Below are 122,344 nucleotides of genomic sequence, written 5' to 3'. Positions count from 1 at the left end.
ATCTCAACAAGAAGCTCCATCATTTCTATTCCAGGACAAGGGATCCACAGGCTGCAGCAGTGGATGCTCTGATGGCTCCGTGGTCTTACCAGTTCGTGTACCTGTTTCCTCCAATGCCCCTCATTCCCAGAGTTCTAAAAAAACTAAAAAGGGAAAGAGTTCAGGCAATTCTGATTGCCCCAAATTAGCCTCGACAGGCCTGGTATACAGAACTCCTGACTAAGGGGGTCATTCCGAGTTGTTCGTTAGCTGTTTTCGGTCGCAGTGCAGCGTTCAGGCAAAAAAGCGGCACTTCTGCCATGCGTATGCGGCGCAATGCACATGCGCGATGTTCTTTCACAATGGCCGATGCAGTTTCACACAGGCTCTAGCAAAGCTTTTCAGTCGCACTGCTGGCCGCAGAGTGATTGACAGGAAGGAGGCGTTTCTGGGTGTCAACTGACCGTTTTCAGGGAGTGTTCGAAAAAAATGCAGGCGTGCCAGGAAAAATGCAGGCGTGGCTGGCCGAACGCAGGGCATGTTAGTGACGTCAAAACAGGAACTGAATGGTCTGCAGTGATCGCAAGCGCTGAGTAGGTCTGGAGCTACTCTGAAACTGCTCAAAATTATTTTGCAGCCGATCTGCGAACCTTTCGTTCGCACTTCTGTTAAGCTAAGATACACTCCCAGAGGGCGGCGGCTTAGCGTTTTCACGGCTGCTAAAAACAGCTAGCGAGCGAACAACTTGGAATGACCACCCATGTCCCTGGAGGAACCCTGGCCTCTGCCGCTTCTCAAGGACCTTCTTCAACAAGGGCCATTCGTTTATCCAGACTTACTGTGGCTACGTTTGACGGCTTGGAAGTTGAGAGGGAGATTCTAGCTGGGAAAGGTCTTCCTGTGCAAGGTTATCTCCACTATGGTCCAGGCCCATAAGGTGGTCACGTCTAAACATTACCACCATATCTGGAAAAAATATGTTTCCTGGTGTGAGGGTAGAAAATATTCTTCTGTGGAGTTTCGGCTTGGCCATTTTCTGCTCTTCCTGCAAGCAAGCGTGGGTATGGGCCTAAGGTTATGCTCCATCAAGGTTCAGATTTCAGCTCTCTCCATCTTCTTCCAGAAACAGCTGGTGGCGCTTCCAGAAGTACAGACATTTCTGAAGGGGGTTCTCCACATTCAACCACCCTTTGTCCCTCCCACAGCTCCGTGGGATCTCAATGTGGTCTTAAACTTTCCCCAGTAACTGGTTTGAACCCTTGCACAGGGTGGACCTGAAATGTATTAATTAGATTTATTAACAGTTTCTTATTAACAGTTTTTCTTATTAACAGTTTTCTTATTAATGGAATTTGCTGCGCTATATAAGAAACTGTTAAAAAAATAAATGTGATAGCTAGGGGCTAACTCTCCCCTTCCCCCGTCCCCGCATAGTGTCTAACCCTAACCACCCCCCGGGCCCTAACTCTAGTAGTGACCCCGAAACTTACCTGCAGGATGTCGGTGGCTGGTGTGTCGGCGTGGGGTTTTCCGAGTGGTGTCTGGATTCCTGCGTCGGTCACATGACCACCGGCATCCCAACTGCCAGAATGCTAACTGCATCCCATTTGTAGACTATTCTATAAACCCTGCTGACTGGGAAAGAGCTGTTGGTATTCTAGGCAGCATAGACTTCCACTAAACATCCACAATTACTTGACTGTCACACATACCTCCCAACTTTTCAGGATGTGGACGTAGGATCCCATGCGCGTCGAAGCCGCACCCCGCCGCCAAAAAAGGGGACGTGGCTACAGAAAATGGGCGTGGTTTCATATTAAGGGGAGTGGCCTCACGGCAATGCCGCATTCGCGAGCCACGTCCCCCGTTCTCATCACTATGGGGGCATGGCCAGCGCTCAGTGAGCTGTTGGCATGTCCCCAGTACCTCTGTCTTCGTGAATAGACGCTGTGTGCGCATGCGCACACAGTGTCTATTCACCCTGCTCTGCAGCGAGTGCAGGAGCCTCCCAACTGTCCCCCCCACTGCGGGACACTGCTGCCCGTGGGAGGGAAAGGACAGCCCAAAAAAAACGGGACTGTCCCGCGAAAATCAGGACATTTGGGAGGTATATGTTACATAAAGGGAACGCAGAACACAGCTCCAATTACTAGGACCCAATGGATTTTCACAGAGGCAGGGGTAGTTAGGGCGGGAAGGCACCAAAGGAAATAGCCTACTACTATTGTCATTTCTCACAGCAGTCACATGTTACAGATCTGTGGCTCAGTATAATGTCTAGTCTGTTTACCACAAAATACATAAACTCCAGTTTGTTGGATCTAGGTTCCTGTTATATTGAGGGGCCTGTTAATCACTGCCAATTGCCAGTGTTTATTTAGTATCCAACTATCTGCAAGTAGCAGTGGATACTAAAATAAACACCAGAGCAATAACATCTGTTCCCATGATCCTCATCGCCACTACTTCTGTAGCAGTGAAGATTAGCACGTTAGTGTGCATTTTATGTGCTGCGGTTCACTCGTACACATAAAGCTCCTGATGTCCAGCACAAGAAGCCGAACAATGGGGGTCATTCCGAGTTGATCGCTCGCTAGCAGTTTTTAGCAGCCGTGCAAACGCTAAGCCGCCGCCCTCTGGGAGTGCATTTTAGTTTAGCAGAAGTGCGAATGAAAGGATCGCAGAGCAGCTTAAAAAAAATGTGCAGTTTCAGAGTAGCTCCAGACCTACTCCTAGCTTGCGATCACTTCAGACTGTTCAGTTCCGGATTTGACGTCACAAACGCCCTGCGTTCGGCCAGCCACGACTGCGTTTTTCCTGGCACGCCTGCGTTTTTTCAAACACTCCCTGAAAATGGTTATGAAAGTACGTCGCGCGTGCGCACTGCGCCGCATACGCATGCGCAGAAGTGCCGCTTTTTCACTTAATCGCTGCGCTGCGAACATTTTTCACTAGCGATCAACTCGGAATGACCCCCAATGGCTTCGGATCTGAGGATGCCGTCCATTCTCACAATCGAGATCTGAGAATTTAGTATCTCCAGAGTTTGATGAATTCGGAAATAAGAATGCCCCCATACTAGTGTATGGGGACCACATTCTGCTTCAGAATGGTTTCAATTAAATATCCTGCATTGCCCGTTTAATGAATAGAACCAGTACTTAAAAGGTTTACTGTTAAGAATATGCCCATGAGAGGAAATAAAATATAGTAATATCAATAAACATAACATTGTGATAAGGCACTGTGGTATGATTTTCCAGCAACTAATGCTCCCTGGAAATATTTATTAAAAAAAAAAAGTTTACATGAATCTCCTATATAATTGCCCAGATCTGTCACTCTGTGACTGTGTGGCTAACGCTGGGCGTGGCTAGGAGCTCTCATTGGGTTAGCAGCAGGTCTGTCACACCCAGTCCACAGCTGATTGGGCGAGAAACGCCCTCCCACACAGGTTACATCCAGGGCCGGTGCAAGGTTTCTCAGCACCCTAGGCAAATGGTCAGCAAACCCCGCCCCTGGCAAAATACCAAGCCCTCAGGTAACCGCCTGATAAATTGGTTTGGGTTAAGGTATTAGGGTTAGTTTGGGGTTAGGGTATTAGGAATAGGATATTAGGTTGATTTACCAGTGTGGGTTAAGGTTAGGGGTTATTATTAGGGAAAGGTATACGGTATATAGTAGAGGAAATAAGGCGTCACTCCACAGACTTGAAAAACGGATTAAATTAAGTCCTTTATTCCTACGTCGTTTCGTGGTGAAACCCCATCGCCAGACTTGTTTTTTTCAAGTCTGACTTCTTTAAATTTTAAGGGGGGCGCCCCAGCAAGTTACCTGTGTTGCATGAATTGATGAATGCCGGACTACCTGTTCTATACATATATACACATACATATATATATATATATATATATATATAATACATATGATATCCTGGCGCTTGGGATGCCGGCTGTCAAAATACCGACAGCGGCATCCCAGAGATTAAAATCCCAACACTTGATAATTAAGTAAACTAACCCTGATCCCTAACCCCATTAACCCTCCCCTCTTCGCAGCCTAATCCTAACCCTCTCCAGGGGTGCCTAACCCTAACACCCCTATCCTCAGCCTAACCCTCCCACCCCTGCAGACTAAAACTGCAGCCTAACATCCCTGCAGCCTAAACCTACCTCTCCCCCCAAAATAGTAATTTGGACCCATCCTACAATACTACACTGGTTCCCTTAATCCCTGCTGTTCTTAACGGAGACGCACAGACTATACAGCATTTATATATATATATATATATATATATATCAGTGCCGTAACTAGGCATTTTAGCGCTGTGTGCAAGAAATGGCATTGGCGCCCCCCCCCCCATGCAAGACAGGGGCAGTGACTTCATGGGGAAGGGCGTGGCCACAAAATAATACCAATTCATACTACGGTGCACAGTAGCGCCACTACACCAGGTAGAGCCCCTTTTACACATTACGGCGGACAGATTCCCCTTTTTACACATTATGGCAGACAGCGTCCCCCTTTTTACACATTACGTCAGACAGCGTCCCCCTTTTTTCACATTACGGCAGACAGCGTCCCCTTTTTACACGTTACGGCAGACAGCTCCCCCTTTTTACACATTACGGCAGACAGCGTCCCCTTTTTACACATTACAGCAGACAGCGTCCCCTTTTTACACATTACAGCAGACAGCTCCCCCTTTTTACACATTACGGCAGACAGCATCCCCTTTTACACATTACGTCAGACAGCATCCTCCTTTTGACACATAACGGCAGACTGCCTGTGTGTGTGTGTGTGGGGGGGGAAGGGTGCTGCCCATGGTGCGCCTTCAGTGCATGTGCGCTGTGGGCAAGGCACCATCGGCACACACCTAGTTATAGCACTGATAGATATATATATACATACACACACACACACACACACAAAGAGCTGGGTCCAGCACTCTCCTAATGTCGGCTTTTCAGTGAAAGTGCTCCGGTGCCTTCCTGACAGCTGGTACAGTCTGGCTGTATAATAGAGGTATGGAGAATGGAGATATATATTTATATATATATATATACACACACACAAACACACCTTTGGAGTGGTCTCTCTCTCTCTATATATATATATATATATATGTATATATATATATACATACATACATATAGATACACACATATATAGGCATGTATATATATATATATATATATATATATAAAACACTGGGTAGGGTGATGCACAATCCAACCTCATCCCCCAACCATGTAGAAGCCCCCCTGCATGAACACAGCACCGGTGGCAGGGGCAGACTGTCCTTATAGCAGTCCCACACAGCGGTCCATGTGTGGGAGTATGCGGCTCACTCCTGACCGCACAGGGGTAGGTAGAGCAGACGCCGGGCGCTGTCAGTGTGTAACCTGCCGCCTGCATGTCCCTGCGCTACGACTCACCTCTTCTCTCCGGGCTGAGATCCGCGGCGCTCATCGGCAGGATGAGGGTGAGTTGTGAGGCTGGACACGTATGGAACGAGGGGGGGGAGCATTTTGATCCGCTAGTGGTTGGGGAAACCTCTATGTTGAAGGTTCCGCCCCCGGCCTCCTCTTCGGGCTCCAGCAGCTCCGCTCCGTGGCCTCCTTGCATGGTTTGGGGATCCGACAGTAGGGCGGGGGGACGTGAGGAACACAGTCACTTACTTCATTTTTTATTTTCTTTATGTTGTTGCACTAAACGCCGCCCTTCCATTCCTGCCGCCCATAGGCAGCTGCCTAAAGCTGCCTAATGGTGGCGCCGGCCCTGGTTACTTCCAATGGGAGGCTCTGTCCTTTGGCTGCTGTGTGTTCTCAGAGCAGGATTAACAGTGGGGCTGATGGAGCTGCAGCTCCAGCTCCACACCCCAAAATAGGTCCACTTAATCTGCAGCAACATACCCTCCAACAATTTACACATAAAAATCGATACAAATTCGAAAAGGGGGCGTGACCACGGGTACAGAGGCGTGGCCACGCCCCTTTTCCTGTACTTTTGATGGAAGTTTGGAGAGCCAAACATCGGTACAGACCATAAAAAAAAGGTACTGTACCTGCCAAAAAGGTACAGCTGGAGTGTATGCCACTGCATCTGCAGCAAGTCTCTGCGCTGTAGATAAGGGGGAAAAATCCTTTTACTGCAGCGTCCTATGGGGGTCATTCTGACCTGATCGCTCGCTGCAGTTCATCGCAGTGCAGCGATCAGGTCAGAACTGCACATGCGCTGGCTCCGCAGTGCGCCGGCACATGGCTGACAGCCGACAGCTGTCGTTGCCTAGCGATCACCTCTGCCTGATTGACAGGCAGCGGCGGTCGCTGGGTGGGAGGAGGCAGCACGGCGGCGTTTGCTCGCCGTTTTGTGGCCGCAGTCCGGCCAACACAGGTGTGGCCAGACCGTGAGGTGGGTGGGCCGCAGCAGCTGTGTGACGTCACACGCAGCCGCTGCAACCCGGGCAGTGACGAGCAACTCCCGCCCAACTGCAGGATGTCACAACTGAGGGCCTGAGCTGACGGGAGGCAGCCTCAGTTGTAGGGGCTGAGATGTACCGGAACCTGGGAGGTTGTATCAGACCCCTGGACATGTAAGTAACATGGATAATAACTGCCCGAAGGCGTGACCACGACAACTTGGATAAAAGTCAATGATGTTTATTATGACAACTCCGCAATACAGCAGCAGTAAAAGAAAACGTAAAAGTCAGCAAAGAATAAATACAGTTCCTGGGTACTACAGGATGGCAGGAGCCACAGGGCACTGGTAGTGTGAGATAGTTCTTATGATCTTCTAGATGGAAAGTCCTTACCAGGCCCGACTGTAGCAATGGAGATAACCCAGGATTGTGCCAGCTGGTGTTCCAGGAAAAGCTGGGTTGCTGAAGATAAAACAGCTGCTGTGGATACTGGCTGGAACCAGACTGTTGTTAGCACGGAGTGGATACTGGCTGGAACCAGTTAAATAATAAATGAACTTGGGAGCGATGAAATATGAACTGAAATGTAGCACTTGAGAGCGGAGAAATAATAATACCGGTGGAGAGTGGTAAAGTGTAGAAAGGACACCGGCCCTTTAAGGGAAGCTGTACTCTGCTGGAAGCTGAGCTGGAAGCAGGTAATGTTGTAGCTGGAAACAGATGAATCCACAATGGATTGGAGAGTCAGGCTACACCGCAGGTGGAATGCTGGTGCGGGTCTCTATGGTGGAAGTCTTGAGACAGGAGCTGGAACCTGGAAGACAATCACAGGAGAGAGACAAACAGGAACTAGGTTTGACAACCAAAGCACTGACGCCTTCCTTGCTCAGGCACAGTGTATTTATACCTGCAGCAAGGAAGGGATTGGCTAGGCAATTATGCAGATTATCAATACTGAGAACAGATTGGTGGAAATGATCAGCTGACAGAATCCAAGATGGCTGCGCCCATGCAGACACTTGGAGGGAAGTTTGGTTTGTAATCCATGTGGTAATGAAAACAGTAATGGCGGCGCCGGCCACCGGAGACAGGAGGCGCCAGGCTGACAGATGCACATCCAACCACGCGGACACAGCGGAGGCCGCGGCTGACGTAATCGCCACTCAGACACTCTGCATGCAGAAGTTCAGGGACGGCGGCGGAGGCCGCGGGAGACGCCATGCCAGGTGTAGTATGGCGTTTACTGTGACAGCGTCCCAGAGTGACAGGAGAGGATACAGGAATGTACACATCAGGATAACAGATGGGATCCGGTCCTGGAGCGCTGAGCCAGCCTTAGGAGGCATCTGATGGGTAAGAAATGGCGTCCAGATACCCGGATCGTGACAGCACCCCCCCCTTTAGGAGTGGCCCCAGGACACTTCTTTGGCTTTTGAGGAAACTTGGAATGGAATCTCCGGACCAAGGCAGGAGCATGGACATCAGAAGCATTGGTCCATGAACGTTCCTCAGGACCATAACCCTTCCAGTCAATAAGATATTGTAGTTGACCGTAACGGTGACGTGAGTCCAGGATCTTGGCCACTTCATACTCAACGCCTCGTTGAGTTTGGACTTTCGGAGTTGGAGGAAGTGAGGAATGAAACCGATTCAAGATCAGCGGTTTCAACAGGGAAACATGGAATGTCCTGGGTATTTTTAAGAAGGGAGGCAACTGGAGTTTGTAAGCAACAGGATTGATGACTTGTTCAATCTTGAAAGGACCGATATAGCGAGGTGCAAACTTCATACTGGGAACTCTTAACTTCAAATTCTTCGTGGATAACCATACCCGATCACCCACCTTGAGAGCAGGAACTGCTCGACGCTTCTTATCCGCAAACTTCTTGTACCTGAACGATGCCTTGAGCAGAGCTGATCGTACGCTCTTCCAGATATTGGCAAACTGATGCAAGGTGATATCCACTGCGGGAACAGAAGTTGCTGGAAGCGGTTGGAACTCAGGGACTTTAGGGTGGAATCCAAAGTTAGTGAAGAATGGTGTTGAAGCAGATGAAGAATGATACTGGTTGTTATGACAGAACTCGGCCCAGGGAAGTAATTGAACCCAGTCATCTTGAGAGGAGGACACATAGATGCGGAGGAAGGCCTCCAAGTCCTGATTCACCCTCTCGGTTTGACCATTGGTCTGAGGATGGTAAGCCGTGGAAAACTTTAGCTTGACTTGGAGGACTTGACATAAACTTCGCCAGAATTTGGCTGTGAATTGAACTCCTCGATCTGAGATAATTTCTTCAGGAAGACCGTGGAGTCGGAAGATCTCTTGTATGAATACTTGAGCCAACTTGGAAGCTGACGGAAGACCGGTGAGAGGAATGAAGTGTGCCATCTTGGTGAACCGGTCAACTACCACCCAGATGGTATTGAACTTGTTGCACATGGGTAAGTCTGTAATGAAATCCATCGACAAGTGGGTCCATGGTCGACGGGGAACGGATAGTGGAACCAGTTGCCCCGCAGGCGACTGGCGGGATACTTTATGTTGGGCACACTTTGGGCAAGATGCAATAAACTCCAAGACGTCCTTTTTCAGAGTTGGCCACCAATAGGACCTAGAGATAAATTCCAGGGTTTTTTGGATACCTGTATGTCCGGCAAAACGGGAAGCATGGGCCCAATGCATGAGCTTCTTCCTTAGCATCGGCTTCACAAAGCTTTTCCCTGATGGGGGCGTAGAGTCCATCCCTACCGTGGAGAATGCCAACGGATTTATAATAGGATGCTTGTCTGAAGACTCTGACTCATTTTCTTGCTCCCATTAGCGGGAAAGGGCATCGGCCTTGCGATTCTGAGAGCCCGGACAGAACTGGAGTTTAAAGTCGAACCTGGAAAAGAAAAGTGCCCATCTGGCCTGACGAGGGTTGAGACATTGTGCGCCCTTCAGGTATAAAAGGTTCTTGTGGTCTGTAAGTATGGTGATTGAATGAGAAGCTCCCTCCAACAGATACCTCCACTCTTCTAGAGCGAGCTTGATGGCTAGCAACTCCTGGTCGCCAATGGCATAGTTGCGCTCAGCTGGGGAGAACTTCCGGGAGAAGAAACTGCAAGGGTGTAAATGGCCATCTTTAGCCCTCTGAGATAACACCGCTCCTACTCCAACGGAGGAGGCATCCACCTCTAAAATGAAAGGAGAGTCGATGTCAGGCTGTTTCAGAACAGGCGCAGAGATGAACCTTTGTTTTAAAAGATGAAATGCTTGCATGGCTTCTTCAGACCACTTGGACGGGTTAGCACCCTTCTTAGTGAAAGCAGTAATAGGCGCCACAATGGTGGAAAAGTCTCGTATAAACTTTCGGTAATAGTTGGCGAACCCTAAGAACCTCTGGACCCCTTTGAGGGTTAAGGGTACCGGCCAATTTTGGATTGCTTGTAGTTTCTCAGGATCCATCTCTAGTCCGGAACCGGACACAATGTACCCTAGAAACGGAATGGACTTGACTTCAAAGACGCATTTTTCTAATTTGCAATAGAGATGATTGACACGGAGACGGGACAGAACCTCTTTAACCCAAAAACGATGTTCCTCTAAATCGTTGGCAAAAATGAGGATATCGTCTAGATAGACCACGACATGACGGTATAGAATGTCTCTGAAGATCTCATTGACAAAATGCTGGAAGACAGCTGGAGCATTGCTCAATCCGAAGGGCATGACGAGGTACTCATAATGTCCGTCACGGGTGTTAAAGGCGGTCTTCCACTCGTCACCCTCACGGATCCGGATGAGATTGTATGCACCTCGCAAGTCCAGCTTTGTAAAGATGGTAGCTCCGCTAACTCTGTCAAAGAGCTCAGTAATCAGGGGTAAAGGATAACGGTTCTTGATGGTAATGTCGTTCAAACCTCTGTAGTCGATGCACGGCCGCAGACCACCATCTTTCTTTTTTACAAAAAAGAAGCCTGCGCCGGCTGGAGAAGAAGAAGGTCGAATGAACCCCTTTGCTAGGTTCTCTTTAATATATTCCTCCATAGAATGCATCTCAGGCAGAGACAACGGATAAGTTCGGCCTCGAGGTGGAACCTTCCCTGGAACGAGATCAATCGGGCAGTCCCATTCTCTATGAGGAGGAAGGATATCAGCAGAAGCTTTACTGAACACATCCGTGAAATCTTGATAAGGAGGAGGTGGAACATCAGACGACCTGGGGGAGGAAGAACAGACAGGCAATACTTTAAACAAACATGTCTCAGCACAGGAGGAACCCCATGCCAGGATTTGCGTAGTCGTCCAATCAATTGTAGGATTGTGAAGACGGAGCCATGGAAGGCCCAGGACCACAGGATGTGTGGCTCTTGGAATCACTAAAAAAGAAATAAGTTCGGAATGAAGAACTCCCACTCTCAGACGAACTGGTAGAGTCCTTTAAGAAATAACTGCATCAAAAATTTTGCTGCCATCCACGGCAGTTAAAGAAATGGACGAAGGAAGTCTCTCGGTGGGTAGGGACCACCGTTTAACATAGGCTTCGGTAATAAAGTTCCCAGCTGCTCCGGAATCAAGGAGGGCAATGACGTTCCGATAACGTTGAGCAACTTGAAGCGAGACTGGGAGATTACAATCTTGAGGAGATGGAGAGGAGATCATTACTCCTAGCCGGCCCTCTCCTTGGCGAGCTAGGATTTGGAGTTTCCCGGACGTTTGGGACAGGCATTAATGGTGTGAGACGGAGCTGCACAATAGAGACAGAGAAACTCGGAGAGACGTCTTCGGCGCTCAGCAGGAGTTAAACGGGAACGGCCAAGTTGCATGGGCTCATCTTTAGATGGTGACAGTTGACGAGGAGGAGGAGCAGAAGATTTTGGAGCAGATGATCTTCCACGCTCAGTTGCTCTCTCTCTGAAACGTAAATCAACTTTCGTGCAGAGTGAGATTAGCTCATCTAACTTAGAAGGTAAGTCTCTGGTAGCTAACTCATCTTTAATACGCTCAGATAAGCCATGCCAGAATGCAGCATACAGGGCCTCGTCGTTCCATGCCAGTTCGGATGCCAGGATCTGAAACTGTATCAGATATTGTCCTACAGTACGTGACCCCTGGCGTAAACGGAGAATCTCGGATGAAGCTGAGGTTACCCGGCCTGGCTCGTCGAAGATGTGCCTGAATGTTGACACGAAGGCAGTGTAGGAAGATAGCAGGGTGTCGGACCTCTCCCATAACGGTGATGCCCAATCAAGGGCTGAGCCACTGAGAAGAGAAATAATGTAGGCAATTTTTGTACGGTCACTGGGAAAATTGCCAGGTTGTAGCTCAAACTGAATCTCACACTGGTTGAGAAATCCCCTGCAGAATCTTGGAGATCCGTCAAATTTTGCTGGCGTTGGAAGATGAAGACGTGGAGCAGAAATGGGTAAGGTGGGTGGGGTTATAGCTGGAGTCACTGTGGTTGACGCACCAGACGCGCCTGATCCACGGAGAGTTGTCTGAATCCCATCCAGCCGAGTAGAGAGATCCTGGAGACAGCGGATGATGTGGCCCTGTGCAGCCTCCTGATGTTCTAGTCGGGCTGCCAGTTCTTGCATCGGCCTGGCCGCTTGATCCTGGTCTCCGGCTGGATTCATTAGGTCAGTGCTTACTGTCACAACTGAGGGCCTGAGCTGACGGGAGGCAGCCTCAGTTGTAGGGGCTGAGATGTACCGGAACCTGGGAGGTTGTATCAGACCCCTGGACATGTAAGTAACATGGATAATAACTGCCCGAAGGCGTGACCACGACAACTTGGATAAAAGTCAATGATGTTTATTATGACAACTCCGCAATACAGCAGCAGTAAAAGAAAACGTAAAAGTCAGCAAAGAATAAATACAGTTCCTGGGTACTACAGGATGGCAGGAGCCACAGGGCACTGGTAGTGTGAGATAGTTCTTATGATCTTCTAGATGGAAAGTCCTTACCAGGCCCGACTGTAGCAATGGAGATAACCCAGGATTGTGCCAGCTGGTGTTCCAGGAAAAGCTGGGTTGCTGAAGATAAAACAGCTGCTGTGGATACTGGCTGGAACCAGACTGTTGTTAGCACGGAGTGGATACTGGCTGGAACCAGTTAAATAATAAATGAACTTGGGAGCAATGAAATATGAACTGAAATGTAGCACTTGAGAGCGGAGAAATAATAATACCGGTGGAGAGTGGTAAAGTGTAGAAAGGACACCGGCCCTTTAAGGGAAGCTGTACTCTGCTGGAAGCTGAGCTGGAAGCTGAGCTGGAAGCAGGTAATGTTGTAGCTGGAAACAGATGAATCCACAATGGATTGGAGAGTCAGGCTACACCGCAGGTGGAATGCTGGTGCGGGTCTCTATGGTGGAAGTCTTGAGACAGGAGCTGGAACCTGGAAGACAATCACAGGAGAGAGACAAACAGGAACTAGGTTTGACAACCAAAGCACTGACGCCTTCCTTGCTCAGGCACAGTGTATTTATACCTGCAGCAAGGAAGGGATTGGCTAGGCAATTATGCAGATTATCAATACTGAGAACAGATTGGTGGAAATGATCAGCTGACAGAATCCAAGATGGCTGCGCCCATGCAGACACTTGGAGGGAAGTTTGGTTTGTAATCCATGTGGTAATGAAAACAGTAATGGCGGCGCCGGCCACCGGAGACAGGAGGCGCCAGGCTGACAGATGCACATCCAACCACGCGGACACAGCGGAGGCCGCGGCTGACGTAATCGCCACTCAGACACTCTGCATGCAGAAGTTCAGGGACGGCGGCGGAGGCCGCGGGAGACGCCATGCCAGGTGTAGTATGGCGTTTACTGTGACAGCGTCCCAGAGTGACAGGAGAGGATACAGGAATGTACACATCAGGATAACAGATGGGATCCGGTCCTGGAGCGCTGAGCCAGCCTTAGGAGGCATCTGATGGGTAAGAAATGGCGTCCAGATACCCGGATCGTGACACAGGAGCTGCGCTGGCTGGGAGTTACTCTTCAAGTACAAAAGCATCGCCACTTGGGGGGGATGGCCTGACATGCGGGGCGGACTTGCCCTGTGCTGGGCGTCCCCTACGTGTGAGCGTTCCCCTACATGTGTCCCCCTACAGTGTAAGTGATCGTAGCTGTGCTAAATTTAGCACAGCTATGATCAGATCGGAATGACCGCCTATGTCCTGCTGCCAGCCCGCCTGCCCCCTCCGGCATCATCAACCCCCCCCCCTCCCTAGCCGTGGCGCATGTGGAACAAAAGCTGCTGCGTCCACTGGCATAGATGTGTATGAAAGCGGCGCAGGGGAAGGCTTTCATAGCCCTCCCAGCGCTGCATACTCTCTGAGCCCCGGAGCCTCCTCTGCGCGTGATGTCACAGAAGTGCCTCCCCGCCACAGCCGCGCACAGATCCCCAGAGGCCCTGGCTCCGCAACACAGCACCTGGCCGGCCTGGAAGCCCCGAGATGGCTAATGTAACAGAGTGGGTGATATTGCGGAGGGTAATGTCTGGATGCTGAATCAATGTAAAAGGTGACAGTGCTGTGCAGTGCAGTGAGTTGCACACTGTCACTGACACTGCACAGCACACTCACCTTTTATATTGATTCAGCAAGTCAGTCAGTTCTGCCAGCCAGTCACTATTGTTAGCACCGGTGTCCCAACACACTGCATTACAGGGAAGTATACGCACTAAATAAACTACAGCTTCCTGTAACCCTTAGCGCCGAAGCATTCAGGCGCTAAGGGCTGCTGAGAGCTGTAGTTTATTGAGTGCATCTTCTTCCCTGTAATGCAGTGCGTTGGGACACCGGCGCTAACAATAGTGATTGGCTGCTGTGCGAGTCTCAAGGAGAGCCACTGCCAAAGGGAGGACAGCAGCCTAGCTACTTCCAGGAGGAGAAGCAGAAGAAGCATTACCCGCACCTCCCCCACTCACAGTACCTCCGGGCCCCATCCACGGCACCTGCACCCCCCCCCCCCCCTCCACCACCCATGGTGGCTCCTGGACCCTCTTCCTCACCTGCAGCACCCCTGCACCCGCCTAACCCGCGGAGGCTCCGGACCCCTACCCGCGGCACCTGCCCCACCACCGCACTAGCCCCTCCCCCACACGCACCTCCTCCACAACCAACCCTCCCCTACCTGCAGCCCCCCCAGCCCCCCTTCCCCATCCGCGTCTCCCACGCACCCGCCACTCCCCCAACCACAGCACCTACTAGGTGATTCATCAGGCCCTGCGTGCGCTGTTCACGCCATTGCAAGGGGCTACGACCCGTTAACCATCGCACGCCCTTTGTCCATGCAATATTTAACCACTCACACAATTATGATTGGAGGTAATACTTCATATAATACAACTATTGCACGCCACAAGAGCGTGCAAGGGTTAAGGGGGCATAGCTCCTCACGACGGTGTAAAGAGCATCTGTAGGGCGCGATGAATCACCTAGTGAAATATATTTGCTAATGGTTTAAAAACCAATACACATTTTAATCCATTACTTTTTTTTAGCACACTTTATTACCATGTCATGTAATAGACTCCATCTTTTGTACACGTCAGTATACAGAAGTCACATTATAATCTCTAACTGTCTCTTTAAACACAATGGCTGCCCATGCAGCTACACAGCAGGTATCACAGAATCTGTTCATTTCAACATTCGTGGGCCAATATTCTAGAATTCTGCGTTCTGCCTTCCAGCAGTTACTGCTTGTCATTGCCATTGATTGGTCTTTTCTTGTGAGCATCACTGGAGAGATAGGCTGCAAGTTTAGGACGGCTGCTGACACGGGTGACATAGGCAGAGAGCAGAGGAAAGCCCGAAAGACAGTCTGGAGCCAATACAAGATGGTTGCGCAGAAGATCCACCAAGTTATAGTCTGCAAATGAAAGCTGAAAAATGTATGTTATTACCGCAGGAAGTGTGGATCATAGCTACTGATGGCCTAATCTAGATGTGCAGTAATTAATAAAATTTGAGTGTATAGTAATAGAATGGCTTTATATCCTTTTAAGAAAAGTTCCACAGGAAGTTACCTTATAATTTTATTGTAACTTAGCCATTTACTGAACCTGTATTTTCATAAGAATTGTGTTTGTTTGTTTTTTCAGGTAAGGGCATTTTGCATGCTTCTGTAGTAGCTCAGGTCAGCAATCAAACAAAGGGTACAACTGAAGCACTAAATTAGTAACTTTTGTCCCATTATAAAAAAACTGGTTTAATGTATTGGCGCAAAGACATCCACCAATCAGCTCATAACTGTCATTTTTCAAACAAGGACTATAACATGGCAGTTAGGAGCTGATTGGCTGCTACTTTATCTCTCTGAGACATAGTACATCTCCCCCACATCCAGTAAAATTGGCAGTTATTGGAGAGAGATCGAGTACTATCCAATGTTTAATACATCTCCCCCTACATATTATACAAATTATAAATAAAGCGTGAAGACAAGGGAAAGATAGTCATGAACCAAACATAGGGGGTAATTCTGAGTTGATCGCAGCAGGAATTTTGGTAGCAGTTGGGCAAAACCATGTGCAGTGCAGGTGGGGCAGATATAACATGTGCAGAGAGAGTTAGATGTGGGTGGGGTGTGTTCAATCTGCAATCTAATTTGCAGTGTAAAAATAAAGCAGCCAGTATTTACCCGGCACAGAAACAAAATAACCCACCCAAATCTAACTGTCTCTGCAAATGTTATATCTGCCTCCCCTGCAGTGCACATGGTTTTGCCCAATTGCTAAAAAAATTCCTGCTGCGATCAACTTGGAATTACCCCCATATTGTTATGCATTGTAACTAGAGATGAGCGTGTTCGGTTCGTTGAGATTCGAACCCCCCCGAACTTCACTCATTTTACACTGGTCCGAGGCAGCCTCGGATCTTCCCGCCTTGCTCGGTTAACCAGAACGCGCCCGAACGTCATCATCCCGCTGTCGGATTCTCGCGAGATTCGTATTCTATATAAGGAGCCGCGCGTCGCCGCCATTTTCACTCGTGCATTGGAGATTGAATGGAGAGGACGTGGCAGCGTTCTATCCCTGAAAAGCTCCGTAATCTGTGCTCAGTGTGCTGAAAATATCTGTGCTTCGTGTGCTGCAAATAATCTGTGCTCAGTGTGCTGAAAATATCTACGTTCTCTGCCTGAAAACGCTCCATATCTGTGCTCAGTGTGCTGCAAATCTCTCTGCTCAGTGTGCTGCATTGTGGGGACTGGGTATCACCAGTATAATAATATATACTATTCTATAGCTTTTATACTGCTTGTCAGGACACATGTGTCACAGTTACACTGCTCTGTACTGATATATATATATACAGTAAATGTAATATATATACTATTCTAAAGCTTCTATACTGCTTGTCAGGACACATGTTTCACAGTTACACCGCTCTGTACTGATATATATATATATATATATATATATATACAGTAATATATATACTATTCTATAGCTTCTATACTGCTTGTCAGGACACATGTGTCACAGTTACACCGCTCTGTACTGATATATATATATATATATACATTAATATATATACTATTCTATAGCTTCTATACTGCTTGTCAGGACACATGTTTCACAGTTACACCGCTCTGTACTGATATATATATATATATATATATATATATACAGTAATATATATACTATTCTATAGCTTCTATACTGCTTGTCAGGACACATGTGTCACAGTTACACCGCTCTGTACTGATATATATATATATACAGTAATATATATACTATTCTATAGCTTCTATACTGCTTGTCAGGACACATGTTTCACAGTTACACCGCTCTGTACTGATATATATATATATATATATATATATATATATACAGTAATATATATACTATTCTATAGCTTCTATACTGCTTGTCAGGACACATGTGTCACAGTTACACCGCTCTGTACTGATATATATATATATATATATATATATATACAGTAATATATATATTATTCTATAGCTTCTATACTGCTTGTCAGGACACATGTTTCACAGTTACACCGCTCTGTACTGATATATATATACAGTAATATATATACTATTCTATAGCTTCTATACTGCTTGGAGGAAGAGAGATGCAGATGCACACTCTTAGCACTAAGAACACTGATAATAAAAATAATTTAAATAAACCCTCACAAATAACATGGAGTATAATTGAAGTTCTTAGCACACATTTGCGCAAATATGCGGGCCCATGTACCGCGGCCAGGTGACTTCAGCATGATAGCACCTCTTGATATCTTATGTAATAGGATGTGCAATCCAGGTTCCCCCCTTTTTCCCCACTATATTTGTGTATATATTGTACACTGGAAGGCAAGGCTTCCTTCCTCTGGCATTGGTACTCCTCCCATTCACCCTCAGGTGTTTTAATTAGCTGGGTTCCTGCATTTCAGATCACACATTGATAAGGCCCTATTTAGAGGTAAGTCCTGTATAAATTTATAGAATGTGATAATATTAGGGATGTTAGGGACCCATGTGATGAAGTCACCTGGCCGCGGTACATGGGCCCGCATATTTGCGCAAATGTGTGCTAAGAACTTCAATTATACTCCATGTTAATTGTGAGGGTTTATTTAAATTATTTTTATTATCAGTGTTCTTAGTGCTAAGAGTGTGCATCTGCATTTTTCTTCCTCCAGCATAGTATTAGAAGCCTCAGCATGATAGCACCTCTTGATATCTTTAGTAATAGGATGTGCAATCCAGGTTCCTACCTTTTTTCTTCTATACTGCTTGTCAGGACACATGTGTCACAGTTACACCGCTCTGTACTGATATATATATATATATATATATATATATATACAGTAATATATATACTATTCTATAGCTTCTATACTGCTTGTCAGGACACATTTGTCACAGTTACTCCGCTCTGTACTGATATATATATATATATATATACAGTAATATATATACTATTCTATAGCTTCTATACTGCTTGTCAGGACACATGTGTCACAGTTACACCGCTCTGTACTGATATATATACAGTAATATATATACTATTCTATAGCTTCTATACTGCTTGTCAGGACACATGTGTCACAGTTACACCGCTCTGTACTGATATATATACTATTCTATAGCTTCTATACTGCTTGTAAGGACACATTGGTCACTGTTACACCGCTCTGTACTGATATATATATATATACAGTAATATATATACTATTCTATAGTTTCTGTACTGCTTGTCAGAACACGTGTCACAGTTACACCGCTCTATACTGATATATACAATAATATATATACTTTTCTATAGCTTCTAGTATTACAGTGCAGCATTTTGGTGACCAACAGTATACATATATAGTACAGTACAGTAGGTCATTGCTATTGATATATTACTGGCATATAATTCCACACATTAAAAAATGGAGAACAAAAATGTGGAGGGTAAAATAGGGAAAGATCAAGATCCACTTCCACCTCGTGCTGAAGCTGCTGCCACTAGTCATGGCCGAGACGATGAAATGCCATCAACGTCGTCTGCCAAGGCCGATGCCCAATGTCATAGTAGAGAGCATGTAAAATCCAAAAAACAAAGGTTCAGTAAAATGACCCAAAAATTAAAAGTGTCTGATGAGAAGCGTAAACTTGCCAATAGGCCATTTACGACCTGGAGTGGCAAGGAACGGCTGAGGCCCTGTCCTATGTTCATGGCTAGTGGTTCAGATTCACATGAGGATGGAAGCACTCATCCTCCCGCTAGAAAAATTAAAAGACTTAAGCTGGCAAAAGCACAGCAAAGAACTGTACGTTCTTCTAAATCACAAATCCCCAAGGAGAGTCCAATTGTGTCGGTTGCGATGCCTGACCTTCTCAACACTGGACGGGAAGAGGTGGCGCCTTCCACCATTTGCACGCCCCCTGCAAGTGCTGGAAGGAGCACCCGCAGTCCAGTTCCTGATAGTCAAATTGAAGATGTCACTGTTGAAGTACACCAGGATGAGGATATGGGTGTTGTTGGCGCTGAGGAGGAAATTGACAAGGAGGATTCTGATGTTGAGGTGGTTTGTTTAAATCAGGCACCCGGGGAGACACGTGTTGTCCATGGGACGAATATGGCCATTGACATGCCTGGTCAAATTTAAAAAAAATCACCTCTTCGTGTGGAATTATTTTAACAGAAATGAGGACAACAGGTGTCAAGCCGTGTGTTGCCTTTGTCAAGCTGTAATAAGTAGGGGTAAGGACGTTAACCACCTAGGAACATCCTCCCTTATACGTCACCTGGAGCGCATTCATCAGAAGTAATTGACAAGTTCAAAAACTTTGGGTGACAGCGGAAGCAGTCCACTGACAACTAAATCCCTTCCTCTTGTAACCAAGCTCCTGCAAACCACACCACCAACTCTCTCAGTGTCAATTTCCTCATTAGACATGAAAAACAATAGTCCTGCAGGCCATGTCACTGGCAAGTCTGACGAGTCCTCTCCTGACTGGGATTCCTCCGATGCATCCTTGAGTGTAACGCCTACTGCTGCTGGCGCTGCTGTTGTTGCTGCTGGGAGTCGATCGTCATCCCAGAGGGGAAGTCGGAAGACCACTTGTACTACTTCCAGTAAGCAATTGACTGTCCAACAGTCCTTTGCGAGGAAGATAAAATATCACAGCAGTCATCCTGCTGCAAAGCGGATAACTCGGGTCTTGGCAGCTGCGGTGGTGTTAAACGTGTGTCCGGTATCCACCATTAATTCACAGGGAATTAGAGAATTGTTTGAGGTACTGTTTCCCCGGTACCAAATACCATCTAGGTTTAATTTCTCTAGGCAGGCGATACCGAGAATGTACACAGAGTCATCAGTGTCCTAAAAAATGCAGTTGTACCTAATGTCCACTTACCCACGGACATGTGGACAAGTGGAGCAGGGCAGACTCAGGACTATATGACTGTGACAGCCCACTGGGTAGACAGGGCCGTCTTTTCGTATGGGCTCAATGGGCTCTTGCTGAGGGTCCCCTCTTTCCAGGGGTACCAGATTTTTGAAAATCGGCCCGGGGGAACCGGAGATATCTGACTTGAAAGCAGTGGTCGCAAACCAAGCCTGTTAATTGCTCTTCCCACTCAGATATCTTGGGTTTTGTCTGACTTAGAGTATTTCTTAGGGTATAAGCCAAAAGCTGAGACTCTCCCCTTTTGGTGGACACTGGCAGCTTGTCTCTACTATGCCCTGAACCAGAGATATCAGCCTTCAAGCAGCTGGTCCCTGCTCCAGCTCCACATGCCTAATATACAGTTTTAGATTTTCGTTGGTGAATTGCTTTGGCTCCTGACCTCTGATCCCCAGGTCCCCAGAATCTTCAGAAAGGTGGGACTCTCTACTGTTTTATCCCATTCAAAGCTAAGAAATATTTTTTCAGTAACTTGAGATATCTGCTTTCAAGCAAGCTGCCCTCCCACCGGAAAATTATAAATATTAAGCCCACTCCACTATCCACCCCTTCTACAGTTTAGCCCCATCTGTGCAGTAAAGGAGTAATTAGCAGAAATTACTGTTACAGGTCCTACATGCTGAGCAAAAGATAGTACACCCCCTACCGCCCGCAGGATATCAAAGCTGCACTGATAGCACCCCCATCCCTACCGCTGGAGGATGGGTAGGGGGCCCAGTGCATTGCTGTGCCCAGGGGCCTACACTGCTGTTAAGACAGCCCTGTGGGTAGATGTATATCCTCCCGCAGCAAGAATAGCAGCGGCGGCACCAGTAGCAGCATCTCGCAAACGCCAACTCGTTCCTAGGCAGGCTACGCTTTGTATCACCACTTTTCATAAGAGGCACACAGCTGACCTCTTACGGAAACGGAGGAACATCATTGCAGAATGGCTTACCCCAATTGGACTCTCCTGGGGATTTGTGACATCGGACAACGCCACCAATATTGTGCATGCATTACATGTTGGCAAATTCCAGCACGTCCCATGTTTTGCACATACATTGAATTTGGTGGTGCAGAATTTTTTCAAAAACGACAGGGGCGTACAAGAGATGCTGTCGGTGGCCCGAAGAATTGCAGGCCACTTTCGGCATTCAGCCACCGCGTGCCGAAGACTGGAGCACCAGCAAACACTCCTGAATCTGCCCCGCCATCATCTGAAGCAAGAGGTGGTAACGAGGTGGAATTCAACCCTCTATATGCTTCAGAGGATGGAGGAGCAGCAAGAGGCCATTCAAGCCTATACAGCTACCTACGATATAGGCAAAGGAGGGGGAATGCACCTGACTCAAGCGCAGTGGAGAATGATTTCAACGTTGTGCAAGGTTCTGCAACCATTTGAATTTGCCACACGTGAAGTCAGTTCAGACACTGCCAGCCTGAGTCAGGTCATTCCCCTCATCAGGCTTTTGCAGAAGAAGCTGGAGAGAGTGAAAGAGGAGCTAAAACGGAGCGATTCCGCTAGGCATGTGGGACTTTTGGATGGAGCCCTTAATTCGCTTAACCAGGATTCACGGGTGGTCAATCTGTTGAAATCAGAGCACTACATTTTTGGCCACCGTGCTCGATCCTAGATTTAAAACCTACGTTGTATCTCTCTTTCCGGCAGACACAAGTCTGCAGAGGTGCAAAGACCTGCTGGTGAGACACTTGTCAAGTCAAGCGGAATGTGACCCGTCAACAGCTCCTCCTTCACATTCTCCCGCAACTGGGGCTGCGAGGAAAAGGCTAAGAATTCCGAGCCCACCCGCTGGTGGTGATGCAGGACAGTCTGGAGCGAGTGCTGACATCTGGTCCGGACTAAAGGACCTGCCAGTGATTACTGACATGTTGTCTACTGTCACTGCATATGATTTTGTCACCATTGAAAGAATGGTGGAGTATTATATGAGTGACCGCATCCAAGTAGGCACGTCAGACAGTCCGTATGTATACTGGCAGGAAAAAGAGGCAATTTGGAGGCCCTTGCACAAACTGGCTTTATTTTACCTAAATTACCCCCCTCCAGTGTGTACTCCGAAAGAGTGTTTAGTGCAGCCGGTCACCTTGTCAGCAATCGGCGTACGAGGTTACTTCCAGAAAATGTGGAGAAGATGATGTTCATCAAAATGAATTATAGTAAATTCCTCCGTGGAGACATTCACCAGCAATTGCCTCCAGAAAGTACACAGGGACCTGAGATGGTGGATTCCAGTGGGGACAAATTAATAATCTGTGAGGAGGGGGATGTACACAGTGAAAGGGGTGAGGAATCGGACGATGAGGAGGAGGTGGACATCTTGCCTTTGTAGAGCCAGTTTGTGCAATGAGAGATTGATTGCTTCTTTTTTGGTGGGGGCCCAAACCAACCAGTCATTTCAGTCACAGTCGTGTGGCAGACCCTGTCGCTGAAATGATGGGTTTGTTAAAGTGTGCATGTCCTGTTTATACAACATAAGGGTGGTTGGGAGGGCCCAAGGACAATTCCATCTTGCACCTCTTTTTTCTTTAATTTATCTTTGCATCATGTGATGTTTGGGGCCAATTTTTTTAAGTGCCATCCTGTCTGCCACTGCAGTGCCACTCCTAGATGGGCCAGGTGTTTGTGCCGGCCACTTGGGTCGCTTAGCTTAGTCATCCAGCGACCTCGGTGCAAATTTTAGGACTAAAAATAATATTGTGAGGTGTAAGGTGTTCAGAATAGACTGGAAATGAGTGGAAATTATGGTTATTGAGGTTAATAATACTATTGGATCAAAATGACCCCCAAATTCTATGATTTAAGCTGTTTTTGAGGGGCTTTTGAAAAAAAACCACCCGAATCCAAAACACACCCGAATCCGACAAAAAAATTTCAGGGAGGTTTTGCCAAAACGCGTCCGAATCCAAAACACGGCCGCGAAATCGAATCCAAAACCAAAACACAAAACCCGAAAAATGTCCGGTGCACATCTCTAATTGTAACCTATTGTAAGCATGAACATATGGGTCGGTATTTAAATGATATATCATGCCCAACCCACTTTCTAAAGTGATCCCCGATATTGCATTTATCGCGCCCACAGTAATCAGGTTTAGCTGAGTAAAGGGTTGGGAGCTTTCATTACCCAGGGGATAGCAAGCTGAAATGATTACACCACGTCCGTCAGCAGAAACAGAACAGGTGTGGAAAGAACTGAATACCGTCCATAGTAACAATAAGAAATCTTTTAACCACTTAACTGACAATTTTTTTCCACAAAAAACGCTCAGAAATTGTCGGGGTTTTATGAGTGAATTAGGTGAAGAACATGAATATCCTTATCCAAAATTATTGAAGTTAAAAAATAAAAAAAATATTTTGCGATGGTCACGCATATTTGGTTGCGTGACCATCGCAACGTTAAGTTTTGCACCCAAGACAGCTGCCAGGTACACAGGTGGGGGCTGGGGGTGGCTTGGGCGAGTTGTTTTACACTTTCCCAGTGCCATTGTGTGCAGCCACTGGGTGGGGGGGGGTCCTGCCATGCAGACCGATCAGCAATGATCGTCAGCACCGCAACACTGAGGGGTGCAGGGAGGCAGAGGGACCTTCCGGTCCCTCAGAGAGCAGCAGCGGAGGGAAGTTAACCTTCCCTGCCGCTGCTAAAATTATCTGACTGGTCGCATCCTGTGCGACTAGGTCAGATGAAACACTTGCTGGTATGGTCGCATCTGATGCAGCCATGCCAGGCAAGTGGTTAAGGTCGAGATGTATCATCTCTGCCCTTTCTCCCATTGTTTGTCAGGCCATGCTTCGCCCATTTAGCGTTGATTTACAGTTCTCTGCATCGACGCCCTGTATTATGATTTTGGCAGAGGGAGAGTGTTAAATCACCTGTTCACCGAAATGCACACTCCCTCCTGCTGCTTAGCTTTATCGCGGATCAGACTCACACTGTGCATGCGCCATTGGTTTTCCTCCCAGCGACACCCACGCTAGTATGTTTGCTCATGCGTGCTTCCGCTGGCTGTCCTGTCAGTGCCACGGTTAAAACACATACAAGGGGTAAATTTACTACGATGGGAGTTCTATTTAAGATGGGATGTTGCCCATAGCAACCAATCAGCTTTTACTTCTCATTTATCTAGCACCTTCTAGGAGATAATACCTGGAATCTGATTGGTTGCTATGGGCAACATCCCATCTTAAATAGAACTCCCATCTTAGTAAATTTACTCCAAGTGAGGAGACTGATGCCGCGCCAATTTAGCCTAGTGAATTGAAAAGGTCTTTACAAAAGGCCGTTCATATATTGCCTAGCATATCCCCACACTATCTAGAAGATGGCAGCACTGATAAAGACAGGAGTACACAGCTTCCCCAGCATTTTTTAGCTGCGACACAGATTCCGCTAAAGCACATAACACACATTCATACAGCCACCATTGTGAGCTGCAGAATGGCCAACAGAGGGCGCTGCAGAGGGTATGTGGGTAGAAGTAAATATGCTCCTAGAACATGAGGTATTTTGCCAAAGGCTATGACAACTGCATGCCAATTCCGTAGGCGCTTTGTCGCCCTCCTACTTGCCAGTAGCTTTTTGCATGCAATGACCTATTCCCTTGAGAAGAGCTCAGGCAAACACTATAGTTACTCTGTTCTGCCTAACACTGAGCTATCTACATTTCTTTAAGCACATCAGATAAAAGTACATAAAAGACAGTTTTGATCACCAGTTGTTAAATAAAAATGAGCATCATGTACACCAAGTCCTGCACTGTGATAAACCTACTGTAGTTCATGTTTATTATGTCATCCACTATACAACCACACAGTGCCCCAACCAGTTCTCACCTCAGCTCCTACAGTAAATCCTTTACCACCATTGTTGTTACTAAGGATTCTTTCAAAGTGACAGAGTTCATTAGGCAGAGCCTTAATGTAATCCTCTTTCCCAGCATCCTAAAGAGGGAAACAAGAGTAATCAGGAGTAAGCAGTGTCTGGTACATACATTACCCAGGTATTACCAACATGATCATACTCACATAGTTATCATAAATCAGATTCACGTATTTCAGCCTGAGATCTTCCACCCCATCATTTACCATGTCTATGAGCGTTGCCTCGACTGAGTTTTTGCCATAGACACCTGAAACACATCAAAATTGGTGGCACAGGTGCAGCAATGTATAGGTCCAGGGGGAGATGTATCAACCCTTTGAGAGATAAAAAGTAGAGAATTTGCCCATAGCAGCCAATCAGGTTCTATATAATTGTATAGACTGGACTAGACAAGTGATAGATGGAAGCTCATTGGTTGTTGTGGGCAACTACTCCACTTTATCTCTCAAAGGTGTAATACATTCTTCCCCCCCAACTTTGGGTATCAAGTAGTCTGTTGGAAAAAAGGTCATACCATGATTCCTGCCCAGATAGCGTAAGATTGCATTTGACTGATACAGCCTGAAATCGCCGTTTTTGAATCCTGGAAGTTGGCCAAACACCTGTGGTGAAAGACAGTCAATAAGATAATTAGCCAGGTTAACAGATGAACAAAGAAAATAAAATAAAAAATAAATTAAAAAGTCAACATTTATTTTCCCTGCAGTACATCTTTGAAAACCTGAAACATGAGACCACATTACAGAGAATGAGCCAAGAGTACAGTTCTAGAGCGAGTCAATCTGACAAGGGAATCCATCTAGTAGAACTAGTAAGTCATACCCAGAAGTCCAAATACATGCTAGTAAAAAATATATAAACAAATAATAATTTTATATATATATATATATATATATATATAATATATATATATATATCTCCTCTGTTGCATAGATGCACTCTCCTTTTCAACATGTAGGGTGCGTCCTTAATTATCCCTCACAGGGACTAAGCATATCTCCCAAAACAAGTGCACTCACTACTTTTTTTCAGTTCCAAAACAGTTATTTTATTTTATTCAATTCAATCTGCAGGCACAGTTGTATCAATTCACCATCTTCATAGACATGTCCGTATAGGAGTCAATAAACCATCCAGGTCTGATTATTGCATCAATTTTCCTCTATTGTTCCACCAGGAATATAAATACTTTGCATTATCTCTTAAAAAAAATGCTCTCAATATCTCCACATGATAATATCATTCATTTGACTCCATTTGTTTATGGTTTTACATGTTACGATCTTTAGGGTACATCATGTCATTTTCTATGTCTGTCGACTTCGGCCGCTTTCGTGCCGTATGAGACCCACATATAAAACATATAAAACATACAAATACATACTGTTACAAACTTACATGAATGTGTGTTCAAACCAGCGTGCTCTTATACCCAGTACCTACTTGTTCAGCCAAACTCCCCGGCATGCGTTCCACCTTACTGCGCATGTCCATGCTCAACAGCGGGAGGACGGGCTTTAAGTCCCGTCAATCCGGTCACATGGTACGCTTAAGCCACTCCTATTACTTGGCCGCGTCTGCCGCGTATTGCGTCATATCATGACGTCCGTGCGGTTCACATGCGTTCCACTTAAACTCCCTTCATTTCACCTATGGGGTAATTCCAAGTTGATCGCAGCAGGAAATTTTTTAGCAGTTGGGCAAAACCATGTGCACTGCAGGGAAGGCAGATATAACATGTGCAGAGAGAGATAGATTTGGGTGTGGTGAGTTAAATCTGCAATCTAAATTGCAATGTAAAAGTAAAGCAGCAAGTATTTACCCTGCACAGAAACAAAATAACCCACCAAAATCTAACTCTCTCTGCAAATGTTATATCTGCCACACCTGCAGCGCACATGGTTTTGCCCAACTGCTAAAAAATTTCCTGCTGCGATCAACTTGGAATTACCCCCCTAGAGCATATAGCGCTGTGTAGTCAAACCCTTACTCTTTTTATTTATTTATTTTACAGCACTGGTAGTTACATATCCATGCAATTACAAACCACAATAAACACTAATATTTAAACTAAAAACACTTCAAGTACAAAAACCCATATTCCCCACTATACATAAATGATTAAAAACCGACAATTCCAACATTACTAAATGGTAGAAATCTTTATATTCTCTTTAGCAACATTAATCCATTTATCTATATATAGTAATCCTCTTCCTTCAATCATCCCAAGAAACATTTGAAATTAATGTTTTCATTCATCCCCCTTGGGGCAATCGTGTCTAGATCATATATCCATCTTGCTTCTCTCCTTAATAATTTTTGATCCCTATTGCCACCTCGTTCTAATGGCGGCACATGGTCTATTAGGATACACCATAAGGATGCTACAGGATGTGATTTCTGCAAAAAATGTCTGACGACTGGTTTATCACTTATATATAAAATACGGTCCCAGCATTCTGCATTATTTCCGCTTCATAGATGATATTTTGATTTTGTGGAGTGGGACAGAGGCTTTGTTCCATGAAATGGTGATGGAGCTAAATTTGTTAGATAGTCCCATTTGCTTCACTAGTAACTTGCAGGCTGACAGTATTGAATTCCTTGATGTCTCCATTTTTAAAATAAATGGAGGTCTGGGAACTACATTATACAGGAAGAGTACAGATAGGAATTCTCTATTATTTGGGACAAGTCATCATCCAAAACCACTGATAGAAGGTCTCCCGGTATCCCAGTTCATAAGGGTATTGAGAAATAACACCCAGATAGAAAAGGCACAGGTACAAATAGTGGAGATGAAGAAACGTTTTCTGGAAAGAGGATATACACCCCAAGTTTTGGAGAAATGTCTGAGAAGGGCATGGAATATTTGGGAGGAGAAGGAACAAAAATCAACCCTGAAAGAGAAGAATAAGTTTGTAGTGTTGAAACAATTTGATATAAAAGCTACCTCCTTTGTTAAATCTGTAAAAAAAACACTGGCCTATAGTAGAATCGGATAAAAAAAATGTAAGAAATCACTAGGAAAGCCTCTAGTAGCTTTTAAGAGAGGTCCCAATCTAAAACAGTTATTGATGAAACCGACAAAGAATTTTGATAAAAAAAACCCACAAGAACTTGGTTGAATAAGAACTATTTTGGCTGCTACCGTTGTACGGGATGCACAACTTGTAGTGGCATGATGTCGGGTAAGACATTCTCACACCCACATACAGGGGCACAAATTGAGATTAAATATCGACTCACATGTACTTCTAAATACGTGATTTATATACTAATTTGCCCATGTAGTTTGGTTTATGTTGGGAAGACCTCAAGAAATTTTAGGGAAAGAATGGCTAATCATAGGAGATCAATTAGGGAAGCTTTCAGCGAGGGCAAGAGTGATAAACCAGTCGTCAGACATTTTTTGCAGAGATCACATCCTGTAGCATCCTTATGGTGTATGCTATTAGACCATGTGCCGCCGTTAGAACGAGGTGGCAATAGGGATCAGAAATTATTAAGGAGAGAAGCAAGATGGATATATGATCTAGACACAATTGCCCCAAGGGGGATAAATGAAAACATTACTTTCAATAGAGGAAAATTGATGCAATAATCAGACCTGGATGGTTTATTGACTCCTATATGGACATGTCTACGAAGATGGTGAATTGATACAACTGTGCCTGCAGATTGAATTGAATAAAATAACTGTTTTTTTTGGAACTGAAAAAAGTAGTGAGTGCACTTGTTTTGGGAGCTTATATATATGTATATATATATATATATATATATATATATATATATATATATATATAGGATGCATTCAGCATCCCGGCGGTTGGGATGGCAGCGGTCATGTGACCAACACCGAAATCCTGACACCACTCAGGAGGCTGGTGCCGGAACACAGTCAGCCAAAATCCCAAAGGTATCAGGGTTCGACAAGGTTTAGGGAGGAGATGGGTTAGTCACTGGGGAAGGGGTAAGCCCTAGCCACTCCCTTCCCGAGGGTTAGCACTAGCCACCACCCGCGGAGGGATAGGCTTTCGGTAGGGTAAAAATACATACCCCCTCCTATGTCGGGATCTTCAGTGTCAGGATGCCGCTGATGGTCATGTGACCGCTGGCATCCCGACCACCAGGATGTCATACCGTAGATATATATCTAAGAAATAAAGGCAGCACTCACCAGACTTGCTTAAATAATAAAACGTTGTCCTTTAATCAGTCCTACATTTCGCGGACCTCTCCCCGTCATCAGAGACAAGCGTGTACCTGATGACGGGGAGAGATCCCCGAAACATAGGACCGATTAAAGGACAAAGTTTTATTATTTAAGCAAATCTGGTGAGTGCCGCCTTTATTTCTTCAATTTTCTGGAAAACTAGGTTCAGGAACTACGGGCCTGGGGGTGGAGTTATAAAAAAAAAGTTATAGATGGATAAATAGATAGATAGATAGATAGATAGATAGATAGATAGATAGATAGATAGATAGATAGATAGATAGATTTTAGAAAAGAAGGCACTCAAAATGTATTTCTCTAACGTCCTTGTGGATACTGGGGTGACATTTGTACCATGGGTATAGATTGGGTCTATTGGAGCCTGGCACTTTAAGAAATCATTAGTGTGTGCTGGCTCCTCCCCTCTATGCCCTTCCTAGCACACTCTGTTTAGACATATGTGCCCAAGGAGCCGGGTGCATTCTCTGGAGCTCGTCTGATCGTGGAACTTAGGGGGGACCGAACCAACTTTCTATAGAGTTAATGGTTCATATCCCTGCGGACAGGACACTGAGCTTCTGAGGCGCTGTTTCTCATGCCCCAAGGTGTGAGCCCACACCAGCAGCATGCCGCCACCCCTAACAGATGCCGAAGTAGACGCGGTGCAGTGAGTACTACACCAGGGTCCAGGTTAGTGGGTCCCCGGTGATAATGGCAGCATTAGGGTGCGTCGGTCACCCGGCCACGAGCTGCGGTGCCTGCTGGGGACCCACACTGGCGCTAAGTAATAGGGGGATCCTAATCTCCTTTTTTTACACAATATGACATTAAAGACAGTATAATCTATATAAGGACCGTGCGCTATTGAAGATGCGGGGCTTCCCGGAGAGCGGGATCAGAAGCTAAAAGGCACCATTTCCTGCTGCTGCTGACTACAGGCTGCACGCTGAGACTGCTTCTCCACTGAGACCACTGAATCACCAATTCTGCTGGTACCAGGCGGTCTTATAGAAAAGGGGAGCATATATACAGCGGTTACACTACTGTGCTCATAACAAACATATAAATATACCCAGTGGAGCACTACTCTGGTCTGAGGTATTGTGTGCTGGTCCCAATCCTCTCTGTGTCACTCCATTCAGGGCTGTCTTGGCTTATTGTGCTGTTTCACTAACGTGTTGTCACTGCACTGTGTTATAACTCTGTGTTTTCTGCTCTAAGCATGTCTGGGAAAAAGTGTGTGTGTCCCTCTTGCAACACCAAGTTTACACCCTCTTCACAGGGGTCTCTACTAGGTACCCAGTGTTCTCTGCCTTCACAAGGTAGTGGCTTGCAGGAACCTGAATGGTTAGAATCATTTAAAACAATGATTACTAATATAAATGTAGAGTTAGTTGCTGCAAAACAAGAAAGGCAGACCCTGAAACAGTCTGTAGATGCTTTCTTGGTTAAGACTGCTGACTACAGACAGGCTACTCAGACCCCTCTAGTGGTCTCTCATAAACACACACTCCCACAGGTGTTCCAGTCTGACTGATACTGAAATACCAGAGTTAGATGAGAGAGAACAGGAGGTGAAAGATGACAATGCTCTGTCCCTGGGGGTTGAGGCCCTGATTTATGCTATTAGAGAAGTTCTCAACATACAGGATAAGGAGACAGAACCAGAAGAAGAATTGTTTTTTAATGTGATACCAAAATCATCTGTCCCCATCCCTATCTCAAAAGAATGAAACTCCATTCCAAAGAGGCGTGAGTGAATCCTGACAAGAAATGTATTACTCCTAAGCGGTTACTAAATTCCTTTCTCTTTCCTGCTGAGGATAGGAAAATTTGTGAAAACCCACCCTCTATGGATACTTCAGTGATGTAAAATCGTACTGCCTGTACCTGGGGCAATCTCCCTCAAGGATCCAGCTGACCTCAAAATTGAGACTACACTCAAATCAATCTATACTGCAGTGGGCAGTATACTGAACATGTGGATATCTCAGGTGATGACAGGTAAGTCTACCTATCTGCTGTCTGCTGCACCTCCTGCTAGACGTCCCTACCCTGGGCCCTCTCTGCAGTCCTTTCGTGTGGCAAAATTCAAAAGCAGAGCCAGAGGTGCATCCAATGCTGCTAAAGGAAATTGTGGTAAGTCCCGTAAACCAACAGCTGCTGGAGCTCTGGACTAGGCCTCCGGATCGTCATCCACAATGACCTCCGCATGACGGTTGGCCCCAGCATCAAGGCAACTTCCAGGTAGGTACTCGCCTTCAGCACTTCGCGCATATGTGGGCAAAGTCCTGCCGGGATCCTTGGGCGAGAGAGCTCATATTCCAAGGATACCGGCTGGAATTTCAGGAACTACCTCCTCTCAGATTCTTCAAGTCGGCCTTACCAGCTTCACCTGTATTAGTTCTAAGAGAAATATCCGCACAGATCATAAGATTAATGAAAATATTGTACCAATCAGTTAACTCCCATATCCCATATAAGAAAATTCATAAAGAATTGTCCTATCATTAATTCTTTTATTATTAAATGGGGGTGCTCCCTGGAATAAATTGATCATATAGACAAAAAGAAGAAAAAGTATTCCAAAATGGGGCACTCATTTAAACTGATTGGACTAATAATCCTAAATAGGATATACAGTGGAGCTTCCCAATACATTTTTTATAAAACATAACCTTTATTATTACTTGTATAAAATACTATATAGAGCTTGCAAAGTGTTACAAGAAAAATGTGAGATAGTGAAATTGTGAAAATATAAACAAAAAGTAAAAGTAAAAAGAATGAACACACACTAGTCTCTAATTAATTGTGTTACTGTATGCTGGATAATGTTACTCATAACAGGTCAGACCATGTAAATATGCCTGATGTTATCGTTTGGTATCCATAGGACAAATCCTAAGATTAGTCAGTAGCCACATGTACGGGGTATAATATCAATGTAAATATAATTATTTGTTCCCCTACCACGTTGTTCCCTCAATAAAAATCAATTCACTTATAATTAGTGTTCATGTGCATATCATAACAGGATATGATATCCCTGTTATGAATTTTATGCTCAGTAGTAGATAGAAATAGACTTTAAACTAGTCCAAATATCGGAATTATTATGAATTATTAAAGCATCATAAAGTTCCTAACTAGCAGGGAGTTGATAATAAAACCAAATCTCCCATCTGCAGCATGTTCTGAGCCACCGTTTGTATCATTAGTGTTGTAACATACTCTCAGTTGACAGATTTTGATACAAGTGTTCTAGCTATGTAACCTTTCTCTGTTACAGAGAATCAATGGAGTCCTCTATAGACCATTATCACCACATATAATTGCTATAGTAGATAGCTTGAGCAATAATATTGCACATGAACTATACTGATATCCTAGTAATCCAGGATCTCATATTAGCGGCATTTTGTGATGGAGCATAATTGGTAACCCCTTTAAAAATGCAGTATCGTCTATCAAGAGTACTTGGGAAACCGCAATAAGCATGCCCACATGAATGCCTAATGAAGGGAAACAGCGTCTCTGTTAGTGACGTATTTTATATCACATTATCGTCCTGTGGTACATTGATCTGTGTATAACCCCATGTGTAAGAATTTCACCATATTATAACTAGGCATATAATCATGGTTCAAACATAACGAGACAGTGTGTGTGTGTGTGATCATTTAAAAAACACGGCACCCAGAAGGTGGGCGACGTGCTAGCTGATGCGCATTTCGCATGTAAGCTTTGACGAGGCAAACCCGATCGTCGGACGGAAGGGGATTATGAAGGGCGAGTGAGCCAAACAGCAGGCATCTTTGATGTCCTATGGATACCAAACGATAACATCAGGCATATTTACATGGTCTGACCTGTTATGAGTAACATTATCCAGCATACAGTAACACAATTAATTAGAGACTAGTGTGTGTTCATTCTTTTTACTTTTACTTTTTGTTTATATTCTCACAATTTCACTATCTCACATTTTTCTTGTAACACTTTGCAAGCTCTATATAGTATTTTATACAAGTAATAAATAATAAAGGTTATGTTTTATAAAAAAATTATTGGGAAGCTCCACTGTATATCCTATTTAGGATTATTAGTCCAATCAGTTTAAATGAGTGCCCCATTTTGGAATACTTTTTCTTCTTTTTGTCTACAGCTTCACCTGTAGCAAGACTTACCTTGCAAACAGCCATTCAAAAACTGCTTTCCACAGGAGTTATTGTTCCAGTACCTCCTCCACTGCAAACAAAGGGATTTTAATCAAGTCTCTTTCTGGTTCTGAAACCGGACGGCTTGGTATGGCCAATCTTGAACCTCAAACCCTAAACCCGTATCTTTGCGTGTTCAAATTCAAGATGGAATCCCTAAGGGCAGTGATCTCCGGTCTGGAGGAGGGGGAGTTCCTGGTATCTCTGGATGTCAAGGATGCATACCTTCATGTCCCAATATGGCCACCTCATTAGGCTTACCTTCGGTTCGCTGTACTGGATCACCACTTCCAGTTCCAGGCCTTACCCTTTTGTCTCTCCAAACCTCCAAGGGTATTCACAAAAGTCATGGTGGAGATGATGCTGCAATTGCGCAATATGGGAGTCAACATAGTCCCATACTTGGACAATCTCCTCATAAAGGCGGTGTCCAGGGAACAGTTGCTACACAGCATCGACTTAACAACTCGCCTGCTTATGGACCACGGATGGATCCTAAATTTCCAGAAGTCTCACCTGGAACTGTCTCAGAGAATTCAGTTCCTGGAAATGATCACGGTATCTCAGAAGGTCTTTCTTCCAATGGACAAGGCCTTGACTATCCGGGCTATGATCCGCTCGGTGCTCAGACCCCGTAAACTCTCGATTCATCTTTGCATTCGATGGCTGGGCAAGATGGTAGCCTCCTATGAGGCAATACTGTACGGCAGGTTTCATGTGCGTCCGTTCCAACTGGATCTGCTGGACAAATGGTCTGGTTCTCACCTGCACATGCACCAGAGTATAACTCTTTCGTCAAAAGCACGGATCTCCCTGTTATGGTGGCTATAAATCTCTCACCTTGTGGAGGGTTGGTCTTTCAGTACACAGTCTTGGAACCTACTGACAACGGATGCCAGTCTCGGGTTGGGGTGCTGTGACCCAGGGGGTCAGTTCCAGGGGAAGTGGTCGAGTCAGGAATCTATATACACAAAAATGGCGCTCCAAAATACACATACACTTGATAGACTCAGATGGCTGCTCACCAGTTGTGGGCGGGCAGCCCCAACAATAAATCAAATGTGAGATATAGAAAGAAATGGGAGCGCTGAATGAGTCTAAAGAATAAATTTGTTTATTACTAAAAATAGTAAAAGCAGTGTTACATTAAACACATGAATTATAGTAAAAGTACGAATGTACATACATATGATGACCCATTAATAGATGGATATAAAATAATAATAAAAGATCACATAAATGTAGTTAAATATGACTGCAATAAACCACCTGAATAAACATGAAATGAGTCTTAATAAGCTTTGTTGAAAACACAAGGATATTTGGTAGTTTTTCAACCGTGCGTCCACGGATGAACAGGTAATAGACGAGGGAGACTTATAAGAGGTACCTCTGGTGTGTCACTGTTACAAATGTAGTCTCACCTCTCTTTTGGTTCGTGCAAGCGACATGAAATGTTAGGAGCGGCTATGTCGAGCCAAATGAACGGTGTCCCAAAGATGAAATAGCGGACACCGGCGCTGTGCTGCTGCCTTACTTTTGAATGAAAACGGTATGTAGAACCTGTTCCTCCTATGTGTATTGTCCGATGGCACAGAACTTGTTCGTTCTGAACGCTGTACTGAGCCCGGTGTGCGGCGGCTCGATGCAACCAAGGTACATGGTGTCACACCGCTGGAGAAATGTCTGTATATTGCGGCTGAGCTCTCATCGGTCCACAAGGCTGGAGGCTGTCAGGGGATTATCGCAGTCAGACTGGATCCTTCCCATAAATGTCCCGGAACTCAGGGCATTACAAAGCTCTTCTGCAAGCCTCCTATCTCCTTCAGAATCAAGCCATCCATGTGCAGTCGGACAACGCCATGGTGGTGGCGTACATCAACTGACAGGGAGGAACAAAAAGCAGGGCCGCAATGCAAGAGGTGTCAAGGATACTCCTCTGGGCAGAAGCCAATGCAAGCGCCATCTCAGCCATAGTCATCCCAGGAGTGGACAACTGGGAAGCGGACTTCCTCAGCAGGCACGACATCCATCCGGGGGAATGGGGCCTTCACCCTCAGGTGTTTCAACAACTAGTTCACCAGTGGGTATGTCCACAGATAGACCTGATGGTTTCTCATCTCAACAAGAAGCTCCGTCATTACTGTTCCAGAATGAGGGATCCGCAGGCTACAGCAGTGCACGCTCTGACGGCGCCATGGAACTACCAGTTTGTATACCTGTTTACTCCAATACCTCTCATTACAAGAGTTCTAAAAAGACTCAAAAGGGAAAGAGATCAGTCAATTCTAATTGCCCCAGGTTGGCCTCGATGGGCCTGGCACGTGGACCTCATCACCATGTCTCCTGGAACCCTGGCCTCTGCCGCTACTCAAGGACCTTCTTCAACAAGGGCCGTTCATCTATCCAGACTTACTGCGGCTACGTTTGATGGCTTGGAAGTTGAGAAGGAGATCTTAACTAGAAAAGGTTTCCCATCCAAGTTATTTCCACTACGGTCCAGGCCCGAAAGGTGGTCACGTCCAAATATTACCACCATATCTGGAAGAAGTATGTCTCATGGTGCGAGGGTAGAAAATATCTTCCTGCGGAATTTCGACTTGACCGTTTTCTGCTTTTCCTGCAAGCAGGTGTGGATAAGGGCCTACGGCTAGGCTACATCAAAGTTCAGATTTCGTCTCTCTCTATATTCTTCCAGAAACAACTAGCGGTACTCCCAGAAGTACAGACTTTTCTAAAGGGTGTTCTTCACCTTCAGCCACCCTTTGTCCCTACCACGGCTCCGTGGGACCTCAATGTGGTCTTGACCTTTCTCCAGTCGGACTGGTTTGAACCATTACACAGGGTAGACTTGAAATATCTAACGTGGAAGACGGTCACATTACTGGTTTTAGCAGTGCCCTAACTAGACATTTTAGCGCTGTGTGCAAGAATCAGCATCGGCGACCCAATCCCTCAAGTAAAATAGGGGCAGTGCGCGGCGCAGGCGCGAGCCAAAATTATAGGGGCATGGCTTCATGGGGAAGGGGTGTGGCCACAAATTAATACCAATTCATATTACTGTGCACATTAGTCTCCATTATTCAAATTACGCCGCGCAGTAGCACCACTACACCAGGTAGAGCCCCCTTTTTAACACATTACGGCAGACAGCATCCCCATTTTTACACATTACGGCAGACAGCGTCCCCTTTTTTTACAAATTACGGCAGACAGCATCCCTTTTTTTACACATTACGGCAGACAGCGTCCCTTTTTTACACATTACAACAGACAGCGTCCCTTTTTTTACACATTACGGCAGACAGCGTCCCCTTTTTTACACATTGTGGCAGAGTCCCATTTTTACACATTACGACAGATAGAATAGACAGACAGACAGATAGACAGAAAGAATAGATGATACTTACTCTCTCCCCGCTGGCTCAGGCAGTCAGGCTCCTCGGTGCAGCTGCTGGCAGATCCCGGGCATGGGAGAAGGAGGAGGAGCGATGGGGACTTGGGAGCCGCAGCAGCGCAGTGTAATTGGTGGTGGCGCTGCTGCAGCTGTCCCTCTCCTTCCACATAGGCTGGCCGCCGCCACTGTGAATGCTGGGATGCGCTTCCCTCATCCCAGCATTCACAGCGGCGGTGGCAAGCCAATGTGAAGGAGAGGGACACCTGCAGCAGCGCTGCCACCAATTACAGTGCGCTGCTGCGGCTCCTGAGTCCCCCTCGCTACTCCTCCTTCTCCCCTGCTCCTGGAGCTGCTGCTCCTCACCTGGCACACAAAGGCGGCTTGTAATGAGTCAGTTTGACTCATTACAATGCGGCCAGTTGCGCCCTCAGGGTGACTGCGCTATGTGCCAGGCACACTTGGCACACACATAGTTACGGCCCTGGGCTTTAGCCTCTGCAAGACGTGTATCAGAGTTGGGGGCATTATCTTGTAAGAGCCTATATTTGATATTTCATGAGAATAGGGCGGAGCTCAGGACTTGCCCACAGTTTTTGCCGAAAGTGGTATCGGCTATTCACATTAATCAACCAACAGTGGTTCCGGTACTGTCTGACACATCGGTTGCTCCAAAGTCCCTGGATGTTGTGAGGGCTTTGAGGATTTACGTCAAGAGGACAGCTCGTCACAAGAAGTCTGACTCCCTTTTTGTCCTTTATGATGCTACCAAAATTGGTCGTCCTGCTTCTAAGCAGTCCATTGCTCGTTGGCTCAGGTTGACCATTCAACAAGCCTATTCTTCGGCAGCATTACCGTTGCCGAATTCTGTCTAGGCCCACTTCACAAGGTTGGTGGGTTGTTCCTGGGCGGCTGCCCGGGGCGTCTCGGATTTACAGTTGTGCCGTGCAGCTACTTGGTCTGTTTCGAACACGTTCGTAAAATTCTACAGGTTTGTCACCTTGGCGAGAAATGACCTTCAGTTTGGTCAGGCGGTTTTGCAGGGGTCTCAGCACTCTCCCACCCATTTTGGGAGCTTTGGGATTTCCCCATGTTACTAATGTCACCCCAGTATCCACTAGAATGTTAGCGAAAATAGGAATTTAATACCTACTGGTAATTCCTTTTCTCGTAGTCCATAGTGGATACTGGGCGTCCGCCTCTGTGCTTCAAGTTCCTGCTTACCTGGCTGTAGATGTTCTTGGCTGGGTCTGCTGTTGCTGTCCCTGGTTCATGTTTGGTTAGCATTGCTATCCTTTATTATAGTTAGCGTTGCTTTCCTCTGTTCTGGTTAGCTCTGCTATCTTTGTTATTGTTGTGTGTTGGTCCGTTACCTCACCACTTTTTGTGTTTATATCCTTCTCACAAAGTATGTCCGTCTCCTTGGCAGTGGTGCAAGTATGTGCGTATGCTCGGGTATGGAGTACCCTTAAGAATATTGCAGCGGGTACTCAGTACCACCTGCCACACATTTTGCACCCGTGACTGCCATTACCACAATTATAATGCACCACAAAGTAACAAGACCATAGTGCTTGGCAGAATGACAGCGCCTCCCAGTTTGTCAGGGTTACTGGGAGCGCAACGGTGATTTCATGATGCCACACAACACTTCCTCCTCTGGTGGCTGTGGCTGGCATGAAGAGAGGAGCCTGATTGCACTTTCCCGCAGCGTCTCTTGCTGGGATCATTCATTTCTAATATAATGTGGACACTACTATATACAGTATGTCTATTTTTATGGGGGTATTACTACATATTTGTATTGTAATGTGGACACTACTATATATTTCTATTATACCAGGGGCACTACTACATTATATATTCCTGTTATAATCAAGGCATTATTATATATTGTTATTACATTGGGGGCATTACTATATATATATATATATATATATATATATATATATTTATTATACTGGGGGCATTACTATATATTTTTATTATACTGGAGGAATTAGTATATATTTCCAGCCTTGCCTCCAGAGTGCAAAGAAAAGGGGCTATGTAGTGTGGCTACGCCACTAGTGTCATGTAGCCACTCTCACTTTTGGCATGAGGCCACGCCCCTCACAAGACATGACCAAGCCCATATTTCAACACTCTACCACTAAGAAAATATTTCTACTTGCATCACTGCTCCTCAGACACAGTTTTCCTAGACTGAGTCTGCTATGAGGGGCATAGAGGGGAAGAGCCAGCACACACTAATGATTTCTTAAAGTGCCAGGCTCCAATGGACCCAATCTATACCCATGGTACTAATGTCACCCCAGTATCCACTATGGACTACGAGAAATGGAATTACAGGTAGGTATTAAATACCTATTTCTGCAGCGTGGTACACTGTGTTCCGCAGGGAAAACATTGGGTGTACAGTGCATCTTGATCCAGAGAGGCACCAAAGGGCTAAAGCTTTAGGCTGTCCCAGGATGCATTGTGGGGCCTCCTCTATAACCCCGCCTCCAGGCACTGTGAGCTCAGTTTCGAGTTGGTGCCTGCAGAAGAAAAGCTTTTCAAAGAAGACCTCAAGGGACGCAGCACTGATATGTCAGGGTGACATTCAGCGCTGCATCTTTGTCACCTCCCATGCGGCTTCACATACTCCCGCGACTTGTTCCCGGGTACTGACAGTGGAGACACTACGGCTCTAGGAACATGGTCGCACATGCTCTCCTTGTTCATGTGGCTGCTACAGGGAGGAAGTAAGAGGGTCCCCCAGGCAGGATCCGCCATTAATCATGTTCCGATCGCATGTCTAGGGAGACAGCCTGCGGCTCTGGTGTGGACACTGTCACCGAGCAGGGACCCCACTATATCCGCCAGGGCATAGGAGTTCAGGTCGGGTGTACTAACCCTCCCTGTTAATAAGGCTCCGTAGTACCGGCGGTGAGGCCCAGCATAGGGGAGGCAGCACTTGACCTGTAGCTCATCCTCGGCACAGGGCGCCATCTACTGCAGATTTTTCCGCCCTGGAGCTTCCTCACACTCTCCCTCACTCCCTGACTGAAACGCTGGGCGCCATTTTAGAGCATAACTGCAGCTGGTATCCGGGACTGCAGGGCAAGGTCTCCCTTGTAAAGCCGCCTGTATACAGCGCTGTGACTTTACAAACACTTGAGTATTCTACATGTCTCTATATAGACAGCGACAGTGAAAAAGTGTACCAATTACAGGATATATTGTACGAGCATTCTGTTAGGGTCTCCTGCCCTGTGCTGCCACGTCGTCATGGCAACCGGGAGACAAGTGCTAGTGGAGTAACCTGAGCGCAGCTGATACTCCGGTTCGGGTCTTTTGCTGTGCAGTGGTTATAGGCTCTGTGCACGGCAGGGGATCCGGTGCTGGTTTTTGTGCTCACAGTCTGTGAGGTCTGAGTGGGGCGTGGACAGCACCTGCTTTATAAGGCCTCTTTTCAGGGTAAGCAGATGCTGCTGAATCTTTGTTGGTTAGTCAGTTCATGAACGTTAGCCAGTACTGTGTAGCTTTGTATTTGTTTGTTGCTTACTGCAAATAGGCCTGGGAATTTGGTATTACACTCTGCCAATCCAGACCTAGCAGTAAGACTGGAGTCAGTCGTTTAGCTTGCTGGGGTTCTGTTACTACTCTGTGAACTTAGCAAGTTTGCGGCTGTATTCTAAGACTTGCCTGTCTAATCCTGTCTCACTGTGCTAGGTGTCAGGGGTCAGTTTAGTGGCAGTAAGCTAAAACCTGTGCACTGCAAGTGAGAATTTGGATTGTGGAGATTCTCCTTGTGTCTATCATTCCATCTCTGACCAAGGAGTTTACTGCCACACCCGTTGGTAACCCTTTAGGGTTTTGCTGTTGCCCTTAGCAACAGCATTTCGGGTACTCTACGTATTAAAACACAACATCTTGCTTTTTCCATCTTAGCAGTTCTAATACAAGGGAGATACCCAGTTCCTTAGCCTCTGGGCTTCTCTGTTCACTTTGTGTGTATTTTGTTACCCTATCACCTTCTGTGTACGTTATGTCATATCCCCCAGTTTGTCTGTGAGTCCATCTGTTTTGCATAACAGTTCAAACACCAGTACATTCCTGCAGACACTGGAGTGCATAACAGTTCTGACACCAGTACTTTCCTGCTGGCACTGGTGTGCATAACATATTCAGCAGCCTAATACTCCTGTTGAAATTTTGTGGGAATATGGAGCATACCCCTCAAAATACGTTGCAACAGGTGGTCGATCAGGTGCAGGTCCTGACTCGACAATTTAATGATTTGTCCATTAAAATGCACACCTCCCAGGCTGCTGGCGGAGCTCCCGCAGCAGCAGCACCTGCCGGGGTTAAGGAGCCGAAAGTAAATCTCCCAGATCGTTTTTCTGGAGATCGCTCGCAGTTCTTTTGTTTCAAGGAGAGCTGCAAGCTATACTTCCGGCTTAGGCCTCAGTCTTCTGGGTCGGAGATTCAGCGGGTGGGCATAGTGATTTCCTTGCTACAAGGAGACCCACAGGTCTGGGCATATGGGTTGCAGCCTGACTGTCCGTCGCTTAAAAGTGTTGATGCTTTTTTTACGGCACTGGGCATGTTGTATGATGACCCTGACAAGACGGCCTCAGCCGAGGCTCAGATTTCGATCCTTAAGCAAGGGCGCAGGCCAGTTGAGGTTTACTGTACGGAGTTTCGGAGGTTGGCCCATGATACCCAGTGGAATGACCCAGCCCTGAGACACCAGTACCGAAGAGGTCTTTCTAACCAGATAAAGGACCAACTGGTACAATATCCCTTGCCTGATAGCTTGGATCAGCTCATGCAGTTATCCATCCGGGTGGATAGACGGCTGAGAGAGCGTAGGCTTGAAAGGGAGACTGAGATTTCCTTCCTTCCCAAGGGAACCTCAGACTCTGAGGAATTTTCTGAGGAGCCTATGCAGATTGGGGCTACCCGCCTCTCCTCGCGTGAGAAGACGCGGAGGAGACAGCAGGGGTTGTGTTTGTACTGTGGGAATAAAGGTCATGTGGTAGTATCATGCCCAGAAAAGCCGGAAAACTTCAGGGCCTGAGGGTGATGGGAAATATCCTGTCAGGCCAGAAGTCAGAATTTCCCAAGAAGACTTTTATCATTCCGGTGACCTTGAAGATCCTCGGTCAAACTGTCAAGACTGAGGCCTTTGTGGACAGTGGGGCCGACGGGGTTTTTATGGACCGCCAATTCGCCCTGAAACACTCTGTTCCCTTAGTACCCTTGGCATCGGAAATTGAGATTTGTGGGTTAAACGGGGAACCATTATCCCAAGGTAAAATTACCTCTTGCACTAGCCAGATTTCTTTGTTTATTGGAGCCACACACTCTGAAAAATTGTCCTTTTATGTGACTGTCTGTACTTTTGCCCCATTGGTGTTGGGGTTACCCTGGTTAAGGGCCCACAATCCTCAATTTGACTGGGTCTCTGGGGAGATTCTTAGTTGGGGTACTGAATGTTTCAGGAGTTGCTTGAGCCTTCCAGTCAGGCTCTCGCAGCTAAGTTTGCCAGGATTGCCAGGGTGTTATGCAGATTTTGCGGACGTGTTCTCCAAAAAAGTTGCAGAGGTACTACCTCCCCATCGCCCCTATGACTGTGCCATTGATTTGTTGCCAAATGCTAAGCTTCCCAAGAGCAGGTTGTACTCCCTGTCACGTCCTGAGACTCAGGCTATGGCAGAGTACATTCAGGAGAACTTGGCTAAGGGATTTATCAGACCTTCACAGTCTCCAGTTGGGTCGGGGTTCTTCTTCGTGGGTAAAAAGGACGGTTCGTTGCGACCCTGCATCGACTTCAGGGAATTGAACCGTATCACGATTAAAAACTCATACCCACTGCCTCTCATTTCGGTCTTGTTTGACCAGCTTCGTACTGCCACCATTTTTTCTAAGATTGACCTACGCGGTGCGTACAATCTAATCCGAATAAGAGAGGGGGATGAATGGAAGACTGCCTTTAATACCCACTCAGGGCATTATGAATATTTGGTGATGCCTTTTGGGCTCTGTAATGCCCCGGCAGTCTTCCAGGATTTCATGAATGATGTGCTCAGGGAATATTTGGATAGATTCTTAGTTGTATACTTAGATGACATCCTAATCTTCTCCCATTCCCTGGAGGAACATCGGAAGCATGTACGCTTAGTCCTCCAGAAACTCAGAGACCACCGGCTTGGGGCAAAGCTGGAGAAGTGCGAATTTGAAGTTCAGCAAATCGCATTTCTAGGATATATTATCTCCCCAGAAGGTTTCCAAATGGAGGGTTCCAAGGTACAGGCAGTCCTGGATTGGGTGCAGCCCACTAGTTTGAAGGCGCTTCAGCGTTTCCTGGGCTTTGCGAATTTTTATAGACGATTTATCGCTGGATTTTCGTCTATAGTGGCGCCCTTGGTGGCACTCACTAAGAAAGGGGCGGATGTTGCTCACTGGTCTTGTGAGGCTAAAGCGGCTTTTGCCCGTCTCAAAAGGGCATTTGTTTTGGCCAAGGTGCTGCGACACCCAGATCCAGAGCGTCCTTTTGTGGTGGAGGTGGATGCCTCTGAGATGGGTATTGGGGCAGTGCTTTCTCAGATGGGAGTGTCTGATAATCGCCTTCATCCCTGTGCTTACTCTTCCCGTAAATTTTCGCCTGCCGAGATGAATTATGACGTGGGTAACCGGGAATTGTTGGCTATTAAGGATGCACTCGAGGAGTGGAGACACTGGCTTGAGGGGGCTAAGTTTGTGGTCTCAATTCTCACTGACCATAAGAATCTGGCATATTTAGAGTCAGCGAAGCGTCTCAATGCCAGGCAGGCACGATGGGCTTTGTTTTTTGCTCGCTTTAATTTTTTGATAACATATCGCCCTGGGTCAAAAAACATCAAGGCTGATGCGCTCTCGCGGAGTTTTGCTCCAATCCAGGAGACCACCGAGGAGCCGTTGCCCATTGTTTCCCCATCATGTATTAAAGTGGGCATTACCCAGGACCTCTTATCATTAGTCCTTAGAGCACAGGAGCAGGCTCCTCCAGACCTTCCGGTAGGTCTTTTGTTTGTGCCTCCTAGGTTAAGACAGCGAGTGTTCCTGGAATTCCATGCCAAGAAGTCGGCAGGTCACCCGGGTATTGCCAGAACTCGGGAGTTGCTATCTAGGGCGGTGTGGTGGCCCTCGGTGGCTAAGGATGTGGATCAGTGGGTTCGGGCATGTGACATCTGTGCCCGAAATAAGACTCCTAGAGGGGTTCCTGTTGGCCCATTACATCCACTCTCTATCCCATCTAAGCCATGGACCCACATTTCAATGGATTTTGTGGTGGACTTGCCCAAATCCTCGGGGATGACAGCCATCTGGGTTGTCGTTGACAGGTTTTCGAAGATGGCGCACTTCGTTCCACTGGTTGGGCTGCCATCAGCCAGACGCCTGTCTGAATTATTTATGCTGCATGTTGTGCGTCTCCACGGGTTGCCACTTGATGTGGTCTCTGACCGCGGATCCCAGTTTGTGGCCAAATTCTGGAGGGCATTTTGTTCCGATCTCCAGATTTCTGTCAGCTTGTCGTCAGGCTACCATCCGCAGTCTAATGGGCAGACTGAAAGGGTGAACCAGTCCTTGGAGCAGTTCCTCAGGTGTTATGTCTCCAAGTGTCAGACTGACTGGGTTGCTCATCTGTCCATGGCGGAGTTTGCCTATAACAACGCGGCTCACTCTGCTACAGGGATCTCTCCCTTCCTTTGTGTGTATGGGCATCATCCTAAGGCCAATTCTTTTGACCCCGTGGACTCCACGCCTGGTGGTTCCTCTGTGGTTTCGGTCCTTAGAGGTATTTGGCGGAAAGTGAAGAAAGCCCTTGTGTCTGTGTCATTAGTGACCAAAAGGGTTTTTGATAAGCGGAAAAGACCCTGCAGCTTCAAATTAGGAGACTTCGTCTGGTTGTCTACCAAGAATTTGAAGTTGAGACAGCCATCTCATAAGTTAGGGCCCCGGTTCATCGGCCCTTATAAGATCACCAGGGTTATCAATCCAATGGCATTTCAGTTAGATCTGCCCCGTTCTTTGGGTATCAATAAAACATTTCATTGTTCCCTTTTAAAACGGGCGATTAGTAATCCTTCTACCAGTGGAAGACCTTCCCCTCTTCTGATACGTGGCCAGAGGGAGTTTGTTGTTGAAAGGATTCTTGACTCCAAGGTGGTTCGGGGTCGGCTGTCATTTTTGGTGCACTGGAAGGGGTATGGCCCGGAGGAGCGGTCGTGGGTGCGCAGTTGTGATCTTCATGCCCCCAGACTGATACGCTCTTTCTTCTCGCAGTTCCCCGATAAACCCGGTGGTAGGGGTTCTTTGACCCCTCGTCAGAGGGGGGGTACTGTTAGGGTCTCCTGCCCTGTGCTGCCACGTCGTCATGGCAACCGGGAGACAAGTGCTAGTGGAGTAACCTGAGCGCAGCTGATACTCCGGTTCGGGTCTTTTGCTGTGCAGTGGTTATAGGCTCTGTGCACGGCAGGGGATCCGGTGCTGGTTTTTGTGCTCACAGTCTGTGAGGTCTGAGTGGGGCGTGGACAGCACCTGCTTTATAAGGCCTCTTTTCAGGGTAAGCAGATGCTGCTGAATCTTTGTTGGTTAGTCAGTTCATGAACGTTAGCCAGTACTGTGTAGCTTTGTATTTGTTTGTTGCTTACTGCAAATAGGCCTGGGAATTTGGTATTACACTCTGCCAATCCAGACCTAGCAGTAAGACTGGAGTCTGTCGTTTAGCTTGCTGGGGTTCTGTTACTACTCTGTGAACTTAGCAAGTTTGCGGCTGTATTCTAAGACTTGCCTGTCTAATCCTGTCTCACTGTGCTAGGTGTCAGGGGTCAGTTTAGTGGCAGTAAGCTAAAACCTGTGCACTGCAAGTGAGAATTTGGATTGTGGAGATTCTCCTTGTGTCTATCATTCCATCTCTGACCAAGGAGTTTACTGCCACACCCGTTGGTAACCCTTTAGGGTTTTGCTGTTGCCCTTAGCAACAGCATTTCGGGTACTCTACGTATTAAAACACAACATCTTGCTTTTTCCATCTTAGCAGTTCTAATACAAGGGAGATACCCAGTTCCTTAGCCTCTGGGCTTCTCTGTTCACTTTGTGTGTATTTTGTTACCCTATCACCTTCTGTGTACATTATGTCATATCCCCCAGTTTGTCTGTGAGTCCATCTGTTTTGCATAACAGTTCAAACACCAGTACATTCCTGCAGACACTGGAGTGCATAACAGTTCTGACACCAGTACTTTCCTGCTGGCACTGGTGTGCATAACACATTCTGATATATACCTCCGGTCTAGGACCGCGCTGCATTATATATATATGTACATATACTAGTCCAGTGCAGTTTTATTGTCATACTGATAATTATCTGCTTTGCTATTGTGACTGTGTGTGCCAGTATCTGCTGTAAGGTTTCACTTTCAGTGTTTCCCAGAGATCTATCACTATATTTTGTACCCTAAGGGACTAGGGGGGTAATTCTGAGTTGATCACAGCAGCAAGAAAGTTAGCAATTGGGCAAAACCATGGCCCTCATTCCGAGTTGTTCGCTCGCAAGCTGCTTTTAGCAGCATTGCACACGCTAAGCCGCCGCCTACTAGGAGTGAATCTTAGCATAGCAGAATTGCGAACAAAAGATTCTCAAAATTGCAAATAGAAATATCTTAGCAGTTTCTGAGTAGCTCGACACTTACTCTGCCACTGCGATCAGTTCAGTCAGTTTCGTTCCTGGTTTGGCGTCACACACACGCCCAGCGTTCGCCCAGACACTCCCCCGTTTCTCCAGCCACTCCCGCGTTTTTGCCAGAAACGGCAGCGTTTTTACAAACACTCCCAGAAAACGTCCAGTTTCCGCCCAACAACACCCACTTCCTGTCAATCACACTCCGATCACCAGAACGAAGAAAAAACCTCGTAATGCCGTGAGTAAAAAAACAAACTTCTTAGCAAATTTACTTGGCGCAGCCGCAGTGCGAACATTGCGCATGCGCAGTCAGCGGAAAATCGCACCGATGCGAAAGAAAATAACGAGCGAACAACTCGGAATGAGGACCCATGTGCACTGCAGGTGTGGCAGATATAACATTTGCAAAGAGAGTTAGATTTGGGTGGGTTATTTTATTTCTATGCAGGGTAAATACTGGCTGCTTTATTTTTACACTGCAAATTAGATTGCAGATTGAGCACACCCCACCCAAATCTAACTCTCTCTACAAATGTTATATCTGCCACACCTGCAGTGCAAATGGTTTTGCCCAACTGCTAAAAAATTTGATGTTGCGATCAACTTGGAATTACCCCCTAGGTACGTCAGGGTCTTTTATATAGTGCATCACAGTATTTACCTATTAAGTGTATTCTACTGTGTACTCAATCACATAATACTGGATTTAATCACAGGTGTTGTGTACTGACGACTCAGTCACATACTAATGGATTTTTTCACAGGTATTATACTCTGTCTGGCTACATCATACTAATTCGCTCTGTGTTGCATTTGTATACAATGTCTAACAGAAAGGGCAGTAAATCTGTGGACGCTCCTGCATCCTGCAGAGCATGCGCCAAGGATTTACCAGAGGGGGAAGCTGTGTATGATGGTCTGTGTACTGCGTGCCATACACCACCTAGTCAGTCCGCAGCTCCTGTAACCAATCAGGAGCCACCGTGGGACACATTCTCAAGCTTACTGGGTAGTTTGGTGGAACGCCTAACGCCCCTTATGGGACCACCTGTGCCATTACAGCCTCAAATTGTACCTATGGTTAATCCGCCTTGGGCTGATAATTTGTCTAATAAGTTACAGCAGTTAACTCAAACTTTGGTTAGACAAAAAACTACCTCAGATCACTCCCGTGTCTCTTAGTCATCTAAGCGGGCTGCTTCCTCTTCTCAATCCACAAATCTCTCAGATGTTTCATCTGAAGAGGAGGGTCCTGTCCTGTCAGACACTGAATCTGGTGTATCTGCGAGAAATCTAAATTACAAATCGATGTTCCTGCTCTAGTGGTTGCTATTAAGCAAATCCTACAAATCACTGATGATGAGGTACCCACTACTGTCACTAAGAAAACTGACATGTTAAAAGACAGAAGGTGGTTAAAAATCTATTGCCCCATTTGGTAGACATCATGCAGGAACCCTGGGCAAATCCAGGGAAAAAGTTCCCTCTCTCTAAACAGTCCTTGGCTCGCTATCCTCTCCCTGCAGAGCTACAGTATGTAATAAGTGGGAAAATTCACAGTCGGTGGATTCTCATATCACCCGCCTAGTGGTGTCTTCCACTCTTCCTGTCACTACTATCACTTCACTGAAAGAACTGACAGATAAGCGTGTGGAGGGATGCCTGAAATCTATTTACTCCCTTACAGGTGCTGTACATAGACCCACTATTGCTGCCTCTTGGGCTGCTAAAGGTATCGAAGCATGGGTTCAGGCATTAGAGGAGGAGCTGCTCGAGGGTATATCTGACAATGCCAGACAGTACCTGTCTCACATTACAACCACCGCCTATTACATACAGGAGGCGTCCTCTGAGGCAGGTGTGTTGGCAGCCAAGGCGTCGACTACGTCTGTCCTGGCTCGCCGTATTCTGTGGTTGAGGTCATGAAAGGTGGACCTGGACTCCAAAAAGACCGTGGAGGTACTCCCTTTTAAGGGACACAGTCTATGTGGAGAAGACCTGAATAAAATTGTGTCTGAACTGGCAGTAGCTAAGACTGCCTTCCTCCCAAATAGAAATTCTTCTGCAGAGAAGGCAGAAGGTACCACTTTTCGTTCCTTTTGGTCTCAAGGGAAAGCAAAAAGTCAGGCCTTCCCGAGACAATCTCGTGCTTCCAAAACCACTAAGCCCAAAACAAAGCAATCCTGGTCGGCCTGTCAGCCTGCTTCTAAACAAGACAAGCCTGCCGCATGACGGGGCGGGCCTCTCCCTGGGGGACCCCAGGGTGGGAGGCCGACTTCTGCGGTTCATCCAGGTCTGGTTAAAGATCACTTCAGATGAATGGGTGCGAGAAGTTGTCTCTCACGGCTACGCAGTCTCGTTCAAGAGACGTCCCCCTCGCCAGTTTTGCGCCATGGTTATTCCTTTGGATCCATTAAAGGCGTCAGTTTTGCAGAAAGTGGTGAGATCTCCTGAATACAGGAGTGGTAGTGCTGGTACCCCTGTCTCAGAGAGGCAGTGGTTACTACTCGTCCCTGTTTCTAGTCCCAAAACCTAATGGGTCCTTCCGGCCTATTCTCAACCTACAATCATTAAACAAGTTTGTGGGAGTGTCCAAATTCCAGATGGACACTCTGTGCTCAATTGTACTGGCGATAGAACTCGGAGACTATATGGTATCCCTGGATATACAGGATGCGTACCTGCATATACCTATTGCCAAGTCCCATCAGCAGTATCTGCGGTTTGCTATTGGCAGTTTACACTATCACTTCCAGGCTCTGCCATTTGGACTGGTTACGGCTCCTTGGATTTTAACCAAGGTTATGGCCGTAATGACGGCATATCTCCATCGCCACGGAGTCAGGATCCTGCCGTATCTGGACGACTTGCTGATCCTGGCAAACTCCCACGATGTCCTCCTCAGTCATCTACAACTGACGGTAAGCTTCCTACAAGCCCAAGGATGGCTCATCAATTGGAAGAAATCCTTGCTGGTCCCAGCTCAGTCCATGGTGCACCTGGGAGCACTCCTGGACACACACAGTCAACGTCTGTTCCTGTCTCCAGAGAAAGTCCTGAAACTTCAGGACAGGTTAAGATACTTATTTTCGTGCAACAGTGTGTCGATACACTTGGCGATGCAAGTACTTGGCCTAATGGTGTTGACATTCGACACGGTGGAGTATGCTCAATTTCAGTCCCGCCCTCTGCAGAAGTTAATCCTTTCCACATGGAACGGCCTACCTCATCGGATCAGGTCTCACATGATCACTTTGACTCCGGAGGTTCAGCTATCGCTGACCTGGTGGCTCCAGGACCAGCAACTGACCAGGGGACGTCCCTTCTGGATCCCTGACTGGGTCCTGTTGATAACAGATGCCAGTCTGCGGGGATGAGGCACTCGAAGTTGCACGGCCATGAGGAAAGTGTCAAAAATCCTCCGTTGGGCAGAACGCCATCTGCCAGCAATATCGGCAGTGTTCATTCCGGGTATCCTAAACTGGAAAGCGGACTTCCTCAGTCGTCAGGACATGCATGCCGGAGAGTGGATTCTTAATCCGGAAGTCTTTCAACTCCTAGTGGACACGTGGGGCCTACCAGATGTAGACTTGATGGTATCTCGACACAAGCACAAAGTTCCGGTCTTCGGATCAAGGACCAGGGATCCTCAAGCAGCATTTGTGGATGCACTAGCCATTCCATGGAACTTTCTGCTGCCTTACGTGTTCCCTCCAGTGTCACTCCTGCCTAGGGTCCTGCGGAAGTTCAAGCAAGAAGGAGGAATACTACTGCTAGTCGCTCTGGTGTGGCCCAGAAGGCATTGGTTCTCAGACCTGCAGGGTCTATCGACAGAGCTTTCTCTTCTACTTCCTCAATGACCAGGGCCCTTGTCTCTATCTAGACCTGGCCAGACTGGCTTTGACGGCATGGCTCTTGAAGCATCACTCCTGAGGGCCAAAGGATTCTCTGAGGCGGTCATCCAAACTGTGCTGAAAGCCCGCAAACTGGCATCTGCCCGGATCTATTACAGGGTCTGGAATTCACCTGGTGTGCTGTTAAGAACTATGATGCGCACAGATTCAAAACATCCAGAATCCTGGCTTTCCTACAAGGCCTGGACTTAGGCCTTCATCTGGCCTCCCTCAAGGTTCACATATCTGCCTTTTCGGTTTCAGAGAAAAATTGCATCTATACCTGACGTTCATACATTCACTCAGGGTGTGTTACGGATTCAGCCTCCCTATGTCCCTACTGTGGCTCCATGGGATCTGTCTGTTGTCCTGAATGCCCTGCAAGAGTCTCCATTTGAAGCTCTTGAGTCAGTGGACCTTAAATGGCTCACAGCCAAGGTCCTGTTTCTGCTGGCTATTGCCTCAGCTAGAAGGGTGTCGGACTTAGGTGCTTTGTCCTGTCGTCCACCCTTTCTGATATTCCATCATGACCGGGCAGTTCTGAGAACTCGCCCAGGATATTTACCTAATGTGGTGTCATCTTTCCACCTTAACCAAGAGATTGATGTTCCAGCCTTTATCTCTTTGGATTTGTCCCCCAAAGAGCGGTCTTGGGATGTGGCAAGGGTTCTCCGTATATATGTGGAGAGAACTGCCTCTATCAGGAGGTCAGATACCCTGTTTGTACTGTTTGGTTTCCACAAATGTGGCTGGCCTGCGAATAAGCAAACCTTGGCCAGATGGATTAGAATGCTGATTGCACAAGCTTATGCGCAGGCTGGACTCCCAGCTCATGCCGCTATTAAAGCCCATTCTATGCGGTCTGTTGGATCTTCTTGGGCGACCCGCTGTGGCGCGTCCACAGAACAATTGTGCAAGGCGACTACATGGTCCTCTGTGAACACGTTCATCAGGTTCTATGCCTTTGATACTTCCACCTCCAAGGATACTTCCTTTGGATGCCGGGTTCTTATACCTGCTAAGGTGCGTCCCCTCCCTTGAGGATCTGCTTTAGGACATCACCCGATGTTTTCCCTGTGGAACACAGTGTACCCCGCTGCAGAAAAGGAGAGTTATGGTAGACTTACCATTGTTAACTCTCTTTCTGCGTGGTACACTGGGTTCCACAGGGCGCCCACCCTGACGCACCTAGCTTCTATGGGTTTGTTTGGCATTAGCCACTGTTCCCTTCTCCTGTCATGAGAATGTGGTTATATGTGACTAACATCTGCCTTCTCTCTTACTTGCTCCTACATTGGACTGGTTAATGAAACGGAACTCACAGTGCCTGGAGGCAGAGTTATAGAGGAGGCCCCACAATGCATACTGGGACAGCCTAAAGCTTTATCCTGTTGGTGCATCTCTGGATCAAGATCACCTCTACACCCGATGTTTTCCCTGTGGAACCCAGTGTACCTCGCAGAAAGAGAGTTAACAATGGTAAGACTACCATAACTCTCCTTTTTTAAAATATAACTTATCTTATTGAAAATCCATTTTGGCCCAAGACAGGTTCAGGTACCCAGTGTCACGATCCGGGTATCTGGACGCCATTACTTACCCTTCAGATGCCTCCTAAGGCTGGCTCAGCGTTCCAGGACCGGATCCCGCTGTTCCTGAGTTTCCACATGCAGAATGTCAGAGTGGTGATTTCATCAGCCGCGGCCTCCGCTGTGCCCGCGTGGTTAAATGTGCGCTTGTCAGTCTGGCGTCTCCTGTCTCCTGTGGCCGGCGTCGCCATTACTGTTTCAATTCTCACATGGATTACAAACCAAACTTCCCTCCAAGTGTCTGCATGGGCGCAGCCATCTTGGATTTTGTCATCTGATTATTTCCACCAATCTGCTGTCTGTATTGTTGATTTGCATAATTGCCTAGCCAACCCCTTCCTTGCTGCAGGTATAAGTATGCTGTGCCTGAGCAAGGAAGGCGTCAGTGCTTTGGTTGTCTAACCTAGTTCCAGTTTGTCTCTCTCCTGTGGTTGTCTTCCAGGTTCCAGCTCCTGTCTCCAGACTTCTGCTATAGAGACCCGCACCAGCATTCCATCTGCGGTGTAGCCTGACTCTCCGATCCATTCTGGACTCACCTGTTTCCAGCTACAACAATCACCTGCTTCCAGCCCAGCTTCCAGCAGTGTACAGCTTCTCTTAAAGGGCCGGTGTCCTTTCTGCAGTTTACCACTCTCCACCGGTATTATTATTTCACCGCTCTCAAACAATCACCTGCTTCCAGCCCAGCTTCCAGCAGTGTATAGCTTCTCTTAAAGGGCCGGTGTCCTTTTCTGCAGTTTACCACTCTCCACCGGTATTATTATTTCACCGCTCTCAAACTCCAAACTTCATTATTATTTCATCGCTCTCAAGTTCGTTTATTATTTAACTGGTTCCAGCCAGTATCCACTCCGTACCAACAACAGTCTGGTTCCAGCCAGTATCCACAGCAGCCGTTTTACCTTCAGCAGCCCAGCCTTTCCTGGAACATCAGCTGGTACGATCCTGGGTTCTCTCCATTGCTACAGTCAGGCCTGGTAAGGACTTTCCAACTAGAAGATTATAAGAACTGTCTCACACTACCAGTGCCTGTGGCCCTTGCCACCCTGTAGTACCCAGGAATTGTATTTATCCTCTGTTGACTTTTATGTTTCCTTTTACTGCTGCTGTGTTACGGAGTTTGTCATAATAAACATCATTGACTTTTATCCTGGTTGTCGTGGTCACGCCTTCGGGCAGTTATTCTACATGTTACTTACATGTCTAGGGGTCTGATACAACCTCCCAGGTTCCGTTACATCTCAGCCCCTACAACTGAGGCTGCCTCCCGTCAGCTCAGGCCCTCAGTTGTGACAGTAAGCACTGACCTAATGAATCCAGCCGGAGACCAGGATCAAGCGGCCAGGCCGATGCAAGAACTGGCAGCCCGACTTGAACATCAGGAGGCTGCACAGGGCCACATCATCCGCTGTCTCCAGGATCTCTCTACACGGCTGGATGGGATTCAAACGACCCTCCGTGGACCTGGCACGTCCGGTGCGTCCACTACAGTAACACCAGCTGTAACCCCACCCACCTTACCCATTTCCAGTCCACATCTTCATCTTCCAACGCCAGCAAAATTTGATGGATCTCCAAGGTTCTGCAGGGGATTTCTCAATCAATGTGAAATCCACTTTGAGCTTCTACCTGGCAATTTCTTCAGTGACCGTACCAAAATTGCCTATATCATCTCCCTTCTCAGTGGCTCAGCCCTTGACTGGGCATCACCTTTATGGGAGCAGTCTGATCCCCTGCTATCCTCCTATACTGACTTTGTAGCTACATTCAGGCGCATCTTCGACGAGCCAGGCCGGATAACATCTGCTTCATCTGAGATTCTCCGTTTACGCCAGGGAACACGTACTGTGGGACAGTATCTTATACAGTTTAAAATCCTGGCATCCGAACTGGCATGGAACGACGAGGCCCTGTATGCTGCATTCTGGCATGGCTTATCAGAACGCATCAAGGATGAGTTAGCTACCAGAGACTTGCCCTCTAAGTTGGATGAGCTAATTTCTCTTTGCACGAAGGTTGATCTACGTTTCAGAGAGAGAGCAACCGAGCGAGGAAGATCATCTACTCCTAAATCTTCTGCTCCTCCTCCTCGTCAACCATCTCCATCCAAGGATGAGCCTATGCAAATTAGTCGTTCCCGTCTATCTCCCGCTGAGCGCCGAAGACGTCTCTCTGAGTCTCTCTGTCTCTACTGTGCAGCTCCGTCGCACACTATCAATGCCTGTCCCAAACGTCCGGGAAACTCCAGATCCTAGCTCGCCAAGGAGAGGGCCGGCTAGGAGTAATGATCTCCTCTCCATCTCCTCATGACTGTAACCTCCCAGTGTCGCTCCAAATTGCTCAACGTTACAGGAACGTCATTGCCCTCGATTCCGGAGCAGCTGGGAATTTCATAACCGAAGCTTATGTTAAACGGTGGTCCCTACCCACCGAGAGACTGTCCTCGTCCATCTCTTTGACTGCCGTGGATGGCAGCAAGATTTTTGACGCAGTCATTTCCTTAAGGACTCTTCCAGTTCTTCTGAGAGTGGGAGTTCTTCATTCTGAGTATATTTCTTTTTTAGTGATTCCAAGAGCCACACATCCAGTGGTTTTAGGCCTTCCATGGCTCCGTCTCCACAACCCATCAATTGACTGGACGACTACGCAAATACTGGCATGGGGTCCCTCCTGTGCTGAGACTTGTTTAGCCAAAGTTCTTCCTGTTTGTTCTTCCTTCCCCAGGTCATCTGATGTTCCGCCTCCTCCATATCAAGACTTCACGGACGTGTTCAGTAAAGCCTCTGCTGATATCCTTCCTCCTCATAGAGAATGGGACTGCCCAATCGACCTCATTCCAGGGAAGGTTCCACCGCGAGGCCGAACTTATCCGTTGTCTCTGCCTGAGACACACTCCATGGAAGAGTACATCAAAGAGAACCTGGCGAAGGGTTTCATCCGACCATCTTCTTCTCCAGCCGGCGCAGGCTTCTTCTTCGTTAAGAAGAAAGACGGTGGTCTGCGTCCGTGCATCGACTACAGAGGTCTGAACGACATTACTGTCAAGAACCGATACCCTTTACCCCTGATTACCGAGCTCTTTGATAGAGTTAGTGGTGCAACTATTTTCACAAAGCTGGACTTGAGGGGTGCCTACAATCTCATCCGAATCCGTGAGGGTGACGAGTGGAAGACCGCCTTTAACACCCGCGACGGACATTATGAGTACCTCGTCATGCCCTTCGGATTGAGCAACGCTCCAGCAGTCTTCCAGCACTTCATGAATGAGATTTTCAGGGACATCTTGTACCGCCATGTCGTGGTTTATCTAGATGACATCCTCATCTTTGCTAATAATCTCGAAGATCATCGTTTCTGGGTAAAAGAGGTTCTTTCCCGTCTCCGTGTCAATCACCTCTATTGTAAATTGGAGAAGTGTGTGTTTGAAGTTAAAACCATTCCGTTTCAAGGTTACATTGTGTCCGGTTCCGGACTAGAGATGGATCCTGAGAAACTCCAAGCAATCCAGAATTGGCCTATACCCTTAAGCCTCAAAGGGGTCCAGAGGTTCTTAGGGTTCGCCAATTATTATAGAAAATTTATACGAGACTTTTCCACCATCGTGGCGCCTATCACTGCATTAACCAAGAAAGGTGCTAATCCGTCCAAGTGGTCCGAGGAAGCTACACAGGCCTTTCACCTTCTGAAGCAACGGTTCATCTCTGCACCAGTTCTGAAACAGCCCGACACCGACTCTCCTTTTATCTTAGAGGTAGATGCCTCCTCCGTTGGAGTAGGAGCAGTGTTATCCCAGAGGGCCAAAGATGGACATCTACATCCTTGCAGTTTCTTCTCCCGGAAGTTCTCCCCAGCTGAGCGCAACTATGCCATTGGCGACCAGGAGTTGCTAGCCATCAAGCTCGCTCTGGAGGAGTGGAGATACCTGTTGGAGGGAGCTTCCCACTCAATCACCATACTTACCGACCACAAAAATCTTTTATATCTCAAAGGCGCACAATGTCTGAATCCTCGTCAGGCCAGATGGGCACTTTTCTTCTCTAGGTTTGACTTTAAACTCCAGTTCTGTCCGGGTTCTCAGAATTGTAAGGCCGATGCCCTTTCCCGCTCATGGGAGCAAGAAAATGAGTCCGAGTCTGCAGACAAGCATCCTATTATTAATCCGTTGGCATTCTCCACGGTAGGGATGGACTCTACGCCTCCACCAGGGAAAAGTTTTGTTAAGCCAGTTCTAAGGAAGAAGCTCATGCATTGGGCCCATGCTTCCCGTTTTGCTGGACATACAGGCATTCAGAAAACCCTTGAATTTATTTCTAGGTCCTACTGGTGGCCAACTCTGAAGAAGGACGTTATGGAATTTATTGCCTCCTGCCCAAAGTGTGCCCAACACAAAGTCTCCCGCCAGTCGCCTGCGGGGCAACTGGTTCCATTATCTGTTCCCCGTCGACCTTGGACCCATTTGTCGATGGACTTTGTTTCCGATCTACCTATCTGCAACAAGTTTAATACCATCTGGGTGGTAGTTGACCGGTTCACCAAGATGGCACATTTCATCCCTCTCACCGGTCTTCCGTCAGCTTCCAAGTTGGCTCAAGTGTTTATACAAGAGATCTTCCGACTTCACGGTCTTCCTGAAGAGATCATCTCGGATCGTGGAGTACAATTTGTAGCCAAATTTTGGCGAAGTTTGTGTCAAGCCCTCCAAGTCAAGTTAAAGTTTTCCACGACTTACCATCCTCAGACCAATGGTCAAACCGAGAGGGTGAATCAGGACTTGGAGGCCTTCCTCCGTATATATGTGTCTTCCTCTCAAGATGACTGGGTTCAACTCCTTCCTTGGGCCGAGTTCAGCCACAACAATCAATACCATTCCTCATCTTCTTCTACACCATTCTTCATTAATTATGGATTCCACCCTAAAGTCCCAGAATTCCAACCGCTTCCCGCAACTTCTGTTCCAGCAGTGGATGTCACCATGCGTCAGTTTTCAAATAACTGGAGGAACGTCCGCGCAGCCCTGCTTAAAGCCTCATTCAGGTATAAGAAGTTTGCCGATAGGAAGCGTAGAGCGGTTCCTGCTCTCAAGGTGGGTGATCGTGTGTGGCTGTCCACGAAGAATTTGAGGTTGAGAGTTCCCAGCATGAAATTTGCACCTCGCTACATCGGACCCTTCAAGATTGAACAAGTCATCAATCCTGTTTCCTACAGGTTACAGTTACCATCCTTCTTGAAAATACCCAGGACATTTCATGTTTCTTTGTTGAAACCGCTGATCCTGAATCGGTTTCATTCCGCACTTCCTCCAGCTCCCAAAGTTCAGACTCAACGGGGAGTCGAGTACGAGGTGGCCAAGATTTTGGACTCACGTTTCCGTTACGGTCAGTTACAATACCTCATTGACTGGAAGGGCTATGGTCCTGAAGAACGCTCTTGGACCAATGCCTCAGACGTCCATGCTCCTGCCTTGGTCCGAAATTTCCACGCAAAGTTTCCTTTAAAGCCTAAGAAGTGTCCTGGGGCCACTCCTAAAGGGGGGGGTGCTGTCACGATCCGGGTATCTGGACGCCATTACTTACCCTTCAGATGCCTCCTAAGGCTGGCTCAGCGTTCCAGGACCGGATCCCGCTGTTCCTGAGTTTCCACATGCAGAATGTCAGAGTGGTGATTTCATCAGCCGCGGCCTCCGCTGTGCCCGCGTGGTTAAATGTGCGCTTGTCAGTCTGGCGTCTCCTGTCTCCTGTGGCCGGCGTCGCCATTACTGTTTCAATTCTCACATGGATTACAAACCAAACTTCCCTCCAAGTGTCTGCATGGGCGCAGCCATCTTGGATTTTGTCATCTGATTATTTCCACCAATCTGCTGTCTGTATTGTTGATTTGCATAATTGCCTAGCCAACCCCTTCCTTGCTGCAGGTATAAGTATGCTGTGCCTGAGCAAGGAAGGCGTCAGTGCTTTGGTTGTCTAACCTAGTTCCAGTTTGTCTCTCTCCTGTGGTTGTCTTCCAGGTTCCAGCTCCTGTCTCCAGACTTCTGCTATAGAGACCCGCACCAGCATTCCATCTGCGGTGTAGCCTGACTCTCCGATCCATTCTGGACTCACCTGTTTCCAGCTACAACAATCACCTGCTTCCAGCCCAGCTTCCAGCAGTGTACAGCTTCTCTTAAAGGGCCGGTGTCCTTTCTGCAGTTTACCACTCTCCACCGGTATTATTATTTCACCGCTCTCAAACAATCACCTGCTTCCAGCCCAGCTTCCAGCAGTGTATAGCTTCTCTTAAAGGGCCGGTGTCCTTTTCTGCAGTTTACCACTCTCCACCGGTATTATTATTTCACCGCTCTCAAACTCCAAACTTCATTATTATTTCATCGCTCTCAAGTTCGTTTATTATTTAACTGGTTCCAGCCAGTATCCACTCCGTACCAACAACAGTCTGGTTCCAGCCAGTATCCACAGCAGCCGTTTTACCTTCAGCAGCCCAGCCTTTCCTGGAACATCAGCTGGTACGATCCTGGGTTCTCTCCATTGCTACAGTCAGGCCTGGTAAGGACTTTCCAACTAGAAGATTATAAGAACTGTCTCACACTACCAGTGCCTGTGGCCCTTGCCACCCTGTAGTACCCAGGAATTGTATTTATCCTCTGTTGACTTTTATGTTTCCTTTTACTGCTGCTGTGTTACGGAGTTTGTCATAATAAACATCATTGACTTTTATCCTGGTTGTCGTGGTCACGCCTTCGGGCAGTTATTCTACATGTTACTTACATGTCTAGGGGTCTGATACAACCTCCCAGGTTCCGTTACATCTCAGCCCCTACAACTGAGGCTGCCTCCCGTCAGCTCAGGCCCTCAGTTGTGACACCCAGTTCCTTTAATGAAAGTTTCAGGAACTGAGCATATAATTAATTATATTTCTACTGACCAATAGTAGTTACTAACCTGATATCTCTATCACTGTTGAGCACTCCACAATCAGTCCTACCCCACAAGCCTGCTGCCTAGGTGTCATCCTTGACTCTGAACTGTCTTTTGACCCCTACATCAATCTGTCTCAAAATCATGTTACATGCATCTAAAAAACATATCCAAAATATGACCATACCTTACACAAGACACTGTAAAAACTCTAATTCATTCTCTCATCTCCCGCATTGATTATTTCAGTAGTCTTCTTACTGGTCTTGCCTAAAATAGACTTTCAGCACTACAATCCATTCTAAATGCAGCTGCAAAGCTAATCTTACTCACTAGATGTTCATCTTTTACGGATCCAGTCTGTCATTTCCTCCACTGGTTACCTGTATTCTACCGTATTCAATATAAAATACTTTTACTTACACACAAGTCCATTAACCACATCATTACTTGCTCCCATGCATGATTGCAGGACTTTCTTCAGGCTGCACCCACTCTGTGATATGCCCTCCCATCTATCTAAGACTCTCCTTTAGTCTCCAAACCTTCAAGCGTTCCATGAAAACTCATCTCTTCAGGCAAGCTTATCAAACTCCGGAACCACCCACATAAACTTCATAAACTTTCCTATCCAATTACATCCCCACTGTACAGTTCACACATATTCTCACATATTTTCTCTTTCTTCACTTTCCCATCCTCCTTACCCCAGGCCAACATTGCTGTGTGACCATATCATACAGCCCACTAAGAACCATTGCTATAGATAGCGCCTATCCTTGTGTATTAATACCTATTTCCCTATAAATTGTAAGCTTTGAGCAGAGCATTTCCACGTCTATGACTGTTATTACCCTGTGTTATCACTGTTGTTTCAATTTGGAAAGCGCAGCGGAATTTGCTCCGCTACATAAGAAACTGTTAATTAAAAAATAAATAAATTGAAGTCACCAATACATATACCAGTAATCAGTATTTTGTTGTTAGTAAACTTACGGCCTGTTTTTTCAGGTCCCCTTTTACCCAGGCATCAGAATCCTCAATCACCTCTTCCTTCCAGTCCAAGCCCTGGTCCGCCAAGAGCATCCGCATGGATTCACAACGGCCTGAGGAAGAGCATATATAACCAACAAGTAGTATTTTGGTGTTTGGCCATGACTGGACATGTGGAACATATGGTAAATTTCTGCACCGCTCTTCCAGGAAAATTACCACATTCCAGCATGTCACGTAAATTAGCTTGGCAGCCATACAGTGATACAATGCTTTCAGTAAATGTAGATTGGAAATCTGCAGCAAAATCGGACAGATTTTTACACTAAAGCTGGGTCTATACTAGACAATATGTCATCTGATCCAGCAGACCGGACCAACATATCAGGCTCTTCATCTAGTGTGTACCCACTACTGCTCGCTCCCAACTGGTAGACCTGGCAAACGACAAAATGCAGGTGAAGGCGGCCGTGAACGATATATTGTGTGACATATCTTTCAGTGTGTATGGGATGGCCAATGTATTGTTACATCCGTTGTACCATTGGCCGGGTACACACATCGTCCAGTATGTACCCGCCTTAAGGGTGGGTACACACTAGAATGACGGCCAATCATTCTGATGGTCAGGCCAAATTCCCTGGCAGTGCACACTACGATGTAATGATACCTTGTTCCGGCCTTCATTACACTGCACAGCCCACATATGGCCAACAAGTAGATATCTCATGCAACCTACGGGAGCATGCAATTGTGTGAACACATTAGATGATATAGACTATTTGACTATCCAATATGGCAAATCATCCTGATATTGGTGGTCATTCCGAGTTGTTCGCTCTGTAATTTTCTTCGCATCGCAGCGATTTTCTGCTAATTGCGCATGCGCAATGTTCGCACTGCGACTGCGCCAAGTAAATTTGTTATGAAGATTGGTATTTTACTCACGGCATTACGAGGTTTTTTCTTCGTTCTGGTGATTGTAATGTGATTGACAGGAAGTGGGTGTTTCTGGGCGGAAACTGGACGTTTTATGGGAGTGTGTGAAAAAACGCTACAGTTTCTGGGAAAAACGCGGGAGTGGCTGGAGAAACGGAGGAGTGTCTGGGCGAACGCTGGGTGTGTTTGTGACGTCAAACCAGGAACGATAAGCACTGAACTGATCGTACTGGAAGAGTAAGTCTCGAGCTACTCAGAAACTGCACAGAGAAGTCTTTTCGCAATATTGCGAATCTTTCGTTCGCAATTTTGATAAGCTAAGATTCACTCCCAGTAGGCGGCGGCTTAGTGTGTGCAATGCTGCTAAAAGCAGCTTGCGAGCAAACAACTCGGAATGAGGGCCATTGTTCTAGTGTGTACCCACCCAAAAGTTTAGACTTAGAATTTGTAACCTACAGTAGGTCTCTAGATGGATTGTATAAATTGTAGTTGGATCCATGAAGAAATTAACAAGTATTTACCCAGCTTTATACAAGTGTAAATTTGCACGTTATAAGTATAACCACACTGGGAAGTTTATTTCATAATTTGTTCCTGATCTATGGTCTAGACATGGGAGACAACTTTTGAAAGCCAGGGTACCAGGAGCATTTTAAAAGAGAAGACCCACGTGCAGCCTCTGTTGTGGACCCCTCCTCTCCAGCAGTGAGTAGACTCTAGCGTTATGCCAGAGTTTACAGTGCATGCACAGGTCTCTGAGAACATGGTGCACATGCTTTATTCCCGGGGACATCTCCAGTGTGCATGCACAAATCACTCAAAAATGGCAGTGGTGGAGATTTTCCAAGCGATTTGTGTTTATAGTGCTGCCGGACTCTGGAGGGGTAAGTATAATATATGGGCAGGGGTGTATCTACCCATTGGCCAGATTGGCACACGCCAGGGGCGCCAGCTGAGCAGGGGGCGCCGCCTGACGGTGCCACCCTCGGCCAATGGGTAGAATCCCTTAAGCCGTAGTGTCTGGCAATACCTCATGTGCCGAGCTGCCTGTGCATTGCCTGGGATGGAGGGCAGAGGATCGCTCAGTAGGCAGGAGCTGGTGCTGGTGTCCGGCACCGCAATGCACTACAGGGAAGAAACTGAAAATAAACTACAACTCCCAGCAACCCTTGCTTTCGGGAGCTCCCGGCAGCAAGGGCTGCTGGAAGCTGTAGTTTTTTCAGTTTCTTCACGTAGTTTGGTGCGGTGCCCGACACCGGCGCCAGCTCCTGACTGCAGAGTGATCCTCTGCCCTCCATCCCAGGTAGCTCGGCACAGCAGGTATTGCCAGACACTACGGCTATCTGCTGGGATGTTGTGGGGTGGGGACTACGGCTATGTGCTGTGTGGGGAGGCAATGTATGTTCTGGGAGTGGGGGAGAATACTACTATGTGCTAAGGGCAGACTACAGCTATGTGCTGGGAGGGGGATGGGGACTATGGCTATGTGCTTGGGGAGGTAAGGGGCTATGTGCAGGGAGGGGGGACTATTGCTATCTATGTTGGCAGGGAACTATTGTTATGACTGTGTTGGGAGAGGTAGAGACTACGGCTATGTGCTGGGGGGACTACAGCTATTACTTGGGGAGGTGGGGGCTATTTACTGGGAGGGGACTATGGCTATGTGCTGGGAGGGGGATGGGGACTATGACTATATGACTGTGGGGCATATCTAGCACTGTGGGGCACATCTGGCACTGTGGGGCACATCTGGCACTGTGGGGGCATATCTGGAACCGTGGAGGCATGTGTGTATCTGGCACTGTGAGGGCATATCTGGCAACGTGGGGGAATATGTGTATCTGGCACTGTGGGGGCATATCTGGCACTGTGGGGGCATATCTGGCACTGTGGGGCATATCTGGCACTGTGGGGGAAGTGGCGTAACTGGAAATTTTTCTCCCCCAAGCCAAAAAATTCTCTGCCCCCCCCCCCCACATAATTGGCACTAGCAAAGCGTTGAATCTGCGCGGGCCGCAAAAGGGGTGTGGCCTTTCTGAAATGGGCGTAGTTTTGCATAAAGGGGCTTGGCATTGCAGGAAAAGAGTACCTTATACCCCAGTTTTGCAACCTGATTCATGCCCCTTACATTATTTGTAATTTTTCCTCCTTATAGTAATGCCCAGTATACATTATGCCACATACTGCAATGGCCCTTAGACATTATGCCACACACCATAATGCCCCCAACACATTATGACACACATCGTAATGCCTGTGACACATTATGCCACACACCGTAATGCCTGTGACACATTATGACAGGAATCGCAATGCCCGTTATACATTATGCTACACACTGCAATGCCCCTGATACATTATAGCACATACAATGCCTGTGACACATTATGACACACACCGCAATGTCCGTGATACATTATGCCACACATTGCAATGACCCTGAGACATTATACCACATACCACAATGCCCGTGATATAGTATGCCACACACCGTAATGCCTGTGACACATGATGACACACACCGCAATGTCCGTGATACATTATGCCACACACCGCAATGCCCATTACACATTAAGTCCTACAGTAAGGCTTCTAATTACTGTTAAATGACCTGCTCGTTGCCAGGGGTTTCATGCTCTTAGTTCCATGCACGGTGCCAGGGGTTTTTCATGCTCAGGGTGTCATGCTTGTTGCCAGGGGTTTCATGTGGTAGGTGTTATGCTTGTTGCCAGAGGTATCATGTGCTGGGTTTCAAGCTTGTTGCCAGGTGGTAATATTCGTAGCCAGGGGTTTCATGCACTGGGTGTCATGCTCGTTGCTAGGGGGTAATGCTTGTTGCCAGGGATTTCATGAGCTGGGTGTTGTGCTTGTAACCAGGGTGTAATGCTTGTTGCTAGGGCTGTGCTCCAAGTGCCACATATGTCCCCAGTGCCAGATATTCCCCCACAGTGCCAGGTACACATATGCCCCCCCAGTGCCAGGTACACATATACCCCCTGTGCCAAATATGCCCCTCCCCCCAGTGCCAGGTACACATATACCCCCCAGTGCCAAATATGCTCCCCCCGTGCCAAATATGCCCATCCCCAGTGCCAAATATGCCCCCCCAGTGCTAAATATGCTCCCCCAGTGCCAGGTACACCCCCCCCCCCTCCCGGGCTCCCCCGCTGCTGGGCTATTTGAGAAGGAGGTACACGGAGGGCACAGCGCGCGCCTCTCCTGTGTGTCCCTCCTGTGTATCCGGCGGCAGCCATGTGTCTGTTAAATGAAGTGCCAGGCTGCCGCCGGAAAACCAGGCCAGGAGGGACACACAGGAGAGGCGCACGCTGTGCCCTCCGTGTCCCTCCTTCCCAGCAGAAATCAGTGGGGATGGCTAGGGTGTCCCGTAGCCCTGCGTGCCTCCAAGCTGCGGGCCCCTAGTTATGCCACTGTGTGGGGGCATATCTGGCACCGTGGGGGCATATCTGGCACTGTGAGGGCATGTGTATCTGGCACTGTGGGGACATATGTGTATCTGGTACTGTGGGGGCATATGTGTATCTGTCACTATTGGGGGCATATGTGTATCTGGCACTGCAGTATTGGGGTCATATGTGTATCATGCCCCCATTTTCATTGGCCACGACCATTTTTTTTCTACTTTCACCACTGGGTAGTGTGCTGCACTGCACTTCTTTCCACTACAATTTGATTATACTACCTGGCCTTGGGTGGGATTGTGTCCTCAGCCAGGCCAGGCAATGCTGATATCTCCTCAGTGTTATAAGAATTACTGTGTGGGCATAATGTGTAAAGGGAACTGCTACTGTGTGGGCATGATGTGTATAAGGGTTACTACTGTGTAGCGTAATTTGAATTGGGGGAACTATTGTATGGTCATGCCCCTTTCCCAAAAGATCATGTCCCTTTTTTGCACATGCACCTTTCCTATTTCAAATATGGAGGGCGCCAGTCCCTTACTTTGCCAGGGGCGCTCGGACCCCTAGATACACCCCTGTATATGGGTGCACTGTATTGCAGTGTGAGCCCATGTGCACTGCCCACCTTGCACCTATTATAGAAATGCCTATGCAGGGAATGCTCTCCCCTCCATATTAACAATGTCAGAGGCAAGTGACCTTTTTACTTACCTCTGCAATTGAAATAGATGATTGTGTAGTCAGGCACTGAAAATGGAGGAACAAAAAAATGTAAGCTGAAGAAAGAAATACAATTAACATTACAAGAAAGATCCAGGTGCTACATATTTATACATCAAGGACTTAACCAGGTGTGTGCGGAGTGTGAAACCGCACATAGCGCTGCAGGGTAGGAGGCGCTGTTGGCGGCACTTGTAAGTTATCTGTTTTAATTACTTTCACATGCAGCTTCCTCTTTTTGAAGCCCAGCACCCCCTGACCGCCACTGTCTCCTACCCCTACCCCTTCCATTGCTAATACCTATACAACAGTCATGAACTTAACTAGATAGCTCTTTGTTATTCAGACACACTGTACTTTATTACATTTCAAGATTCTGACATATCCCAGCATTCTAACCAATTGCCTGTGGCATTGCAGTCAGACACTCATTCATTGTGCTGTCTGTTCTTGCATAGAAAGCTAGAGAATTCTAAGATAGATAACTATTTGAAGCTTACATTGTAATTTGTAAAAAAAAAAATGTGATCAGCATTGCGGCTGAGCAGATTTGTGTACAAGTAGCTTCATATTGGCCCTCATTCCGAGTTGATCGGTCGCAAGGCGAATTTAGCAGAGTTACACACGCTAAGCCGCCGCCTACTGGGAGTGAATCTTAGCTTCTTAAAATTGCGACCGATGTATTCGCAATATTGCGATTACTAACTACTTAGCAGTTTCTGAGTAGCTCCAGACTTACTCTGCCTGTGCGATCATTTCAGTGCTTGTCGTTCCTGGTTGACGTCACAAACACACCCAGCGTTCGCCCAGGCACTCCCACCGTTTCTCCGGCCACTCCTGCGTTTTTTCCGGAAACGGTAGCGTTTTCAGCCACACGCCCCTGAAACGCCGTGTTTCCGCCCAGTAACACCCATTTCCTGTCAATCACATTACGATCGCCGGAGCGAAGAAAAAGCCGTGAGTAAAAATACTTTCTTCATAGTAAAGTTACTTGGCGCAGTCGCAGTGCGAACTTTGCGCATGCGTACTAAGCGGATTTTCACTGCGATGCGATGAAAAAGAACGAGCGAACAACTCGGAATGAGGGCCATTGTTAGAAATCTCGCAGTTTTATGCAGGATCAAATAGCTCAATGAGTAGGTTGTTGGACTGGAATGCAACAGGTTATAGGTCTGAATCTTGGGTATGGCAGTATATTGAAATGGGTTATTTAATAAAGGGTATTGTAACTGAATATCAGTGAGCTGATATGTTGTATATTTGTGTCAAAATCCATTTTCTTGCAGTTCTCTCTGATTTACACTAGTTTTGAGTGTCTGGTACAGTGTCTCTTCACAGCAAAATGAAGAGTACCGACAACATTTTTAGGGACATCTGGATCACCTTTTCATAGGGTTAGGAAACCTTAGCACCAGGCATTTGTGAGTCTATTTAATTTTACCAATACGCATTATTTCATTTTGCTCTCATTCTCATATCAATATGCAGAGCACCAACAATTTATCAGGCCATACTTAAGAAAAAGTTAAAGCTGTCTCATAACAAAAAATTGTGAATGTGGGAAGTTTACTATGTATACAGGAAGTTTAACCCTGAGGTTTCACAATCTGAGACCATTTGCATTAAGATTAAAAAAATAAATAAAAATACATGTTCATACCTCCCAACATGACCCTCCCCAGGAGGGACAAAATGCTCTGCTCCTGGACTTTCCTCTTAATTTAGGATTTCTGTCACCTGTTTTCAACAGGTTAATGGATAAGAAAGGTGTTTCAGCACAGGTGGTCTTTAGTTTGCCGGCTGTTGGGAGGTATGCACAGTATACCGGCGCCGGAATCCCGACACCCGGCATACCGACACCTTTTCTCCCTCTTGGGGGTGCCTGCAGAGTGGTGAGCGCAGCGAGCCCACAAGGGCCTCATTTGCACTTGCCCAGCTGTCGGTATACCGGCGGTCGGGATTCCGGCGCCTGTATGCTGGTCGCCGGTATACCATACTACACCCTTTCAGCACAGGTGATGGTAATCATAAATGAAGAGGGAAGTCCAGGAGCAGAGCATTCTTTCCCTCCTGGAGAGGGTCATGTATGCATCTTTAGTAGACCAATAGTTTAGAGACATCACCTATTGGTATTGCAGGACATGTACACAGGTCACTCAAACAGCAGGCTCTTGTAAATCTGAATGGGGAGGTAAGTTGACTGTGAAGCTATAGTAAAGCTCCACAATAGTGGTGCTTTTACAATAGTACTACGGACATCAACTACATAATAATGTAAGTCAGCACTGAATTATCCATTAGACATACTCAGTGGGTGTGGATGACTACTCCCGTTTTTATGTGTTGCTTTACAAATGGAGAGGCTAATGGGCTCCAAACTTTTTTTTAACCATATTGTTACCGCAAACCCTATTTGATCCCTATTTCTTTGTAATGATATCCTTATGTCTATCCCAAGCATGTTTAAACTGCTCTACTGTTTTTGCTTCTATCACCTCTGATGGGAGACTATTACAATTTTCCATCATCCTTTCAATGAAGTAATATTTCCTCAAATTTCTCCTTAACCTATCTCCCTCCCATTTCAGTGCATGTCCTCATGTTCTAATACTTCTCTTTGAAGAATGTCTCCTTCCTGTACCTTGTTAAAACCCTTGATACAAATTGTGACAGGGGCAGCATAGTTCCACATGAAGTTAATGTGGAACAACAGGATTTCTCAGCTTTAGAGCAGCAGAAGCCAGAGCCGAAACTAGGATTTTCGTCACCCGGGGCAGGGCAGCTATTTTACCCCCCCCCCCCACCACCAAAAAAAACAAAAAACAAACAAACCCTGTCAGACTAAAATAATCAGATTATCAAAAAAAAATCATGCCCCGCTGTGTGTCCCCATACATTGCACTATATCACTGCACTATATCATAACACTTCATCACTGCACTACATTCCCCTACCCACTGCACTACATCACTATACTACATCCCCTACATGCTGAACTACATCACTACACTACATGCCCCTATACACTGCACTAAATACCCTATATGCTACACTACATCACTACACTACATCCCCTTATATGCTACACCACATCAGTGCACTACATGTCTCTATATACTGCAGTACATTACTACACTACATACCCTATATGGTACACTACATCACTACACTACATACCCTTATGTAGGTGAAGCAGAGGTTGATACTGCTTCCTGGGAAGCACAGTGCCTATAATAAAGTCTGTCTTTAAACTCCCCACAAAGCTGTTGTAGTGATACTCGGTGAGAGTTGGAGGTTGTCCAGGCTCTAAAGTTTCCACTGTCAAGTGGATAGCTAGCAAAGTGAGCCTTTGATTTCTGTAACATCGGTGACTGCACCTGTTAACAAGCATAAGCCTGTGGCAGCGTGTCCTCTCAATGGTGTGTAGCCGGCAGCTTGTTATAGATTGGTGCTGTGCAGGCAGCCAGGATCATAGCCTGCTGAAAAACACAGCACCAACAGCTCGCTTCTATAGCTTGCACGGTGCGCCGCACGCTAGTCGCAGCATCGCATGGCAAAGAAGAGAGTTTAAGACCGTAGCCAGCAGATCCCAGGTACTGGAGCTCACCCGCACAGCATCAGAGCCAGCTGCGGCAAGACAGGTGGGTCTGAGACACTGCCCCGCGAGCCTTCTGCTGACTCACTGGAGCAGCACAGCACTGCCGGTAAAAAAACAAGAACAAAAAAAACTTTCTCTGTAATTCCTCGGCGTCCCCTCAAATCCTAGGAATACTTTTGTAATGTACTACCGACATGTTTGTAACCTGTGAACAGTTTGCCTCTGTGAACTGCCATGCTGTGAAGCCTATGCTGTTGAAAAGTTACCTGACGCTGTCCTTCTGATTGAGGAAAATAAAGGAAGCTGCTTGTATTTTGGGCCTAATTCAGCGTTGATTGCAGCAGCAAATTTGTTAGCAGTTGGGCAAAACCATGGGGGTCATTCCGAGTTGTTCGCTCGCAAGCGGATTTTAGCAGATTTGCTCATGCTAAGCCGCCGCCTACTGGGAGTGAATCTTAGCATCTTAAAATTGCGAACGATGTATTCGCAATATTGCGATTACACACCTCGTAGCAGTTTCTGAGTAGCTCCAGACTTACTCGGCTTCTGCGATCAGTTCAGTGCTTGTCGTTCCTGGTTTGACGTCACAAACACACCCAGCGTTCGCCCAGACACTCCCCCGTTTCTCCGGCCACTCCTGCGTTTTTCCCGGAAACGGTAGCGTTTTTTCCCACACGCCCATAAAACGGCCTGTTTCCGCCCAGTAACACCCATTTCCTGTCAATCACATTACGATCGCCAGAACGAAGAAAAAGCCGTGAGTAACATTCCTAAGTGCATAGCAAATTTACTTGGCGCAGTCGCAGTGCGGACATTGCGCATTAAGCGGAAAATCGCTGCGATGCGAAGATTTTTACCGAGCGAACAACTCGGAATGACCCCCCATGTGCACTGCAGGGGAGGCAGATATAACATGTGCAGAGAGAGTTAGATTTGGGTGGGGTGTGGTCAAACTGAAATCTAAACTGCAGTGTAAAAATAAAGCAGCCAGTATTTACCCTGCACAGGAACAAAATAACCCACCCAAATCTAAATCTCTGTGCAAATGTTATGTCTGCCACACCTGCAGTGCACATGGTTTTGCCCAACTGCTAACAAATTTGCTGCTACGATCAACTCTGAATTACCCCCTTTATCCAGTGTACGTATGTGATACTTTTCACAAGATGTAACCATGCTCATGAAGCGATTGGCAGCTGTGAATAGCATACCTCCCAACATTTTGAAATGGGGCATGGCCTGTTGAAAAGGGGGCATGGCTTCACGGGAGTTTCCATCACTGAGGGGGCATGCCCAGTGCTCTGTGAGCTCGTAGAAAAGATAGTCAAAATTGACACTTAGCCAAAATAGCACAAAGCCAGTATCACAAGCACAGTCATTATATGCTTGCGATACCGACCTAGTCCCTATCGCACAGTGAGAATCAGGTTTAGTCAGAATCTCACCATGTGTATACACCTTAAATTACACTGTCTCCCTCAACAAGTCTTATTATTCCGCCTTTTGTTTTCTCCTTTCGCTTATACACACAAAAATAAAGTTTTGCCTCTTTTACCCACGGACTCCTCAGCTTGTGTTTTAGAACATCTGATAACCTTCTTAAGGTGCATACACACGGTAAGATTCGGGCTAACCCCAATTCTCACTGTGCGATAGGGACTAGGTCGGTATCGCAAGCATATAATGACTGTGCTTGTGATACTGACTATGTGCGATTTTAGCTAAGTGTCAATTTTGACTATCTTTTCTACGAGATAGTCAAAACTGACTTGCCTGCACAGTCTATCTAGGCTTGCGATGCCGATTGCACGGGACCGTGCTCCGCCATCGCATTGGCACCGCAAGGTGACTTTCACCTTGTGATCTACATTAACTTTTCATATTTCACCGTGTGTACACACCATAAGTCTCCTGTCTAACAAGATATACCTCTTTGTCTTCATTATTTTGTGTCTGCTTATATTTTCTAAAGACCATCTTTTTTGCATTCCCAATAATTGCTACTTCTTTCACAAACCACACTGGCTTCCTTTTCCTTGTGTTCTTCCAACCCTTTTGATACAAAGGTCCGTTGCCTTTAGTATTGCACTTTTTATTTTTCCCACCTCTCCTGCACTCCTTACCAACTTCCTCCACTCTGCCAAAGAATCACATAATTTCCCATCCTTGCAAAATCAGCCTTCCTAAAATCTAACACCTTTGTTTTTTGTTTAGCATTAGTCAGTATCTGGGGCCCTTTAATCAAATAATATTTGTGACTATGGGGGACATTTACTAAGCAGTGATAAAAGCGGAGAAGTGAACCAGTGGAAAAGTGCCCATGGGAACCAATCAGCACTGAAGTAACATCTATAATTTGCATACTTTGAAATTATACAGAGATGCTGATTGGTTGATGGGGCCACTTCTCCACTGGCTCACTTCCACGCTCTCATCACTGCTTAGTAAATGTCCCCTTATATTCCCAAAAACACCCATTTTGGGGGGTTAGCTACAAATATTAAGTATGCCTGAAATGTATAAAGGACGGATGGCAGCAGGTATCCATTTCTGCATGCAGCTGCATCCCCCACAGGTTTCTATGGGGCAATCGATGCTGCCTGATGTATCAATATCTGGAATCTTTTGGTTGCGATAGTCCATTGTAGCCTATGGGCTACGGATCGCAGATAGAAGTCCCAGCTGGGTTTCCAGGAACCCTCTGTCGGAAATGACCTTGGCAGGACCCCCGGCAGTCCGCAGAGCACATTGCAGGGTTGGGCTCCTTTCGGATCCCCTGTCTATGCGGGTGCCGTGTGATACATTCTCCCGATAGGATCACTTATTACAATGAAGATTGCTGGATCTCAGGTTTTCACCCACTTTTACGGCAGATAAAATCCATTTAACGGGCATATTTATTAACATTATATTTACAAAAATAATGTGAAAAAGGGTCTTTTCACATTATTTTTGTATCACCTGAATCTATTAAAGGGCTTTTTGTGCAGTTTTTCATGAAAAAAACTGCTCCAAATCCTTTAATTCACATTTTTCTAATAACCAGATTGCATTTCCAATACTTATAGTGCCCATACACTTATGAGATTATAGGTACTAGCCTTCAATTTCGACCACATCTGTGAGAGAAATCGAAGGATTGTATGCACATTTTAGTACCTTGAGAGGCGATGCGCGGGCACGCCGGTCGAATATCGCGTCTCAAGATATTATGTGCTGCACTTAATATTTCTCGCATCGTAGTCCGGGAGCGGCCTGAGGCCGCTCCCACTCGGCGGTGACGTGCCCATCACGTGATTACCATGCGATTTATCGCATGATTGCATGGTAATCACTTTGGCAGTTCAGGTGCGATTTCATCGCACCTGAACTGCCGGTGCGATGCCCCGCAATGTCGCGTCGCGGGGCATCGCACAAGTGTATGGCCAGCATTACAATGGGAAATGCGATCTGGACAAATTTACTTCACAGCTTTCTCTGCCCATTGGCCCACGGACAGTAAAAGCTGTGCAGGGTCCCGGCCAGTGTGATCAGCTATGTGTGCCCGATGAACACATGAGCTGATCACAGAGAGAGAAAAAAATCATAGCTACCCAGGGACTAGTGATCAGTTCTCTGGTGAGAGTTGCTGGTCATCGGGGCTCCCTGCTGTTCCTTGTACCCACACTCAATATTGTAAACTTATTTGGCAGAGCCATCTTTACTTCATGCCACTAGGTAATTTATCATCACTTATAAATTAAAGATATGGGGGTAAATTTACTAAGATGGGAGTCCTATTTAAGATGGGATGTTGCCCATAGCAACCAATCAGATTCTACTTCTCATTTATCTAGCACCTTTTAGAATATAATAACTGGAATCTGATTGGTTGCTATGGGCAACATCCCATCTTAAATAGAACTCCCATTCAAGCAGAATGTAACCTGCCCTATAGCCTCTCATGAGGAATCATCCCACACACCTTACCAAGGGCGGGATGTACTAAAGGGAAAATTTGGGGGTTTTACCGCATCTTCATATGTACTAAGACCCAGCCGCCAGGTTTTCGCCGCTGAGGGTATCGCCATCTTTGGATAGCAATACCCTATAGAAGCCTATGGGCTTCTTATCGCCGGCCGCGCAACCCGCCGCCTCCGTCCGCCGCCTCCCGCCGCAGACGCCGACACCCCGCTCCCCCGGCATACCTTCCTCCAGGAAGCCTGGATCTGGAAGGTAAACTCCTCCTCCCCCTAGCAACGCAGCCGGAGGCTCTTCCAGTTGGGGGAGGAGGACGCGCCCCGGACAGCCTGCTGCCTGCTTCCCAGCAGCTGAGGAGAGCGAGAGCACAGGGAGGTGACGGAGACCCCCGTACATCATTTCATAGGTATCGTGGGGGGCCTCTGTCACCACATTGCGATGTTGATCGCATATGTTAGTACATATGCGATCAATATTGCTGCGATGGGAGACGATGTATGTTAATACATCCCGCCCCAAGAAGCATTATAAACAATACTCCGAGGCACTGTAAAATAAGTAACAAGTGCAGAATTAACACTCAGGCCTAAATATGGCCAGACTTATTAGGTATTAGCTGTCCTGTAAAGAAATGTGGTCGTTTAAGGCAACACTCCTGCAGACTTTTACAACACGGTTATATGACCAGAGGGTTCAACACATGAATAATTGGAAGACAAACTACAGATTAGCACAATGATGGTCTGCAGCACATCAGTGAGAAGTCACTGAGCCACTCTCTAACACTATAGATATACTGTATATACAGTCTATGCGAAACCACTAGACAAACACACAACATGCAGCCTAGAGATAACACACTACTAGCAAGCAAGTAGAAACTCTGCTCATGTCATTGGGAAGAAAGGGCATCTTACTTTTGATGATGTGGTATGGACAGAAGCAGCAGCACCGGGATTAATATCAGATGAACACTTTCCCTGGACCTGGAGACACACCAGGGCTGAACCTTCTCTCTTTATAGGCAGTGTGGTCGCAGTGTGATAGGATTTTAGCCCCTGAGATGCCCCTCCCACGGTCCGTGGGCGTGCACATCCAGAGTGGGATTCTAAGGTAAGTGGGATGTCATGTTATACCTGATTTGTTCTTGACTGTTGTGAACGTGTGTGACTTCCACACTGACTCACTAGAAGCTGTTGCATTGTAGCAGGATGTGCACTTTCACACAGTGCTGCCTTTTACATTAATTACTATACACAAACTGACCCTCACACAGTGGTGAATTTCCCATTAGGCACATGAGGCACATGGCTAGGGGTGGCACTTGTTTGGGGGTGGCACTTAGATGCCTCTGTAACTTGTCCTATTTAGTAAATATATATACATAATTAAAAATATAAAAATGTCATAGTGGCGTCTTCTTTAGTATTCTATTAAAATGGCTATGATCAAATGAGGGCTTATAGCAATCAATAAAAATAATAAAATTAGGCAGAAGGGGATTGGCTGTTACTGTTGTGCCTAGGGGCACCCTCGCCCCTAAATCCACCCCTGCCATCACAAGCTCACACTGTTAATATGCAGTACTCTGTAATGACCCACTCAGGACTTTAGTCAGCTTTGTTATGCCCTCCATGTTGAGTTCCCATTTAAAACTGGACACCTGTGCATAAACGGAAATATGATGCATGACTGCTGGGTCTGTTTTACAACTTGCTGGGGTTAAAATTCTGCATATATAGTAAGACCAGTGGCGCAGAGTGGGGGACTGGTATTCTTTACCCGGGCCTGTACGCCGTCTCCCATCAGTCCCCGCGCATCGTGTAACTAAGATTTTATTTAAAAAATAGTTGAATGAATTAATAAATAAATTAATACTGTTTGTAACATTTCACAATTGAAAATTAGCATTCACCTCTATGGGAGGGCATTGCAAATAATGAGAGGCAGTAAAGAAGTGTTTAGGCAGATTGCCCACAATGAAACATGTTACCTGCATACATAGGGCGGGATGTACTAAGCATCACATTCACCATGGTGTACATCCCATCACTTATCGAGTATATACTTATTGGTTATGTACTTATAAATGCAATTAATATCGCAAAGGAAGCTCTCCCGTTCCCTTTGCGACAACTGGACTTCTGTTTTCAGGACCCGAGAGTCCTTCAACGCATGTGCAGAGTAACGCAGTGGATTGGATCCCTCTCAGGGGGAATTGTGAAGAGAAGCTCATAGGCATAGGGGTGCAAATGTATTTATTTTTTAACGCATATAGGGAAAATACTGGCTGATTCAGCATGAAGCAAACTAATACTGGGCTGCATATTTTGTACAATGAAATTTAGAGTTAAGCAAAGACACAATGGGCCTAATTCAGAGTTGATCGTAGATGTGCTAAATTAGGCACATCTACAATCAGCTTCCCTGACATGTGGGGGGACGCCCAGCACAGGGTAAGTCCGCCCCGCATGTCAGGCCCTACCCCGCCGCACAAGTACAAAAGCATCGCTGCTTTTGTACTTGAAGAGTAGCTCCCAGCCAACGCAGCTCCCAGCCAACGCAGCTCCTGCGCGCTGGCAGGGAGCTGCTTGTCCCTGTCCGGGTCGCAGCGGCTGCGTTTGACGTCATGCAGCCGCCGCGGACCGTCCCCTGCACAGTCCGGGCACGCCTGTGTTGCCCGGACCGCACCCTAAAATGGCGGGCCTTTGGCTGTCAATGTGGCAGAGGCCGCAGGGCTGAGACAGCCGTCGGCTGTCTGGCATGTGCTGGCGCACTGCGGTGCTGGCACAAGCGCAGTTCAGACCTGATCGGTCTGAATTAGGCCCAATGTTCCCAACTATTCATCTCTGCACATTTTAAATCCGCACCACCTGCAGCGCAACATGGTTTCAACTGTATTTTTGTTTTAGGAAGCAGGATGTGGCCAAACCTCCGAAAATACCATTTTAGAAAGTTTTGCCACTTACCTCGTATGCACCAAGCTCCAGAATGCGTGGATTCAGGTGCTTCGACCGGATTGGTAACACCATCTTCAGACAGCATCATCCAATAGAAGCCTATGGGCTTCTTTCACATTTCCCCAGTGAGAGGGATCCAATCTGATACCTCCCAGAACTTCTGGGTCATGAACCCGGATAACCCACACCCGCAAAGAACAGTTTTTACTGCAAGAGCTGTTCTTTTCTAAAAATGTTCATGCATACGGCATTAGTAAACACGGATATGCATGCGGTGAGTGGCGGGATGCAATGTGATGACTGATTCCCCCGCTCTTAACCACTTAACTGACACATTTTGTTCCCCCAAAACCAATCAGAAATTTTAATTTTTTTTACTTAATAGAGTTTAAAAAGTATTTTTAAAGCTATACTAAAAGCTCTGTACCCGCTGAACGGTGCTGCTGTGTCCAGCCTCTCTCTCCCCCACCACACACACACAGCGCACACAAGCACCCATGGAGGTGTGGGAGAGGGGGCACGTGGGAGAAAAGGTGGAGGGTAAACCAGCAAAGATGCTTGTGCCAATGCTGGTAGTAGGAGGTGCCCGGGTACCGGGATCCTAACTGCACATGCGTATGCACCGCAATGCACCGCATCGGACAACAGCAACAGGCATCACAGGCGAGCGACGGGATGGTGTGAAAAAGATTGCGTGGGCATTCGCAAGGTGATTGACAGGAAGAGGACATTTTTGGGTGGCAACTGACCATTTACAGGGAGTGTCCGGAAAAACGCAGGCAACCAAGTGTTTTCAGGGAGTGTGTCTGACGTCAGATCCGGCCCTGATCAGCCTGTTCTTATCGCACTGGAGCAGGTAGTCCTGGGTTGCGCACAGACTGCAAACACTGGGTTTTAGCAGCTCAGCTACACATGCGTTCGCACACTTGCACAGCGAAAATACACTCCCCCTGTAGGTGGAGACTATCTGATCGCAGGACAGCAAAAAATGCATCCCAGCAATCAGATCTGAGTTAGGCCCGAATACCCATACACTAGCAATCTACAACCCCAACTGATCTGTGAAATCCAACATGTTGCAGAACCTGATTTAACAATCCCAATCGATTTTTGGTCTGAATCCGTGATCTGTGAAACCCATACATTGCAGATTTATTTGCACAATCGTCTGCAAATTGGCACATTTCCCCAATCGTCTGCTGATGTATCTGCCCAACCATCCAACTTGTTTGCTAGTTGGAACAAAAATCTGGTATTGTGTGGGTCATTCAGAAATGGTTAATCAGGCAAATTATTAAATCCAGCATTTGGGAGCAAATGGTCAATAGCTGTTTGCTCCCCTACATTACCAGATATTTGTTCTTAGCAGCAAACTAGTTGATGGTTGGATAGATAATCTTTTGGTAAAGCTATAGACGCAGTAAAAAAAAAAAATACATTGAAAATATCAGTGTGTGCGAACACTTATACCACTTTTACACTAAAAACCCAGGTTCGACCCAGGTTTCCAGACACAGGGGCAGATTTATTAAGCTTGGTGAAGTGATAAAGTGGAAGGTGATAAAGGACCAGTCAATCAGATTTTAACTTCCATGTCACAGGCTGGGTTTGTAAAATGACAGTTAGGAGCTGACTGGCTGGTCCTTTATCGGGTGTGGTATAGCGGTCATATTGTTATTTTACCGACATTCATTAGTCCGACAGTGCTTGTCAGACACTGGAGGTTTCCCGTCAAATAATAGTTAGACATTATTCATACTTCGAAATAGATAAGTTAGACAATGTAGTTAATCAGACATATAAAAGATTGACAGCGTATACACAGACAATAAAAAAGTCTGACATTTATCCATCAGATACGTATTATAGTTGAAAACCGACATTGAATACATAGACACCTGAAATTCCGAAAGGGCATTTATGAGACAACAAGTAGACCGACACAAATATAACACCGACAACGAATACATAGACATTTAAGAGATAGACAGCACATACATATACAGTTAATAGACTGACGGCGAATCCATAGACAAATAAAGAGACAGAAATGTCCTCATTCAGACATCAATTAGACCGACACACTAAAAGTCCGACAGGACATATATCAGACATTAATAAGACAGACACACAAAAGACAGACAACTCATATAGAGACAGTTAAAAGTCCGACAGGACATATATCAGACATTAATAAGACCAACACAAAAAAGACAAACAAAGTATATATAGACAGTTAAAAGTCCGACAGGACATATGTCAAATATTAATAAGACCGACACACATTCATTGCCAAAATATAATATTACACATAACAGACACATAACAGACAGTTATTAGACAGGTATTCTTACTCAGAAGCAGGGCCGTATCTTCAGTCCTGAGACTTGTAGTTCTCCTACACCACCCCTGTACACACAGTCACGACGTCGCGTCCATACCTGGACGCAACACTCTCAATAGCTATTGCGGGTGGACGGGACTCATAGCGTCTCGTCCTGGACGGCCCGCTATCGCCTGCAATAGCTACGGAGGGGTGCCGGGGGGGGGGGGGGGGGATTTCACCCCGCCCTGGGGGTAAATTTACTAAGACAGGAGTTCTACTTAAGATGGGATGTTGCCCATAGCAACCAATTAGATTATACTTCTCATTTATCTAGCACCTTCTAGAAGATAATACCTGTAATCTGATTGGTTTCTATGGGCAACATCTCATCTTAAATAGAACTCCCATCTTAGTAAATTTACCCCCTGAAGAACACAAACACCTAGCATCAATTACAAAGGGAACATGTGCATGTTTAATGATTTCAACACAGGGCCATATCTTCAGTCCTGAGACTTGTAGTTCTCCTACACCACCCTTGTATACTCAGTCACGGTGTTGCATCCATACCTGGACGCAACGCTCCCAATAGCTATTGCGGGTGGGCGGGACTCATAGCGTCTTATCCTGGACTGCCCGCTTTTGCCGGCAATAGCTACGGAGGGCTGCCGGGGGGGGGGGGGGGGGGGGGGTTATTGCGTGCATGACTTTAGCCTTTATGAGTTGGGCTTGCTAGTTAGAACACTGACAGGTCTAGCTGGGACCTGTAGTTCCATGGATGAGAGTAGTACAGGGGGTAATGCTATTAGTGTAGGCGCGTCTTAGCATAGACGGCATGCTATTGCTGGGGTGACGATGGAGGTGTCCAGGACAGGGCGCCCAGAAATAGAGGGGGACGGGATAGGGGTGTCTGAGGGGAAGGGGTGCGCTGCAGGGACTGGGTGGAGGTGTGTGTGTGTATTTTGGGGTGAGCATGACTTTAGCCTGTATGAGTTGGGCTTGCTAGTAGGACCGCTGACAGGTCTGGCTGGGACCTGTAGTTCCGCGGATGAGAGTATCGCAGGGGGTTGCTGGGGTGATGATGAGCTATGGTGGTAGCTCATGCCAGTGGTAGGGGGCCATACAGGACTGGACGCTGGGACCCCTGTCCACCCGCAATAGCTATTTGGAGCTAAGGGTGCAGGTGTGTACGCGGCGACATGTCTGTGTGTAGGAGGGTAGTGTTGAAGAAATGAAAATATCAGAAGTCTATGAAATCGATATATGGGCCCCTGTCCTAATAATCTGTTGGTCTTTGCGTGTCGGTATTATTTGATTCTGTTATATGTATGTATTGTCGGTCATTTAGCTGTCTATGTATGGGCTGTGTGTCTTTTACGTGTCGGTCTTATTGGGGCCTGAGTTATGTATTGTCGGTCATTTAGCTGTCTATGTATACGCTGTCGGACTTTTACGTGTCGGTCTTATTGGAATCTGTTATTTGTATTGTCGGACATTTAGTTGTCTGTGTATGTGCTGTCTGCATTTTGGGATTGTCTATTTAATTGGTAAATTACATTTCGGTCTCTTTTACTGTCTATGTATGCGCTGTCGGTCTTTTGCATGTCGTTCTAATGCACGTCTGATGTGTGTTCTGTCGGTCTTTTATGTGTCTGTGTATATGCTGTCGGTCTGTTGTGGTTCGGTATCATTGTTGTCTGATGGATGACATGTCAGTCTGTTTTGTTGTCGATGTATGCGCTGTCGGTTTTGGGGTTGTCAATGTGACTGTTTTCTGACTTATGAACTGTCGGTCTTTGTTCTGTCGGGCTGTTGGCCTTGTCGGTGTTTCCATTGTCTATATATTACCTTTGTCTGAGTTTTATCTGTCGGTGTTTCACCACTGTCTGACTGGTGTCTATCTGTCTTCTGTTGTCGGTCTTTTTGCTGTCTGCATTCTTCCGGTCGGCGTGTCATCCGGACCCCCTTTATCACCGTCCATGAGCTTAATAAATCTGCCTCTCCGTTCCAACCAGGGTCAGACCCTGTTTACACTGCACATTGGACATGGGTTATTCCTGTGTCAGCCCCATTTACACTGAGCCCGGGTCTTCCCTGCATGTCACTCACAAACCCTCCCTTGAGGCGGACCTCTGCATACATGGCCAATCAGCTGCTTTTAAGCATAACCTGGGTCAAATTATCTGGGTTGAACTGTTCAACCACTTGCCTCGCATGGTCGCACACCAGGTAGTGTTTCATCTGACCTGGTCGCACAGGATGTGACCAGTCAGATAACCAGTGTTAGCAGCAGGGAAGGGAAACTTCCCTCTGCTGCTACTCTCCCCTCACTGTTGCCGTACTGCCGATCATTGCTGATCGGTCAGCATGGCAGAACCCCCCCACCCACCCACCCAGCGGCTGCAGACAATGGCAGCCACTGGGAAAGTGTAAAACAACCCCCCCCCCCCCCTCCCAGGCCACCCCCAGATCCCCCTGTGTACCTGGCAGCTGTCTTGGGGATAAAAAGTAACGTTGCAATGTTACCGATGATCCGATGTTATCGATCTTCCTGACCGATGTTCCGATGTTTGGGGGAAATAAAAAAAAATAACAAATAAAAAAAAATCTGTTTTTTTTTATAACTAAAATCATTTTGGATAAGGTTAAATTCATGTTCTTCACCTGATTCACTAATTTAAAAAAAACGTCAATTTCGGAGCAGTTTTTGGGGAAAAAAGTGGTTAAACTACATCATTATCTGGGTCCAAACCTGGTAGCTACTACTGCTTTCACATTGCAATCACGGGTCGCACCCAGGAAATGTACATGGGTCCTTCCCGGGCGCGACACGCCATAAGACCCCTTTCAGACTGGCAACATGACCCAGCCATATGCCATCGGGAGCGGATGCTGTGCCGGCATCATTAAGGGCAGGTGTGGAGGCGGTGCTTGGATATGAGATCATCTCCACATCACATCCTCCATACTGTGAATGGGTCCGGGATTGCATCGACAAAATTTACCCGTTCACACTGCACCTGACCTAACACTGCTTTATTCCCAGTTTGAAATACCGGGTCAGGCAACCGGGAAATTCAGGACCCCGCACATCTCCCTGCATCGCCCCGGCAATTTAGCGGGCTATTTGTGCGGTGTGAAAGGGATATACCAGAGTCAGATTCCCTGGTGACTTGACCTGGGTTATTTTTCAAGGACCCTTTTGCAAGCTGTGACCTGGGTAGACCCAACAATAACCCTGGTCATGATGTTGGTGTGAAAGTGGTATTACAGTCTTTTATCAGAACTAGTTGTAAATGATCATGTTCTGTTGCTTACATGACAGGTGCAAATCCTATATAATAAAAGGCTAACGCTGCTCCACACCTCTATGAGCTGAATTCAAGTGTTTTGCTTGCCGACGGCCATTAGATGGCACCCGACAGAGAAATTAAACTATTGCTCCATACAGGCACACACAACCGCCGGCGCTGACATTGCTGTTATGTTGTTTTGTCATTCTGCCGGGCTAGTAGCTAGTATTTTAATTTTACTCCTGCCATGTTGACATGCCTTCCAAGTTACCTGACCCTCTCCAGGAGGGACAGAATGCTCTGCTCCTGGACTTCCCACTAAATTTATTATTGCCATCACCTGTGTTGAAACACCTTTCTTATCAATTAACTCGTTCAACACAGGAGATGGCAATCATAAATTAGGCAATCATAAATTGTTGAAACACCTTTCTTATCCATTAATAGTTCAACACAGTAGACAACAATCATAAATTAGGCAATAATAAATTAAGCAGGAAGTCTAGGCACAGAGCATGTCGTTGGGAGGACCAGTGTGTGCTGATGGCTTCTCAGAGTGTGATTGGAAAGCTTTTTATCGGTTAATTAATATCAGTTTACTGCAGTGGGAAAATAAAGAGAAAAGAAACGGACAGAGAATGATAAAACTGTTATACACCCTTCAGACATCAAAATACCGGGTTCGTATGCACGTAAATGCGCATCAACGCAGGATTTTAGTATGTCTGAATGCAAATGACCAGGGTCATGGAACTGAAACCCGGGAATTTGCCGGACGTGCTAGACCGGGCAATCCCCCCCACACACACACCTGACAGCAGCAGCCTTTTTTCCCCAGAGGCATATTTAGAACTCATGGGGCCCTAGGCAAGTTTCCTGTTTGGGGCCCCCTCCCAATCTATAACACTATATTTTCATACCTGATGCATGCCCCTTACATTATTTGTCATTTTCCTTATAGGAATGCCCTTACACATTATGTCACACACCATAATCACCCTTAAACATTATTCCTCACAAACCGTAATGCCCCTTACACAATATGCCACACACCGTAATGCCCCTTACACGTTATGGATCACATCAAAATGCCCCTTACATAACTCCCAACTTTGCTGTGGGTCGTGGATTGACATTTGTCCGAAATTAGTGGGCATGCCTTTGCTGCTAGGTGGCACGGTATCGCAAGAAGTGCCGCAATCGTGAGCCAGGCACCTGTTTTCGTGGGGGCATTCCCAGGGCTCTGTGAGCTGTTGACATGCCCCTGTCCCTCTCACTGGGTGAATAGACAGCACAGTGGCTATTTACCACTGCTCTGCTAACTTGCTAAGCAGAGCAGCAAGTGAGAGAGTGTTTTCCAACTGCCCCTTCCAGGTACTGTCTCGCTGTCCCAACCTTGGGCCTCAGTGGGACAGCAAGACAAAATTGGAACAGTTGGGGGGTATGCCTTTACACAATATACCACACCATATTGCCCCTTACACATTATGCCACACAACTTAATGCCCCTTACACATTATGTAGTTTTAGAGCCACTCCCCGCTCTCCCATACACTGAGCATTACCATGGTGGCTGGGAGATCCTGGAGGTTGACACTTCAGATTCTGGGGCAGACATAGAGGAGACAGTGGCTGAGAGTGCGGGGGTGCTCCCCTGTTCCCCCAGCTCAGTCCTCAGTGATCCCCAGATTCTTCCCCCTGCAGGCCCGACTATGCTGTCCCTTCTGTCCCTGCGGCAGCACGGGGACCCCTCAATCCTCCCCTGCAGCCAGTACGACCCCTAAATCCTCCCTTCTAGCCAGTACCCAGGCACCCCCTGATCATGGCTGGATTTCGGGGCGACCAGCTACTGGCCCCTTGGGACCACTGGGCCCTAGGCATGAACCTAGGTTGCCTAGCAGTCCATCCAGCCCTGCTCTCCCCAGCCCAGCGGCGGCATACTGGAATGTAGTTAGGCCAGAGAGGCTACTGTTGCTGAGCAGCAGCATACATTGCTGCCTGTGCAGGTGGGGGGAGCGATCACACCCATGCTCGTCATGCAGCTACAAATACAGACAAATTTGTCCTAAGGGGGTGTGGCCATACCTCCCACTGTTAAACCAGAACCCAAAATTTTAGCTGGGCCCCGCAGAGCTCTTTACAGCACTGATAGGCAAGTGCACTGTTGGCACATGAAAGTCATTTTTTGTCATTTTTTTCTACTGATACCTAATAGAGAATGCTTCTTGGTGTAAGTGTATGTGATGCATTCCTAGTATAAACCAGCTGCGTGTGCTGCAGATGCAGCCATACAGATATAAATATGTGTTGCACTTTCTCTATTGGAAATTATGCAAATTTTGCAACTAACTATGCATCAGCCTCTAAATCAGACATTCCCAACCTCAGTTCTCAAGGCACATTAATACTAGAAATGTGTACTGGACACTTTTCAGGTTTTGTGTTTTGGTTTTGGATCTGGATCTCCACTCATGTTTTGGATCTGGATTGGTTTTGCCAAAACCACCCTTTCTGGTTTTGGTTTTGGATCTGGATTATTTTGAAAAAACCATAAAAACAGCTAAAATCACAGAATGTGGGGGTATTTTTGATCCTACAGTATTATTACATAGGAACATAGTAACATAGTTTATGAGGTTGAAAAAAGACCATTAGTCCATCGAGTTTAACCTATTAATATTCTCCTACTCTGTATTATTTTCATGACTAGTTTTTACTGTTTGATAAAGTCGGCCGTTGTGTTGTATTTCCTCATTTTATTATAACTATAGTACGTGTTCTATCTTCCATAACCCTGTACATCATTATCCATTAGGAATTTATCTAGCCCATTCTTAAAAGTATTGACAAAGTCTGCCATTGCTACTCTCTCAGGCAGGGAATTCCAAACTCGTATTGTCCTTACTGTGAAAAAACCTTTTCGCCTCCAAAAACAGATCCCCTGCAAGCTCTGTGTATTGTCCCCTTAAATATTTATAAAATTTGGTCATGTCTCCTCTTAATCTCCTCTTTTCCAGTGTGAACATGTCAAGTCTTGCAAGTCTTTCCTGGTATTCCAGCGTCTCCATCCCCTTAATTAGTTTGGTCGCCCGTCTGAACTTTTTCTAGTTCAAAGATATCCTTTTTGTAGTAAGGTGCCAGAAATTGTGCACAGAATTCCAGATGGGGTCCCACTAGGGCTTTATATAATGGGAGTATAACACTCTCATCCCTTGCATCAATACCCCTCTTTATGCATGCTAGTACCTTGTTAGCCTTTTTTGCTGCGTTCCTACATTGGGTGCTGCTGCTAAGTTTGTTATCTATGTGAGCAGCTAAGTCTTTTTCCAGTACGGAGTCCCCTAACACCACCCCATTTAGTATGTAGGTGTTATTTTTGTTCTTGCTACCAAGGTGTATTACCTTGCACTTGTTTCTGTATTGAAACTCATTTTCCATTTTGCTGCCCATGACTCCAGTTTGAATAAATCATTCTGGAGAGACTCAGCATCTCCCTCTGAATTTATAACCTTACATAGTTTGGTATCGTCTGCAAAAATTGACACCATATTCTCTAGACCAGGGGTGGGCCATTCATTTCCATAGGGGGCCACATGTAAAATCTGAACTGTGTTGGAGGGCCGAACCAATGATAACCTGAAGTTAATTATGCTCAATGTTAATTTTCTCCCTTTATAAAAAGCAGCAAATTATATATTTTGATAAGATGCTACTGGTAATCAGAAGTTTAGAGTAATTGCCTAGTAGAGAGCACTGAGACACACTGCACCAGGTAGAGAGCACTGAGACACACTGCACCAGGTAGAGAGCATTGAGACACACTGCACCAGGTAGAGAGCACTGAGACACACTGCACCAGGTAGAGAGCACTGAGACACATTGCACCAGGTAGAGAGCACTGAGACACACTGCCCCAGGTAGAGAGCACTGATACACATTGCACCAGGTAGAGCACTGAGACACACTGCACCAGGTAGAGCACTGAGACACACTGCACCAGGTAGAGAGCATTGAGACACACTGCACCAGGTAGAGAGCACTGAGACACACTGCACCAGGTAGAGAGCACTGAGACACATTGCACCTGGTAGAGAGCACTGAGACACACTGCCCCAGGTAGAGAGCATGGAGACACATTGCACCAGGTAGAGAGCATGGAGACACATTGCACCACGTAGAGAGCATGGAGACACATTGCACCAGGTAGAGAGTATGGAGACACACAGCCTGCTGCAGCACGGGCACACATACAGATGCGGAGCGGCACTCACCGTTGCGGAGGACGACGCTGTGCCGGGTGAGCGAGGCCAGTCTATTGGTGCTGGCGGCGGAGCTTAGGTCAGCGCACAGTGCCGCGATGATGGGGGATTCAAACCGTACTGGCGGGAGACACCGCAGGATCTGATTGGCTGCTCTTCCCCGCTGCCCCTGTCTCCGCCGCTACAGTATTGCCTTCAGCTGAGAGCTGTCAGCGCAACAAGCTTAAGCCAGCCGCAGGGAAGAGTGACAGCGAGGCGGGGAGGAGTAACAGTGAGGCGGGGAGGAGTGGTTCCCTGGTGCAGGGAGCCTATGTGGGCCAGACAGGCATTGACAAAGGGCCGTATGTGGCCCGCGGGCCGTACTTTGCCCAGGTCTGCTCTACACCTTCTGGTAGATCGTTAATGAAAATGTTGAACAATAGTGGTCCAAGTACAGACCCTTGTGGCACACCACTTAGTACTTCAGTCCAATTTGAAAAAGATCCATTTACCACAACGCGCTGCTCCCTATTATCTAACCAATTTCTAACCCAAGTGCATATTATGCTCCCTAGCCCCAATTTTTGTAACTTATAGGTAAGTCTCATGTGTGGCACTGTGTCGAAAGCCTTAGCAAAGTCTAAAACGTTTACACCCACCACCTTACACTGGTCAAGGTTCGCACTAACTTTTTCATAAAAGCCTATTAAGTTTATTAACCTCAATAACATTAATTTCCACTCATTTCCAGTCTATTCTGAGCACCTCACATCTCACAATATTGTTTTTAGGCCAAAAGGTTGCACCAAGGTAGCTAGATGACTAAACTAAGTGATACAAGTGGGCGACACAATCACCTGGCCCATCTAGGAGTGGCACTGCAGTGGCAGACATGATTTCACATTTAAAAACTAGGCCCCACAGAGCACATAATACAAAGAAAAAAAGAGGCGCAAGATGGAATTGTCCATGGGCCCTGCCACCCACCCTTATGTTGTTTAAACAGTACATGCACAGTTTAATAAACACATAAGTTCAGGTGGTCCCCCTGGAAAAAGCTCACCAAGATCTCTGAATCATAGCTAGCTACAAATATACCACCTCCATTTGATCACTTTTCACACTATAGAAAAGGCAAAAGGAAGAGGACAGTGTCAAGAAGTTGATTAAAATTAGAAACGCACATGCAATCAGGCACAACACACAGGCTTTCACCTAAACTCCTATTTTGGTGTGGAACAGGAAGGACTTTAACCAAGCAAATATATAATTACCCACATTACTGGAGAAACTGAAAACTAGGAGCCAAAGCCTCTGAATTTGTACCCCCTTTTTCAGGGATTACAATAATCTCAGATTTAATGCTGGGATGCAAATAAACTGGTGTATACCACAGGATCAAGATTGGATATTTTCCCCTCCATGGAGTCTGGATTTTGTGAAAATCTCGTGGATTTCTCTTTTTACACTTTTTAATTGCATTTTTATTTACATATTTTGTGGCAGATGCCTTATTTTCGTTTTTCACAGCTCCCAGTTACACGCATGTAAGCATACCTGTGTGTCCCAGTTACACGCATGTGAGCTTACCTGCGTGTCTTGTTTACTTTATTCAGATTTTATTTTTAAATAAAGCAACCCCTTAGATGTTTTAGCAGCCCCTTGTGAGTCTCCACAGCTGCCCCGGATCGGGCAAGTTGAGTTTGGGTGGATTCGGTACAGTACTAAGCAGGACTGTGCAGTGAATTTTTTGTTATTAAGCCCCTGCCCTAGTGGAGTTTACCACTCTAGTCCAAACTCATTACATATTACAAGTAGAACTGTGGGAGGAAGCAATGCTAACTTCTGTGCCACCAGCATGCCTCAGCCTGGCAAGCTGTAAGCCACCATGAGACTCCATACTGGGCCCTTCTTCAGTAACTGTTTGTGCCTCACAGGAGCTCCTGGCCCTTCTAGTGCTGCAGTGCAATGGAAAACTGATGCAATGCAAGATCACTGAGACTCTGTTCTTCTAACACTGTGGGGTCTTGCGCTAACCCTGTGCCGCCCTTATATTGTACAATTATTAAGGAGAAAACATTTACAAAATAAAGGGAAAGAACCCTGTACAACAAATGCGCATCTTGTAAATAATCCCAAAATGTGGAACATTAATAATAAATCAAAATGAAGGTTGACTAATTGGAGCCATTCATTTGCGTCCCTAACATGAAATAATTGAGAAGAATGTCTCTTTAATGCTGGGAAGATATATCTACTAGAGATGAGTGGGTTCAGTCAGGGCACCCCTGGAATTACATGGCAGCACCTCTGGATTTATACAGCAGATAGGCAGCACCACTGGACTTATACAGCAGATAGGCAGCACTCCTGGACTTATACAGCATAGGCAGCACCCCTGGAGAATTACACAGCACAGCAGACAGGCAGCAGCTCCCCTGGACTTAAATGGCAGTGGTGATGCACCCTAGGGATGATAGTGCAGAGGGCAGCACCCCATATAGGGCAGCACCCCTGGAATGATGTGGCAGACAAAGAAAAGGCGTGCAAGATGGAATTGTCCTTGGGCCCTCCCACCCACCCTTATGTTGTATAAACAGGACATGCACACTTTAACAAACCAATCATTTCAGCAACAGGGTCTGCCACACGACTGTGGCTGAAATGATTGGTTTGTTTGGGCCCCCACCAAAAAAGAAGCAATTAATCTCTCCTTGCACAAACTGGCTCTACAGAGGTAAGATGTTGTCTTCATTCTCATCCTCTGATTCCTCACCCCCTTCAGTGTTTATATCCTCATCCTCACAGAGAAATAAATCCACACTGAAGAGATGGATTTTTGGGCATTTTGCCCTGGCATGACAATGGGCTTTTCATCCCATGGCCAACAAATATCTCCACTGGTTCCTTATTCAAACAAACCTCATCACCATCAGAATCCTACGTACATGTAGTTTGTGTAATCCCGCACCAGTATTCTAACTATAATTTTCTTATATATACAGTTCAGATGTATTATGGTACTTTCTGCGTTATTGAATATATTTAGGGTTTTTTTTCTCTCAACCCTGTATGATCCTATACGCAGGTGCCCTCCAAATGCTTTTGAGTTCTAGACTCATATACAGTTACCAAAGAAAAAAGAAGAAGAAAGAAGCATTTTCTTGGACGCACTCTACCATTAATTGTTTGCTTAAAATGTCTATTCTTTATTGGATATGCATTAAAATTCTTAGGAATTGGTGAAATATTAAAATATAGTGTGTATAGAAAAAACAGAATGTGATAATAAAAACTACTCGTTTCCGGATGGTGATCCCTCAAAGTTTTGTCTAAATAAAGGCTATATTGCCTATACCATAATATCCGTGTCTTTTGCTGGTGTTGTCCTATAAATTGTTTTTTGGTATATCAGGCTATTAGTATTGTTGCTTGTCCTTTTAGCAACAGTTTCAAGTATGCTCTCATACAAAGTAGCTACTATTGTTGCTCTTATAAATTGTGGCTTATACACATTGCTGGCTCTCATACAATGTAGCTACTATTGCTGTTTTTATAGATTGCAGCTTATAAATATTGCTGGCTCTATTGAAAGGATGTGTCACTGTTAATCTTTCATACAAGGGAGATATTTCCTCCACTAATTATCCTTAATACCCCAATTAATTGCAGATATATTCTTATATGTTGTAGCCATCAATTATTAGCTGGATTTTATTGTATATTGCCCAATTGTCTGTGATTAACACACCTTCCTTTCTGTGTTAGTCTAGGGATATCTTTCCCAACGTATCTAGTGTATTGTCTTATAAGCTATTCAATAAATCAATTAGCCGCTAAAAAAAAAAGCGCCCTGAGGAAGCCTAAGGTGGAACGGCCGTGGGCTGCTTCCGGGTGGTGTTAGAACTCAAAGTTAAACAAAAGTTACAAATGTGTCTATAATTATAAATGCTAATGTAATAGTGTTGTCCTCCTCTGAGATAAGCAACAGACTGTGATTGCCCCCTCTCACGATTTCCGCTGCCGGCAGCTGCTTCGTGAGTGAAGCCGTCAGACGGAGAGAGAGAGCAGGGAGTCCCGGCGTCAGCCCTGTCAAAGTCAGAAAAATGTCTCAATGCACGTTGCCATATTTGCACCGCACACTGGTCCGCGCTGCGCGTGCATGCGCTCTCCCGTGGATTCGCATACCCGCAATAACGTGCACTCGCAGGCGCGGTATGCGTATTTACGGTAGAGTTTATGTAGTCGTAGCGTGCGACTCATTCGTTACAAATGTTCACAATTAATGTAGTTTATAAATCATGGTCCCTTTGATAGATTCTGAAAGTTTGGTTAAAATACAATGTCCCAGAGCTGAGGAATCCCTCTTTATATCGTACAAAGGGTCTAACAGGAATCCTACAGCAGTGTTTGGTACCCATCGGAAGAGTATTTAATTAGCAATATTCCGGTGTTGGTTTGGAGCGTATTAATCGCTCGTGCGAATAGTTATGGACATAAGAAGTTTATGTCCATTTCTATTAATTACACATACTCAGGTATGCGGCGGGAAACCCAGTTTCCCACCCACCTGAGCTGTTGGAAATCGTCACAGCCCACCTGTATGAATCACCCTATGACCTTTTGTTATGATACAGGGCCGAATTCCTTCGGCCAATGGACAATGGGATTGTAGGACCAGGAGATTGCATTGTGTGTGGGGCATAAATAGGCAGGCCGACCACATCCAGCTCTCACTCTCTCATCAACGGTTATCTGCTGATAGCCGGGAGCTGGATGTCCAGGCGCATGCGATCGTTTCCCCTTGTGCGTAAGTTTCTCTCCGTTATCATTGTCTTTCTGTGAGCCAATTTCTCCCATCTCATCTCTCTCTCTCTCTCTCTCTCTCTCTCTCTCTCTCTCTCTCTCTCTCTCTCTGTTCTGTTCTCTCATATCTCCCCTAGACTAGGCTAGTATTGTATTGTATTAGATAGTATTGTATTGTATTGCATTTAGGTCAGTGTAGTATTGTCTTTTTGTATTTATTGTTTAGTTCTGTGGTTAGGAAGTCTCTGTTATATTGTAGTGTATCATTTGTACTGTTATCCCCTTTTACAAGTATATTAGATATAATACAGTTAATAGGCTTTGGAACCTAAACCAGCATCTGTGTATTTCCTATAGTGTTAAGTGTTCACTTGAGCGTCGGTGACGCTCAAGCAGCTTTGTAGTTAGTCAGGTTACACAAGGTTGCACTTACACCCTGTACTCACATTAAGGTATTCAGTGTATTTCATTGGTATAAGGTTTTATCATAAAGGTATAGTGTTGTGAGCGTCTGCATCGCTGGTGACCTCCTCGTGGTCTCGAGCGTAAGCTACGCCATAGCGAATCATTCCCCTAGACATAACCAATAACGTGTCCTGTGATCGCTGGGCCGTGAGCGAACGTGACGCTTGAGCGTCTCGCCTACGGCTGAGCGATCGTTACGCAACTAGCGTACCATTACGGTACTTCTTAAGTAAACAGCGTACAGTGTTCTTAGCTTCATAAAGGGTTGTTATAAGGCAAAGGAATTTAGCATTGTCAATTGCGGGCTCGTCCTATCCTTCTCATATCTGCACTAGGTAGATCAGCAGACATTATCCCTCCAGCAAAGGGTGGGAGGTTGTCTCACAGTGCTGACGGGATAAGCGTCTGCTTCGCTTAGATAAAGAGTGCTGAAGGAATCCGGGAACCGGAAGTAAGAACAAAACGCTTGTGTCTTTTAAAACTTTTATTTCTCTTCTGTCTTGCGTATACACGCACGCATACATATATCTGCATTTCTGTTTCATTTTTCGTATATCACTATTCCTGTTTGCCAATTTTATAGTTGATAGAAAGTGCTAAAAAGAGATTTGCTGTTATTTAATAGTAGAGGTGATAGTTAAAGTATAGAACAAACACACGGTTTGTCTGAGATACAAGGCAGTCAGTGTGGATTGCGGTAGATGATCAGGGATCATTTACATTGATAAAAATATATTGTGTTACGGTGGATCCTTTGCATTGCGTACACGTGTCGCTAACAAAGACTAGCGTACACAATCCAAAAGGCAGACGCACGCAGCGTACATTACGCAACGTAGCGTCCGGTTACGCTCACGTAGCTCAAGTCACGAAAAAGTTGAATTAGCGCAAAGCGATAATTAGCGCAAGGCGATAATTAACGCACAGCGGTAGATAACGCGAAGCGGTAAATAACGCAAATCTATTTTTGGAAAATCTGAAATTTAGTTTAACAGATCCTGCTCCTAATTGGTAACACTTTTGGCCTAAAGACAATTTCTGCGCAGAAATAGATATAGAAACAAAAGTGTACTTGTGTTGAGTGAGTGTGTTTTGTATACAAAAGTTTATATAACTTTAAGGTGGAACCAAAAGGAAAGCCGGGTACTCGTCAAGGGACATACGTGTAAGTGACATATACGGTGGCTAGGGAGGCATCTCTGGTTAAATAATATTTGAGCATTAGAGTATAGCGGACCATAAGGTAACAAGACCAGGAGGTCATAAGGTAACAAGACCAGGAGGTCATAAGGTAACAAGACCAGGAGGTCGTAAGGTAAAAGGTCCGCTATAAAAGTCCAGTGGCACAACGCCTGGGGTGTTGGTGCAGAACCCATATAGGCCATACAAGCTCTGGCTGAAGGAATCGCAGCCGGAAACATAGATTCCATTGATCTTTCAGTACATGACAAGTAGTGCTCGTATACTGAACGATTGGACCGCACGTTATTGTGTGCAGTAGTTAGTAATCTGACCTAATACCATTAGAGTAAAGTGGTCACAAACGCTATCTGTACATTCTGACGTGATTTGTGTAATTTTTTATTTTTGGAAGGGAAGTTCGCTGGTCACTCAGGAACTATCTAACAACCCCAACTTTACTGGAAAGAGTAAGTGTCCTGCGGGTAACCCTCATATGTTCCAGTAAACTAAAGGTTCACAGGGGCCCTAGGTTGGGTACAGCAGCTCTGGCTACAGTGATTGCAGCACAGGCCAACGTGGGCGAGAAGTAAGTGGGGTACTTGATAAACCACCACCGCCGGCCTGCCCAAGGACATCTTGGTTTGTTTGTAAGGGTTCGCTGAAAGCCTTGATATTCAAGGAGGAATAAGCAACGCCTGCAGATTATGGGGGCCATTTGTTCAGGTAGGGGGCGATCAACCCTGGTTCAGGTTGATTCTGTGAACCGACCAGTTGGGTCGGCACGATATGTAATGTGTGAAAAATATGGAATTCACACCGAATCTTTATGTGATGAATGGGAGAGAATGACTGTACAAGACAGGGACAAATTCCCAAGAATAGGTAGCTTCAGTCCAGAAGTGTTACAAAATTTAAGGAGGAGGATATGTCTCGTAAAATCAACAAAGAGACGAATTCAACATCATGATTGTTTACAGTTATGGCACCAGGAAGGTGAGATACAGAGAGGTTTGGCTCTGGCGGCAGGATCTGGGGCAGTCAGGAAGTTGATTGCCACAGCTCCTCCTCCACCATACATTGCAGGAGAGAAGTTGATTGCGGAGAGAAACGCACTGGGTTGTAAAACACAAACTCTTAGTAACCCTGTAAATGTTAATGATGTTAACCAAATAACTCATGCAAGTATTAACCCGTGCAAGATGTACCCTGTTTTGAACCTTCCTCAGGAGTGTGATCAAGAAGACGATTCGGCAACAATTTCAGCTCTCTCTCTTGCAGCCACCATAGCAGAGACCACAGTAGGCACAGCGACACCCACGAGATTAGTGAAAGCCCCTAGCGGAGGGATAGGTGAGGTCGTGTCAACGGGTAAGTACGGCACCATGCACTACACTGAAACAATTGTACCACAACAAGCTGTAGAATCTACACAGGAAGAGGCTGTTAGAATTGCTCCTGTAAGGGTAATAGCAGTTCCCAATGGAAAAACAGATGTGTCTGGAGCCACTCCCATAAGGAACATTGCCATGTACACTCCATTTTCCAGAATGGAATTAAGAACAATAGTGTCCGAATTTCCTGACCCCAGAAAGGATTTAGTTGCTAGCCAAAAATACATCAGGGATCTAGGTAACACTGTAGAACCCAACAACAAGGATTGGCAGATACTGCTAAGAGCTTGTTTACCTTCCAATGTTGATGCAACTCAGTTTTTAGCTGATTGTGCATTGGATAAAGATGTACCGCTTACAGACGTGTACAACAAGGATAATGTAAAAAGGATAAATTTACAGCTAAAAGAGTATTTCCCAGCCGTTGTTAAATGGAATAAAATATTTTCCATTAAGCAAAAGGAGTCCGAAACGGCAACAGAATATTTTCACCGGGCACTATTAGAAATGGCAAAGTACACTGGTATAGAAGACATTAAGACCAACCCAAACCATCGGGAAGTAGCAGTATCTGTACTGATGGATGGTTTAAAGGAAACATTAAAGACTAGGGTTCAGACCACGCAACCATGCTGGCGAGGTCTGTCAGTGTCCGGCTTGAGAGAGGCTGCTATTGATCACGACAGAAACATCACTAGGCACAGGGAATCGCAAAGTGATAAGTTGATGTCCGTAAGTATACAGGCGCTGACCACAAGGCAGCCTGCGTATATACCACCGAATCCTGTGGGTAAGGCAAGTGTAATAACATGTTTTTCTTGTAACAGACCGGGACACTTTGCACGAGAATGTAGAACAAAGAATGTACAAAGATCTTTTCAACCCCCTAGACAACAACACAACACACGACATTGGGAGCAGGGTCCACAGAGGCGGAGTTTTGAGCCACATACAGGGGAAACAAAAAGATATCCCCCGAACAGAGATTGGCATGCCTCTGGTAGTTCCCAGCTAACTCCCTCACAAGTAGTTGCTGCCAGCGGGATTCAGGGAGGTCAGCATACCCAATAGGGGTGTGGCCATACCTGTAATCTGCAGCCAGTTAAGTTGATTGCTAGTCTTGGAAACGAACCAGAAATTGCAATCAATGTAGCTGGTAAAACTTTAAACTTTCTTGTAGACACAGGGGCGGCCAAGTCAGTGATAAATTCGACAGTGGGCATGAGAACCACTGGTAGGACAATTCCAGCCATGGGAGTAACAGGAGTAGTCCAGCACTACCCTGTTAGCAAACCAGCCGAGATTACAATAGGGCCTTTGCATACCAAGCATTCCTTTTTGCTGGCTGCATCTGCACCAACTAATCTCCTGGGAAGAGACTTACTATGTAAAATGGGTTGCGTCATTTATTGTACTCCTGAAGGTGTATTCTTGGACATCCCTGAGAATCACGCTCAGGAAGTACGAGACATGTTAGACTCCCCATCAAAATTAATGTCACATTCCATTATGACAAATAGGAATCCATCCCAAGTAGAAGAGATGATATCTCAGATACCAGAGTCACTTTGGACAAAAGATGGACAGGACACTGGATTAATGGCAAACGTAGCTCCAGTAGTTGTACAAGTAAAAGATGGTAGGATAGCTCCAAAAATCCCACAGTATCCTCTGAAGCCAGAGGTGGAGTTAGGAGTTTTTCCCGTAATAGAGCGCTTGCTACAACAGGGCATTCTAGTAAGAACGTCCAGCACCGCAAATAGTCCCATCTTCCCTGTTAAAAAGAGTGGGGGGAGGGGTTACAGGCTAGTGCAGGATCTAAGGGGGATTAACAAAATAGTTGAGAGTCAGTTCCCCGTAGTGCCTAATCCAGCTGTCATCCTAATGCAAATTCCTCCCACTGCCAAATTTTTCACTGTTATTGACCTCTGCTCCGCTTTCTTTTCGGTACCTCTGCACCCTGACAGCCAATATTTGTTTGCATTCACATACAGAGGAGTCCAATACACGTGGACTCGGTTACCCCAAGGTTTCATAGATAGTCCAAGTATATTTTCTCAGGCTTTGCATGATTGTTTACAGTCTTTCCAACCAGACAGTGGATCAGTATTGATACAGTATGTGGACGATTTATTACTGTGTTCAGATTCACTGGAAGCATCTCTGAAGGATACGAAACAGCTCCTGTTTCATCTTTCAGACACAGGTCACAAGGTTTCCAAAGACAAGTTGCAATTATGCCAAGCTAAGGTAAAATATTTGGGACACTGTCTAACACAAGGACTGAGACACCTGACCACTGATAGAATCCAAGCCATTAGAGACATGACACTGCCACAAACCCAGCAACAGATCAGGACGTTTTTAGGAATGTGTGGGTATTGCCGTAATTGGATCCCAGGGTTTTCCATATTGGCGCTACCTTTGCAGGAAATGGTCTCTTCAAACAAACCTGATCGGATTTCGCATACAGACGAATCTGAAACAGCATTTGAGAGACTCAAACAGTGCCTAACGCAGGCACCAGCACTAGGTATGCCAGACTATGGGAAACCCTTTGAACTATACGGAACAGAAAGTGCTGGGTGCGCAGCAGGTGTACTAACACAAAAACACGGTGACGCCAGCAGGCCAATTGCATACTACAGCGCCCAGCTAGACACGGTAGCGCGATCCCTCCCCACATGCTTGCGTAGCGTTGCGGCGATAGCATTGCTAGTGACGAAAAGCGAAGATGTCGTGCTAGGCCACAACCTCACAATCCATACACCGCATGCGGTATCTGCCTTATTGAATTCTGCCCAAACCAGACACGTCTCATCAGCAAGGTTTACAAGATGGGAATTGGCATTAATGGCCCCCGTAAACATCACCATAAGGAGATGCAGCGCATTAAATCCTGCAACATTTCTCCCAGGTGTGCCTGGTCAGACACAAAGGGTGGAAGGTGAGAGTGATGGGGAAGGAGGATTTAATGCAAAGGAAGACACACATGATTGTATGGAATATTTGACCCAAAATTTTACCGCAAGGCCTGACATCAGTGACAATCCACTGAAAGATGCAGAACTCACGTTCTACACGGACGGTAGTTGTCACAGACAGTCAGACTCGGGAGACTTGTGTACTGGATACGCAGTCGTAGATGACCAAGACACCATAGAAGCGGAACCGCTAGGCCCACCTCACTCAGCCCAGGTTGCTGAACTGGTCGCCCTAACCAGAGCATGTGAATTGGCTAAGGGTAAGTCAGCCAATATCTACACCGATTCCAGATACGCGTTCGGGGTAGTCCATGATTTCGGAGCCCTATGGCGGCTCAGAAATTTCATGACGGCAGCTGGTACACCGATAGCGCATGCAGCTCACATAAAAAGGCTTCTAACAGCGATACAGGAACCCGACAGAGTGGCTGTTATCAAATGTAAAGCACATACATATAGCCAAGACCCAGTATCCCTTGGTAACAGCCGAGCAGACGAAGCCGCAAAGCTTGCAGCTGCTACCCCCACACGGACAAACACCACACAGTTGATGGTATTTAATACCATCAACACACAGAAGTTGTGTGAGATGCAGAATCTGTGTTCCACACAGGAAAGAGCAGTCTGGAAGGCAAAGGGATATGGCCAGGAGTCCTCAGGGCTCTGGACGGATGGACATGGTAAACCGGTGGCCCCCAGGGCATACCTTCCATGTCTGGCTGAAGCAGCTCACGGGCTGACTCATCTAGGCAAGGAGGGGATGTGCAAATTGGTAAGAGCATACTGGTGCGCCCCAGGATTCTCCTCTCATGCGAGTAAAAGAGCAATGTCATGCCTTACCTGTCTGAGAAAGAATATTGGAAAAGCAATACCTACAGAACCATCCCATATCCCACCTGCCGGCGGCCCTTTCCAGGTAATACAAATTGACTTCATTCAATTACCCCCATGTCGAAATTTGAAATATGTACTTGTCTGTATAGATGTTTTCTCGAATTGGGTCGAGGCTTTTCCAGCAGCTACAAATACCGCTATGTTTACAGCTAAGAAAATTGTGCAGGAATTTGTATGTAGATATGGTATCCCTAGAATCATTGAAAGTGATAGGGGTACCCATTTTACAGGTGATGTCTTTCAAGGAATGTGTAAATTGATGGGTATTGATAGCAAGCTGCACACTCCGTACCGTCCACAGGCGAGTGCGAAGGTCGAAAGAGTGAACAGCACTATTAAAAATAAATTGAGTAAAGTAATGGCAGAGACAGGATTGACGTGGCCAGAAGCTTTACCCATTGTTTTGTATAGCATCAGAACCACTCCCAGGTCCCCTCTTAATCTGTCTCCTTTTGAAATCTTGTTTGGTCGACAACCGCATGTCATGATTAACCCTCAGGATGATTTGAAATGTAACAATGAAGTAACTGTAAAGTACTTGATTAACATGAGTAAACAGTTGAGGAATCAAAATGATAATCTGAAGTTGGTGATTCCTGAATTACCAGATAGTAATTGTCATGACATTGAACCTGGGGATTATGTAATGATACGAAATTTTCTACGCTCAGGTTGTCTTATTGATAGATGGGAAGGACCATACCAGGTCTTATTGACTAGCACCACAGCATTGAAGGTTGCTGAGAGAGAGACTTGGGTCCATTCATCCCACTGCAAAAAGGTTGCTGATCCAGAGAAGTCCCGCGATAAGGAACAGACGGTAGAGGTTGTATCACTGGAGTGTCTGTTCCAGGAGGACTGAGGCGGCACCTGAGCCTTGAAGACCAAAAGCAGTTGTCGACTCCCTTCTCCCTTTTATTGTTTTTCTCCACTTCCCAGCCCCTCTCCCTTAAAATTTCTTTTTCCCCCTCCTCATTCTTCTCTATTTCCTCCTCAAAGATGGACTTGCCCCAAGAGACTGTGATCCGGATTTTGATGTTAACCATGATGTTGACCAGAGCAGTCTGTTCCGGCGAGAGTACCATAGAGGTCGAGAGAGGTTCTGGAATGGGTTCCGATTATGATGATGGAGGCGTAGTTTTCCAAGATCAACCAAACCAACAAGCAAAGGCGAGTATCAGAAAACGATCCGATAGAAGAAATTGTGATGGATTGTTAGCTGAAGAAAATTGTATCTGTAGGCTCTGTGATAATCTGGTTGAAGATGGATGCATAAAGAAATGCCAATCTAGTTTTAATATCCATATAGACCGGCATCCATTGAGTGACTATCACTCCTTAGTGGGTAACGTGTTAAACCAAACAGATTGTTGGGTATGCTCTCAAGTACCTCAGGGTCACAGCAAATCAGGGCTAGTACCATTTCCTTTAACGTTAGGGGAGGTACTTGAGCTAAGTGGTGGGAGACCGGTGGACCGGAGGTTTAATATCTCCAGCCCTCCTAGTTTGAAGCTCCACCAATACCATGTGGATAGGTCCCTCTTATGTTTTAACATCTCCAATCCCAGAAAACCGGGAAATTGGGAAGTGTCATGGAGTAACCACACCATGACCTTTTCACACAGAGCAGATAGAATGCCTACAGATACAGAGCTGGTACGCCACATAGCCAGTAGAGGAAAATCTTTTCGGTATCGATATACCTTAGGAAATAGGATTACTAGAGTTGGAGAGGTATCACCAGGATACTGTGCACATGTCATACAAACTGATACGTGCATTAAGCAGTTGGAAGAATTAGGGTCAGGAGATTTCACCTGGAAGGTTTGTAACATGGTCATGTCCTTCTCCGTCCCTTATGTTCTCCCCGATGATGCATATTTCATATGCGGGAGAAAGGCGTACAAATGGCTTGCCCCAAACTCTGAAGGATTGTGTTATATTGGAAAAGTATTGCCTGAAGTGATGACTGTTACACATGACAAAATGAAGGACATACACCGTGGTGCCCAAGCTCCTTATACTCACACTCACTACGAGCACCGGGTTAAAAGACAACTGTCAGAAAGGTTAGAGCATCCGGCCTCTGATCTTATCCATGAATCCACCGGGATTCAGGTTCTGGTAGCGTTAGATTTCACTCGTACCGCTCGAGGTGTGATGAATTATAGATACATTTCCGCACTCGCCAATTTGTTAGATAATATCACTGAAATGTATGATGACACGTTTAGATACACTGGAAGAGAACTTCAAGCTTACAAAACAGAACTAGTTCAGCATAGGATGGTTCTTAATTATCTTACAGCAGTAACAGGCGGATATTGTGTTACATTGGCAACACAGTACGGCATAAAGTGTTGCACGTATATCACAAATAGCACCGAGGATCCGGTAGAGGTCATAGACCAAAAGATGGACGATATTCTCCAATTGAAGTGGGAATTTCGTCGAAAACACAATCTCACCCTTGCTGCTGTAGGTAATGAGCTGACTGGTTGGGTGTCATGGTTGAACCCGCGAAATTGGTTCTCCGGTTTAGGAGATTGGGCTCAAGGAGTCATAATGGATGTTGGAAAGTTTCTACTATGTATCTTGGGTGTCGTTATATCGATTGGATTGATATTTAGATGCGGGCAGGCTTTAATGAGGTGCAAACAAAGTACAAAAGTGATGAGCTTGAGGAGTGAGGAAACTGTAATTAACCTGGATTTGATTTATGACCCAATGATAGAAACCAGAATGTGATGAAAATGCGATTATACGGTCCGTTTCTTTCACCTGTTTTTCTGCTTTTCTCCCAGATACAAAGACCCCCTTGGACGAGGAAGCTGACGAGACGAGATGTATACAGACAACAGACAAGCACCAAAGAAGAAGATTTGACAACTTTAAATATGGACACTTGATGAACTTTGCCATGGATCCCCAGTTTCCCTAGTATCTTTAAACTCACGCTAGCCCAACATTTTTGTAAATCTGATGGCACTGACAAAGCTTGTTGCTCATGCCTAAGGAGCAAAACAGCGCAAAGAAGACGACTCTCAACAGATACCGAACACAACTTCGACGACAGATGTACATTTCCCTGACATAGAATATCATTGCATTTTTCGTAAGTGTTCTTTATCTTCATCTCTACAACCCTCAGGTAACGACACACATAGACGATAGGGAATACAGGCACAGATATCAGCAACCACATACCTCCCCCATTCATGTATCATCAACTAAAATGTGCATCCCCATTTTGTTACAACCACAGCCGAAATGAGCTCGGTAAAGTTTGACAGCCCATCCACAGACCTGTACCACAGGATAAGAAGGAATTCAAATGTATACTTCGCAATACCTCGAAGCTTGATTTACCACACGTACGGCACGATGATACATGACCCTCCAAACATGGACTCATACACACATGCTTCTGCTTTCTCACTAGGTCATACCCTCTTCACACCTTCTCCTCTCTCCTCCCCTACCCAACCATGGAAATCAATTAACCCCTGACTTACATTTTTCTCCTTAAATGTTTTGTGGCAGTTATTATTGACTGCCAAAGGGTGGACTGTCAAAGTCAGAAAAATGTCTCAATGCACGTTGCCATATGTGCACCGCACACTGGTCCGCGCTGCGCGTGCATGCGCTCTCCCGTGGATTCGCATACCCGCAATAACGTGCACTCGCAGGCGCGGTATGCGTATTTACGGTAGAGTTTATGTAGTCGTAGCGTGCGACTCATTCGTTACAAATGTTCACAATTAATGTAGTTTATAAATCATGGTCCCTTTGATAGATTCTGAAAGTTTGGTTAAAATACAATGTCCCAGAGCTGAGGAATCCCTCTTTATATCGTACAAAGGGTCTAACAGGAATCCTACAGCAGTGTTTGGTACCCATCGGAAGAGTATTTAATTAGCAATATTCCGGTGTTGGTTTGGAGCGTATTAATCGCTCGTGCGAATAGTTATGGACATAAGAAGTTTATGTCCATTTCTATTAATTACACATACTCAGGTATGCGGCGGGAAACCCAGTTTCCCACCCACCTGAGCTGTTGGAAATCGTCACAGCCCACCTGTATGAATCACCCTATGACCTTTTGTTATGATACAGGGCCGAATTCCTTCGGCCAATGGACAATGGGATTGTAGGACCAGGAGATTGCATTGTGTGTGGGGCATAAATAGGCAGGCCGACCACATCCAGCTCTCACTCTCTCATCAACGGTTATCTGCTGATAGCCGGGAGCTGGATGTCCAGGCGCATGCGATCGTTTCCCCTTGTGCGTAAGTTTCTCTCCGTTATCATTGTCTTTCTGTGAGCCAATTTCTCCCATCTCATCTCTCTCTCTCTCTCTCTCTCTCTCTCTCTCTCTGTTCTGTTCTCTCATATCTCCCCTAGACTAGGCTAGTATTGTATTGTATTAGATAGTATTGTATTGTATTGCATTTAGGTCAGTGTAGTATTGTCTTTTTGTATTTATTGTTTAGTTCTGTGGTTAGGAAGTCTCTGTTATATTGTAGTGTATCATTTGTACTGTTATCCCCTTTTACAAGTATATTAGATATAATACAGTTAATAGGCTTTGGAACCTAAACCAGCATCTGTGTATTTCCTATAGTGTTAAGTGTTCACTTGAGCGTCGGTGACGCTCAAGCAGCTTTGTAGTTAGTCAGGTTACACAAGGTTGCACTTACACCCTGTACTCACATTAAGGTATTCAGTGTATTTCATTGGTATAAGGTTTTATCATAAAGGTATAGTGTTGTGAGCGTCTGCATCGCTGGTGACCTCCTCGTGGTCTCGAGCGTAAGCTACGCCATAGCGAATCATTCCCCTAGACATAACCAATAACGTGTCCTGTGATCGCTGGGCCGTGAGCGAACGTGACGCTTGAGCGTCTCGCCTACGGCTGAGCGATCGTTACGCAACTAGCGTACCATTACGGTACTTCTTAAGTAAACAGCGTACAGTGTTCTTAGCTTCATAAAGGGTTGTTATAAGGCAAAGGAATTTAGCATTGTCAGCCCGCACACACGCTGAGCTCAGTGCGGCGAGCGGTAATAAGACGGGCGGCCGGCTTTCAGTGTGCAGCAGCATCTTTCGTGATCACGGCCTATAAAGTTACATAGTGCTGTGATCACAATATATTAAATCCAAATGCTCTCCAGTAATAATCAGTATTATTAGACAAAGCAATAAATGAATAGAAAATATACTGATAGTGGGAGATTATAATGAAATAATAGGGTCATGCACAGTTGCTTAAAACACATACAATCACACAGATGGGATGGAAGTGTAATGGTTGATACATACAGGCTAATTGATTTATTGAATAGCTTATAAGACAATACACTAGATACGTTGGGAAAGATATCCCTAGACTAACACAGAAAGGAAGGTGTGTTAATCACAGACAATTGGGCAATGTACAATAAAATCCAGCTAATAATTGATGGCTACAACATATAAGAATATATCTGCAATTAATTGGGGTATTAAGGATAATTAGTGGAGGAAATATCTCCCTTGTATGAAAGATTAACAGTGACACATCCTTTCAATAGAGCCAGCAATATTTATAAGCTACAATCTATAAAAACAGCAATAGTAGCTACATTGTATGAGAGCCAGCAATGTGTATAAGCCACAATTTATAAGAGCAACAATAGTAGCTACTTTGTATGAGAGCATACTTGAAACTGTTGCTAAAAGGACAAGCAACAATACTGATAGCCTGATATACCAAAAAACAATTTATAGGACAACACCAGCAAAAGACACGGATATTATGGTATAGGCAATATAGCCTTTATTTAGACAAAACTTTGAGGGATCACCATCCGGAAACGAGTAGTTTTTATTATCACATTCTGTTTTTTCTATACACACTATATTTTAATATTTCACCAATTCCTAAGAATTTTAATGCATATCCAATAAAGAATAGACATTTTAAGCAAACAATTAATGGTAGAGTGCGTCCAAGAAAATGCTTCTTTATTCTTCTTTTTTCTTTGGTAACCATCAGAATCCTCATCGTCAACTTCCTCCTCAGCGCCAGCTACACCAATATCCTCCTCATCCTGGTGTACTTCTACAGTGACATCCTCAATCTCAATATCAGCATCTGGACTGGCGGTGCTCCTCCCAGCACTTGCAGGCGGCATGCAAATGGTGGTAGGAGCCTCCTGTTCCCATACAATCTTGCGAAGGTCAGGCCTAGACCGCAACCGCCGACACACTTGGACTCTCCTTGGAGATTTGTGATATCTCTGAATACACAGTTGTTTTTTCCTGCTCTTTAATAAGCCTTATTTTAAAAAAAATATTTGAGAGGGAGGAGGGCTTGCATCTTCATGAGAAACTGAACCACCAGTCATGAACAAGGCCAAGGCCTTAGCCTTTCCTTGCCACTTTGTGTTGTGAATGGCATATTGCCAATTTTATGTTTCTTATCAGATACATTTTTTTATTGTTTTTTGTTATTCATTTTTGCTTCTTGGACTTTACATGCCCTCTATGACATTGGGCATCGGCCTTAGCAGACGACGTTAGTGGAATTGCATCGTCAATGTCTTGACTGGTGGCAGTTGCAGCTTCAGCACTAGTACTAGGAACTGAAAGTGGTTCCTGATCTTTCACTATTTTTTACTCCAAATTTTTGTTCTCCATTTCACAGGACAGCACCCTTTTATCATTGCAGCACACAGAACAGTGGACCTTTATTTTCACAGCACCCTGTATTTTAACAACACCTCTGTATTTTTACAGCATTCAGGACAGGGCCAGTGTACCTTTATTTTAACAACACTGCTGTATTTTTACAGCATACAGGACAGGGCCAGTGTACCTTTATTTTAACAATACCCCTGTATTTTTACAGCATACAAGACAGGGACACAGCACCCCTGTATTTTCACAGCACCCCTGTATTTTTACAGCATACAAGACAGGGTCACAGCACCACTGTATTTTCACAACACCCCTGTATTTTTACAGCATACAGGACAGAACCAGCACCTCTGTATTTTAAAAACACTCCTGTATTTTTATAGCATACAAGACAGGGACATAGCACCCCTGAATTTTCACAGCACCCCTGTATTTTACAGCATACAGGACAGGACCAGCACCCCTGTCTTTTAACAACACCCCTGTGTTTTTACAGCATACAACACAGGGACACAGCACCCCTGTATTTTCACAGCACCCTTGTCTTTTTACAGCATACAGGACAGGATGAGCCCCCCAGTATTTTGACAACACCCCTGTATTTTTACAGTATACAGGACAGGATCAGCACCCATGTATTTTGACAACACCCCTGTATTTTTACAGCATACACGACAAAGACACAGCACCCCTGTATTTTTACAGCATACAGGACAGGATCAGCACCACTGAATTTTAACAACACCCCTGTATTTTTACAACAAACAGGACAGGAGCAGCACCCCTGTATTTTAACAACACCCCTGTATTTTTACAGCATACAGGACAGGGACAGTGTACCTTTATTTTAACAAAACCCCTGTACTTACAGCATACAGGACAGGACCAGCACCGCTGTATTTTAACAACACCCCTGTATATTTACAGCATACAGGATAGGGCCAGAACCCCTGCATTTTAACAAAACCCCTGTAGTTTTAAAGCATACAGTGCATCCGGAAAGAATTCACAACTTTTTTCATGTTGTCATTATGAGGTATTGTGTGTAGAAGTTTGAGGGAAAAAATTAATTTATTCCATTTTGGAATAAGGCTGTAACATAGCAAAATGTGGAAAAAGTGAAGTGCTGTGATACTTTTCAGATGCACTGTACAAGACAGGGCCAGTGTACCTTTATTTATACAACACCCAGTGGTGCAAATAGAAAAAAACGAGTTTTATGGTAAGAACTTACCCTTGTTAAAACTCTTTCTGCGATGTACACTGGGCTCCACAAGTCTGGACAATGGGGTGTAGAGTAGGATCTTGATCCGAGGCACCAACAGGCTCAAATCTTTGACTGTTCCCAGAATGCACAGCACCGCCTCCTATATCACCCCACCTCCCAGCACAGGAGCTCAGTTTTAGTTAACCAGCCCAATGCAGTAGCAGGAAAAGAGACAACAACAGTTAGTAGCCACATACACAACACTCTCACGACAAGAGAAGTGTCAGCGGCTAATGCCATATCAGCCCAAAGAAGCTAAGTGCGTCAGGGTGGGCGCCTTGTGGAGCCCAGTGTACCTCACAGAAAGTGTTTTAACAAAGGTAAGTTCTTACCATAAAACTCGTTTTCTGCTGCGGGGTACACTGGACTCCACAAGTCTGGACAATGGGGATGTCCTAAAGCAGTTCCTTATGGGAGGGGACGCACTGTAGCGGGCACAAGAACCCGGCGTCCAAAGGAAGCATCCTGGGAAGCGGCAGTATCGAAGGCATAGAACCTTATGAACGTGTTCCCAGAGGACCACGTAGCCGCCTTGCACAATTGATCAAGGGTCGCACCACGGTGGGCTGCCCAAGAAGGTCCAACAGACCGAGTAGAATGGGCCATAATGTGGAAGGCATAGAACCTTATGAACGTGTTCCCAGAGGACCACGTAGCCGCCTTGCACAATTGATCAAGGGTCGCACCACGGTGGGCTGCCCAAGAAGTTCCAACAGACCGAGTAGAATGGGCCATAATGTGAGCAGGAGCTGACAGACCAGCCTTCACATAAGCATGTGCAATCACCATTCTAATCCATCAGGCCAGGGTCTGCTTGTGAGCAGGCCAGCCACGTTTGTGAAAACCAAACAAAACAAAGAGAGAATCAGATTTTCGAATAGATGCAGTTCTCTTCACATAGATACGGAGAGCCCGTACCACATCCAAAGGCCGCTCTTTGGGAGACAAATCAGGAGAGACCAAGGCCAGAACCACAATCTCCTGATTAAGGTGGAACGAAGAAACCACCTAAGGTAAATATCCGGGACGAGTCCTAAGAACCGCCCGGTCACAGTGAAAAATCAGATATGGGGAACTACAAGACAAGGCACCCAGATCCGACACTCTTCTAGCAGAGGCAATAGCCAGCAAGAACACCACCTCAAGGGAAAGCCACTTAAGGTCAGCTAAACCAAGAGGTTCAAATGGAGGCTCCTGCAACGCCTCCAAAACGACCGACAAGTCCCAAGGAGCCACAGGCGGGACATAGGGAGGTTGGATACGCAAAACACCCTGAATTAAAGTATGAACATCAGGTAAAGTCGCAATTTTTCTCTGAAACCACACCGACAAGGCAGAAATATGAACCTTGAGGGAGGCCAGACGCAGGCCTAAATCTAGGCCCTGCTGCAGAAAAGCCAAAAGTTTGGCTGTACAAAACTTGGAAGCGTCATAATTGTTAGATGCGCTTCTGGAGGGGGCGAGAATGGAATTGAGCATACTCCACCATGTCGAATGCTGACACCATGAGGCCCAGCACCTGCATCGCCGAATGTATCGACGCTTGCGGGCGAGAAAGGAAGCAACGAATCCTGTCCTGAAGCTTCAGGACTTTCTCCTGAGACAAGAACAACCTCTGGTTGTGAGTGTCCAACAGCGCTCCCTGGTGCACCATGCTCTGAGCAGGGACCAGGGAGGATTTCTTCCAGTTGATGAGCCACCCGTGGGCTTGTAGAAACCGGGCTGTCATATCCAGATGACACAGGAGAAGATCTGGGGAATTTGCCAGGATTAACAAGTCGTCCAGATACGGCAGTATCCTGACCCCTTGACGGCGGAGTACCACCGTCATCACCGCCATTACTTTGGTGAAGACTCGCGGAGCCATTGTTAAACCAAAAGGTAACGCCCGAAACTGGTAATGGATGTTGCCAATAGCAACCCTCAGGTATTGTTGATGTGACACATAGGAATATGCAGGTAAGCATCCTATATGTCCAAGGAGACCATGTAGTCCCCAGGTTCCAAGGCCAGAACTATAGAGCGAAGGGTTTCCATACGGAACTTGGAAATCTTCACAAACCTGTTCAATGCCTTGAGGTTGAGAATGGGCCGGGAGGACCCATTCGGTTTCAGGACTAGAAACAGCGGAGAATAGTACCCCCGGCCCCTCTGAGCAAGAGGCACCTGTACTACGACTCCTGTATCCAGGAGGGTCTGTACCACCGAGTGTAGAGTTTTTGCCTTTGTCCGGTCCAAAGGGACGTCTGTCTGGCAAAATCGATGAGGGGGTCAGTTTTTGAAGGCAATGGCGTAACCTCGAGTGACAACTTCCCGAACCCAGGCATCTGAAGTGGTCTTCAACCATTCCTGGGTATACCCTAGAAGCCGGCCCCCCACCCTGGGATCCCCCAGAGGGAGGCCCGCCCCGTCATGTGGCAGGCTTATCGGTCTTGGCAGCTGGCTGACGGGCAGCCCAGGCTCTTATGGGCTTCGGCTTACCAGGTTTGGAAGTGCGGGCCTGCTTATGGCACGCCTGACCTTTTGCTTTACCTGAAGGACGAAAGGGGCGATAGGACGTACCTTTAGCCTTCGACACACAAGGAGCGGTATTATGTAGACAGGCAGTTTTGTCAGTAGCCAAGTCAGCCACTATCTTATTTAAGTCCTCCCCAAGTAGAATATCTCCCTTGAAAGGGAGTACCTCCAGGGTTTTTCTAGAGTCCAGATCCACAGACCAGGATCTCAGCCACAATATCCGGCGAGCCAGGACTGACGTAGTAGAGGCCTTGGCTGCCAGGATACCGGCATCAGAAGCCGCCTCTTTAATATATCGAGAAGCTGTGACAAGGTCAGAGGAGATTTCAGCTTCTAACTCCAAGGCCCATGCTTCAATAGCCTCAGCAGCCCATGAAGCTGCAATAGTAGGCCTTTGTGCAGCACCCGTGAGGGTGTAAATCGCTTTTAGACAACCCTCCACACGTTTATCCGTAGGCTCTTTCAGAGACGTGACGGTAGTGACAGGTAGAGCTGAGGAAACCACCATTCTAGCCACATGTGAGTCCACTGGAGGAGGTGTTTCCCAATTCTTAGACAGCTCTGGCGCAAGGGGATAGCGAGCCAGCATCTTCTTTTGAGGCACAAACTTCGTACCCGGGTTTTATCAGACGTATATCCACTAGGTGATCAGAGTGAGGTAAAACTTGTTTAACCACCTTCTGATGCTTGAACCTATCTGGTTTCTTAGGAGGCACGGATGGCTCGGGATTTTCCGTAATCTGCAGAATTAATTTAATAGCCTCCAAAAGGTCAGGAACATCCACATGTGAACTACCCTCCCCATCAGCCGTATCTGAGTCAGAACCTGTGGGGTCAGTGTAAGTGCCGTCCTCATCAGACGAGGTGTCAGTGACAGCAGTGGATTGTGAGGAGATGAGCGCTCGCTTAGAGGACCTCTTGGACTTAGGCGAGCGTTGGTCAGACTTTTTAGTAGTCAAGGACTGGTTCAACTTCTTTAATTGAACAGATAAATCGTCCGCCCACGGTGGGTTAACTGCAGGGCCCACATACGGTTGTACCGGCATTGGGGGGTCCCATAGGGGGTGTTAGTTTATGAACTAGCATATGCAGAAGCGTGGAAAAAGCGGCCCACGGTGGGTCAGTATGTGCCTCCGTTGCCACAGTCCCACTGGGGGGCAAGGAGCCCCCAGAACCAGAGCCCACAGCTGCTATATTCTCCCCATATGTGCCTGTGGCTTCAGCAACACCAGCAGTGTGTTCCGCTCCAGAACCGTTACCCTCAGAAGCAGACATGATATAACTTGCAGTATGAGGTAACACAGTACATTTATCAGCAGCACAATATCCCAAACCCAAACCCCTGCGCAGTGTAGGCAGCACTAGCAGAGATAAAGGAGAGATATGGGGACCAAATCACAGAGAAAAATACGTAATACAGTATATTTTGTGAAAATCCTATATTAGATAACACCTGATGCACCAAGCCCCCTCAGGTTATAGAATATAGGGATAGCAAGTTGAGTGAAAGACACGAGATGGACAACACTCAGCTATCAAATGCACACACAGAAGGTCACAGTTTGTACAATGCAGAGGTTATTACAGACAATAAGACTGCACTGGACTAGCTTACACAGCTATATAACAGTAGATATAACAGTACACAGTAAGAACTGGATGTATAACAGGGTAATTGTACTATAAAACCCTGACTAAATGCACTCTTTCTTAACTATCACTGTCTAAAAAGGCAGGTAGAATACTTAAGTGTCATGTAAAGGCACAGCGCTGACAACCAGGCGGCTTTACATAGGAGGATTTGCCCAAGCAGTCCCAGGAACAGTGAGAAGAGGGATAATGGCACCGCAGACACTGACTGGGAGTGAGGAAAAGACAGATATGCAGCTCTAGGGCGGGAAAATTTGCAGGAAATGGCGCCCTGGGGCTGGGGCTTCAGGTCTAAGCCTTAGCCCCCTTGCTGGCAAAACCACCGGGTACTGTGGGCGATATAAGAAGTGGTTTAGGGAGAAAACCCGACCTGCGCCCATGCCCTGGTGATCTAGTGGGATCGCCTGTACTGCCACAGTGTCCACCGCCAGCGCGCGCGGCCCGCCTCCCACTGACCACGCCGGATCGCGATAAAGACCGGGTCCCGCGAGCGGGACCCACTTACCACCTCCCGAAGCGCGGCCACGCGATCCTGGAGAGCCCCAGCCGTGTGTCTAACATGAAGAAAACCGGTGCCTCCGCTGTAGGTACCCGGCAACCAGGGCTCGGGAGTGTACAGCGCCTGGGAGAGCTGGAGCTGCAGCAGTGAATGTCACAAAACATTTACCACTGCTGCTGCCCTTGAAGTCTTCACTTTTTACCTCATAAAAAGCTTTTCACAGGGCTGCTTGGAGCAGCCCCTCTGTTAAGTGCCTGCTTACTGCAGCACCAACTGACAAACTGAGCTCCTGTGCTGGGAGGCGGGGTGATATAGGAGGCGGTGCTGTGCATTCTGGGAACAGTCAAAACTTTGAGCCTGTTGGTGCCTCGGATCAAGATCCTACTCTACACCCCATTGTCCAGACTTGTGGAGCCCAGTGTACCCCGCAGCAGAAATGGATGGGTGTGACCAAATGCCACATGGGGCCCAATGAAAATGGGGGGGTGGCCAATGGAAATGGGGGCGTGATACACATATGGGGGAGGGGCAGATACACATATGACCCCAATAGTGCCAGATACACGTTGCCCCACAGTGCCAGATATACGTTGCCCCACAGTGCCAGATATGCATTGCCCCACAGTACCAGATATATATTGCCCCGCAGTGCAAGATACACATTGCCCCACAGTGCAAGATACACATTGCTTCACTGTGCCAGATACACAAATGCCCCCAGAGTGCCAGATATACATTGCCACACCGTGCCAGATACACAAATGCCCCCAGAGTGCCAGATATACATTGCCTCATAGTGCCAGATACACATTGCCCCATGTCAAATACACACATGCCCCCAGAGTGCCAGAAATACATTGCCTCACAGTGCCAGATACACATTGCCCCACAGTGCCAGATACACAAATGACCCCAGAGTGCCAAAAATACATTGCCTCACAGTGCCAGATACACAAATGCCCCCACTGTGTCAGATATACATTGCCCCCCAGTGTCAGATACAGAAATGCCCCCCCCAAGTACCAGATATGCCCCCAGTGCCAGATACAGAAATGCCCCCAGTGCCAGATACACATGTACCCCCAGTGCCAGATATGCCCCCCAGTGCCAGATATGCCCTCCGTGTAAGATATGCCCCCAGTGTCAGATACACATGTCCCCTTCAGTGCCAGATATGCCCCCAGTGCCAGATACACGTGTCCCCCCAGTGCCAGGTACACATGTCCCCCCAGTGCCAGATATGGCCCCAGTGCCAGGTATACATGCCCCCCTTCCCCTGCTGCTCACCGCTGCTGCTGCTGCTGCTGCTGGTGTCTTGATCCTGTGTGTGTGAGGGGAGGAGAGTGCAGCCTGCGCCTCTCCTGCCCCTCAGTCGGTGCGGGTGTCACTGTCTTTCTTCAATTCAGCGCCATCCGTGAGCCAATCAAAGCTCGCGGTCCGGCAGCCTTGGCTGCCAGTCGGTGAGCTCTGATTGGCTCACGGGACAGCGCTGAATTGAAGGAAGACACTGAGGGGCAGGAGAGCGAACACTGCGCTCTGCTCCCCTCATACAGCGGCGCCGGTCAGCAGCGGAGGGAGGGAGGGAGGGAAGGAGGGAGGGAGGGGAGCAGCGGCGAGTAGCGGCAGCCCAGCGGCGTGGGTACGGCGTACCCACGGCTAAATTCTTAGGGGTACGCCATACCCACCCGTACCCACCCACTTGCACCGCTGACAACACCCCTGTATTTTTTACAGCATACAGGACAATGCCCCTGTACAGTACAGGACAGCAACACCCATGTACAGCACCACTAGCAGCACAGGACACCACAGGACAGCACCCCAAACAGCACAGGACAGCACCCCTAACAGCACACAGGACAGCACCCCTAAAGAACACACACTGACCCCACCCGACACCACCACCCACAGAGAGACAGAGGTCTGTCTCCCTCACTCTCCAAGTCTGGAGTGAAAATGGCAGCCACGCACAGCTCCTTATATGGAATCCAACACCCGCGAGAATCCAACAGCGGGATGATGACGTTTTGCTTCGTTCTGGGATCCAAGTCTGGTGGGAAGTCCCAAGTTGGACTCGTTCCCGGCTCGGATCGTGAAGTTCAGGAGGGTTTGGATTTCGGCGATCTGAACAATTCTTTGGGAACTCCTAGAAGTCTCCTATATAAAGATACATCCAGTTACTTAGTCAGATCACCACCCCATTTGGTTCCCAGTTGCAATACCTAAAAACATACTTGTGTGGTGCCCAGTTTGAGACAATTGCATGCACCAAAATTAAGGGGTATAGCTTAGTAATAATGGATATGGCCTCACGGGGTGGGCATTCCCCATTTTTTGTCATGCTGGGGGCTTGCCGAGAGCTCCGCGAGCTGCTAGACAGCCCCCAGCCTCTCTCAGAGTCAGCACAGTATGGGTGCCTGTGAAGATCCTTGTTCCCTTGTCTATTACTAAAATAGGGATATGGCTGCGGCAATGGATTACATAAATCCTGTTCATATATGACCCCGCATACCACAGCACTAAGCTCCTTTATTTGACAACATATTTAAGGGTATATTTATTACGATGGGGGTCATTCCGAGTTGATAACACACTGCAACTTTTTGCAGCCCATGCGATCAACTAGACGCCGCCTATGGGGGAGTGTATTTTTGCATAGCAAGGCTGCAATCGCTTGTGCAGCCCTGCTATGCAAAAAAAAACGTTTTGTGCAGAACTAGACCAGGGTAAGAGTTACCCTGTGTGATGAATCCAGCGTTGATGGTCCCGGAATTGACGCCTTCCTCTTGTCAATCTTCTTGCGGTCGCTGCTGTGACCGTTTTCTTCGCTAGCGGTGTCGCTTCCCGCCGATGGCCATCGCCAGGCAACAGCGCATGCGGCCACAGCGCATGCGCAGTTCCGACCTGACGCACAGCTGTGACGAAGCGCAGAGTGCAATCAGGTCGGAATGACCCCCAATGTGCGGTCAGTCCCGAATTTTAAAACTCCATAGGGCCATATATCACTGCAATAAGGATTCTTTTTTTCACCGACATGTTCTAATTTGAATCATTGAGGCATAGGTGATCAGGTGATCAGGAAGAAGTAAAATGATTACAACAGCCCCTTCCAGCAGGCAGCCCTATTGTAGGTAATACAGATGCAGGGGCTAATTCAGGTTGGATCGCAAACCGGGGCCGCAGAAAATGCGATCGCCTCTGCCTGTCAATCAGGCAGATGCGGTCGCGGGGCGGGCAACACTCCAGAGAGGAGACGGGGCGTTGTGGGGGTGGAGGGGTGCGAACGGTGGGTGGTGCGGCGCAAACGGGGGCATGTCGGGGGTGTGATCGTGGCAGCTGCGTAATGTCACACGCAGCCGCTGCGATGGGTAAGATGGTGCCAGGTCTCCTGCGGCCGCAGCTAAGCTGCGCCGGCAGGAGGCATCAAGAATTTTTACGCTGAAGCAGAAATTGTGAAGCTATCGCAATTTGTGCTTCATCAAGGGGGGGAGGCGCCAGTCAGCATGCTGGGCGGCCTTGCCCAGTGATGGGCGGCCCCCAGCATGCGATCCAAAGGATAGCAAATTCTGCTGATTAGCAGAATTTGCTATCCTTACTGAATTAGCCCCGCAATGTGATACTGCTATAGATGAAGCCTGATAGTCGTGTGTGTCTGATTCATTAGTGTGTATTCCAGCCTGCATCTTGGTTTCTGTGTTTAACTATTTATTACAGTACCAAGGTCTCTGTATCATTGCAAACCCCCCCCAAGATATATCAACTACATAATGGGGGCAAGGTGCAATCAGGGAGATGGATGGACTATTCAGGGAGTCAGGGAGATTGCTACTATTTCAGATGCAGAAAGCAAGAGGGTAGGCAACTATGCCTAATGCGCTAAAGGCTAATTAGCGCTTATTATGAATGAGGACTAGATTTGGGTGGGTTATATTGTTTCTGTGCAGGGTAAATACTGGCTGCTTTATTTTTACACTGCAATTCAGATTTCAGTTTGAACACACCCCACCCAAATCTAACTCTCTCTGCACATGTTACATCTGCCCCACCCTGCAGTTCACATTGTTTTGCCCATTAGAGAAAAATGTTGCTGTTGTGATCAGGTCTGCATTATGCCCTGTATATATATATTAATAGCAGAAGGATGACTTTTATGAGTGACATACTGTATATCTATGATGCCGTTGAATGAGCATCATATGCCAACACATCATATGCCAAAATAAAGGTCTTGGTCCGTCTATTTGCAAATAAATATTGGTATTGTTTTGGATTTATGTCGCAAAACAACCACCTGCCATTTATAATGTATCGACATTATGCTCTGGAAAATGTGACAGTTGGTGAACTCTCCCTGTGCACATGCTGGGTGGTCTGGAAACTGCGATAGTAATTTGCAGTTACTCAAGCAGGGATTTTTTAAAATTCCACTCCTTCTAAAGGTGTGTACACATGGTAAGATAATTCTGTAAGATTTTGACTATATAGTCAAAATCTAAGAAAAGTTAGTGCAAATCTCAAGGTGTTAGGCAGCTTGCAATACAGATTCAATACCGATTCACACTCCCGCGGGCTATAATGATGTACTAGCTAGTACAAAGTATTGTCAAAATTGGCACTTAGTCAAAATCGTACATTGGGGGTCATTCCGAGTTGTTCGCTCGGTAAATTTCATCGCATCGCAGTGATTTTCCGCTTAGTGCGCATGCGCAATGTTCGCACTGCGACTGCGCCAAGTAAATTTGCTATGAAGTTAGGTATTTTACTCACGGCTTTTTCTTCGTTCAGGCGATCGTAATGTGATTGACAGGAAGTGGGTGTTTCTGGGCGGAAACAGGCCGTTTTATGGGCGTGTGGGAAAAAACGCTACAGTTTCTGGGAAAAACGCGGGAGTGGCTGGAGAAACGGAGGAGTGGCTGGGCGAACGCTGGGTGTGTTTGTGACGTCAAACCAGGAACGACAAGCACTGAACTGATCGCAGATGCCGAGTAAGTCTGGAGCTACTCAGAAACTGCACAGAGATGTCTTTTTTCAATATTGCGAATCTTTCGTTCGCAATTTTACTATGCTAAGATTCACTCCCAGTAGGCGTAGGCTTAGCGTGTGCAAAGCTGCTAAAAACGGCTTGCGAGCAAACTACTCGGAATGACCCGCATAGACAAAATCTCAAGTACAGACAGTCAAAATCTGTGCTATCTGGGCTCTTGGGGACTGCGAGGGAAATTGCATAGTCAAAATCAGGCATAGCAAGGATCTCACCGTGTGTACACACCTTAAGAGGTTGAAAAGTGGTAAAATGTTTCTCCCAGCATACCCGTTTTTTTCCGGTTGAAACTGGGCACATCAGCCAGGTATATTTTATTTTGCAAGTATTTTAGTAACTTTCTTATGCTCTATATCATGATGCAATTAATACTAATATGTTTCTTAATTAATTACAATTCATATTATCTATCTAAAATATCCATCAGATTATTATAAAGCAGACTATAAAGAGGACTTAGGGGGAGATGTACTAAGCAGTGAAACAAGTGAAGTGAGCCAGTGGAGAAGTTGCCAGTGGCAACCAATCAGCATTGACGTAACATTTATAATTTGCATACTATGAAAGTACACAGAGCAGCTGATTGGTTACCATTAGAGATGAGCGGGTTCGGTTTCTCGGAAACCGAACCCCCCCGAACTTCACCCATTTTACACGGGTCCGAGGCAGGTTCGAACCTTCCCGCCTTGCTCGGCTAACCCGAGCGCGCCCGAACGTCATCATCCCGCTGTCGGATTCTCGTGAGATTCGGATTCTATATAAGCAGCCGCGCGTCGCCGCCATTTTCACTCGTGCATTGGAGATGATAGGGAGAGGACGTGGCTGGCGTCCTCTCCGTTTATTGTTGAACTTGATTGCTTTATGGCTTAATTGTGGGGAGGACTGGGGAGCAGCTGTTAGGAGGAGTACAGTGCAGAGTTTTGCTGATAAGTGACCACCAGTTTTATCCGTTCTCTGCCTGAAAAAAACGCTCCATACCATATCTGTGCTCAGTGTGCTGCATAATATATCTGTGCTCACACTGCTTAATTGTGGGGACTGGGGAGCAGCTGTATTATATAGCAGGAGTACAGTGCAGAGTTTTGCTGACAGTGACCACCAGTATACGTTGTCTGCCTGAAAAACACTCCATATCTGTGCTCAGTGTGCTGCTTTATTGTGGGGACTGGGGACCACCAGTATAATTAATATTATATAGTAGTGATGAGCGGGTTCGGTTCCTCGGAATCCGAACCCCCCCGAACTTCAGCCTTTTTACACGGATCCGAGGCAGACTCGGATCTTCCCGCCTTGCTCGGCTAACCCGAGCGCGCCCGAACGTCATCATCCCGCTGTCGGATTCTCGCGAGGCTCGGATTCTATCGCGAGACTCGGATTCTATATAAGGAGCCGCGCGTCGCCGCCATTTTCACACGTGCATTGAGATTCATAGGGAGAGGACGTGGCTGGCATCCTCTCCATTTAGATTAGAAGAGAGAGAGTGAGAGTGAGACACTTGATTTACTGGAGCTTAGGAGTACTCAGAGAGTGCAGAGTTTACTAGTGACTGACCAGTGACCACCAGTGCAGTTTTATTATATTATTATTTAATATAATCCGTTCTCTGCCTGAAAAAAAACGATACACAGTGACACAGTAACAGTATACCATATCTGTGCTCAGCCTCAGTGTGCTGCATCATCTATGTATATCTGACTGTGCTGAGTGCTCAGTGCTCACACAGCTTAATTGTGGGGGAGACTGGGTAGCAGTAGCAGGAGTACATATTATTTAACAGTGCACACTTTTGCTGCCAGAGTGCCACTGCCAGTGTGACTGACCAGTGACCACTGTCTGACCACCAGTATATTGTGATTGTCTGCCTGAAAAAGTTAAACACTCGTCATGTGGTGTTTTTATTCTATAAACGCATTCTGCTGACAGTGTCCAGCAGGTCCGTCATTAATTATATAATATATACCTGTCCGGCTGCAGTAGTGATATATATATATATTTTTTATATCATTATCATCCAGTCTATATTAGCAGCAGACGCAGTACAGTAGTCCACGGCTGTAGCTACCTCTGTGTCGGCAGTCGCTCGTCCATCCATAATTGTATACCACCTACCTGTGGTGTTTTTTTTTTCTATCTTCTTGATACTAGTAGCTTACTTTAGGAGTCTGCAGTGCTGACAGTGTCCAGCAGGTCCGTCATTATAATATATACCTGTCCGGCTGCAGTAGTGATATATATATTTTTTATATCATTATCATCCAGTCTATATTAGCAGCAGACGCAGTACGGTAGTCCACGGCTGTAGCTACCTCTGTGTCGGCAGTCGCTCGTCCATCCATAATTGTATACCACCTACCTGTGGTGTTTTTTTTTCTTCTATCTTCTTGATACTACTAGTAGCTTACTTTAGGAGTCTGCAGTGCTGCTGACAGTGTCCAGCAGGTCCGTCATTATATAATATATACCTGTCCGGCTGCAGTAGTGATATATATATATTTTTTATATCATTATCATCCAGTCTATATTAGCAGCAGACGCAGTACGGTAGTCCACGGCTGTAGCTACCTCTGTGTCGGCAGTCGCTCGTCCATCCATAATTGTATACCACCTACCTGTGGTGTTTTTTTTTCTTCTATCTTCTTGATACTACTAGTAGCTTACTTTAGGAGTCTGCAGTGCTGCTGACAGTGTCCAGCAGGTCCGTCATTATATAATATATACCTGTCCGGCTGCAGTAGTGATATATATATATTTTTTATATCATTATTATCCAGTCTATATTAGCAGCAGACGCAGTACGGTAGTCCACGGCTGTAGCTACCTCTGTGTCGGCAGTCGCTCGTCCATCCATAATTGTATACCACCTACCTGTGGTGTTTTTTTTTTCTATCTTCTTGATACTAGTAGCTTACTTTAGGAGTCTGCAGTGCTGACAGTGTCCAGCAGGTCCGTCATTATATAATATATACCTGTCCGGCTGCAGTAGTGATATATATATATTTTTTATATCATTATCATCCAGTCTATATTAGCAGCAGACGCAGTACAGTAGTCCACGGCTGTAGCTACCTCTGTGTCGGCAGTCGCTCGTCCATCCATAAGTATACTAGTATCCATCCATCTCCATTGTTTACCTGAGGTGCCTTTTAGTTGTGCCTATTAAAATATGGAGAACAAAAATGTTGAGGTTCCAAAAATAGGGAAAGATCAAGATCGACTTCCACCTCGTGCTGAAGCTGCTGCCACTAGTCATGGCCGAGACGATGAAATGCCAGCAACGTCGTCTGCCAAGGCCGATGCCCAATGTCATAGTACAGAGCATGTAAAATCCAAAACACCAAATATCAGTAAAAAAAGGACTCAAAAATCTAAAATAAAATTGTCAGAGGAGAAGCGTAAACTTGCCAATATGCCATTTACCACACGGAGTGGCAAGGAACGGCTGAGGCCCTGGCCTATGTTCATGGCTAGTGGTTCAGCTTCACATGAGGATGGAAGCACTCAGCCTCTCGCTAGAAAAATGAGTATACTATCCATCTACATTCTATACCTGTGGTGCATTTTAGTTTTGCAGTTTGCTGACTCAGTGACCACCAGTATACTATATATAGCAGTACGGTAGGCCACTGCTGTACCTACCTCTGTGTCGTCATTCATTAAGTGTACTATCCATCTACATTCTATACCTGTGGTGCATTTTAGTTTTGCAGTTTGCTGACTCAGTGACCACCAGTATACTATATATAGCAGTACGGTAGGCCACTACTGTACCTACCTCTGTGTCGTCATTCATTAAGTATACTATCCATCTACATTCTATACCTGTGGTGCATTTTAGTTTTGCAGTTTGCTGACACAGTGACCACCAGTATACTATATATAGCAGTACGGTAGGCCACTGCTGTACCTACCTCTGTGTCGTCATTCATTAAGTATACTATCCATCTACATTCTATACCTGTGGTGCATTTTAGTTTTGCAGTTTGCTGACACAGTGACCACCAGTATACTATATATAGCAGTACGGTAGGCCACTGCTGTACCTACCTCTGTGTCATCATTCATTAAGTATACTATCCATCTACATTCTATACCTGTGGTGCATTTTAGTTTTGCAATTTGCTGACTCAGTGACCACCAGTATACTATATATAGCAGTACGGTAGGCCACTGCTGTACCTACCTCTGTGTCGTCATTCATTAAGTATACTATCAATCTACATTCTATACCTGTGGTGCATTTTATTTTTGCAGTTTGCTGACACAGTGACCACCAGTATACTATATATAGCAGTACGGTACGGAAGGCCACTGCTGTACCTACCTCTGTGTCATCAATAAGTATACTATTTATCCATACCTGTGGTGCATTTCAGTTGTGCGCAGTAAATATAGTAGTAGGCCATTGCTATTGATACTGGCATATAATTCCACACATTAAAAAATGGAGAACAAAAATGTAGAGGTTAAAATAGGGAAAGATCAAGATCGACTTCCACCTCGTGCTGAAGCTGCTGCCACTAGTCATGGCCGAGACTATGAAATGCCAGCAACGTCGTCTGCCAAGGCCGATGCCCAATGTCATAGTACAGAGCATGTAAAATCCAAAACACCAAATATCAGTAAAAAAAGGACTCAAAAATCTAAAATAAAATTGTCAGAGGAGAAGCGTAAACTTGCCAATATGCCATTTACCACACGGAGTGGCAAGGAATGGCTGAGGCCCTGGCCTATGTTCATGGCTAGTGGTTCAGCTTCACATGAGGATGGAAGCACTCAGCCTCTCGCTAGAAAAATGAAAAGACTCAAGCTGGCAAAAGCACAGCAAAGAACTGTGCGTTCTTCGAAATCACAAATCCACAAGGAGAGTCCAATTGTGTCGTTTGCGATGCCTGACCTTCCCAACACTGGACGTGAAGAGCATGCGCCTTCCACCATTTGCACGCCCCCTGCAAGTGCTGGAAGGAGCACCCGCAGTCCAGTTCCTGATAGTCAGATTGAAGATGTCAGTGTTGAAGTACACCAGGATGAGGAGGATATGGGTGTTGCTGGCGCTGGGGAGGAAATTGACCAGGAGGATTCTGATGGTGAGGTGGTTTGTTTAAGTCAGGCACCCGGGGAGACACCTGTTGTCCGTGGGAGGAATAGGGCCATTGACATGCCTGGTGAAAATACCAAAAAAATCAGCTCTTCGGTGTGGAAGTATTTCAACAGAAATGCGGACAACATTTGTCAAGCCGTGTGTTGCCTTTGTCAAGCTGTAATAAGTAGGGGTAAGGACGTTAACCACCTCGGAACATCCTCCCTTATACGTCACCTGCAGCGCATTCATCATAAGTCAGTGACAAGTTCAAAAACTTTGGGCGACAGCGGAAGCAGTCCACTGACCAGTAAATCCCTTCCTCTTATAACCAAGCTCACGCAAACCACCCCACCAACTCCCTCAGTGTCAATTTCCTCCTTCCCCAGGAATGCCAATAGTCCTGCAGGCCATGTCACTGGCAATTCTGACGAGTCCTCTCCTGCCTGGGATTCCTCCGATGCATCCTTGCGTGTAACGCCTACTGCTGCTGGCGCTGCTGTTGTTGCTGCTGGGAGTCGATGGTCATCCCAGAGGGGAAGTCGTACTCGTAAGACCACTTTTACTACTTCCACCAAGCAATTGACTGTCCAACAGTCCTTTGCGAGGAAGATGAAATATCACAGCAGTCATCCTGCTGCAAAGCGGATAACTGAGGCCTTGGCAGCCTGGGCGGTGAGAAACGTGGTTCCGGTATCCATCATTACTGCAGAGCCAACTAGAGACTTGTTGGAGGTACTGTGTCCCCGGTACCAAATACCATCTAGGTTCCATTTCTCTAGGCAGGCGATACCGAAAATGTACACAGACCTCAGAAAAAGACTCACCAGTGTCCTAAAAAATGCAGTTGTACCCAATGTCCACTTAACCACGGACATGTGGACAAGTGGAGCAGGGCAGGCTCAGGACTATATGACTGTGACAGCCCACTGGGTAGATGTATGGACTCCCGCCGCAAGAACAGCAGCGGCGGCACCAGTAGCAGCATCTCGCAAACGCCAACTCTTTCCTAGGCAGGCTACGCTTTGTATCACCGCTTTCCAGAATACGCACACAGCTAAAAACCTCTTACGGCAACTGAGGAAGATCATCGCAGAATGGCTTACCCCAATTGGACTCTCCTGTGGATTTGTGGCATCGGACAACGCCAGCAATATTGTGTGTGCATTAAATCTGGGCAAATTCCAGCACGTCCCATGTTTTGCACATACCTTGAATTTGGTGGTGCAGAATTATTTAAAAAACGAGAGGGGCGTGCAAGAGATGCTGTCGGTGGCCAGAAGAATTGCGGGACACTTTCGGCGTACAGGCACCACGTACAGAAGACTGGAGCACCACCAAAAACGCCTGAACCTGCCCTGCCATCATCTGAAGCAAGAAGTGGTAACGAGGTGGAATTCAACCCTCTATATGCTTCAGAGGTTGGAGGAGCAGCAAAAGGCCATTCAAGCCTATACAACTGAGCACGATATAGGAGGTGGAATGCACCTGTCTCAAGCGCAGTGGAGAATGATTTCAACGTTGTGCAAGGTTCTGCAACCTTTTGAACTTGCCACATGTGAAGTCAGTTCAGACACTGCCAGCCTGAGTCAGGTCATTCCCCTCATCAGGCTTTTGCAGAAGAAGCTGGAGACATTGAAGGAGGAGCTAACACAGAGCGATTCCGCTAGGCATGTGGGACTTGTGGATGGAGCCCTTAATTCGCTTAACAAGGATTCACGGGTGGTCAATCTGTTGAAATCAGAGCACTACATTTTGGCCACCGTGCTCGATCCTAGATTTAAAACCTACCTTGGATCTCTCTTTCCGGCAGACACAAGTCTGCTGGGGTTCAAAGAACTGCTGGTGACAAAATTGTCAAGTCAAGCGGAACGCGACCTGTCAACATCTCCTCCTTCACATTCTCCCGCAACTGGGGGTGCGAGGAAAAGGCTCAGAATTCCGATCCCACCCGCTGGCGGTGATGCAGGGCAGTCTGGAGCGACTGCTGATGCTGACATCTGGTCCGGACTGAAGGACCTGACAACGATTACGGACATGTCGTCTACTGTCACTGCATATGATTCTCTCCCCATTGAAAGAATGGTGGAGGATTATATGAGTGACCGCATCCAAGTAGGCACGTCAGACAGTCCGTACTTATACTGGCAGGAAAAAGAGGCAATTTGGAGGCCCTTGCACAAACTGGCTTTATTCTACCTAAGTTGCCCTCCCACAAGTGTGTACTCCGAAAGAGTGTTTAGTGCCGCCGCTCACCTTGTCAGCAATCGGCGTACGAGGTTACATCCAGAAAATGTGGAGA

The 122,344-nt window shown here is 46.4% G+C and overlaps 1 protein-coding gene across 1 annotated transcript; it reads right to left on the bottom strand.

Annotated features, from left to right (window-relative positions):
- Positions 1–14,960: 14,960 nt before the first annotated feature.
- LOC135057549 (glutathione S-transferase P 1-like) lies at positions 14,961–73,779 on the bottom strand. Its single transcript, XM_063963400.1, has 7 exons — positions 73,689–73,779; positions 65,205–65,240; positions 60,139–60,248; positions 25,716–25,803; positions 25,345–25,448; positions 25,153–25,260; positions 14,961–15,285 (listed from the first exon to the last, which is right to left on the bottom strand). Coding segments are annotated over exons 1-7 (636 nt in total). The 5' UTR covers positions 73,690–73,779; the 3' UTR covers positions 14,961–15,096.
- Between the last annotated feature and the right edge of the window lie 48,565 nt (positions 73,780–122,344).

The sequence above is a fragment of the Pseudophryne corroboree genome, chromosome 3, assembly GCF_028390025.1.
Source record: "Pseudophryne corroboree isolate aPseCor3 chromosome 3, aPseCor3.hap2, whole genome shotgun sequence".
NCBI classification, from domain to species: domain Eukaryota; kingdom Metazoa; phylum Chordata; class Amphibia; order Anura; family Myobatrachidae; genus Pseudophryne; species Pseudophryne corroboree.
Note: the sequence above shows the minus strand (reverse complement) of the source record. Positions and strands in the feature narration are given on the sequence as shown.

Coding starts and splice junctions, on each gene's coding strand:
- LOC135057549 (XM_063963400.1), bottom strand. Junction 25,804..60,138: donor GGGACCTGAAAAAACAGGCC/GTAAGTTTACTA, acceptor CTTTCACCACAG/GTGTTTGGCCAACTTCCAGG. Junction 25,261..25,344: donor ATCTGATTTATGATAACTAT/GTGAGTATGATC, acceptor TTCCCTCTTTAG/GATGCTGGGAAAGAGGATTA.